The 135,284-nt window shown below is 36.9% G+C and overlaps 4 protein-coding genes, 3 long non-coding RNA genes and 1 pseudogene across 13 annotated transcripts; 4 read left to right on the top strand and 4 right to left on the bottom strand.

The window, feature by feature from the left end:
- Positions 1-16,814: 16,814 nt before the first annotated feature.
- LOC141432647 (cell adhesion molecule Dscam2-like) lies at positions 16,815-83,303 on the top strand. 3 transcript variants are annotated; one of them, XM_074094341.1, is made up of 35 exons: positions 16,815-16,878; positions 31,629-31,684; positions 37,317-37,443; positions 37,784-37,836; positions 43,648-43,720; positions 53,785-53,873; positions 60,042-60,110; positions 60,449-60,593; positions 60,969-61,144; positions 62,659-62,749; positions 62,837-62,987; positions 64,333-64,497; positions 64,824-64,959; positions 65,031-65,150; positions 65,441-65,605; positions 65,734-65,878; positions 65,954-66,102; positions 66,184-66,394; positions 66,478-66,673; positions 67,165-67,331; positions 67,638-67,720; positions 68,791-68,928; positions 69,702-69,905; positions 69,982-70,111; positions 70,312-70,496; positions 71,384-71,563; positions 71,795-71,983; positions 72,561-72,785; positions 73,229-73,440; positions 74,880-74,994; positions 75,460-75,622; positions 78,158-78,309; positions 78,907-79,071; positions 79,806-79,913; positions 80,723-83,303. In XM_074094341.1, exons 2-35 carry the CDS (start codon positions 31,639-31,641, stop codon positions 80,839-80,841), a joined length of 4,842 nt encoding a protein of 1,613 aa, XP_073950442.1. In that variant the 5' UTR covers positions 16,815-16,878; positions 31,629-31,638; the 3' UTR covers positions 80,842-83,303. The 3 variants fall into 3 exon arrangements, with proteins under 3 accessions (XP_073950442.1, XP_073950440.1, XP_073950441.1); XM_074094339.1 differs by having other exon boundaries at positions 37,781-37,836; XM_074094340.1 differs by lacking the exon at positions 16,815-16,878 and adding an exon at positions 25,143-25,661 and having other exon boundaries at positions 37,781-37,836.
- A 7,942-nt stretch (positions 83,304-91,245) lies between these two features.
- Positions 91,246-92,783, bottom strand: LOC141432646 (protein NDRG3 pseudogene; annotated as a pseudogene).
- Positions 92,784-99,467: 6,684 nt separating this feature from the next.
- LOC141432349 (uncharacterized) lies at positions 99,468-100,402 on the top strand. Its single transcript, XR_012451822.1, has 3 exons — positions 99,468-99,564; positions 99,663-99,760; positions 100,387-100,402. It is a non-coding gene; the product is annotated as an uncharacterized lncRNA (long non-coding RNA).
- An 8-nt stretch (positions 100,403-100,410) lies between these two features.
- LOC141432983 (uncharacterized) lies at positions 100,411-113,556 on the top strand. The gene is made up of 10 exons (XM_074094823.1): positions 100,411-100,560; positions 103,814-104,047; positions 104,626-104,784; positions 105,064-105,201; positions 105,478-105,578; positions 105,778-105,871; positions 108,012-108,260; positions 110,152-110,329; positions 111,383-111,579; positions 113,335-113,556. Exons 1-10 carry the CDS (start codon positions 100,411-100,413, stop codon positions 113,518-113,520), a joined length of 1,686 nt encoding a protein of 561 aa, XP_073950924.1. The 3' UTR covers positions 113,521-113,556.
- Positions 113,557-116,852: 3,296 nt separating this feature from the next.
- LOC141432645 (protein max-like) lies at positions 116,853-122,364 on the bottom strand. 5 transcript variants are annotated; one of them, XM_074094336.1, is made up of 5 exons: positions 122,106-122,362; positions 121,964-122,032; positions 120,904-121,014; positions 120,404-120,527; positions 116,853-119,293 (listed from the first exon to the last, which is right to left on the bottom strand). In XM_074094336.1, the coding sequence occupies exons 1-5, from the start codon at positions 122,145-122,147 to the stop codon at positions 119,130-119,132; spliced, it is 510 nt and encodes a 169-aa protein (XP_073950437.1). In that variant the 5' UTR covers positions 122,148-122,362; the 3' UTR covers positions 116,853-119,129. The 5 variants fall into 5 exon arrangements, with proteins under 5 accessions (XP_073950437.1, XP_073950436.1, XP_073950435.1 ...); XM_074094335.1 differs by having other exon boundaries at positions 120,913-121,023; positions 122,106-122,360; XM_074094334.1 differs by having other exon boundaries at positions 120,904-121,023; positions 122,106-122,359.
- A 1,271-nt stretch (positions 122,365-123,635) lies between these two features.
- LOC141432348 (uncharacterized) lies at positions 123,636-127,273 on the top strand. Its single transcript, XM_074093886.1, has 3 exons — positions 123,636-124,083; positions 126,205-126,284; positions 127,021-127,273. Exons 1-3 carry the CDS (start codon positions 123,987-123,989, stop codon positions 127,252-127,254), a joined length of 411 nt encoding a protein of 136 aa, XP_073949987.1. The 5' UTR covers positions 123,636-123,986; the 3' UTR covers positions 127,255-127,273.
- A 740-nt stretch (positions 127,274-128,013) lies between these two features.
- Positions 128,014-131,409, bottom strand: LOC141432347 (uncharacterized). The gene is made up of 3 exons (XR_012451821.1): positions 131,377-131,409; positions 129,339-129,424; positions 128,014-128,711 (listed from the first exon to the last, which is right to left on the bottom strand). It is a non-coding gene; the product is annotated as an uncharacterized lncRNA (long non-coding RNA).
- A 901-nt stretch (positions 131,410-132,310) lies between these two features.
- LOC141432345 (uncharacterized) lies at positions 132,311-134,861 on the bottom strand. The gene is made up of 2 exons (XR_012451820.1): positions 134,804-134,861; positions 132,311-132,640 (listed from the first exon to the last, which is right to left on the bottom strand). It is a non-coding gene; the product is annotated as an uncharacterized lncRNA (long non-coding RNA).
- Between the last annotated feature and the right edge of the window lie 423 nt (positions 134,862-135,284).

Below are 135,284 nucleotides of genomic sequence, written 5' to 3'. Positions count from 1 at the left end.
AGACTGCGTCAATATAACGTATAATGTTTTATCGCAAGTCATAATTATTTATCTATAATTAATGTAATAAAGGTTCAGTTAGATTTGCGTCAAAGATCGAGCGTCATTTTCGTTACGGTTGCGACTTGGTAAGTATGGGTAAATAAATATAATGTTTTACTGGTGCTGGTCATTTGCAGTTAAGTTATGCAATATTGATTCATTTGCTTCAAATCTATAGGATATTTACTACAGAGCCGCGAAAGTAAGAGCTTTTCAATTTCGTCATCATTTCGTGGTCCTATGGCCACGAAACTGATTAAAGACCACGAAAAAGATGATTTTCCCTACAAGTAGAAAAAAATACAGAACACTTTTTATAGATTTTCTGCTTTTTACAGTGTAATCGTTTATGCCGTTATTGATTAATTGATTTAAAACGAAGAATGGTTGACCGTCAACAAATTTGCTCCAGGTGTGGTTATAGGAATTATGACCAGTGCGTCGCCAATTGTTAACTGGCGGAGGTTCAAGAATTATTTGCCCTGAATGTTACGTGTGAAATGTATATATCAATATTAAAAGAAAACTTCGTCATTTAGAGGAGCATTTTGTGTAACATAATTTCGTTCTGGTTTACCGTAGACCTGCACGGGGGGAAGTATTGAAAACTGTTTTGGTTTGTGAGTTGAAGTTATTAATCTTACTTTAATTAAGTAATTTCTAGATAGTATTAAAGGTTACAAAAATGACAATTTGAAGTCGTCATTTCGTGGTCAAGTTTTAATTTTTTTTTATATAGATATCGATGTCTATTTCTGTTGATACCTGATTAATTAAATAATGCTTATTCGTTTTCTCATTATGATTCAGATTTTTCATTCAAATAGTACAATTATAAGATTTTAAATAAACAAAATGTTCTTTTTCGTGGTCTCGATGCTCATTTTCGTTACCGTTAAAATTGGATTTTTGCTTTTTTAACAAAATAAACTTTATCGATCTCTTATAATATAAGCATCTTATCGTACATATCCTTATGTTCAAAATAAAACAGACCACATCAAAATGTGTGTTTTTATTTCTGTAACATTTCTCTACACCTCAATAATTACCATACCCTCTTTATTATAGAGGGCTCCAGTTAGTTTAACGAGATGCCTCCCGTTTGCGCCACGTTGAGGGCACAAGCACGACAAAGCCTACTAGGGATAAAGCAGATGGCAGGAAACTCTAAGTGTGTGAGTGCAAGGTGTGAAGAGTAAAAGTAAAAAATGGGGAAGTGAGTTTTTGTTAGAAATAAACAATGAAACAAGTTGATATAATAAAAGTGGTGGTTAAAGGTTTCATTGCATTTTTTTGCAATGTTGGTATACATTCTCATAATCATGTTGCTGCTAATACTGATATATATCAAATCAGCCCACATCCACCTACTGCTGGGTAAAGGCCTCTTCATTTTCACGCCACTTTTCCCGGTCCTGTGCTAGTCTCATCCACAGTTTAATACTGATAAAGTAAAATAAAATAATAATATCTCTCAACGAGTTTACCAAGACAATTAAAACTTACCTAACATTTCTATTACTTGACTATCAAGCCGTGGTGGCCGAGTGGTTCACCTATCACCTCTCAAGCAGAGGGTCGTGGTTCAAACCCCGGCCCGCACTCTGAGTGTTTCGAAATTCATGTGCGGAATTACATTTGAAATTTACCACGAGATTTGCGGTGAAGGAAAACATCGTGAGGGAGCCTGCACAAACCTGCGAAGCAATTCAATGGTGCGTGTGAAGTTCTCAATCCGCACTGGGCCCGCATGGGAACTATGGTTTAAGCCCTGTTCTGAGAGGAGGCCCTGTGCCCAGCAGTGGGACGTATATAGACTGGGATGGGAAATCCCTACTTTATATATTATTTAATATTATAAATGCGAAAGTAACTCTGTCTGTCTGTTACGCTTTCACGTCGAAACCACTAAACCAATTTTGATGAAATTTGGTATATAGGTATTTTGAGCCCCAAGGATCAACATAGGATACCTTTTATTCAGGTAGAGGGCGCCACCGCGCGATAACCTAGGTCCGCGCAGACGAAGTCGCGGGCATAAGCTTGTATCAAAATAAATTAAACTATTACCTGATTTTTTAAACTTTCAGAATGTGAGATACGTCATATACCTAATACATTATAGTCTTCTTAATCAACAGAGCACTTGTGGATTAATTTTACGAGCTGAAATTCAAGTTTTCAAGCGATTTATTTGAATAACGACACAGTTACGGCCACACCGAGCCTATAGAATGTACGGCACTTCAGCCTTTCTGTTTTATTTGCTCCTAAATTTCATTTGCACATTCGCAAAATTACAAAGCGTATTTTTCGTGAGAATTTTGCTAGTCCTGAAATGAAATTAAGTTTCGCCGGCTCGTGTGTTTTGTACATATTTTCTGGGTTCAAGTGAAATATTTGAATAATGCGCTATTTTTATTCACAGCCATGATCATCGGTCAAGCGTGCCGAGTGTACATAGATACGTCAGTTTCCTATTATTCCCTTCTCCATAAATCGAAAAAATATGATTTATTTGCAACGTAAACAGATGACAAATTGGGTGGGCTCTGGTTCCGTGTCTTTTTCCGCCTAACGCTTCGCCATTATTTGTTCATTTGTTTCGCGCTCCCATCTTCCAGGCAGCTGGTCGGCGGAAGTAGCTAATGAGTTCCAAGCACGTATGTTTGTTCGTTACTACATGCTATCAGAGATAAACTGTTTTTTCGCCCAGTTGTAATTGGTAGCAATTCCGAAAAGATCTTGAGAAGAAATAATTTTTACTCCAGCCGCAGATACTTTTCTGTTGCCCAAAATTAACCAGCCTATTTGAAAATAAGGTATTTGTAAGTTTTTTAGGTTTTATGAACAAATTGTGTTAAGGTATAATGCCGAAAAGATTTTTTAATATTCATCTCGTAACATTATAATTTATATAGTTCTCCGTCCTACAGTTGCTTGCAAAAGTTACGTCTCACTTTGTCTGAATTACGTGCGCGTCAAATACTTGTACGTAGCTCATGCTGTAATAAATGGACGGATTCGGTGCTCGGCCGCCTAATGGAAAGAAATGTTAGTCGCTTAGCGCCGGCACAAGCCGGTTCATTTCATATGCCTATATTAACTCACTTTATAGAGCAAACTAGAGTTCCATTATTTGAACAAACGTTAAAGAAATGGATCCTGAAAATGTTACAAGCAGATAAGTAATTTCAACAAAAACATCTGACTGTATTTAAATTCAATGGAATTGGACAATCTCTAGACACTTAGCCGTCTTGTGAGAAAAAATAACTTAGATTTAGCTGTTCAATCTGGACTCAGTTGCTTAATAAAGTACAGTCACGTCTAAAAGTATGTATACACAAAAAAATTTGAAAAATATGTAGCCACACATTTTCATCATAAATATGTATCTATTACTGACACCAAAAAATTGTATTATTAAACTGTTTCAGTATTATGTAATCACAAAATGCTTCAGAAAGTTGCATACTTAAATAAATTCCATTTAAATGTATCCACTCGTAAGCAAAAATAAAGTATACATGAATGGGTTCCATATCCATAAACCACACCAATTTGGCAAATATTTGTATACGCCGTTTGATTCATAAATATGTATCCAGACTGCAACAACAAACCTTGTCTGACTGGCATAGAATCGTAAGTTGTATATTTAACTGATTGACAATTCACGAAAACAGTGCGACTTGTCACTGCATACGTCTATCTCACGATTATTCTATGACGCACTTGACAGTCCTTAGATTGAATTGACTTGTAAATATTGAGTATTTCAGTTTAGGGTCATTCTCAGAAAGGTGCACTAAGCATTTTTTTGTTTTTATTTTAATTATATTGTTAATTGTTAGTGGTAGAGCCGCACTGTAGCAGTTTCTTGGTTTGCAGTACGAATGGGCGGGCTCGACCGGGGTAGTACCACACTCTCACAGAATATCGACGTGAAGCAGGAGCTGGCTAGTCCTGCTACTGTGTTTCGTACGATGAGTGAGAGATCTATAATTAAAATTACAATGATTAAAGATTGCAAATTATAGATGCTTCAGTGGATCTGTCCTCAGTGGATGACCCGAACAACTTGATCGCTTTGGCTTAGTCGATATTAATGACCACTCTGGACGTTTCCAAGTATTTGGTGATCTTGATGGTGTATAAAAAATTAAATATATCCATACCAAATTTCATCCAGCTCACTCCAGTCAGTTCATCTCCCATTTTCTCCCCTTAAGGGTTGCTTTGGAGATAAAAACTAAGTACCCTATTTTCAGCCCCTTGACAGTTCGAAACCAGTCGGTTTCGACGTGATACCGGAACAGACAGAGTTACTTTCAATTCATCACTCCATAGTATAAAACAAAGTCGCTTTTTTTGTCTGTACGCTTAGATCTTTCAAACTACGCAACGGATTTTGATGCGGTTTTCACAAAAAAAATAGTGTGATTCACGGTGTCTATGTATACCGTAACCGTGTTGTACCGGAAAGGGTCACCAGTATATAATATTATTTTAATGGAGTATGGATTCGTAGTATGTATGTCCCTGCCCGCATGCAGGTTACGAAAGAGACAGACATGTAATCTTAACAAAACAGTAATTCTTCAAAACGAATCAAAATATCAAATCGTGTTTACATATTTATGAATCAAACGGCGTATACAAATATTTGCCAAATTGGTGTGGTTATATGTATATGAACCCATTCATGTATACTTATTTTGCCTACGAGGTGATACATTTAAATGGAATTTATTTAAGTATGCAACTTTCTGAAGCATTTTGTGATTACATAATACTGAAAAAGTTTAATGAATACAATTTTTTGGTGTCAGTAATAGATAAATATTTTTGATACAATGTATGACTACATATTTATGCAACCTTGTTTTTGTATACATATTTTTAGACGTGACTGTACAAGAAAATCGTATTAGCGAAATTTTAAGGTTCTATAGATTGAAATTGAATGTCCCTTAGAAGTCACAAATATTTTAATACTACTAAATTGAGCTTAACACGTAATCAAAATTATTTTTTTCAGTAAGTGGTCATAGACATCGAATTGTCTACCTCTTCGGATGTAAGCTAACTCCTCTTTTTAGACTGCTTCTGCGAGAAAGAAAAGTTTTTTTCTAGTAGTCAAATTATTGTAATGCTGTGTAATATGATTAAAATTTCCTTCAATGTGTAAAAGGGACTAGTTATAAAGAGTGTTGCAAGCGTCTTCACTTTTACGTCGCACTAGTCTTCTTAATTGAAGCTCATGAAGACATTCGACATAGTCGTGCCCGTCGTAAAAACTAATTATCTGAGACGTTTATGACAACTTACACGTGTTTTACTCCCTCTTGTAGTTTACATGATGATAATAAAGCGATCTTTTCGGAAGAAAGAATAGATCACTATGTACATACCTATAGTTAGCTTTTAATACCAGAGAGTTTTTTTTAAGACTAAACGCATTTTGTTTATTTATTTTAGAACGAGCCTTTATTTGCTCCTGATTATTCATATTATTCATATTAGATCTCATTACCGTACCGTTGCACAAAAACACGTTCGCATCAAATATCATGTCTCTAATTATATACGGTTAAACTTTGTTATTTAAGCCTGATCCTGTGAGAGTATCTAGATAAAAGGTATTATATGTTTTATTCCAAATGTTCTAGCTATATACAAAATTTCATTCCTTCAGCGGCTTTAGCAAGAAAGCTAACTTTGGGGGCGGCCTATTCACTGAATAAATGATTTGAATTTGAATTAAAGAGTAAGAAATACACGGACGCTTTTATAATATTACGATACTTAAAAATTGGCACTTGTTGTGACTAATTTGTTTTGTGTCCTTTGAATCGTTTGGTAAAACACTATGTAATGGGGATATATGATTCAGCTACATTGCGGACGTTACGACATCCGCGAGGAGCGAAGATAGATTCAAATAATAAACGGTACTTATTAAATAGGAGGTACTTATTTATTTAAGATAGAAAGAACGTGTACAAAAAGTAGTTTATAATACTACAAAGATGTTGCCGTAATTTAAACATTTTATTTCACAAACCAACACATTAAAAAGACGCAGGTCAAATGAAAAAGTCTCGAAATGAGCAGAGCAAACATTTTGACATTAAATAAATAAAATCAGAGTTTCCTCCAGACACCACATAACATTTTAAAACAAAATCAAAAACATACGCTGAAAAATCCAAGCCTACAAAACCCGTTAGCGTTCAAAGCAAAACGACTAACAGCGTTTCCTACAAAATATCAGAACATGTTGCGTAAATAAATTTCGTTTTGAATGCGTCATAAATAAAACGTCGCGAAGAAATTACTTCGGCAACAACACGTCGCTTAGTCGCGGTATCAGACGGAGTGATTTACATAATGAGGCTTTCGTTTTTACCCCGAGCTCGCGTTTGTCTGCGTTTTGAAAAGTTTGAGATTGTCTATTCGCAGTTCCACATGGTTATGTATGTATGAATTTTGAACTCTTGTTTTTATTGAGGACCAATGGATTTGCTAGAAAGTCTGGTTTTAGCACCAGATAGACGTCGTTGGAGCAATTTCGAATACTTGGGACCCCAGTTCGTGAACTGGATCGAACAACAACAATATGAGCGAATCAAGAGTACGCGAACGATAACAGACCATTTTGGTACAAATGTCAAAATATAGGTACAAACTCAAAAACTCAAAGTCAAACTCATTTATTTGCTTTGAAACAACACAAAATACAGAATCAAACCCTGTAAGGGCACTTAATATTAAATATCCTTAAACTTATGAGCGAATGGTTCGAAATGCCTCATTATCAAAATGTACAACGGTCAAAAAGTATGTAAATGTAAACAATTGGATGCCACAAAAACCTAAGAGCCTAAATACATGATAGAAAAACAAATAGAAGATAAATGGTCAAGATCTCAAAATAATCAATGGTTCCCTTGTCAAATTGTACAAAACTCAAAAAGTATATTAATGTCAACATGTTTGTCGGGCGAACGACAAAACATTTACAGCCTTATTCATAAAAAGTTAGAGCCTTCTTGAAGGCTCCTTGAAGGCCGATGCTAAAAAACATGATTCATAAACGTCTGTTAGCGCTAATCAGTCGATCAAGGCTCTGCTAAAGTTAGAGGACCGTAGACCCTCCTTTATCTCCCTGCTAAGTCACAAAATGGCCGCCACAAGTTTGAACAGCTGACTTTGACAAGAGCAAAAACCTTATCGAATATTTATAGTGAAGGCAGGGCTACGCAAAGATTTAAAAAAAAAACAGGAAAATTCATTTTCAGGAATTGTATTTAAAATCCTCTAAATTAGCAACAATAAATATGAAAAAAAAAACAAGGATGATTAACATAATTATGGCTTTTTGCACAACATAAAACGGCGGCGGGAAAACAAACATCTCGCTTTTTATTTTTTTTTCCTGCTAATTTGCTGTCACTGCTGTCAAATTTTTTTTTTTAATTATCGATTAGGCCATTTTTTGTCTTTGATTTGTCAAGGTGGCCAACATAACGCGTCTAATCCGTCTATCAGCAGCTCAACAACTAGCAGACTGCTAGCAAGCGTTTATGAATCATACTTCTTGACAACCGTCTAACAAGCTTAATCAGTCTGCTAAGTAACAGACCGATCAACCTCAATAAGGATTTTTATGAATAAGGCTGATAGTCAATAGCGTTTTGCACATTTTGGCCCCAGAGTATTCTGTCCTGAAACTTCAGACACAAAGACATCTGGACCATAGTCAAAGCTGCCTTGGAAACATTTTGAGTAAAAGTGCACGTTGGCCATACCATGTTTTGTCCCTAAAATATTCAGACAAATTGACCTGGTGACACACATTTTGTACTTTTTGACAGTGTTACATCTCAACATTCTATGCATTTTGGCATTTGTACCAAAAATTACCTGTTACCACGCGAACTTGTTTGTATCCCTTTCTATATGGCACAATAAAAAACGTGTTATATATTTATCAAATCGCAAATCCAACATTATGTGCCTCCAGAGAGCTCAAAACAATATTCTAAGGGTACTCTCATCGGCGCCCTGGTATGCTCGCAATTCGGAAATCCATGAGTACCTGGAAATTCCAACCATTTCAGATGAAGTGAAACGATATTCAGCCAACTACAGGGACCGACTGATGATTCACCCAAACCCGTTATCCAGTGTACTTTTGCAGCCAAATCCGATTAAAAGACTCAAGAGAGCTGATGTGCTGCCTTACTAAGGGGAGACAGAGCAGTGGCTCTGCCTTGCCAAACCCCAACCTCTAGCAACCCACCTGATTATAGTCTAAAAGACTGATTGCAGGTTTAACAAGAGAAAAAAAAAAAAAAAAAAATTTCTTAATTTACATTGAAGGAGCATTTAACAGATCAAATGAAGGTAGTTAATTTCACTAGTGGCTCAACTCTTAGTGTCTAAAAGACAATAAACTGTTTGCGTTATCTATCGAAGTTGACGGAAATAAAATAAAGGTAGATATTCTTTACTATCATCCGTTATAAAACAATAAAAAAAACAGCTTCAGATTATCTGCGAACATCAGACACTAAACGTTCTGACATCCTTTAAGAGTATTCTAAGGATAACTAATGAAGTTCATCAATGGGGGCCATTCATTAAAAATTATATTTGCTGTCGCGAATAGTTTGGTAGTTGATGACTAGCTTCTAAGAGATAAAAAATATCCGCATAGAATTACATGCAGTCCGGATCCAACAATTGATGACCCTTGCTCTATTCTATCTTGCTCTGTCTGTTATGGCTTCTAATTTGCTGATCACTTATGGGTAGGTAGGTACCAATACATCCAGATTTTTAACTTTTACTTACGTACTTGTAAGTTAAGATTCTGTCAAAATAACCATTGTTTGTTTTTATCTGCCACTTTAACATTTTTCTTAGTCAGAGCCATCTCTGACAATGAAAAATGTTAAAGTGGTAGATAAAGTGGTGGTGGTGGTGGTTTTGTCCATACAAATCATTCCCAATTTTTCTCATGACAGGTTTCTAACTTTTATGAATAAAAAAGTAAATCATGAGTTATGCTAGTAGGGTTCCGGAGCCAAAATGGCAAAAACGGAACCCTTATAGTTTCGCCATGTCTGTCTGTTTGTCTCTGTCTGTCTGTCTGTCTGTCCGTCCGCCGCTTTGCTCAAGGACTAGCAATGCTAGAAAGCTGTAATTTTGCAAGGATATATAAGTAAAGTATGCCGACAAAATGGTACAATTAAAATTCAAAAAAAAATTTTTTTAGGGTACCTATAGATGTAAAGTGGGGTTGATAATGTTTTTCTCATCCAACCTTGTAGTGTGGGGTAACGTTGGATAGATCTTTTAAAACCGTTAGGGGTTTGCTAAGACGATTTTTCGATTCAGTGATGTTTGCGAAATATTCAACTTTAAAGTGCAAATTTTCATTAAAATCGAGCGTCCTCCCCCTCTGAAATCTAAACAGGTGGTTGGAAAAATTTGAAAAAAATCAGGATGGTAGTAAGTATATCAAACTTTCAAGGAAAAGTATAACGGCTAACTTTGCTTGAGAATTATTAGTAGTTTATGAGTAAATAGCAGCCTAAGGTATAAAATATACCTAAACTTGGAAGATTCCGTATAAAATACGAAATCCTTAGAAAAATATTACTTAATTTTTTCATAATGGCTACGGAACCCTATTTTGGGCGTGTCCGACACGCTCTTGGCTGGTTTTTATTTTTCATATACTTCAAACTCATTCAAAAGACAAAGCCTTCTGGTGCAAGACCAACGCCTCCATTATACCAGTCTGGGATCTTTTGAATTTAGAATGACGACAAAGTTGGCGACCCGTTTTTATTTTTCATAAGGTTTCTTATCAACCTGCTTTTTCCATCTGCGGCCCCTAAGGACAAGTTCGTCATGTCTTAGAGTTGCTCATATGACATTCGGTCTAATAATATATAGAGGTTCCTTTTATATAAACAAGGTTTTTCGGACTCTCAAGGGTTTCGGTGTTATTTTTTCATACAGAATTACGAAATGAATTATGACTGTGTCCCAGAGCAAGTTACGGGCACATTAGTAAACCTTATGCTTTTATACAATTGAAATACAACGTAAGGGACATCGTCTATTGCCGGAAACAAATGTGTGAAGGAAAAAAAGCCATTACTTTTAAGTATTGCAAACCCCTGTGCGATATTTATCTATTTTTATTACCGGTCGGTTACAAATCTAAAGCAGTTGAAAATAGTTGAGCGGATTACAAGCTACGAGCACATGCACAAGTTTTTATTTTATTTACAATGCCGATTTTAATTAAACACAATTCGCACTTAATTTTTTCACTTTTTTTTCTTTATACTTTAATGGCCTTATTATAAACTTATAAGTAAGTAGTTGTATATTTTATACAACAATGTACATATATTCGAGTTTTCAAAATGTTGTATCTACTTACTCATACGTGTGCAAATATTAGTGTAGGTACCTATTTACATACTATAACTTTATATTTATGAGCGTTAAACTTGTTCAAATAGGTAAATTTGTTTTTTCTCTTCTGTACCCATTTAGTACTTAATTACAACAACTTGCTAAAGTTTTAATTCTAATACTATTAGTTCATTTGTTAGAAAAGCAAAAGCTCTGAAAGAACCACTATTCAACTAGTCGGCGCTTAAGAGGGTGTGTAAGTTTTTATTAGCGAGGGAGCAAGTTTACGGAGGTTCTTTTATTAACTGAAAGTAATTAAAGGGGCGCGTGCAATGAGGACAGCCTTAAGCCTTTTAAGCCGTGAATAAGGCACTTCAGTAGCTTCCTAATCCACCTGAATTTAGGTGTTTGTGTTTCGTACCAATTTTGTGAATTTAACATGTTTTTTGTGTAGTAAACCTGTAAACGGCACAAAACTAGAACCCAAAATCATTATCATCTTTTGCTCACATTTGTCTCAATAGAGCGAAAGGGAAATATGATTTTGAGTTCTACTTTCGTACTGTCTACAGAACTTAAGTACTTAATATTTCGTTTATTGCATAAGTTATTACTATACATGAGCTCCTATGAGCTACCTACCTATGAGTGACAGAAATATACTTAGGGAATGAATAATATTATGTAGAAGTTTACTTCATAAAAACATCATTATTTCAATAACCGTTGATATATTATTTCATCGTCACTAAATAATAAGCAAAAAGAAAAGCGCAAGGCAAAAAGTCGGCATAATTTTTAGGGTTCCGTAGTTTAAATATTCGATGTAATCAGAGATATAGAGGCGCTTTTTATTTAAGTCGGCATGATGTAAACAGATGACCGCGGTTCAAGCCCCCGTTTCCTGGGTGGCGCGGGGGCAACAAAAGATGCTCGTTTCCTCGTCGGAGCGCCAGGGCGCCGCGGGGGCCGGGGCGCGGGCCGCAGCCCTACAATGGAGGCATTGTTTGTGCCCGGTGACAGGAAAAACTCCGACCTCCGTGTTTCTCTGCATTTTTTATTCCTTTCTTTCACTATACGCTTTTTTTGCCTCTCTAAGCTAGCTCTTTGACTGCGGCTGCAGGAAATCATAGTTGTTGTGATATTTTATAGCTAACGAGTAACTCGCGCGGTGACCACGGCAGAGCTAGAAACAAAGGAGTTTGACTCGCCGTTTTGCTTCATTTGTTCTGCTATTTATTCCTTTGTTACAGCGCATTACTATATGCCGGTAAATTTCAATGTTTCATAAAAGTGCGCCGGGACACGTTGCCCGGAGCGATGAAATACTGGCTTAGCCGGCGGACGGCTGTATATCCGCCGGAAGTGGACCGCCCCCCCCTCCCGTCGCCCCCTTCCGACCTTTCGGGGACTACTCTCGCTATTCCTTATTTACTCGGTTTTAAGGTTCCGCAATAAAATGGGCAAAACTAAGTGGCGGCAAACTTCAACCACGGCCTCTTATCGTTTCAGAGATAATTATAGCTGTCTCTATGTCGACTTTAAATAAATATGGTCTTTCTTTCAAGGAGACCTTTGTTGATGTCGTTGAAATAAAAACACAATATTTTATGTGAGTTAGTCAGACGGGGTTTTTATCTACGGCCACATTCTGCTAGAAGTGTACCTATGTACATATTTATTTTGAAGCGCCTAACATTATTACAGTAATCTTGTCCTTGTTCGCAAAGCTACCCTATATATCTACACGTGACTTTCATGAGTTATGACTTATGTATTATATTACATCTTACTTGCTAAATTTATCACTTAAAATTACTTATTTTCACTTTTCTTAAAACTTTAATCTTAAACATCTGTATACTTTCATTACGTTAAGATTTCTTTAGTTTGTGCTTCTTTGTCATTTTGACAAGATGGTGATGGTAACAAACGGTCTCAACGCATACTTACAGCCAAGTTTGTAATATGAAAAACAAACGGGCGCTTAAATATGACATTAAATCAGATGAAACATTTTCACCATTAGGCCCGGCTCACACTTTCCCGGCAATTTCTTATCAGCCGGCACCATTCGCACATCACACTCGATCTCATCCTCCAAATTGAGGATATTGAATACAGTCCGTACGTGTTTGTGTCCAACGCCGCCGTTGTTTGGCGTCTTGCTTTCCCCTATTTAATTTCACATCGCACCTTTATAAATTTCGGGTTATTACCTGGAAAATATGAAGGGTTGACGGCTTTTATTATGCCGTAGAAAATCTGTGACGCTGATTTTTTGGTAAGCCCGTGTGCAAGTGTGAGTTTTATGAGTTTAGTGGGTCGCCGACGGCTCTTTAGTAAAATTTATAAGTCAAAAATACGTGTACAACACACACATACTATACGTGTACTACATAGAACACTTACCTACGTACGTGTAGCCTATACATACCTATAATATGTGAGTTTATAGCAGCGATGAGGACGACGTTTATAAGTACAAAACAATGAAAATAATTTTTATTTTCGAATTTTGAATGTTTATCCACTTGTAACGAATTAGTAATCGGTAGCCCTAACGTGAGTTCAAGTATAGTACAGGATTTTTTTAACAGCTTGTATCTATTGGGCTTTTACTACTCCTGCCGGCTTGTGCTGAGACACCGACTTCAAACGGGTAGAAAAATATGTTCATGTTTTTCTTTGTTTTGTTTGATTTCTCGCTTTTCTGTGTATTATTTAAGGTATCTAAAAAAGTACTGGTCAGATCTATTATAATTTGACTAGATACTTGAGAAGCACCAGCTTTCAAATAGAAAAAGAATTATCAAAATCAGTCCACTAAGAAAAGGTTCTGAGATAACACATAAAAATATACATTCAAATTGAGAACCTCCTTCTTTTTTTGAAGTCGGTTAAAAATGGGGAATAAATTAACAACCCGCTGTGTTTAAAAAAAAAAGTGAGAAATACATTTAAAAAAAAACAAGTCTAATAGAAAAAATATGTTAAGTAAATGTAAACTCAAAAAGTACTGAACCGATTTTAAAAATGTTTTCACCTTTGACAAGCTCTATTATTATCAGCGAGTATCTAATAAGCTATATTTTATATCGGGATCGTTCAAAAATTGCTTCGTGACGCAGACAAAATTGCGAGCAACATAATTTTTCCATATAAAGTCAGACTTCAACATACAAACCGCAAACAATGGACTCAAAGGGGAATAATACATTATTTAGAACCAATAAAGTTGCAATAAGTGTGTGAGAACCATTTCAATCAGCCCTGCATACAGGAGCGGGTCTGCGACTAGAATAACTTTGGAGGTCATCTCGCGATCTTTAGTACTTTTGCACCGACTGAGGTATGAATATTTTTCTACTTTAGGGGAATTTTTGTAGCATTAGGTACAGTCAAGGGCAAAGATATTGACACGGCCAAAGTTACAAAAATATGTATACCTACACGACTTTATGCACTTAACATTAAGGCCGTGTATACATATTTTTGCAATTTTGGCCGTGTCGATATCTTTGCCCTTGACTGTACCTGGTTGAAACCGCAGGTTCAGGGTGGTGCAGGCCGCTTCCAAACGAAGCAACTGGAGTCTATGTCCAAAGGCTGATACGATGGTAACGATAATGGACTATTACAGTATTGGTTATTAATCGTCCTCTGTTAGCACTTACCAAATTAATTGGCAAGTATCGACGTTTTCAACTACGTCCTCCTTTTGTCTTCTGTTACTCGAATATCGAGGCAAATATGCTTTTTAAGTTATTTTACGGTGACGACTGGCTTTGTTCCCGCTTTCAATTAGCGCTCGGAGTAGCCCAGGTATTGCAAAGGCTTCAAAGCGGCTAACAAACAAAACACTGCAAAATTTATGAACCTTTAAATTACAAAGAACATTTTTCCAGAATTTTGTACGTGTATAAATAAAATTTAGGAATACCTTTTTCCTCGTTTCGTCTGGAATATTAAGAGCACTTGTGCGTGTTTGTGTTTGTTAGGTACTCCCGCTAAAATGACTAGACGGATTTGGATGAAGTTTTTATGCCAGAAAGCTGGATCTCTTGATATTCCAACGGGATCGGAATAAAATCCCTAAAATCTCAAGCGCCAGGTTTAGAGACATGAAGTTAACAAGTAGGTACATTTTTATGCAATGTTAATGATGACCACTGTGTACTTTTTGGCAATTTCTGCGGGTTTGTTGCGAAATCCTGAAATTCTACTTGAAATTCCTGATTTCACAGGGTACAATATAGGGTATAATTATTTCAATACACATTAATAATTTTAATATGACAGTTATCAGCTGAGATAGGGGTTAATCACGGTCAATTTAATGTAATGTATTGTGTTTAATTGTGTTGTATTTTTACCTATGTGATGCTGTATCTGTTTGTTTTGTTCATATAAAAAAAAATCTTACAAATTGTTACCTAGCTTTAAAAACTATAAAACAAACAATAAATTAAAAGTTAAATAAAAGATTGTAAAAATAAATTAAACTAAAAAATATTCTCCTACTAAAAAGTATAATTTTATTGTATAGGAGCTACCTACTCTACTATACTTTACTCAACAACAAAATGATCGCCACACGCGGTGGTGTATCCGGCGGAAGTCCCACCGTCGGGCTCCCCACTACTCTCAGCCCCCCTTTTTCTATAGCGTATCCTTTCTTGAATTGAGCTTGCTTTTATGCTGATACCTACTTTGATCCAATCATATGTATAAATGGGTAAGATATATCAATATATTTAGGTATCAATCTTTAATTATATTGAAAACTTGAAATTAATTTGTTCAGAACACGTTCATAATCTAGATGAGGATCGAATACAGTAAGTATTCTTTTTATAAACCAGGTGACATTTTTTTTTCATTCGATCTTTTAATTTTTATCCATTCGAAAATTTTGCATTTTATAAAGAAAACATCCCCCCCTCTAAAACCAAAACCGGTGGGTGGAAAAATTTCAAAAAATTCAGGATTATAGTAAGTATATCAAACTTGCAAGGAAAACTTTAACAGTTAAGTTTTCTTGAGAATTATTAGTAGTTTAAGAGTAAAGAGCATCGTAAGTTATAGAATATACCTAAACTCGGATTATTCCGTACAAAAAGCGAAATCCATAGAAAAAATATTACTTAATTTTTTCGTAATGGCTACGGAACCCTATTTCGGGCGTGTCAGACATGGTCTTGGCCGGTTTTCAACTTACTACTACATGTAAGAAGGAAATGTCTGTTTTCTATACCTGGTACATAATTATTTATACTATACATAACTCCGCATGTAACGCTATCACTAATTACAAACATTCTGGCTCTATGGAACCGAGTATAATTACCACTTGTATGCGCGGAACTGACACCCATTTAAACCGCACACGAAATGTACCCACAGCCCCTACAGGAAGAATTTTGCTCACACATTCTTACCGTAGCGTTACATCTCGATGTCAAGAGCGTGTTTGTTTAGGTACATACCTTCTTATTTTAAGTTTTTTTTCTTTGTTTACACAATTTAAGAAATGTACAATAGCTATTTGACATCCAATTGACATGCATTTCATGGGCTATCAGATTTGTGACGTCACATGTTAGCCAACTCAATCTTATATCTACCTTTAAACGAGCAATTATTGTATATTTATTTATTTTGGGGATGAACAATCGATCTAGTTCGGTCCAAGTTTTAATACGAGCGAAGCTCGGTCACTCAGGTAAATTATTTAATAGTTACTAAAATGTAATTTAACAGGGAATTGGAAAACTTGTTCTCTATTAGAGCTGCCTATCGTGATGGATTAACATATTTTTCTCTTTTGAGTTTGATGTTTTAAACCACGTTAGGGGGATATGCTGGCTGCGCCACTAGAGATGTGCGAAATAGCTCAACGATGGTAAGGGAAAATCCACCGTCGCGCAATGCAAAGCCTTCTTGAATCTACCTATTTTTTCAGTAGTTCAGTAAAATTATGAATCGTAACTTGCTATTCGCTTCGAATGTCGACTCGCTTTTGTTTATATTGAAACAAAGATTTAGTGAAGATTTCAGATGGTTAATTCATATTTCCTGGACTGAAGTTAAGCTCTTTCAAGTCCTGCAAAGGTTTACAAATGCGACACCATAGGTACGTTCTAGTTCTACCCTAATTCGAAACAACAAGTGCTAACGGCACAGAATGAGTGATATACCAAGAAAAAAGTGGACGAGTGCGTGTGTAAGTACAAAGCTGGACCGTGTACCTCCGAGTCCTCATCTCATGCCCACGTCAATAATTGGAGCCGTTGTTCATGTGTTTTTTTCTTTTGCAGGCGTGCTCTCTGCGGGGCCGCATTGTTCGAGCGCGAGTCGTCCCCCTACGCCACCCCACGTAAAACGGTTCGTATTTTTCATTGTTGCTTTAAAGCCTTATAGGTTTTGCTTTATTTATGCCCTTTATAACTCTCCGTGAAAGATAAATGCCCTGAAGGTGATGTTCTGTTTTTGTCATGGCTGTTTTTTCCGAGTGAAAATTTTAAGTTTACGCTTGAAGTTCTATTAATACCTAAGCATTAATAACGACAAAGAATAGAAATGGAAGATACCTTATATTTTATGCAGTGTCTTTTTAATCCCTGCTTTTGTTGTATTTTTGAAGAATTACTCTTAAGTCCATTTGAGTTTATGTATTGGTTCAAAAATGAAACGATTTCGTGTTTCAAGCTAAACTTTGTTATTGTTGACGAAAGCCAACTGATAACACAACAATTTAATATTACGTCGCAATCCCCCCATAATTTTCAATGAAAACCAAAGTAACATGTCATAAGCTAAAATCATTGCCCAAAATCGCACGATTGCAGCAGTCAAACATACTAACGCAAACTTAACGGGGTTTAGTTTCAGCTCGTTTAATCAAACTATTATCGCGTTGGGTTTCAATCAGCATATAACACAAAGTCAGTAAATAACACGACCGTAAGCTGCGTAACGCATAAATTTAATTTGCGTTTGCTTTGTACTTGATATGGCGAATTGTCCGCGCGTCATTATCATGTGAAGTACTGTTTACTCAAGTGAGAAAATGCGAGTAGAAATACATTGCGTGGTTGCAGGGCTACCGAGTTTCAAGTGATCGATTGAGCGGCGCAATGGTCTGATACTTGTATAATTTTTCTCGTCCAAACAGGGCTTTAGCTAACGTGTGCTCGTGTGCTGATAGAGACAGCGGGGAATGGACGACATGGACGTATGTCCGGTCCACGCCGCTCTGGCTTATCTTTTATTTCCGCTAATACCCGGCTAATACAGATGGTTTCGACTGGCTTACAGGCGATAGGCGTTAGTGGATGCTTTCTGTTCCAGTAATAAAATACTATCGGCATTATATGTATTATATTTCTTTTTATGTTCAGGTGGAAACCTTTTGTTAATAACTGAAAGGAAAATTAAGAGTTTTTATGAAGTAAAAACTTTAACCAGCTTTTTTAAGAAACGGTTTACACATTCTAAACGTTAACTGATTTTAACCAAAGAATTTCTATTAATGTTGTCAGAAAACACAAAAGCTAGGTTTGTATGTTTCGTATAAAAAAGAACTATATGTAAAAACCGGCCAAGAGCATGTTGGACTAGCCCGAAATAGGGTTCCGTAGCAACAACGAAAAAATTAAGTCATATTTTTTTAAAGATTTCGTATTTTGTACGGAATAAGTATTCCAAGTTTAGGTATATTTTATACCTTAGGCTGCTCCTGCGGCTACTCTTAAACTACTAATAATTCTCAAGAAAAGTTAACCGTTGTAGTTTTCCTTGTAAGTTGGATATACTTACTAGCACCCTGAATTTTTCAAATTTTTCCACCCACCGGTTTAGATTTTAGAGGGGGGGGCACTTTTTGCAAACAAAAACACTGAATCGAAAAATCGTTTTAGCACCCCCTAATGGTTTTAAAAATAACTATCCAACGAAGGTTGGATGAGAAAAAAGTCACCCCCACTTTACGTCAATCGGAGGTACTCTAAAAAAATGTTTTTTTGAATTCTTATTGTACTATTTTGTCGGCATAGTTTATATACTCGTATATATTCGTGCAAAATTACAGCTTTCTAGCATTGATAGTCCCTGAGCAAAGCCGCGGACGGACAAACAAACAGACATGGCGAAACTATAAGGGTTCCGTTTTTGCATTTTGACTTGGAACCCTAAAAACCTAGCTGGGGTGTTGATTGATAATATAAATTAAAAAATATTAAGGTGGATTGAAATTTTTACCACCTTTCGTATGAAAATACTAAATATTGTAGTAGACTAAACACTCAATCGTCTTAAATCTAAATGGACGTCTGTACCTAGCAGCCGAATGCAATGACTGGAAATGAGGCATATTAATACTATCAATGAAATACTACACCAACAATGATACATACACCTAAAGAACTTTCTATGTGTATTTAAAGTCCGTACTATACCTATTCACCGTCTGGCGGGACCTCAAACGCGTAGCTAGACCTTCAATGTGCTACGCGAAAATTGAGTTATATAGATAATTATTGTCTTATTACTTTGACGTAACAACATACAGGTAACAAGGTTAAATAAGAAACAATGTTTATTTGCAAAGACCAGACTTTTGTTACAGTTAGTTCCCACGCTGACCCAGTGCGGATTAGGAACTTCACACGCACCGTTGAATTGCTTCGCAGGTTTGTGCAGGTTTCCTCACGATGTTTTCCTTCACCGTAGAGCTCGTGGTAAATACTTAGTAAGTACGTACTTATTGTAGCAAATCAATAGGTGTACTACCATCGAACATCGACAAGGTTTTTTACAAACTTGTATTTAATTTTACTACTTACCTCGTGTATGTTGGATGACAATGTAAGTACAGTGAACAAGAATGCAGTTAGCAAAAAAAAATATTTTTTACCTGTCGAACGCCCTGCGCGCCACAGGCGCATATCTAATTACTCGTGATTAGTCAATTGTTGTAAATTACCCAAAAAAGTCGTTGGTCGCGCGATGGGTTAATAAAACTACGCCTTGCATCGAAATTTAAATTTTCTTTAAAAAAAACCGTGGTAGTCCCTAAAACTACGTCGTGAATTTCATCAACGATGGATAATAAATCTCGTGCCAAATTTTGTCTCTAATCCTAACGGTCGTAATTTAACCCACTAAGTTTACATAAGAAAAAAATTATAATATCGTTAATTTTTCTTAAATTATCTTATTTTTAAGGCAACTTTGCATTCTTTTCTGTCAACATATTCTACAAAGTTACCTACTTATTAGAATAGTATAAAAAAGGTGGATGAAATCAGTACAGTCACTCTCAATCTATGGTGTGACCAAGGGAAATAGGAATCCATTTTTATATACTTAAGTTAATAATGCTGACTGGACCCGAAAGTTACAACTGAAATAATTATAAGGTCAAGTTATATTAAAAGCCACGTTTGTAACAGGTATTTCTAATAAACCAAATCCAATTAGCTTTAGCACAATGCACCAGAGTTAATTCGTCTCTGATTATAAAATCCGTGTAAACATTTTTAATTCCGTAAAACGGGCGTTTACTCACAAACTCGAGTAGTTATATAAACAGCTCGCTTTGAAACTCAAGCACCTTGAAGTTATGATTACGTTCACGGAATCAACATTGTGATATACATATGGCGCTTAAAATATACTCATATATACGAGTAAATATACATTCAGAGGTTCTACTGTCTCTCGCTTTACATATGCAACGTGTCTTTAAATTATTCCGGAATATTTCATTTTGGTTGAGTTACTCGTAGTTCGGCTCACCCCTCTAAATGTTTTCCTGAGTTTTTAATTGTGGTTGATAAATGCTTTCATACATCGACGTTCAAAGTGTACCGCGACTACCGCGTCAAAAGGGTGACTACATTTTGAATCAAAAATTTTGTTAAAAAAAACATGTACTTTCAGGGGGTATTTAGTCAAGCTGACCTTCTTTCTTCTTTCTTTCTTCTCTGAATTATTGTATCATTATCTTGCTAGCGCGTGTTAGCCATATCGCGCAAGCTAAGCAATCCTGTGTCGCTACAAGTGAGATGTTTGTATTTCAGTATACTGAGCGGCAAAAAATCTGGCCCTCAAACTTATGCAGTAATAGGTAATTTTGTATGTAGAGTGGGCCAAATATTATGCCGCTGAGTATAGGTATGTAGTGGCAAATGTCAAACCACGAGTTCGAAGTTAATGTCACACTGAGATGTTATACTCGTAGCCCCCACAATCAAATTATATAGTGAATGCAGTGTAAACAAAAATCAAATAAAAATCTTAATTTAGGTGTTTACCACTCTATATCAATTAAAAATAAATCTCTCAATACTACATTCCCCTATGATGTCTTGATGGTTACTGAGACTGACTGAATACTGACAAATATGAACGTTTATGTTTCGGTACCCATGCCCAGCAATTCTGGTTTTGTTGGAAATCGTAACATTTCAAGTTGAAAAGTTTTTCCCTAATGTGGGAAAAGGTCATCTTGTATTAGTCACCAAAGTTCTTCTGTACTTTTAACGAGGACGTAAGACGGCGAGTTAAAAATCAAAGTCAAAGTCAAAATATCTTTATACAATTTAGGCTTTAACAAGCACCCATAAATGTCAAAAAAAAATCTACCACCGGTTCGGAAAAACCTCTGTTGAGAAGAATCCGGCAAGAAACTCAGCGAGGTATTAAACAGATTTACAATATTATTAAATGATATGTATAAGTACATCACAAGTATTTAACACAACTTTATTTTTAACACAGTAGGTCCGCTATTTGAAGGGATCGCTAATGCGGATCGGAATTATTTCCAAATATCCCTGTCCATGATATAATCATTAACTTTATAATACGCCTTAGATATTAATGTCTTCTTGACAATAGATCTGAATTTTGTATCTGTTTCATTTATAATATTTTTTGGAATTTTATTATAAAAACGTATGCAATTTCCCAGAAAAGACTTTTTGGTTTTAGCCAGTCTGTAAGATGGAACTTTAAGCTTCCCTGTGTTTCTAGTAACCTTTGGCTTATCGACATTAGTGGGAAAATCAAATATGCTCTTCCTTACATACATGATTATTTCAAAAACATAAAGCGACGGCAGGGTTAGGATACCTGTTTCCTTAAAAAAAATCTTAAAGATACGATATCTTATAGACACGCGTCTTCAAATTATAAATTGCTCTAACTGCTCTCTTTTGTAAGTTAAAAATTGACTCAATGTCTGCAGCAGATCCCCATAAAATAAGGCCGAACGAAATAATGCTATTAAAGTAAGCAAAATACACCAACCGTGCCGTCGCCACATCGGTTAGCTGCCGTATTTTCCAAACTGCAAAAGCAGCAGAGCTCAATCTACCCGCGATTGCTGTGACGTGAGGTCCTCACTGTAGTTTAGAATCGAGCGTTATTCCTAAAAATACTGTTGATTTTACAAATTCAATAGTTTGACCATTTAACTTTATATTAGAAACTGAATTCGAGTTAGATGAATTTATCAACGAAAATAGGTCTCATCACAGGAGTGCTAGCTGTTGCCTGCGACTTCGTCTGAGAAAAAAAATATTATTGCGCGTATTGGTTGGGTACCTTACCTAAGCGCAAAAGCGTAACAAACAAACATTTTCGCATAATAGTGTTAGTAAAGATGTAGCTATAGAGATAGAGGTTAATTAGATGACGATCATAATTGTGGGCGAAAGATCAATATATCTCCTTATCTCAAAATGAGGAGAATGGCGTAAGTCGTTATACATAAATGCTTATTAAAAGATTAAGCCTTTGCGTATCGTATACGCCCACGCGTTTATAAATAAGTCCGCACCCGTCGTATAAACGTTCTTAAATTTAACCCTTACGTGCTTATTAAATAATTAAACGTACGACTAAAACAGCAGGATTAACAACAAAAGGAAAATAACGGTCAAATGTAAATGTCATATGGCGGCTCGACCCTCAGAAATCCATATCCGTCTCACCCTTGTCACACCTTTTCATACCGTCGCGCACCTCAAAATCTTGAAATTGAATTTTTATGTAGGTATCGTGTCTATAGTACTCGAGCTTTATTATGACCCGAGCGAAATGGAATCCTACTTTTGGGTGTAAAAGGGATTTCTCTACTGTATACTTAGATTAAAGATGTTTGTACTGCTAAGATTTATGCTGATAGAATTTTGTGAAAGAATGAAGGAAAATGAGCATGTGTGTAGGTACGAGTACGTGAAAACCTTTGTATTATGGCTATAAAATAGAGTGCTAACGTTTGTTCGGTACTCAAACTCAATAAATGGAACCATTACCTAAAAATAACGTAAGTACTATAATGTTCCTGAACGTTATTGGTTACTTTACCGTAGTTATCTTGCTAGTAAAAAAGCTAAATGACATAATACTATCATACATAGTTATTTAAGCTTATCGGGACGATCTTGTAAAAGTTTCAAAGCGTTTATAAATAGTAAATAGACATGTAGTTCTAAACCGCTTACAGAACTATTCCGAAATTCAATTTTTTGTTTTGCTGGGTTGACTAGTTACGGTATTTAATTAATTATTTAACGACTGGCATATTTTTTGGGCAGGTTTTGCTCGGGACCATCAACTGACATGTGTTCGCATACGTGAAGCGTAATTAGTACAAAAAGCGAAATAAAAACTCACCCAATTTTTTAAAAACACTAATTCTGGCGTGCCGAATAGGTATGTAAAGGCAGCAGAGTGAGTCAAAACAAAGAACAGAAAAACCATTACGAATATCCGAGTTTGAAATTCAAAATTCATGCATTTTTTCCGTTTGTTTGTTTTCAACTGAATTCCAATTAATACTTTTATGATTGGGGTAATTTTACACGAAAAGTTCCGGTTTTTATGCGGGGTCATGGTGTGGGCCGGGGTATGCCCGAATGATGTGGAAAAATAATGATCATTTCGGTTACATGTTGTTTCTTCATACTTCGCCATTAAATTGCGAATATAAAAATCTAATGTTCAAAACTTATGAATGTTTGAAGATCAATTATTTTTGTAGGTAGTTTGTGTATTTTGCGTCCTTCGCTTTTACCCCTAAAGTTTAATTAAGGCGCCCACTTCAATGGATTCACACTCGAATGTAACCACTAGTTTTGTTTAGATGGGCAGAATGTAAACATTTGAGAGACCGGTTAACGTTTTAGTGGGTAGTGGACGGACGGTCCACTATCCTAATAATACTCCATTAAATTAAGAAAAACACTTCTTTATGATATTTTCATGTGTATTTCCAAATAACTCGCTACGTTAGCAGCTCAGATATACAAGTCTTCTGTTTAACACCCTTGCGTCCGTTCAATATTATTATTCAAAAATGGAACTATGCTGCCAGAATTAAATGAACGTAAGCAAGAAGTTAGTACAGTACATTCTATAAGCATATTGGTTTTCGGGTGCTCTTTAAGCATTAATGGGACGATTCATGCTGACAGGCAGCGTATCCCAGGGTTTTAGTTTAGATTAAGGACAAGATCAAACATATTCAACTACAAATTCTCTATTTAAACGAAATTGTATAGAGTTGCATAACGTTATTTCCTGTTAAGCATTGCCTTAACCTTTTTAACGCACAAGTGCAAAATATGCTGTGCGATAGGAGAATCGACTACGTATTGATGTTGCGGGTTAGCTATAAATATGGCACTGACACCCAACTCCTGAGTCGGGTATTATGTACGAATCGGCACAGCTGGATGCCGGGGTAAATAAATGCGTGTGCTCATATACATTAATATGTTTGTGTATGCGGCGCGGCGTCGCGGTGTGTGATAAATTGGAATAAGTTTGCCATTACTCGCCGTCCATCTATCATCACTGCCAATAACAGGACTAAACATGGTACATGCTGGCCGTTGGAAATTTAATTGAAAAATGCCCATTATGCTTAGATAGTGGCAATCTATCATATCTGAACATGTTACGAGTACGTAACTCATTCATCAACATGTTCAAAAAAATATTTTTTTTATAAGTTGGATATTTTTCTAATAAGGGATCTTCAAAAATAGAACCTTACCCGTAATTCCACCTTATGATGGATGTTACTATATTTATGTGGATGTAAAGTTAATTTTTTCACGTTTTTATCCAAGAACTACCATTTATTTAGGTTAACATTTGATACTAAAAACTTTGCTTAATCTTAAGCAGACAGATACTTGAATCGAAAATGGTTTTCGAAATCATACAATGTCGTTTTTGAAAAATTCTTCACGAGAGAAAAAACATCGTCACTTTATTTATAGGTAGGTACCCCTTCGTCATCATGATTGTTATGTATATTGTATTCAAATCCAATTTATGACAAGCGTAAACAAAGACGCCAGTAACCCGACCATAGACATTAAATTTAGTGATGTGAAAACCTAGAACCTATTACAAAATAATTAATCTGTTCAGTAAATCGATTATTTATTAATTAAATAGATCAACGTATTTTTGTCTATTTTATTCTTTACAATACTTGATTTAATTCCAAAGACTGTTTATTCAATTATAAATCGCTTTCGTCCGCGCATTATTCTACGCTAGTCTATGGTACTACAGATTAAACACATGTTTCAATCAAAGAGGTTTCAATCAAGAAAAAACGGGGATTCGATTTGTAGCATTCGAACATGGCGGATGTAGACAATATCTAATTTTGCTATTTCTGTTTCTTTGGCTAGTTGAAGTATAATTTTGATAGTGTTTTATGCGGCGATTTACCTTAACAGTGAACAATGATCACAAAATTCTATATTTCTCTCGTGTCTGACATTTTTTTATGCACAAGTTGTGTCCACGTGGTTTCTGGAATTTTACTATCAAGTTGCAAAAACTACAACCACCGTACAACGTCCCTCTCAAAGAGAGTATACTTTGACACTGGCGAAATTGTCCTAGTAATTAGGACAGAAAAGCCATATTTTAAAAGAGAAGAAGAAGAAGAAGAAGAAATAACGTCAGATTTTGACGAAGGTTTTTCAAATAAAAAATAAATATTGAAATCAAGTGAATTTTGGTGAAAAAAGTGATTAGACATTCTAGTTAAAAAACACGAAATATAGATAAGTAAATGCGTTATTGATTCGATCCAGTGGGTGTTTATACTTACAAGAATTCTGATGAAATCGGTTTGTTTACACTTTTAATAAATTGGATAGGCATAATGTATACATACACTAATGACTTTAAAGCTTTTTAATGCTAAGAATAACTGAGCTAAGCTAACTACGGACAGACAAACATGGCGAAACTAAAGTTAGATTTTTGCTACTTTCTGATTTTGATTTAGTGTGAGTATTTTTTTATTAAAAAATAATGTTGTTCCTTGCTCGCTGCCCATTTCATCAAACCTCGGAAATGGATAAAATATGACGAGTCACGGGAGAAATTAAAACGCCATTCGGGCGCCATTTTGGCTTATGAAATTGATTTTTCACGTAATTTATTTTGTAACTAGCGACCGCGGCTTCGCACGGTCAAAGTAAATAAAAAAAAACCGGCCAAGTTCGAGTCGGACTCTCGTACCAAGGGTTCCGTACCTATACAACATTAGACATTAGCATAAAACGGCAAAAAACCACGTTTGCTGTATGGGAGCCCACCTTAAATGTTTTATTTTTATTTTAATTTAATATAAATAAATATTCGGTGAATATTTCAAGAAACTACCAGTTACCGTTATTAATATCGAGCAAAAAAAAATCACGTTTGCTGTATGGAAGCCACCCTTAAACATTTATTTTGTTTTGTTTTTAGTATTTGTTGTTATAGCGGCAATAAAAATACATCATCTGTGAAAGTTTCGACTGTCTAGCTATCACGATTCATGATATACTGCCTAGTGACAGACAGACAGACGGACAGTGGAGTCTTAGTAATAGGGTCCCGTTTTTATTACCCTTTGGGCACAGAACTCTAAAAAGGTCTCTCAAGGGCGTCAAGGGCACTTCACACACATTTTTCAGCTCAATTTCCCAAAAATTACACCTGACATGCACGAAGCTAGGGCGCGTCAACGTAGACAATTCGTTTGGTTAGATTGATATTTTTAATTTCGTAATATCTTTTGAATGGAATGTCTAATTTGAATAATTCAAAAAGTAATCTACAGGTATTGAAACCGTCTTGAATACAAAATTATTTATTTGGATAAGGATTAATACGAAGGTATGGATAACATGGTCTGATTTAAGTCGTCATTTCTGTCAACTTTTAAAATGTAAAAAAGTAGTTATCACGATAATAGTTGGACATATGGTGTCACGAAGTTTTTTGTGGATCTTGATGTATTATTTAATATCGTAAAACATTTTTTTGTTCTATAATCAATAGTTTGTACAGCGCATGCGATGAAAGATGTTTTATGGCAACTTTTTTTTACACTTTGAGTTACATTATTGTAGTTTTAGTACGGAACCCTAATTTTTTCGGTTAATAAATAGCCTATGGCACTTTGGAATAATTTAGAATTTTTAAAATCGGTCCAGTAGTTTTTGAGTTAATTCGTAACAAACATCTCCAAAGCTTTCCTCTCTTTGTAATATTAGTAGGTATAGATTATAGATAAGGGACCATGCAACGCACCGCAACGCCATTCTCGTAGATCAGTAAGTTGTCGAAAAAATATACTTAATCACCTATGGTTAGTAGCATTAATTCTACCTACCTGTCTTGGCTTGACTTAATTTCTTCAATTTTCTTTTTCTTTTCATTCCAAATAACAGAAAGAGGGTTAATGAAAATACAAGTTTTGTTCCATGTCCAACTGTGATTTAAACGTGACAGCTATCATTTATTTATTTTTGGGACCAGAGGTCGTATTGCCTAATTTTTTTGACGCTGACGATTGTAATCAAATGACAGTTTTTGTATGCGAAATCTGTCATTTGATTGCGATCGCGAGTGTCAGAAACGTTAGGCAATACGGCCTCTGATCGCCGATTCAAAATCATCGCGTTTATGTCTCTATAATTATGTTTTGAGTCTAATTTTTATCTTTGATGGTTTTTTTTTTAATTTAAACATTTTATGTTATTACTCGCGTCAAAAGTATACTAACTCAAATTCATATTTATTCATTTAAATTTATGCTCATTATATTACTCTAAAACTCACTAAAGGTTGAATGAAATCTCGTCTCCATACGATCACACAGACCGAAAAATTTTAGTACATTTGGTAATAAATATTTTTAATTTTAGCCTTATTTCAATTAATTAAGATTGCTTTTTTGGAGGTTTTTTGTATTTTTTATTTCAACTCCAATTTTATGTTACTTTTACGGTGGTTTTTTTAAATGTAGCATTTACTCTTACGTACTGCCAGTCCCATCCCTGGCTTCTAAATGCCAAAACGCCAAAATTCAATAACGATATTTGACATAGCATTATCCGGATTCGAAACGCGGAATATTCAGTGCGTGATAAATCTTCGTGTCGGCGCCATTAGATATTCCCATCTGCGTCATCCATCACCGCTGTCGATACATCTGACGTGCGACTTATGAACAATACCGGTGTTGGCCGTATTAATAATTCTGATAAATCCTTAGAGATGTGCGAATAAACTGTAGGTACTTGACTGCAGTTAAGGCCCTTGTGTCGCTTGCTTATGCTTGAAGCGCAGCGCATGTGTACCTATCTTACGATTTATCACCATTATTTGGTTTCTTTAACAAAGTTATATCAAATGTTAAAGCAGGCAATGATGCAATGATGCAACTTTACCTCATGGAGTGGCAAGGTGCGGTCTAACATGTTCCATATTAAAAAGATATTGTTTTTAGGGTTCCGTACCTCAAAAGGATAAAACGGAACCCTTATAGGATCACTTTTTGTCTGTCTGTCTGTCTGTCAAAACCCTTTTTCTCAGGAACCCGTGGAGGTATCAAGCTGAAATTCATATCAAATACTTAGGTCTACTGTCCCTTGGAGCTATAAAAAAATCAAACTTCTAAGCCAACGCAATCAAAAGATACAGCCGTTTATGCTGCAAATTTTCGACACTCGCAAGGGAATCGAAACCTATACAGGGTACTTCCCGTGATGAACTCAAAAGCTTGAAATTTGGTACGAAGCAACGTCTTATAGCACAGATAAAGGAAAAATAGCGAAAAGCGTAAATTTTTAGTTACATCATATAATAAAAATATTTTTAATAATATGTACGGAACCCTCGGTGCGTGGGTCCGACTCGCATTTGGCCGGTGTTTTGTCTTAAAGTACAAGTTTGTCCGGGCATATAGCTGCTATGCTATAGTAGGAACATTTTGTATAGTAGTAGACAAAAAAGAGTGTTCCCGGTCAAGATTTCTCCAAACTATAAATCCGTATTTGTACATCTAGCTAGAATAGGTATTGCTCCACTACATTACATAAAGAAATAAAAAATCCATTTCTTTCTCGCAACGGGAAGCATAAACTTTTATTCTTCTTTTCTATCACACAATAGGAACGTCTCGCGGTAATAATAATATGTCCTAAACTAAAAGGGTAGGGCCCTCAAAGTACCTCAGTGTAACAATGTCTTCTTTATGGTGTGGGTTACTTCCATCGAGGAGTTAGTGGAGTGTGGTAGTGCTTAAAGCGTGTCAAAGTATTGCTCCGGGCTAAGTGCTTGGAGACGAGCGGATGGCGGGTTGAGATTGGGGTGTGATGCTATGCACGCAGAATAGATTGTTATGATTGAGTTTAACGAATTTAGGTCACTTGATGCTAAAATTAGTCTTTCTAATGGGTAGTTTTTTATTATGTAGTTACTTAGGTCAAGAAAACGCCAATTTTAAATGAAAAAAGATTATTATTGCAACAGGGAACTACTAGGCAACCTGGAGGTGCAGTAAAAGTAGGCATCACTAGTGTTGCCTGCCCAGTTGCTGGTGCTGGCGGCTGCGTGCATGCGGGTGCAGCTATTGGTGCTGCCTCCTTGAGCTGCAAGTCACTAACTTTATGCATTATGTAGGTTATGTGCACTCGTTTTTTCTCAAAATTGGACTACCTCGTTGTTGGTGGTCTGCTACTTCTATTCTTCTTGGGCAGTTTAGAAGTTTTCATCACAAAAGTGTATTACTATAATTTATTAAACTTCTGCTTGAAAAATTTGAAACTCGACAGCTGAGATACAAGCGTTATAAAATACAGCCACCCGCTTATCTCTTGTAAACTGCACTCCAGCAATAGTTCATTGTCTGCGAAGCGACAACGCATTGTGTCACGAAAGTGTACTTTGCTCCACATGCTTCCGAAAAATCCGTAAAACTTAGCTATTTCGCTACTTATGTTCGCGTGAAACCATTGTTCACATTCTTCTTAAATAATTATTACTACGAACGGCTAAAAATACTTATTTCCTTTCTTTTTTTTCGACTGGATGGCAAACGAGCAAGTGGGTCTCCTGAGGCCTAAGATGGGATACCTCAAGTGCCAGTAATTTCACCGGCTGTCTTACTCTCCACGCCGAAACACAAAGCTTCACGGCAGGATTAGCGAGCAAGATGGTGGTAGCAATCCGGGCGGACCTTGCACAAGGTCCTACCACCGGCAATACAACAATCCTTTACAATAAATTACCTGCCTGTTCTTGTACGGCAATTTTTTCACTCAGGTGTTTTATATTTTTGGGATAAAATCTTATAATGCTGTGTTTCTGAATGAAGAATAACCAAATTATCTTAAATTACAGAGGTTAAAGCCTTTTAGCAGGTAATTGATGTAATCCATTTATTTTCTCTTTTCATTAAAATACAGCTTATGATAGCAAAACGAACGAAGTTACACCAGCTTTGCCTTGTAGTAAAGTTACTTTCTATGACGTTCATTACCATTTATTATAATCATTAAAGATCTATATCTCTATATAATATTATGATTTTAATTTTTAATTTAATTTAATTTAGTGTAATTTTCTACTAACATTGGTTTAAGATAAATTGTTTAACAAAATCAGTCATGTTACTTTTATTCATATTCATATTCATATTCATTTATTGCATCATGTTCATTAGTACAATTATTGTAGATCTTAAAGTAAACATGCCAGTAGGTACATGATACCCTGTCAGGGCACTGCAATTTTCTTACATTCAAAATTTTAATTCTTCGATACATTATTTGAACTGAGTGAATGAAAATCCATTCTTAACAATAATTAAAAAAATGTACCTACATTAAAGTTTCATTATTATTATTAACAAAATGTCAGCGTTAAAAAAATGTTTAAATTATCTAATCAAAAATCATAAAATAAAATAAAAATAGTTATTATCAATGTCAATATCCAATCAAATCACAATAAAACAATTATAACTAAAAATCATTCATTACACAGTACGCCAATTATGAAACTAGATAAACATAATGAAATCATGTCAATCAATTGTGATCGTAGTATTCCTGTATGCTATAATAACATTTGTTAACCAGCCACTTTCTGGTTAGGTTTCTAAAAATGTTGAAATTGTTATTTTTGAAACTGTCCGGCAGTCGATTAAATATTTCAATGCACATTATATACGCGTTCTTTGACGCCAGCTTCAACCTTGCACGTGGTCTGTATATCTTATGCTTGTATTGTGACCTTACGACACGTGATGACATCTCTTGTGCGAGTCGAAACAGGTGTCCATTTTTAAATACAAACATGCAGACTTCAAATAGGTATATAAAGACACGGAGCAGTCAAAATTTGATGCTTTTTGAAATAGGGGCGACAGGAGTCTCTCCGCTTCAGACCGAAAATGGCTCTAATGCATCGTTTCTGGACTAACAACACTTGCTCCTTGTCTAAGCCATTACCCCACATCACTATCCCATAGCGGATTTGTGAGTCCACATAGCCATGATATGCTGTTATAGCTGCCTGAAGAGAAACAACCTTCGAACAAATCAATTCATTTGTTAAAATATTGAACTAGGTACAGGATTTTCTAAAAATTATTAATATATTATTATTACGTTACGTTATGTACTCGTATTATATTATATCGACTTACACTAGGTTGTAAGACTAATGCTAACAAAGAATATGGATTTTGTGATCTGAATTAAAGTTTTTTTTTGCCTAATTAAATATTATTATGTATTTTATGTTTATTACAGATATCATCACATGGTGCCTGGCAAGCGGATCTACGAGTGTCGACCGAAAGGGATCGGTAAGATAAGAGCAACGATTATTTAAAGATTAAGATTAAAATTAAATTGATCAAGTCAATAATGTATTGACTTGTTAAAATTTTACGCACACAGCTTTTCGCCCTATATAAACTTCCTAAAAGTTGTGACTTGTGTTGTGAAATTTGGGAAAGTCGTTAAATTTACAAATAAAACGAATACAATAAAACAAATTATTTGTTATGCACCTATGTAGAAATTGTAAGCAAACTATTAAATAAATATCTTTTATTATTGTTATTATTTATTATAATTAATTGAAAACTGAGCGAAATAACACGTGGCAAGTACGGCTGGCATGAAAAATAAAACGGAAAAGGTTTTAATCGGGTCGGGTTTAAGGGCAATTCTATAGGTACGTAAAATTTGCAGATGTCATTACTCGGGAAGCGTAATAAAGTGCCCTACACGCTCACTGATTTACGCAACAACATGAAATTTAAAGAGCGTTTTATTTGAACCGTGTTCGTCGGGAAACGTATCTCATTACGCGAGTGAGACGAGAAATAAATTGGAACAGACTATTTGTCGAACACTTGGTTGCGAACGCTCCCGATCCGCTCCGATTCAATTTGCCCCAAATTTAATTGCAATCGAATGGTTGAGTGATATAAAAGCGGCTTGTGGAGATAACCGTTTGTAGCTGTGAAAATATTTATTGTAGGCAACGTGAAAGGTTGTAAATTAATCTTGTTTTTGCATGGACGATGTCGATTTCCGAAATGTTGTTTTACCTACTTTCGAGTTAAATTTCTTGTTTGTAATTATGTTGATTGTGCTATGATCCAATTCATCCAATTATAATCAGAATCTATTACATTACTTTGGTAGGTATTCAAAATATAAATCTTCCATTCTGTTCCGAAATAATACATAATATACATATTCTCTACCTATCTACTTATATGTCTCTTATTTAAGTCAATTTGTAATTTACATTTTATTTTTTTGTATTTATTAGGTACCTTTATGAGTTAAGTGTATTATAGCTTAATACCATTTCTTTCACACCCTTAAGGGCTGTTTAATATCGAAAGCATAGGTAGGTACACCTGCGTAAAGAATTTCATATACTTCGTCAAAGAACTTCGAATCAGCACATATCTATTGTGCTGATTTTCCTGAAAGTTTGAACTGAAGCTGTCTGGAAATTTTAAAATTCAATCGCGCCCAAGAACCTCGAAAAGCACGTCGTATTTATTTGTTTATATTTGAATCTCTGAATAATTTTCGAGTAAATTATTCTGTTACCGAAACATTGTTTTTAAATGTGCGCGTAACATAAAATTTTCAACTATACTCGTATCAGGGATGTTCTTATAAATATTATGATTAAGACATTCACTTCAACAAACTGATCAAAGTTCGATACGCGACAAGAATTTCGAAGCCCTTTTTGCTGCTCGAACGCGCTCATGGGTCTTCGGTAAGTTCCGATATTTATGTGCGACCTCATAATTGGAAAAGTGAACCGTAGCGTAATAGTAGATTGTTGCACCAAGCAGAAAGTTATTTATTATTGCACCGAGTGCCGATTTGGTGCCCGAGCGTCAGCAAGGGCTTTAAAAAGCACGAGGGCAATATAAATTACTTAATGCGAGGTGCATAATCTGCTTTTCGTTCAACTATTACAGGAATAGTAGACGAAAAAAAACTCATGCTAAACTATATAGGTAGATCGAGTCGTTCACGATGACGCGTGCCGTGGTTTTTATTACAATGTCATTAATGGCTAATTTTGACAAAATCACGCGTCTTCGTGGATAGCACAAGGTAGGTATAAATAAATACTAAATAGGAAAGAAATGTCACTAGCATTCGATGATTCCATTTTCGTAAGTTTACATTCGCACTCTCAAAAAATGTCCACGGAAAATTCGCAAGGTTCCCGCCAATTTGTTTTTTTTTTTTAGTTTTTTACTTTTTTAGCATAGTAAGTAGCCAGTAGCAGATATTTGTTGTTGTTGTTGTTGTTGTAACTCTTTATTGTACATAAAACATATGAAAATCACAATTAACAAGAGAAAGAGATGTACAAAGGCGAACTTATCCCTTAAAGGGATCTCTTCCAGTTAACCTTTGAACGCTTGAAACAAGAGTAGACACTACTATGGAAATTACCCATTATTATTATTATATTTTTACCCGCGATCTGTCAAATTTCGGATGGGCGCCAGGTTGGCTAACCAAACACACACAGTTTTCTTTTTTAAATATACGGCTACTTATTGTTTTTGGTAGGATTGGTAGCAACAATTTTTTGTATGCAATCTGACAAATTTCATAAGACCGTCAGGTTGACCAACCTAACACTAGATTACATATACTTAAGATAATATAAGTACACAAGATAATACTTGTGTTACCTCTTTGGTGGTGCAATTAAAAAAAAAAACTAAAACAATGCGATAAAGGATTTTCATACATTTTTTCTGCTCTAGAGCAGAAAAGTCACGCTTTGTGCTGGGTATTTAGTGCGGTTATGATGAAATTAAAGCATAGTTGGAAGAAAATTAACTTTCCTGAAGCAAAGAATCGTTTTTATGATATCTGTTTTACCTACCATTTAAGAGAACCTTACTTGGTAGGTACAAATTTAAAGTTGTTAGTACCTACTTAGTAATGTCTAATAACTAATTATGTAAAATAATAAAAAATCTGTTGTAATCGAGCAAATAATTGATGTACTTAATAATATATAACACAAAGTAAGTATTAGTTGAATATGGATAACAAAGTTAAACTGCACTTAAGCTAAACTTTGATATCGTATAAGATATAATACAAATTGGATGAAGTTGCCGATTTATGATTCGTTCTAGTGATAGAATAGCCCTCGATAAAATTGATGTTAATCTTCTGTACTGTACTACCACCAGTTCAAGCGGCTATTTATGTACGTTTTAATGTTAGAAATTTATTTATTTATTATTCAACCATATAGCGGGTTCGGCATCCATAATAGCAAGGCCTTTTAGAGACCTGATTTAACCTCTTGATCATAACGTTTTTTTGTTCAAAAATCCACAAGCAATGAAAACGAACAAAGTCTCCAAAGGTAAATTTTACACACGGTACAATTATTGTCAGCTTTTAAAAATATCCTACGCAGATTAGACTCAAATGTATCCTCCAATAACAACTTAAATGATAATAAAGCCATGTAATGCGTTGACGAGGGTACATTAGGTACCGTAGCCCGCTTACTGGAAGATGTGTCATTTAGATCGACTGACAGGCAGAAGGGCTGCCTTATAGCCATTGATTGTGATACTTTGAACGCCCTTTTGATTTTTATGTTTTTTTAAGAGTAGTGAGTGTATCAGACTTTGTGCCATATACTTTGATATTTAAATATGATATGATAATATACTCATTTTTAACTTAATCGCAATTGCCCATAGTTCCATTGATTTAAAACTTAAAGATCGTAAAGTACTAGCAAACATAAATTTGGACATCAAAAGAACACTAACTAAATATTGAAATTACTTTAACTTGACAAGCATTAGAACTACAACTTACTTTCGCAAAAGGTTTTACAGTCGATAACGATTCAACTGATTTAATTGTACTTACCTAATTGCATGCCAAAATCTGAATTTCCATTTTATAGTAATCGATTCGCTTCCGATCAATGTGCTACGATTGTAGGTAGGTACTTTTAGTTTAATTCAGAAAGATTGATAGACGTTGGGTTGCATCGTTTAGTGTCGCTCCCATTGTTTGTTTCTAGACAGATAGAACCTGACGTTTTTCAAGGGTTGAAGTAGTAGGTAAATAGGGGTTACTGAACCAGTGGGTCACACCTTTGGTCTCGTTGGTCTGCATTTTTCGTCAGATCTTTGTTATAGAGGTCACTGACACTTCAATGGCTTTATTAGATACATTGTGAATTTTCAAGGTAAGCAAAGCGTAGTTTATCACTACAAATCAATTCCACTACATACATGTAAATTATATATTTCTGTAATCTTTCTGATAACAGCATTTTGTGTGTGGGCATACCTACTCTTGAACAATTAATGTTACTGTTATAATAGTGCTAGCGGTACACCCCGAAATTCAGCAAAAAGTTTTGGTCTGAAACCTATCGTGTGTGGTATCTAATGAAAGGGCTTACTAAGCTGGTTGTAAAAATATATCACATCATTATATTTCAGTCACTCGTTTTAAATTAAAAATAAACATTTTCAAAACATAGCAAGTTTGGGCTCCAGATAGGCGGACAGTTATTTAGTAGTCGTGGTTACGTCCCGAGATATATCAGTTATCAGTGAGAATCGTGAAAGTTTAAAACATTAATATCACAATTATCCACGTTCCTTTATTTAATACGAACTAGGTCATTCGTTTAACCACCATCTCTTCATGTCCAGCTATAACGTAGTTGATTTTCCTTGCAATAAATTTTAAACGACACCGTTAAAAATAAAGAGAACGAGCATATATCGTATATTTAACGGAACCAGGATGGTTACTGATCACAACGTCTCTAATTTTTCTCTTCTTCTATTTATGTTTATACTGTATCTTTGTTGGGATGAAATATGTTTTTTATGTCAATAAATGTTGTTACTTAACTCTTTTTCATCAAGGTTAGTTTTTTAGTTAGTTCAAAGTTAAGTGGTTGAATGACAAGATAGAATAGTAAATCTTTCCGAAGCGTTAACTAATAGGTATATTATGAATAGCATCCGCCATTAAATATTATATATATATACTGGGACACTTGACGCCAATTGACCCAGTCCCAAACTAAGCAAAGCTTGTACTATGGACACTAGGCAACGGATAAACATACTTATATAGATAAATACATACTTAAATGCATATTAAACATCCAAGACGAACGAACATTTGTACTATTCATACAAATATCTGCCCCGGCCGGGATTCGAACCCGGGACCTCAAGCTTCGTAGTCAGGTTCTCTAACCACTTGGCCATCCGGTCGTCCAAATCCAAATCAACGTTTGAATTTACTCAAGCTAACGCTCAGGTACTGTACTTGGTGTCATATAGACAGTAAACAACACAAATTATTGATTATGAATACGAAATAACAGAAAATACAATCGTACATGGCTGATATCACCTTATTTGTATTAATATCATGTTACGAATTCAGCCCGCACTCAACCTATCGCGCCAATCGCCATATACCTACCACATTCGCTATCGCAACCGTTTTCAATAAAGTTCCAAAACTAAATCAGATAAACGAGTAGTCCGTTATATTTGTAGTACTATTATGGTTTACTAAACTACTGCTGATCCATTTACAAACATGTTTGAATAGTACCGATGGCCGATTAAATTCCATACGGTCAAAATGTTCTGAGGAGCGTAACTACCTAGCTTTGGGAACACGTTCTTACCGAATATAATCACCTTTTGATTATACGTTTAACAGCCGGGCTTGTCAATATTTTGATGATGATTGTGACAGTGATGAATGTCCTATAGTAGTGGAGCAAAAAAATATTTGGACTCGCAAGGTAGCACCTACCAAAAACCGATGTCCAAAAAGTGTTTCTAATCGACAAAAGCATAATAAATAAATCACAAAATTAAATTATGGTAAACGTCTAAATTATGTTAATATTTGCAGGTTCCCACAGCAGAGTACTGATTGAAACGTGCAGCACTTTAGGTGGCTCCAGTTCTCAGTCCTGTGTTTATAAGTGCTATGAAGACTCAAAATTGTTTGTTGAAGACAAACTTGGAATCAGTCAAGGGTAAGAATAAAATTGTAACTTTCGTCAGTATTTGTCAAGTATACCTAAATTTAATAACTTATGTGCCTTGTTATTTTTTATACACCATCAAAATATATAAATCTTTGTAACTGTGTAAATGCGTGATTGAAGCAAACCTCAAATCTATGATTTGTTTACTGTTGCTTGAAAAGCTTTAAACTTTTAAGTCTTTCTTTGGTGCGCTTTATCTGGCAATTTTTGGGGTCATACGAGCTTAAAAAGTTTGTTTTCTAAGTCGAGTTATTTCTCTAAATCTCACTAAGTTCACCTGTTTGAAAATTGAAAGTTTTTCTACAAAGTTTTCCGTTATTTACAGCAGAAGCACAGCGTTTAGCGACAGCAAAGATATAATAGAAAAGTCTGGAAACGCAAGTAAGTTATTATTCTTACGTAAACTGTACCGAAATTATCACTATATCATCATTATACGCTGGGAGCTAAGGGCTGGGAAAACCGCGTTTAACTTTCTTATCTACAAAGTTTACGCAAAATGGAAATACTGATTTATTGCTCACCTGATTTGAAGATTTTAACGATCCAATTAGTGGGGCAGTTTGTGGAAGTTTCACGAACGCGATCCGGTTGCGGGACTTGATAAATAAAAAGAAAAGTATCTGTTTTGTTGTTTCTATCCACATTATATTAATTACAAACGATTTGTTATTAAATACTTCCTTTTTTCTAAACGTTTCCTGAAGGACCAAAACACCATTTACATACCTGTACAATCACGCTTCTTTCTCAACGAAGGGGTAGGCAGAGACTATTTTGTTTCTAGCTGCTACGATCCTGACATACATTTTTCGTTTCTTCAACACTCATTAGTTTTCATACATGCTTGCCACAAACATCACTTTATTAATTTCGAGCTAAACAAGCATGATTATTCACGTAAATATAAGCAATGCCATCATAAATTGTATTATCGAAAAGTTTTCAATGGAGCCATAACAATAGGACAAATTACCAGGCAATTTCGATCCATTGGCCTCTAAATGCGGGCACATAAAACATCTTGTTTGCGCGGTATCGCACAATAGCCGACCTCGTACTGTGGTGGCATTCGCAAAATTCCCGCAATTCGTCCCACTTTGTCTCCATTGCTGGATGTCTCCGACGAAACAAATGCGAGAAGGACGCAGGAACGACGACAGTCCGTTTTTCATTGTTTTACGTGTCACAATGTTGCTCCCTCACCATGCCCGGTCATTATTTATTCGTTGCGAACCAAATAATTGAACAACCGAAAAGGTACTCCGATACAAACACTGTTCTTGTCATTAGAACTCGAATTGAATAATACGCACAATTCATGATATCTACCGAGAGTCTAACAAAACGTTGGAAGGGTATTTGTTTCTGAAGCTACGAGTACGATGTCGAAATTTTATCTTCATTTCTCAGTCCCCCTAGCGGTTCTCGTAGCACTTTGTAACTTCTTTAAGAAGTTAATTTAAAAATTGCAAGAGACCCATTAGGTTTATCACTTTCCTCAAAATACGTAAAGAATGTTTTATAAATAATTATAACAAATATAAAATACCAGCTTTTGCCCCTGACTTCGTCTGCCAAGAATTCATTTAACGCTATCTCGCGGGAACAATTATATTATCCGGGGTAACTATACTATGTCTTTCTCAGGTCTCAAATTATCCCCTTGTCAAATTTCATTAAAATCGGTTCTGCTCTTTAAGCGTGGAGAGGTAACAAACAGACAGTTACTTTGACATTTAGACATAGACATAACTTTATTTCGACATCAAACTTAAAATAATACATAATTTACAGAAAAGAAAAACATTTGATGATGTCGAAAAGGAATTGACTCAGCATTATGCTGCAGTAAGTATATGCTGCCTACTACAGCGCTGATTTTCAGCCAACACCTTCATATCTTTGCACCTAATGTGTTGGACCGGAATCAGCACAAATAAGTTTGTGTCGGAAAAGTGTACAATAAATAGGACCCACTTAGGACTACTTATTTATTAAGCACTAGCCGTTACCCGCGACTCCGTCCGCGCAAATTCGTTTATCGCTATCCCGCGGGAACTATGCAATTTTTCGGGATCAAAACTATCCTTTGTCCTTCTCCGGGGTTCAAACTATCTGTATACAGAATTTCATCTAAATTAGTTCAGTGGTTTAGACGTGATGAACTAACAAACAAAGAGACTTACAAATTTTCGCATTTATAATATATTAGTAGGATAGTAGGATATTAGTAGGAAGTAGGATTACTAAGGATTAGGATGCCCAAAGAACTTAAACACATTATTTTATATAGGTAGTCCCTACATACCTACTTATTCAAAAACAACGCACTTAAATAAAACGTAACAATAAGTTTAAAAGAGTCATATAAAACAATCAGCTACATGTTCACCAACATTCCCGTAGAGGTACTAGAGCATGCAGAGCAAAAATATTAGCACGTTTGCATTTTTCTTTTCATTCCAGTTTTGTCTATTTATGAGTTTCCCTAGTTTTCAAAGGGAGAGAGATATTGCGCTCCGTGCTCGTATTTGAGCAACAAGAGTGTAATTTCCGCAGGTTTTGTCTTACGGTAGCACATTCCACAAATGGAAAGACGTCGGCATTCAAAGCGGTCTGTTGAATTTTTAAAACCCGGCCGGTCCGGTCGGGAAAAACTCGTGTGGCCTTATGCTCGTTAATGGACTTTAAAAGCGCTTGGTTTCAATTTGATACCCCAAACTGGATTAAAGTATGCATGATATTATCTCAAGAGAAATTGCGTAGGTATTTCTTCGACCTAAAATTTGCGCCTTTGAATAAATAAAAAGCATAAACGTGTTGCAAGTAAAATGGAAGCGTTTTTGTTTCTAGTTTACAAACGATACATCGCAATGATCAGATATCTAGTATTTTATAATTGCTTTACTTTGTAAGTATAGAATGTTCTAGTATGTAAAACATGCGTGTTCTCGTTCTTCGTTCTCGTTCTTTGGATATCTACTGTCTTCAAATGATACAACTTCCTACGAACAATGTCGTCGTTTGCTCGCGATTAGCCTCAACTTCTCCCAGAGCGAGATGTTGGAGTATTTCGTACAGCGATAGTAGTATTTATGTCGACAACTACATATTGCGAAACTTTAACAGCTCAATATAACACAGTTTAGTTTAAATACAGTGCAAATAATTTATTATTAGTCCATAACTTAGTCCGGTTAAATTCACGTTCTACTATTTACGTAATGTTATAATGTTTTTGACGTAACGTTATTAGCTTCATTTGAGATACCTATATACTTTTATCTCGATATTCCCATGGGATCGGGATAAAATCTCGAAATTTCAACCGCTGGAAATTTGGCACGATTGTTTTTAATGCAACGTTGATGAAAAAAACCACGATGTAATTTCAAGTTCTGAATCTAATGGATTACCTTTGGGTGTGTAATGTTTTTAATAACAACTATTTTGGGATTTTAATTTAGCATACCACGAATTGCATAATTTTGACCTGCAGAAATGATTATCTAGCTTAAAATCAAAATCAACATAAACGAATTGCATAATTTCAAAGTAATAATAAGTAGTTTAGTTGCATAGTAGGTAATGTATAACATAACAGGCAATGAATACGAGTATACTGGTCTCTTTGTTTAGTATTTACTGCTCATAACGTATTTTTTTTATAAAAACCAAGACTATAATTTTCAAAGAATATAATAATAATAATAATAATAAACGTTTATTGCAGACCAGGGTCCAAAGATTGTTAGTAACATTTAATCTCATTTAAAAGGGTTAGTAACACAAAGAAATAAAATTATCATCAAAATTAATAATCAAAATCAAAATAAATGAAAAATGAAAATCTTTCTAAAACCTTTGAGGTTTTTCTTTATTGATTCTTGAAAAGAATAGTATTATAAAATAAACTCGGTTCTGGCGCTTTTCCCGCTGCTGCCGCGGCATGCTCGCTTCGCTCGCTCGGCTCGCACGCTGTAGGGTCGCAGTTCTACCAAACACTCCTCGCTTCGCTCGTCGTCGTACCAAACGGTGGCATGCCTTAAGTTAGAATATGTAGGTTGCTTTATAATTGAATTAAAGTCCAGTATTTACTTAACTTAAACAGACCAAGTCCTTGACGTCCTTACCTTCAAACATCATAAACTATTCGCTCTACAAACGCTCATTTGAATTTATAATCATTTAAACTCGCATATACACTATACTTGTAACAATGCGCTTTAACAGAAACAGTTTTTTTTGCACGTTGTGTGTATTCAAGGCGGGAGGCTCGGCGCTGCATCGCGCAACGGATTCTCAAAGCTTTGAGGGGATGAGACATTGCGATTCATTCTCGCATTTAAGCAAGACTGTAATTTTGCAGGCCTTTGTCTCGGTCCCGCGGAACGCTGACTCGGGAAAATATGCGCATTCAAAAAGGTTTTTTATCGTTTTCCAAGTGGTACGCTTTAGTTGCGGTGCAGGAATGCTAATAATACTTGTATCTGTTTAACGGTCTAAAGGAAATATAAGAATTTAAAGATACTAACATAATATTTTTTATTTTATTTTATTATTTGTTTTTATTCATCTTAGATTAGTTCTTTTTGTTCTTTGTTGTTTATAGTATTATGCGTAAGTAACAGCAAATTGTATTGTTTTAACATTCTAAAATTTATCAACTATCTATTTCTGGCTCAGTATATTTTAAGCCATGTCTTGTCTACTGTTACTGGAATATAAGAGAGCGATCTCTTATATTTGACGCTAATTTAACTCTAAAGTGTTCAATTTTATTAGAAAACGCTTTTTCTCTAACCCTTTTGACGATACAGATATGTTTCGATTTATGATAACTGCACTCTATAATTGATTCGCCCGAAACTATTTACCTAGGTATTTCATTAAGCAAGATCTTCTTCTGATATCTCTAGATGGTCATTTTCATTTTCATAGTGTTTATGTGTCTAACTAGGCTTACATGTCTCAAGAGAATTTAAATAATATTATCTCTTAACCTATGTATGCTACAGCAAGAAGTCAAAAACACCTGAATATTTCTGTAAGATATTCACTTCGTAACACCTCGGTGAATAGTGAGCCTTTTGACACTCATGAATCTTGTGCTGCCACAAAATGAAGTATACGATATGGCGCCTTCTGTATTTTATAGAACTCGTCTGTTTTTATTATTAAATTCACCGCGAGGCTCCCTTAATTGATTGTACATACCTCTAAAGTACCTATGACACAGATGAATAAGAGTGATGCTCGTATTATGATTTACGTCAGACTACTCATGTGGTGTCGGTAGGCCTCCAACAAGATGGAGCGACGACTTGGTTAAGATCGCGGGATCGCGGGATGCGGAAAGCACAAGACCGGTCGAGGTGGAGAGCCTTGGGGGAGGCCTATGCCCAGCAGTGGACGTCTTTCGGCTGACATGATGATGATGATGATGACTCATGTGGTGTACGTATTAAGTTTGTATTGGCACATATAACAGCAGTATTACATACAACGATATGGCTTACATGGCAGTGAATGACATAGGTATAATATTGTGTAGCTAATGATCCATAGCGCGCGTTATGGGAAGCCATTTCAGACTCGGCTTAACCAAATTACAACCGCGGAACCATTTTTTGTGACGTAAATTTCAAAATATACGCGTAACGTAATTTTTATGTCCTCCGTTACGTTTTACTTAACATTTTAAACTACAAACGTTTAATCAGCAATGCTGAACCAACCACTATTTGCTTAAATATTTACAGTTAGTTATATATTGGCCCCGCTTTAGTTCTCGATAATTGCCTCGTTAATGATCGCTGTTTTAATTGGCAATGGAAATCGACGTTTCTGTTTTATTGCACGCTACGTGAAGTTTATGCAATGCAACGTGTGCCACGGTTGTACTGGCGCAGGACTGGGTCACTGCACTCTTGGAAAGTTCACAGTATTGATTTTATTGGGCATGCCCGAAAATATAAATGGAATGTGCCTTCGCAACGGGGCAACCGTCGACGCGTGTGTGAAAATTGCGCTGTAACTGCCCTACTATTTGTATCTCTAGCTACCAGCGTCTAGTTTATATGCAAGATAGACAAGTTTCAAAATAGCCTTAGGCTGCCTTTTCACAACTTGAAATTTCGTGTAAAAACTAAGGCTGTGTAGCTGACTAATTTAATAATTGTTTCACAGGTCGCATCTATGTTACAAAGAAAGGCACTAAGCAGACAACGCTACATAAATGCACCATTATCCAGCTAAAGAAGTAAGTACGCTTTAAAGAAATCTAAGTTACTTATAACAAAGCATTTAAAACAGGAACTATTATTCATTCCAGCCAACAATGTAAGATCTACCTTTCTGCATAAAAGTATGGTAGTCACTCTCTGTCGCCTCAAGTTGTTGGAATTTGTGCCTAATCGTGTTTGTAATAGACTAGGAGGTTGTGCAGAGGGTCGTCGTGACATCGTTACGTAATTAGACGCCGCCGCGGCCGACGACCCCGCTCGACTTTGACCCACTTCTTAGACTAATTTTCGCGTCTCACCCTGTAGACAACTTTATCTGCTCCGCGCCGTTGCTTCATCTGCCTTGTTAGACAGTTTGTTTCTTTTATGATTATTGAAAGTAGTATATTGACGGGTTTCTGACTCAAACTCGTATACAAAATTTTATGAAATCGGTATACTTATTTACTTTAGGATAAGTATCTAAAATGGTTATTCGGATTTCGTAAAATTTCCCAAATGAGATTGAGTCAGACCCGCCGATATATTGTCGCGTTTTGATTTTTTGTAAATTATTACTTACGTTATTTAAAAAAATATTACTTATGCTACTTAAAACAGCTTCACTTCAACAGAGTATAAAATCATTTTGAAGCCGTATTTTTGTCTTTTTAATTTAAACACTTAAGACTTGACAACAGATATAAAAGGTCGAAAAAGAAACATTCGGAAAGCAGAAAGGTTTTCACTTTAATCATAACGAAAGTGTTTCAAGGCACGAATACTTTAGTATTCTAGTTTCGTTAACATAATGTTTTATTCGCTTTGTGTTTCAAAAGAATTTCGGAAATTGTTGGGTGTTCTCACCGTTAATATAAGGGTAAGCTCAAAGTATGAATTTAGACTTAACTAAGTCCAATTTCATACAAACATATACCTATTATAACAACTGTTACAACAACTGTTATACCTAGTATGAGCCTAGGTTTTTAACCAATCAGGTTATTACTAGGTCCCAGTTCACTGTGGGATCAGTCAATTCTATAGGTAAATATTTTATTACCTACAAGAAAAATAAAACAAAAAGAAACACATTACATAAATACTCGTATAGATCTCACCCCTTGGGATTCGAGTGACTAATTCAATAAAATAAGTAAATTTACCTGGAAACTACTTACTCGTACAAGTATTAGGTACCTACAGCATTTTCATCAACATCCATACTATCCATACTAATATTATAAATGCGAAAGTAACTCTGTCTGTCTGTCTGTCTGTCTGTCTGTTACGCTTTCACGCAAAAACCGCTGAACCGATTTGAATGAAATTTGGCACAGAGATAGAATAGACCATGGGAAAGAACATAAGCTATATTTTATCGCGAAAAAAAGGCTTTAAGGGGTTGAAATAGGGGGTGAAAGTTTATATGGTGAAAGTTCGTCGCGGTCGGAAATAAAACCATGAAACTTGGCATTTAGGCACTCAAAAAGAAATAAGTCGGTATGTGTTTTAGCTTTTTTGAAAATTCGACCTGTGAGGGGATGAAATAGGGGATGAAAGCTCATATGGAAGGTCGTCATTATCGAAGATAAATCGATGTTTCTTTATGAAACTTGGTATTTGGGCACGTGATAAGAGATAAATAATTTCGTTCGAGCGTTTTTAAAAATTCTTCCTGTGTTGGGGTGAAATAGGGGATGACAGTTTATATATGTAAGATCGTCATTTTCGAAGATAAATCGATGGTTCTTTATGAAACTTGGCATTTGGGCACGTGATAAGAGATAAATAGATATATTTTCGGGCATTTTTTTAAATTCTTCCTGTGTGGGGGTGAAATAGGGGTGAAAGTTTATATGAAGGTCGACATTGTAGAAGATAAATCGATGGTTCTTTATGAAACTTGGCATTTGGGCACTTTGAAAAATAAATAGATATTTGTTCAAGGGTTTTTGAAAATTTTACCTGCGAGGGGATGAAATAGGATGAAAAATTATATGGAACGTCGTCATTATCACAGATAAATCGATGAATCTTTGTGTTTTGGTATTCGATAAAAACAAATAAAAACCGGTTAAAATCGACTCGAACTCGCGCATCAAGGATTCCGTGCATAGGTATTTATGAATATCAAGTGTTAGCAGAGCCAAGCTCATAAGCAAAATGTACGCAATGTGGGGTAATTTTACATGGCTTATTAAAGACAGTCAGACATGAAAAATTATGATTTTCAGATTTTTCTTACTTATTTTGCTATAAAGGGAATAAAATTTGCTATAAGAGCTTCCTTTATACAAAATTTCAAGTTGTAGGACAGCCGGAAGTACCCTATAACTTTTTTTGAGTGTAGGGTTTTAATTTCAACTCGATAAATACTCCGCACGTTTACGGGATAAAGGGTCTTAACAGACAGACGGACGGACGGACAGCAAAGTCATCTTATAAGAGTTCAATTTTTTTCCTTTTGAGGTACGGAACCCTAAAAAACATTTGTTCCGGCTCTTTTCAAATTTTGACATTTTTCATACCTACTTGAAAATATGGGGATGAAAGTTCGTAAGGAATTCCAAACAAATTTACTATAAGTATATTTATCGGAAATATGTGTAGCAATGCTTAGTCAGAATGCCGTCTTAATTATAATCCTACCCTCCTAACTTACAATAAAGGACGTAAGATGTCAAGAGCTCACTATGCAGAATTAGTTCTTTTGTATTGGCAGGGTAGAATACTTATGTTTTACCAAAAAATGGAAGAACAAAAAAAAAGTTTAGATATAAAGCAATGTATTAAAATAGGTTATTTTCAGTAAACCGTAGAAGTTTCTATGTGCTATTATTGGCAGAATAGGTACCCTAAATAAATTAAATACTTTCCAAAGTTAGGTACTATTCCACGCGGACAAAGTCGCGGGCAAAAGCTAGTTATATTATAAATGCGAAAGTAACTCTGTCTGTCTGTCTGTTACGCTTTCACGTCGAAACCGCTGAACTAATTTGATTTAATTTGGTATAGAGATAGTTTGAGCCCCAATGATCAACATAGGATACTTTTTATTCCGGTAGAGGGCGCCACCACGCGATAACCTAGGTCCGCGCAGACGAAGTCGTGGGCATAAGCTAGTACAACAACTGTTATACCTAGTATGAGCCTAGGTTTTTAACCAATCAGGTTATTACTAGGTCCCAGTTCACTGTGGGATCAGTCAATTCTATAGGTAAATATTTTATTACCTACAAGAAAAATAAAACAAAAAGAAACACATTACATAAATACTCGTATAGATCTCACCCCTTGGGATTCGAGTGACTAATTCAATAAAATAAGTAAATTTACCTGGAAACTACTTACTCGTACAAGTATTAGGTACCTACAGCATTTTCATCAACATTATGAATATATGAACTATCACAATATGTATAGGAGTACCGGTACCTCTATACCTTTAGGACGACTGTGTTGTGTTACTGTTTATAAACTTTATGAAAATGATGAACATGGTTTCAATATACTGCCCTCATAAGGCAAAAGGCGATGAGTATTTCAAAAAACCACTTGATTTATTTATACCATCTGAATAATAATAATAATTAACGTTTAAATATTGCCGACCAGGGTTCATAGATTGTTAGTAATACGTAATCTTATTTAAAAGGAGTTAGTAACACAAAAAACTAATATTATCATCAAAAGTACTAATTAAAATCAAAATCAAAATAAATTACAGTCAAACTTACAATCAAAATTCAAGTGTTTTTTCGCTGCGATACCGCCTTTTGCCTTAAGAGGGCGGTATAATGTTTTTATGCTTATAGAAAAGTTAGTTTTACTCTTATTTTGCTTCTCCTTTGCAATAACCTATTTATTAATTACTAGCTTATGCCCACGACTTCGTCTGCGCGGACCTAGGTTATCGCGTGGTGGCGCCCTCTACCGGAATAAAAAGTATCCTATGTTGATCATTGGGGCTCAAACTATCTCTATACCAAATTAAATCAAATTAGTTCAGCGGTTTCGACGTGAAAGCGTAACAGACAGACAGACAGAGTTACTTTCGCATTTATAATATAACTAGCTTTTGCCCGCGACTTCGTCCGCGTGGAATAGTACCTAACTTTGGAAAGTATTTAATTTATTTAGGGTACCTATTCTGCCAATAATAGCACATAGAAACTTCTACGGTTTACTGAAAATAACCTATTTTAATACATTGCTTTATATCTAAACTTTTTTTTTGTTCTTCCATTTTTTGGTAAAACATAAGTATTCTACCCTGCCAATACAAAAGAACTAATTCTGCATAGTGAGCTCTTGACATCTTACGTCCTTTATTGTAAGTTAGGAGGGTAGGATTATAATTAAGACGGCATTCTGACTAAGCATTACTACACATATTTCCGATAAATATACTTATAGTAAATTTGTTTGGAATTCCTTACGAACTTTCATCCCCATATTTTCAAGTAGGTATGAAAAATGTCGAAATTTGAAAAGAGCCGGAACAAATGTTTTTTAGGGTTCCGTACCTCAAAAGGAAAAAAATTGAACTCTTATAAGATGACTTTGCTGTCCGTCCGTCCGTCTGTCTGTTAAGACCCTTTATCCCGTAAACGTGCGGAGTATTTATCGAGTTGAAATTAAAACCCTACACTCAAAAAAAGTTATAGGGTACTTCCGGCTGTCCTACAACTTGAAATTTTGTATAAAGGAAGCTCTTATAGCAAATTTTATTCCCTTTATAGCAAAATAAGTAAGAAAAATCTGAAAATCATAATTTTTCATGTCTGACTGTCTTTAATAAGCCATGTAAAATTACCCCACATTGCGTACATTTTGCTTATGAGCTTGGCTCTGCTAACACTTGATATTCATAAATACCTATGCACGGAATCCTTGATGCGCGAGTTCGAGTCGATTTTAACCGGTTTTTATTTGTTTTTATCGAATACCAAAACACAAAGATTCATCGATTTATCTGTGATAATGACGACGTTCCATATAATTTTTCATCCTATTTCATCCCCTCGCAGGTAAAATTTTCAAAAACCCTTGAACAAATATCTATTTATTTTTCAAAGTGCCCAAATGCCATGTTTCATAAAGAACCATCGATTTATCTTCTACAATGTCGACCTTCATATAAACTTTCACCCCCTATTTCACCCCCACACAGGAAGAATTTAAAAAAATGCCCGAAAATATATCTATTTATCTCTTATCACGTGCCCAAATGCCAAGTTTCATAAAGAACCATCGATTTATCTTCGAAAATGACGATCTTACATATATAAACTGTCATCCCCTATTTCACCCCAACACAGGAAGAATTTTTAAAAACGCTCGAACGAAATTATTTATCTCTTATCACGTGCCCAAATACCAAGTTTCATAAAGAAACATCGATTTATCTTCGATAATGACGACCTTCCATATGAGCTTTCATCCCCTATTTCATCCCCTCACAGGTCGAATTTTCAAAAAAGCTAAAACACATACCGACTTATTTCTTTTTGAGTGCCTAAATGCCAAGTTTCATGGTTTTATTTCCGACCGCGACGAACTTTCACCATATAAACTTTCACCCCCTATTTCAACCCCTTAAAGCCTTTTTTTCGCGATAAAATATAGCTTATGTTCTTTCCCATGGTCTATTCTATCTCTGTGCCAAATTTCATTCAAATCGGTTCAGCGGTTTTTGCGTGAAAGCGTAACAGACAGACAGACAGACAGACAGACAGAGTTACTTTCGCATTTATAATATTAGTATGGATAGTATGGATAGTATGGATGGTAGGGATTGTATATTTTGTGTGTAAACAATTTGATGATTTTCGTTCAAAATTTGTGCCAAATACTTAACGGTCAATACAAATTAATAATGTAGGTACACATGCTTCGGTCGCGCAAGCGGGCACACGATGACGACGGGCAAAAAGCTGGTAAAATGTTACATCAGTTGTTGGTGTTTATTTATTTTACCTATATGTAAAACTACTTTTGAACCCAATAGAGAGATAGATCCAATCCAATTTGAGTGGTGAAAAATATTGTTTCGTTTGTATTTAGGAATTGACTATACGTATCATTCGATAAGAAATGCTGTTACCTGGTAGAAAACTTTAGGGATTTATGAGCAACGGATATTTTATCTAGATAAGGACTATCATGAATAAGACTAGTGACACCATAATAACACGTTGCTGATCAAAATAAATCTTGTTATAACATTAACAATCGTAACTGAATTCACCGCATAGGTATGCTTTGTAAACACCATCAGTACCGTAGAACGTGAATATTTGGGGCACAATAGTTGTTTTTGTGTATTTTATTTATTTAAACAATGAATTTTTACATATAAATAAAAATAAAAAAACATATAAAATTAACTAAAACGGGCTTCCTCATCCAAAGGCAGCGCAGCGCGGGGCATTGTGCCTAAGACGCTAGCGGCGTTGCCTCGTTGCACTGCAAGGCTCAGTCTTTGGGCGAAGAAAAAGCCTGCTCTTTGGTCGCCAGATATGCCGATTAGTTTGTCCGACACTTCTTTCATAAATTTTTTTGTGTCGGACGACCAAGGCCCAAAGGTTTCGACCGCAAGTGCCGCAAAAAAGTAGTTGTCCTTAAGAAAGGCATATTTGCGGCACTTGATGGTTTGGGCATCGTCTGCAGCTGTTCCTGGTTTCCGCGCAGACCGTTGGACGTGGGACGGGGCTAACGTATCCACGCATGTAACATCCCACGCCAACGGAAGCCCCAGACGCCACGGCACCAACGTACAACCGTCGGGCCTCTTCCCGTCCGCAGCAGAAAGACCTGTAGGCTCTAGGGTCGCGGGGATGGACGCGGAGCCGAGAGCTCGACGGACGAGATCGTTGAGTGTCGCGTGTCTGTAGGAACGGCCGGCACTAAGTTGGCAATGTAGGCCGTGGCGGCCGAGAGCGTCAGCCGAGCCACCGCAGCGACAGCAAAGATGAGGTTCGCAGGTCCTGAGGCCCAGGCGAAGGCACACCGCGACTCGCAACGATCCCGGGTCTAGCAGTGATCTTATGTTCCGTGAAGGGAGAGCGTGAAGCCAGTGTCCCGACTCAGCTTCCGAAACTGCCAATAATCGGGCCCGCTCGAAGTGGTTACTGCAATTCTCGATTAAATTTTTGTGGATAGCTTTTACTTTCAAGAGGTCCCAGGCGGCTTGACTATTTTTTTCGGTGGGCAAACTTTCCCCAAGGTTGCTGGCTATCCATGCCAACTCTGCGTCCGCCAAGCCTGACACCACAACATCAGCGGGATTGGTAATGTTAAGGATACCACTGATGAGGGAGACAGAGCTGTGAACGGATGAAAGGAAGGCAGGGAGAGCCAGGTCGCTTGTCGTACGAATCCCTAGACCACCATATTTGATCGGTAAAGTCGCCTGGGTCCAACTTGTTGGAGTATGTGAAATATTAAGGATTTTGCAGGTAGTTTCTTTTAAAACAATATCAATAGATGAGGTCAAGTTGGGAAATTTCCAAACAGAGCAGCAACGTAAGATGTATAAAAATTTTGGTGAAAACAGGCACAACCGCAGAATGTAAATAGCTACATGAGGGCTAATTTTGAAAAGTAGGTCAGAAGAGTTATGGAAATTGATTAATTTCGAATTTATAATTGAGGGAATAGCGTCCTCGAAAATTGGTGCGCCAAGTAAAGTAAGAGAGTCGCGAGTGAGTATAGAGATATTAGGCGTGACATTGTTAAGGCTATTAACTATGCCGGCCCGAGTGTCGGCAGAAAGTTTCTCTGAGATAAAAGCTTCACACTTGTCGTAATTTAACGAGAGGCCTATCTCAGAGAAACGACTGATGATGAGGTTTAGATCGTTTTTGTGTTGCCGAAATCAGATTCCAAACAACAACCACTTAAGTCGAGTTCTAACGTTTAACAATACCTAAATATGCAGTTTTACGTAAAACAAGTTTTTGATTATAACCAAACAAGTTCGAAATTGCAAATAGCCGTTTGAGTGAAGTAAAATCGCAATAAAAGTTGTTCCATTGGCGTCGGGTGCCGGTGCTGCCGGCTTTCAAAACTTTGTCATATTCAAGTGTTCGACAGGAGTAAGTTCATACTTGCTTGGTACATACACTTTGACGTTTCACCATCTCAACCCATGAATTGCGATTGAATACCGTGTATACTATGTATATGTTTCTTTAGACTACGTGGCATTAAGTTTAATGCAACAGCTGAATGTAAGTAAGTCCAAAAATATGATACAAATATGAACAGGCCATTATTTATTCCCTTTTATAACGTTGAAAACAGTTACTATAAATTTCAACGAATACTGACAGAGATTGACTTCAAAGTTGAACAAAAATAGCGAATTAAGGAAAGCAACGAATGCTATGATCACATGGAAGGGATTGCCGTCACGTCCTCTCCGGCTACTATTTTGTGGGGTCTCTGACTCGAGCTCGTAATGAGAAATTGTACAAAATTGGAATTTTAGGCCGTCGATCTAAAGTAGGTAAATTTTAATTTCGGAAAATTTAATTTACAATGTGGATGATTTGTTCTTAGGCCTGGCAACGATAAAGTATATAGTATAAAAGTACATTATGGCTACGAATAAAAAATAGTAAGTCAGGAAGCGTAACTCAGAACTAATTCCACACAAAAAGTGGCCACACCGACTTTAAACCAAAACGACTTATGATTCAAATACAAATCATTTTCGAGGTTGCAAATAAACGTGCTTGTTGATTGGTTAAAATTCAGAAACAAAGCAAGGATTGGTTTGCGCGCGTGATGCAAAGTCAGATGACGCGCAGAATGCGGTTTATAAGCCCCGCCTGCTAAGAACACGTAAGGCTATTTTTCTAACACAGTTACAATTATTGACTTTTATCTATTCGTAGCTTACTGGATGTTTAGCTTTACATTTGAATAGCAGTATCACACGACGCACGTCACCCGATATCATATAGGTCATATAGCTTAAGTAACACTTATTCTTCGAAATAAAAATGACTAGGCTATTTTTATCGCATCAATCTCACTGAAGTTTGCTTTTCTCGCAATGTTTTTGCGCTGAGATAGTAAAAAAAAATTAATTTCGCTGTGGCAGCGGAACGGATAGTAGGTCAGCTACCTATATAAATTGTCTCTCAATTCATTTTCGCTCCGTAAAATATTTCCTCAGCGCCCCATTTTTGCGCGTCAGCTACTCAATTTTAAATATCAAGCTATCGATGGTGAAATAATAACTCGCCTTTGCTTCATAAACGAGGCTTGATTAAACTTAATATCCTATAGCTTAAGATTTTTTTTTATTCTACTAATAAACTGCAAAGCCTGGGAAGTACTTGTGAATTTAAAAAAATGTGAAGGATACAGTTTCTTGCCTTGACATTTGCCTTTAAATTTTAAATCCAATTTCAAGACTAGATTACGTGGCTTAAGGTCTAATAACGATTAATTTGCAGCACATGTAAAAGGACTCATTTGCATATAAGTACTTGTACAAAAGTAGTTAATAAATATCTTCGGGTCTTATTTGATTTTGCTCATTCAAATATGAAAAGGTACGTTGATTACCCATTCAGAGGACCCCTCGACGATTACCGTCGACAAAAAATATGCATATTAAATACATATTCTTTAAGTAGGCATATTAAACACAGGCACGTAGGGATCCTTATTTGATATAAGTAGTACAGTAAAGCTCTACCGGTGTGTACAACTCGCTCTTTGTTAATCTGTCGCTTGTATTATTTTCGCAATTAATGATGGTTTCGGCTTTGACTAAAATGGATCGAGGAAAATAATTCAAGTTCGTTACTGTGGCGCCGAGTAATTGGCAGTTTCTTGTGTCCCCTGGCACATCAAACAAACGGCCTCAATTACATACGTTTACTTTTAATCAATTGATAATAAATGAACATACGAAGTTCCCCTGTTATTACGTTATGGGATTTAATTTAAATAATTGTGTTAACGACGCATTGCGTGTTTGTGTATGTCGATTTTCGATACGATCTCGCCGCCAATCGGAGTCGTGTAAAATTTTATTTTAAGTTCATTTTAAATGTGGTTATAACATGTTATTTTTCAGATATCGACAACTATTTCGAAACAAAACGCCAAAAGCTTACAAGTTCAATTCTTCGAGGAAATTCTATTTTGAGGGACGCGAGAAAAACGGTAAGCATTTTGAGATAATTATTAATTAATATAATAAGGCCAAGATTCACTTGATTGGCTTGAGATTTTTTTTAGAAAAAATGGATAATAATACAGGTACGTCAAAACCGCTATCACAAAAACAGCCTTATTTTACATATTTAGTTTACTGAAGTTGCTGGGCTTGGAGGGTGCTTTAATTCGCTTTATATTGTCAGCCGTTATATGACGCATATTAAAAATAAGGTATAAATATACTTAATAATATGGAATAGGTTCTATCATCAGATTAACTTACGCACGCGTTACTCACTCAAACGAAACTACTTCCAGCGAACAAAGGGATAAAATGAGAAAGGCTTCCAGCTACTAACGCCCAAAAATATTATATTTTATGCCAGGCGTGAGGTAACGTGGAGCTTATTTAGTCCCACTAATACACACAAATATTTACTTTTCGATATTGGGCACAACGATGTTTAGCTCCGCCGACCCTTTACTAAGAACATTCATTTATTCATCATTCGTGGAAAACGTCTTCTGAGAAGGTTCTAAGGATAAGCGAATAGTTATTTCAAGTTTAAATAGAATGTTAGAAACCTTTTGACCGTCGTTATTCAGAAAGTAAATGCTCGAACGCGATGTATTTTATTCTAGAAGCTCTAGTATCATTTATTCTGATATTCGTAGCGGTCTACGAGCAGCTACGGTTTGCTACGCCAGCGCCGTAGCACACTGAACTCAAACTTTTATCTAGTAAATAAAATGATTTTATGACCTTCATATTTCCGTTACTTCGATACATCAAATAAAGGTATTGATAAAAAGTTATTACCAATCAGAAAAGAAGAGAAAAATATCGTAATTCGTAGAACCAATCACAGTACTTAGGAGTTTTTTTCGATGTGAAACAATAACTCTCTACGAGTAAAAAACACGTTTGAGTGCTTTTTACACTATCTGAACAAATTTCAGTTTAACACGGTCTGCTGGTCCCGGATGTAATCACAAGAAAACGGAGTGAAACCTTGTATTTTATTCAATAAATAAGATTGTTTCTTGCTAGTAGTAAAAGAACTTGAATTTTTTCATTTTATTGATGGTCATTTTAGTCTATACTTAGTGATATCAATAAAAATATATTACTTACCTGTAATAGCAACAATTAATTTACAGATTTCTGAAACTACATGCCGTCACTCAAAATATCTAAATGCTCAAAAATCCAAAAATTTTGATGAAAACTGAAAGCCATGGTATCCTGGTGGTTTGCCTTATGGCCTCTGACCAGCACAGATCCTTGGCTAAAGCAAGGCTTGTGTTAAAATACGAATGTGATTTCGCACATAAATTTGGAAAAACTCAGAGATGGGAGCTCGTGTTTGAACCCACGATCCTCTGCTTGAGATGCCATAGACCAAACCCCTAAGCCACCATGGCAGGGCTTGACTAGTTAACACCACAAAATTAAAAATTTGATCCGTAGCAGCCATAAAAGTATTTTAGGAAATAAGCCTTGAAGCAACTTTTATCTGCTCGAGATGGGAAAAACGTGTCAATGCAAAGTGCGAGTCGGACCCATACACCGAGGGATACAATGATAGAAAAGTAAAATGTTAAAAATCCTTCAATGTGCCAAATGTAGCAGCTGAAGTTTGATTAAATTTAGTTAATTACCTAAACCTTTCAAATATAGGCACCTATTTAAGTTTATAAGTTTCAAGTATAGGCACCTATTTAGTACAGGCGTAAACAATACGGTTCTTGTATTGGGCTAACTTTTTTTGTTTTCTTTCTATTTCTGCAAGTGTTAAACATACAAAACAAAACCCAAAACTTATATTAACAAACAATAAAACCCGGTCACGCACTCGCATGAGTCGGTCTATAAAGAAAACATTTGAACTTGGTAAATAAAATTAAAAATAATACAATTCTTATATGGATCCCCTAAATCTTTAATTTAATCTAATTTTTGCGCGCGCGATATCGCCAACGGGTGACCAGCGGGCTGGCAGCTATTTTGGGCAAAGGATCAGCCTCGCGATCCAACGTGGCAATGCTGCCAGCCTTCTGGGCACAATGAGCAGCGACGGTGATCTAGGGGGGGTTTTTTATTTGTAGGTAGGTTAGTTTTAGTTTAATTTAAATTTTTGTATATAGGTAGTTCTTTTTTTTTAATTTAAATATATTTAAGTTATTGTCAGAAAGTTATGTCTAATTTTTATTATTTGTTGTTGTAGTATTAGTGTAAATATATATCAAAGTTTCATATGTCTATCTTTACGGTTCTCCAGACAGCCCTGTGGCAGACAGACGGAAAGCCGAATGGACAGTAAAAGGAGACCGTCTGTAAAGTGTACAAGTTAACCACCAAGTAATTTAATAACACAAACTGATTTTTTTGTTTCCCGCATATTAGGACGAAACCTTGGACTCGACACACGCACTTGATTTAAAAGACAATAGTTATTTGTGCAACAAGAGAGCAAAGTTGTTTTTTGTTGCGAGTGTTGATTTTGAATCCCGAGTAAGCGAAGGATTCTATAATTGAATCACGAGCGTTAGCGAGTGATTCTAGGTTAGAATCCTGAGATTAGCAAGGGATTGAAATACACGAGATGCAAAAAAACTTTGGTCTCGTGTGACACATACAATTTTTCACCTCAGCAGCGAGAACATAATATAAATGTAACATAAGAATAAAACCACATATACCTACCTGTTTACAAAACAAACACATTTTTTTAAAATAGAATCCGATTATTATCAAATATAATAATTACATTTAAAACCATAAAAAGAGTCCAGTAGCTACAATACAAATCGCATACTCATAACATGCAATCTTAACTTCTTGTACTAATGTCACACTTATTTTTTAATACTGCAAAAAGCCTCATCTCGGGGTAATTGAAAAGGTTGAACAATTAAACCTTTAAATATGATTTTTATTAAGATTTCTATTACATAAACATAAATAGATTTGTTAAAAAATCATTCAATTTAACAAATAATAATTATACTGTAGAGGCAGTATACGGAATTCTTTTTATAAAAAAAAACAAGAGAAGCGGCTTTCGTGCAACGAGGTTGCATACTTTATTAAAAGATCGGGAAAATTTACATTTTGGAAATATTTCGATATATTTTTAATACCAAACATTTAATTTTATTTTGTAATCGACAAATTTGATCCTATCTCTTGCTTTTTCGAGTTGAAGTGAAATGACAGATCAAAGTAAATATGTGAATATTTGGAATTCAGTGAGTAGACCCAACACTGTACTCAGCATTAAAAAAAAATAATTAAAAAGTTACTTTGTCTCACGGAGTGAGCAAAATGCGATTTTGCTCACTGATTTCTCATATCAAAACCTGCCTGTTTGAGGTGCTGAGGTGAAAAAGTGTTTTTCGACCTGAAGGCACTCATTAGAGTTTTTTTTTTGCTTGCATATCTTGCAATATTGTTTAGCAGACACATCAACTCGCTTTTGTTTTAACATTAAACTTACCTTTTTACCTGTGTGGTGGCTACATTGTGTTTGTGTAGGAGTTAAGTTGGATTTATGTAGTGTGTCTGCCGACAGCAGACAAGGAATAGCGGTCAAGGCACGTAATGAATTGCATAAAACACAATATATTCCCTGTAGGTGCGATCCTAACAGTTTTCCTCTAAGCCACCAAGAAACAAATATATTGCGATTTGCTCCTTCATTTTCTCCCAAGGTATTTTATTGCTTTGGGGTCTCTCATAAATTCCGTACTCACTCAGAAAGAAAAATAAGGACTAAGGATAGTAGGCTCAGAGAAAGTTGGTGCGTGGAAAATGCTTATTGCAACTATGCTAATAAATTAGCATAGTTGCAAAAGTCTCCTCTCCAGTTATCGTTACCTATTAATACCATTAAACGAGCAATTATTGTTTCGAGGAACTTAAAAAACTGGTCTAACGATTTCGATGAAATTTGCTATGTGGGGGTTTTGGGGGAGAACAATCGATCTAGCTTGGTCTTATCTCTAGAAAAAAGTGTATTTTCGAGTTTTATCCCGCGCGAAACTCGGTTGCACAGACAATTTATTAGCAGGTATACATAGTAACACAAGTCACTAAAAAAAAAGATTTAACAGTTGTCTACGCCATTACTTACCTATATTTTTATATTATTTTACCTATATTATTCCTGGAAGCTTTGCTTTTTACATATTAGTTACTTAACTTATTTTATATACATTTATAAATTTTTGACGTGGCCTTATAATTAAATAAAAACATATTTATTTCATGAAAAAACTCTTCAGCAATAACTGCGTTCTTTAAATAAAATACAATTTTTGATTTTGATAGAATTTTCGCTAGCATCAATTCAAATCACGCAATTCAATTACTGAGATTGAAACGACCTCAATTTAATTGGACTACGTAAATCAATGAGTTTTACCTATGATACGGGCTGGAGCATCGTCTGACTGACATGGAATCAACGCCAATTTTATATTTTTCACTAAAAAGAAAATGAAAGTTAACTATTATAGAACCACTTGTTTATACATCTGCCATTGTTATTTTGCTTTATAGGTATATAAAAACCATGGTATCGATTTGAAATTGAAAATAAACGATGCCTGCAGCTTTATAAACTGCAAATCAATACTCACAAAAGTTTTTCTTTCCAAGATTGCGTTTTCGTAAGACACTCAAATTTTATAATAATTCGACGTTGGCTTATTTTTAACTGGTTGACAACAAAAACGGCTAAAAATCCCTAGTTGACTGGAAACTAGTATCATATCCCGAAAATACGTTTAATAAATCTTCCCCTGAATGAAATTGTGTGCAATAGCAATATATCACCTTCATAATATGTCAACTCTTCCACGCGACAGTTTTGAACATAGAGTCTAGAGTTATCGTTAAATGTTTTGTGAGCTTGCAAAAATTCTTCTGTAAAAGTTTTGTTTGAATAATACTTGTTTGTCGTAAGATAATGAAAACAGTAAATTTAGCCAAGTATGAAATGCTTTTGAACAGTTGTGTAGCAAACTCCTTGGAGTTTTATACTTTTTCATCATATTAAAAAAAAAAGAACTTTACAAAAAAAATTATTACAGTCCACTCATACGTTTCAAGTTGGTTAATCGACGAAAAACTATTTAATCTTTACTTGATTGAAAACTTCAATTATAATCTTTAATATTTCAATATAGACTGAAACAGGTAGTAATCCATCAAAGCAACCTAAGCAATATGCGCCATGTGGCAGATACAGAACAAACACGAATAGTCAGGCTTGATTTGCCCCAAATGTGTGATTTGTGTGCCGTCGGTATACTACTCATGTGAAACGACACCGCTTTGTGTGTGACCTACTCATTCTGCCAACCCGCCGCAGCCTACCAAGATTTTTAGGCTACCAACTGTTTGTCGCTGATGTGTTCACAGACAGGCGTATTCCAATTTGAATTCTAAACAAACATGATTACCACGGCGGCCACCGGGGACGTTTTAGATTCAATTTTTCGAGTATATTCGGAGGCAACCAAGTGCGGTTGCTACACCAAAAGGAAACTTTCCAAATTGGAATAGTTCCCTGGATATTTCTCGCGCTGGCATCCATCTTTGTGGGGGCGGGAGCGACGGGAACAGGGGGGTTGATTTTTTCGCTCGTCACAATGTTCGTTTTGTGTACAAGCTATTTTATCATTGCCTTGAAGGATAGAGGCAGCCCGCTGTTCTGACTCTTGAAATGTATCCTGCAACTGGCATAACATTGCAATCTTTTGATAAACTAATAACGTTCGTATGACAAATAACTATTTTACTGTGTACACGCACCGCCGCTGCAATAAAGTCGTTAAAACCTAACGATTTAAATACATGCCATAGGCACCCGTTGTTTATGGCAAAGATAAGCCAAAGCTATCGAAGCTTCGGTTTATCTCGGCAATTCAGGATTCTACATAGCTGTAAATTTTTTGCCAGTTTCACGATTTACGAGGTTATAAATTCTGAACGAATGCGGATAGTAAAACGGCAAGCTGAGTGAATTTTTCAACAGGGCCCTTATTACATTTATGCTACATACGTTATCGGTTGCAAGGTAATTTTATTGCCAATGTGCTGAACATAAAAGGCTAATGTGTGTTAATAATCTTGTTTACATACTTACAGAGCGTTCATATTTTCAGAAACATGGTGCTCATTAACGAAACAAGTTGTGTATACAACGAAAAGGACGCGTGCGAAACGTTCGTTGGGTGAGCAATGCTATACTGTCAATGGTTTTACTTTTATTTAACTTAATATTTCACACATATTTTATTTATAAGTTATATTTTGAACATGAAACTACCGTGAGACTCACTCATATTAAATATATTGACCTGGATAACTCACGTCTTAAAACGAGTTTAGTGCGAGATGTTTCGGGCTAATCCGTAGCCCTTCCTCTTCGCGCGTGTTGCAGCAGCCGCTGAGTCGCGTTTCTCTGAAGAGGAAGGGCTACGGATTTTTCCGAAACATGTCGGGCTAAACTCATTTTAAGACGTGAGTTGTCCGGGCCAATATATTTAATATTAGTTATACTTTTCTGCAGATTCTCGACCGGAGTTAGTATACACATTTATAGAGCAAGCAGTGCAGCCCGGAGCACAGGTAGCTTTAAAGTGTTCAGCGGTTGGCGAACCACCGCCTCGTTTCAAATGGACTCTGGACTCCCAACCGATACCTCTTCATCTCGGGTAAGCGTACATTTAAAAAAATCATGAAACTATATGACGTAAATTTCCAATGCAATCTATCGCAATTACGTTTTACGTTAAATACATGATTAAATATAAATGGGAACGGATTCCGTTGGTCATAATATATATTTTTTTTTATATTTATGAATATGACCAAGACACTACAATAGAACCATGTAAAAGCCTTGCGACGACATTTATTACATCGTAGAGGGCGTATAACCTCGAGCTATCGGCACTTACGCGGATCGTTTGATATTGATGTACAAAACAACGCAAGCACTACGCGTTATGTCCAATAAATAAGATTACAGCGTGCTCAGACGTTAGTGGAGTGGTCGAAGTAAATTCACGTTTATTTTTATGTCCTAGGGCCGTAATAACCGAAGGCCGTGAGAATGGGCCGGCGGGGATGGGCCCTAGCGGGAACTATGTGCTGTCTACACTGTCGCTGAGCAGTGCTCAAGTGGAGCATGGTGGTCGGTACGAGTGCCGCGCGAGCAATGCTCACGGTTCCATTGCTCATGCTGCGAGGCTCAACGTCTACGGTGAGTTTCAAACCGGTTTAGAAACCTTCATATCGAGGTACTAGGAATAAAATTGTTGTGTTATGTGTACATGTATTTACTTATGTACGACCACGACTATCTAATTGTGGAATCTTAATTCATCTCAACTACCTATTTGACATTTTAAATGAAACCTACTGCCCAAGAACATTTTCCCAGTATTTTTTTTACATGAAATGATTTTGTTTTCCTATTTCCTAATATCATTTCATTCCCGTTATACTTCGATACCAATTTCCGATGTCACAAAATGGCGTTCAGTATCTATTTAAATACCCACAAGATACCCACGATTTTCACAACACCTCACCCCTGAAATGTCACACGTTTAGCAACATTAGCCGAAACCAGCTTAACATAAATTAGCCTAATGTACAGATAAGCTAATTGCAACGATGTCTTTGTGGAATACATCCATTCATCCATTGTTTGCGGTTATATTTTTATTTAAAAGATACAAGGAACCTCTTTAATATATATAGTCTCACTATATTATATGTAAATGCAAAGTTTGTAAGTTTTTTTGTTACCTCATCACGTGTACACCGTTGAACCAATATAGATGAAATTCAGTAATACAGATAGTTTGAGTACCAAGGAAGGACATAGAGTAGTTTTTATCCCGGAAAATTGCATAGTCCTCGCGGGATAGCGATAATCGAATTCTAAGCGGACGGAAAAGTCTTGACTGATTGCGTGACTCACCTCACTCTCTCACTGACAGACTGATTCATCAATGTCTATTCCAAAGATGAAATCTGAATAATTTTTGAAAGAAAGCTGAAATCAAAAATGAGAGTGTGTGCTGAAATTTTGCATAGATGTTGCCTTTGTGACCAAAACGAGAATTTAAAGACGAATTTATCGGAATTTCCCATGGGAGAAGGAAAAATGGGATTTGTATTTTTCATTCCGAGTGACCCCATCAGGATATTAGAACCTTCGAATTTTGCATACAAGTGACTAATTAATAAGTTTATTATATTTTAGAATATTTGGAATATCTCGCGGGATAAAAACGGGTGTCGATCATAAATGTTCTCTGATCTCTGCGCGGACGAAGTCACCGTCAAAAGCTACAATCATACTGTTGTCTTACAATTGTGTCAATAGTTGTGAAAACAATAGTATTTTACAACTATTTAAATATATTTAATAAAACGCTTCAGTGCTGAATGTGATTCAACGTTAATGTAGTGTAAAAAATATAGGTAGTTATTTGAATCAGACTACAACAACAATCTTAGTACGCAAGAAACAATAAACAGGCTAAGGCAGAGTCAGACTCGTTCATGTAGGATTCCGTACTGTGACAGAAAGGAACACAAAAGAAGGCACAAAAATACTTGCTTTAATTTCATTATTTCTTGTTACGGCGGCTATTGTGTATTAAAAGATACGGACATACAGACAGCGGAGTCTTAGATACCTATTTATTGACCCCCGACGCAAAAAAAGGAGTAAGAGCGATAAATTTCAATTGCCTGTTTTAGGTCCGCCCTATATTCGAGCTATGAGCCCCGTAAAAGCCGTCGCCGGCTCCGATACCACGGTATGGTGTCCTTACTACGGATTTCCTATCGAGTAAGACTGATAATGGACCACTGGATGTAGTTTATTTTAATTATTAATTGAATAAGGATTATTTTGATTTTATTTGTTACTTTTCAGCTCCGTGACTTGGGAAGGAGGTGCCGGTACAGACGCTAGGTATCAACAGATCGATGGCCAGTTAACTATAAGCAATGTTGACCGAAATCGCGACCAAGGCTCTTGGATTTGCTCGGTTCTGACCCCTGGAGGTGAACTGGCCAGGCGTGACGTACGTCTTATTTGACTTTCATAATCTGACGTGTTTCTTTTTAGACTTTATGGCTTTTATATATATATTTAAAAGGATATCTCATCATACCAGACAGTAATTGTTTCTCCGTAGTTTTGCTTACGAATAACATTTTATCTTAAAGCCTTTTATCTTGAGAATATAGGTACCTATGGGAATACAAAGGCATGCTCCGTTAACAGCAAGAACAAAAGATATACTCGTAATATTTAGACGGTAATACTTTTTCTACAAAATGGATCTTATACCGAGATATTCTGCTCATACAATGGGATGTAGTGTATATAGGACCTACAGAATATGCCTGAAAATACTTCTTCGATACACATACGTATATGTACCTACCTATAGAAAGAAACGAATATTGATTTATCTAAAACTAGGTACATAATTTTGTCTTGTTTTCATAAAAGCCAGAGTTGTCGGTTTAATAGTACGAGTAGCAACGAAGTCGAAAATCGGAATAGTTCACCAATGAACTGGAACAATTGGATGCTAGGTTTTGGTATATTCAATACCGGTTACAGCGAGATACATTATAGGTGTTTATGTATTTGCAGCATTAAATAATTTATCCGGTTCAGTCTTTCTTCTTAATTATCAACAGCTCAAAACTGGCTCATAATGAACAGATTAATATTACCAGTAGTTATACCGACTACTTCATTGTCTTAGCTGCTTTACCTAAAACGAGGCGCCTTACCATGACCTATAAGGGTGGTGTCATATTAGTGTTTTATTTGGGCGATTATTTAACCGTTTCACCCGTCTCATTTTTCTTGACGCTATTCAGTAAAAATGGCCGCATATTCTAAAGAAAAGAAAGAAGAAAGAAAGAAACATCTACAGTCTATTTGTAGAAAAAATGTGTCCAGAAAAATGAGGCGGTGGAAACGCTCAAATAATCGCCCTTTTGCGCATATAAGCTCATTTTTGGAAGCGTGTGTATCGCGATCAGGTGCGGTTTTGTGTTCTTTGAGGATGCGCATGTAAGCTCGCATAAACACGAGCAAGAACATAGCCTTTCAGACTAAATATTTCATACGCATGTATAATCTCTTTTTGGAAGCGCTTGTAGGCTCTTTTAGGTACGCCTTTTGCCATACGGTTTAATGTAACGTGCCTGTAAGTGCGTATGCCAAAGCGATAGTACACACGCAGAAAAAAACCCTTATCTGGGGTGCTAGTCCTAACGCCAGCATTTATTAGTTTGAAATAGAGTGTTAGTATGAAAAGAAACACTCTTCTCGCTATACTCGTCGGCGGCTACCTAGTGCCTGAAACAGCCCTAAATGCCAGTATGGTACTAAACATTTATTTGCAGGTACAAATAACGGTTGTCTCCCCGCCCGTGCTCTCCCCCATCGTGTTTCCACCCGGCTTGAGATCCGGGGACCGCTCACAGCTGACTTGCACTGTGACCTCTGGCGACATGCCCGTGTATTTCTCTTGGCTCAAAGATCAAATGAATATACCTAGCGCACTTCAGGTAAGTTGTAATTGAACTTCGGTTGAACTTTTACCTAGAATCTTTACTCTTACATTAGTAACTTCTTCTTCTAATATTATAGTATACCTACAATTTTAGGAATATCGGTAGGAATCGATTTATTACGGCGCCATGTCACTAGCTGATATCTAATTTCGCAAATTTCTTAATTATATTTTGTGTAGGAATCTTACAGACCGTTAAATTGCAGAATGCTTTATTTATTACAAATAAAATTTCTAGCGTTCCTATTTCGAATATTTAATAATTAGGAAATCTGTTCGAATCAAATTGCCTTTACGTTGCAAAATTCATCAAATTTGTAGGTCGATGAACGAGGAGCCGAATTTTATAGCATGCTGCTATTCAAAAGTCTGACTGCCGCTCACAGCGGATTATACACGTGTGTTGTCACCAATACCGCCGGGAAAGCTAACGCGTCTGCTGAATTAGCTATCAAAGGTAAAATTCGCTCTCAAACGAAGTTAACTTCTTTTTTTATTTGGTTATATAACGAGTTAGTTCCGTTTCAGTGCCTCCGTACTGGCATATTGAGCCTTCGGACTCGGCTGTATTGCTCAACGGATCGCTGACTGTAAGCTGCGAGGCTCGCGGCCATCCTCCCCCCGCTGTTTATTGGACCAAATTCTCTGGTAAGTTCTATTGTTTACTAAGTTCTAATGCAGCACGAAATCAATAAAGTACCTATCTAATCTACTTACTAATCTACCTATGTAATACTTAAACATCAATAATCAGCTCTCAAAACTAAATTAATTATATTGAAACTCTGGTAGAGATGCTAATGGAAGCAAGATTATCCGAGACTTAATCACAATTTCCAGTGAAAGTCGGCTTTTCGCACTTTGTTATTAGCTTTCAAAGAAATATTACGGATTATCTTGTTTTATAATACATAATTTCAATCTTTGCTCTTTCTAAGGTGGCACTGAGACGACTCTTGGAGCCGTGTCTGAGCCAGCAGTGCTGAGCAATGGATCTCTAAGACTAGAATCTGCAAGAGCGGAACATTCAGGAAAATATCGCTGCAGAGCCGACAATGGGGTTGCGCCTGCGTTGTCTAAATCACTCACAATACATATTAACGGTAAGTAACTTTTAATAATAGAACTGAAGACTAGTTTTACATACCAATTGTCAACTTAAAATGAGTGCTAGAAGTGACGTCCAAAAAAAAGAAAAGTTACTTAAATACTTTTACTTTTGTGTTTTTAGAACCGGCGAGATTTGAAACACCATCTGTAAATGTAACAGCGAAACTAGGAGAAACAGTGAGGTTAGCATGTCTTGCTCGAGGGGATAGTCCACTTTCGACATCCTGGAGCCACTCAGGACGGGCTTTGCCCAATTCGGACTACAGGTATAATTAAATCAAGACACAGTATATATGATTAGACGATACAAAATTAAATAAATCAAATGTTTCTTGTTGCAGAATGAGTATTTCGGAAACGCGAAGCGCAGAAGGGTTAAGAAGTGAATTAGTTGTAGAACGTGCAGATAGAAGAGACTCTGGTGTCTATCGATGCCAAGCGTCCAACCCTTACGGAAGATCTGATCATTTCGTACACCTTGCTGTACAAGGTAACGATCTACAACTGCAACAGCAGAATAGTTTTTTCATCTGATTCCATGGATAATTTATAATTATTTACTTTGTAATAGAGCCTCCTGAGCCACCTTCAAACTTCAGAGTCCTCGAAACAACGTCCCGATCCGTTCGTCTGCAATGGCGACGCCCATACGATGGCAATTCGCCGGTCTTGGGCTATGTGGTGCAGTATCGTAAACATGACTCGACCAATTCTGACTCCTGGAGGGATGCTGACACACACAACGTATCCGTGTCTGCGCACAATGCGGACACTTATTCAGAGTATGTTCCCAATAAAGTAACAAAGCAAGTTTAAGTTCATCATCAACGCAGTTTCGTTTCAACCCTTAACTTCTTTCAAATAGGACAGAGGGAGCCACAATAAGTGGCCTGGAGCCAGCCACAGCTTACCTAGTGCGAGCTCGAACAGTCACTGCTCAGTTTGCATCAGCTCATACCCGTGCGTTGCTCGCGTTGACGTCACACGAGCCACCAGCGAGGGCACCGTTGAGTCTTCGTGCTTCCGCACCTCGAACTTCTACGATTGAGTTAACTTGGCAGGTATAGTATGTTATGCTACTCATAAATTATATTTTTATAAATTGAAATGTGAGTAGGTATGTTTGTTTGTTAAGCTTTCACGCTTAGAGTACACAACCGATCGTGATGAAATTTGATAGGGCTATTGTATAAGACCGTGGGAAAGGCATATACTTAATAGTGCTGGGAAATTGCATAGTTCCCGCGGCATAGCAGTAAATGAATTATTCATAGAAAAGGTCGCAAGCGACAACTATTTTTAGATAAAGTAGGTAGGTAAAGTACTACTTACTCGTTACAATTTTAAGAAAAGTCCAGAACTTTTAAGTTATTTATCACTAAGTATTAGTAATCAAAGAAACAAAGAGATAGTTTTGATAATTTTCCAACAACAAAAACAACAATATTAAAATTAAGTGATTGCCACTAATAGATTTAAGGAAATGGAATTATTAAATTATTTTCCGATCAGAAATGTAAAAAAATGATGTTTAAGCAGAACAATTTTACAGCCTCCTCCGTCTTCCACCTGGAACGGGGAACTCCTGGGATATTCAGTTTGGTGGTGGGCATCAGCTGACGGTACTCTCTCGGGAGGTGCCAATGTTGGTATGGAATTTGCCACGGTACGAGGACTGATCACCAAATATACTATCGAGAGTTTGGAACATTACACCAGGTTAGTATAAATCTTCTATGTACTACTCAGTGGTACAAAATTTGGCCCACTCTACATACAAAATTACCTATAACTGCATACATTTTAGGGCCAGATTTTTTGCCGCTCGGTATATTTACCTACTGGGTTGACTGTTGCATGTTTACACTTGCACTATTCACTTCCAGATACTCTTAAGCTTCTTAACCTTGTTATTTCTACGGTGTACCTACTTTAAAGTATTTATGTGCAGACTACACTACTATCTTTTTGTTGCCACATATATAATTGAGGACAACAAGACTAATATTGTGTAACCATTTTCAGATATTCTGTAAGCGTCAGAGCCTTTAACAGTGCAGGGGCAGGTCCAGCCACTGCGCCTGTTAATACCGTGACACAAGAAAGTGGTAAGCTACATACAATACAATAGTAATACAATGTTATTCGTCTAAACCAAGTATTTTACAATAAAGTGCGTAATTTACACTTATGCAATTTACACTTATGCAATAACACAACCCTGATTTTTTTACCCTGAAAATGGGAAATTGGGTATTGGCTTCACTAGACGTAACACTTAAGACGTAACATATAATAACATTAACACAAAACAACAACAACATCAGCGGCACAAAATTTGGCCCACTCTACTTACAAAATTACCTATTACTGCATACATTTCGAGGGATAGATTTTTTTCATCACACTTGCTCGTAAACAGTGTCGAAACATGCAGGCTACCTTAACCAAATAAAACCCTCGACCTTAATGTGCTTGTCATGAAACCCGTGGTCGGTAAATGAGTCATTGCGCGTACTAATTTTCTTGTCATGAAGCCCAAGGTCGGTAAATGGGTCAATGCGCGTAGTGATGGTGCTGCATGCACGCGCTGCTGCAGGACCAATGCACACACACGCTGCGGCGCATGTTGCGAGAGGGGGAGGGGGAGGGTGGCGCTGCCAAGAGCGCAGCCTAAGGTATCGCCAATATTTGGAATAATTATATTTTTTATTTTAGAAACATAAAATTTTACTCTCAAATGTGATGAAAAACATTGTATGTCGCACGGGCGGTACTAGAATTACGAACATCGACTCATTAAAGCCCTCAGTCTTCGACTTCGGTCTTCTAATAGTACATTGTGTCTTAAGGGCGGTAAATAAGGAATTACGAACGAGAGTCTATTAGAAGCCCGTAGTCGAACACAGGCGAGGGAGGGGGGGGGGTTCGAGGGTTTTATTTGGGGGATTGCAACCAAGGTAGCCTGCATGTTACGACACTGTTTACGAGCAAGTGTGATGAAAAAAGAGTAAAAATCGTGTTTACCTACTTTCTTATAACACGAAACTATTTTATTCATAAAAATAATATTAGACGTCTCGACGGCCAGTATAATGTTATTGGAAGCCTACATGGAAGCTTCCAAGACTAAAAAGTTTTTATGTCACAAACATATTTAAACTTCCATGTTCTCCAGTGCCTTCAGAAGGTCCCCGCGGAGTGAGGTGCCGCGCCGTGTCCCCCCAGAGCTTGAAGGTGGAGTGGTCCCCGCCGCCGGCGCACGCGCACCACGGCTCCTTGCTCGGGTACAAGCTGCTTTACCGCCCGGAGCATAGTGAGTATGGGGATGGGGATATGCACCCTCTTCTTTTTTGTTTCCACAGACCGTATAAAAAAAAATATTTTTGAGTTTTCATACCATTGTGTAACCGGTTGTAAAAGTTTTTTTTTTTGAGAGATCTATGCTTTTTAACAGCGACAAAACCTAGCGTTACGAACGAACGAGTTTTGTTAATTCCTTCATTTCTAACTCAAATTCTTTGCAGATGTTACCTACTTTTTATGGACTTGTGATCGGTCATTTACTCAAATCTAAGTCAGAGATGTTATAATATAACATTTCTGACTTAAATTTGAGTGATAATTTAATTAAATTTAACACTACTTACCTACTACCTATAATTAATCGCCTGATAAACACCATCCCTGTGTAAAAAATAACATTTCACAATTCCTCACATTTTTGTAAAATTATAATGAGTAATTAACTTTCATAAATCATTAAACGTAACCGTTTGCTTGGTAATTAACCAAACCCACATACCTACCTACATATCGCAATAGTTTGTGTGCTAACTAATAACAATAACGTATAAAACTCACATCCCAGATGAAACATTAAAAGTCAAACTGAGTGTAATAATTTCTGTGAACTAAGCAGCTTAAATACTTTTCCCAGTTCCCCCATCTGAATTTAAACTTCGACGAACGTTTAGGCGATCATGAGAGAACATTTCTCATTGCAAATTAAGCGTTACATTTGCAAACAAATAAACTTGAAACAATCTCAATATTCCAAGCTGAATGATGGCAGTTGTTTGTCGGCAGCGGCAGAGTGGCTGGAGTGGGAGGTGCGCGGCAGCGGCGGCCTCAACTCAGGAGCGGGGGCGGAAGTCAAGCGGGTAGCGGGAGTCGAAACGCTACTTCTCGCACTGAAACCGTACACTAACTACACGGTACAAGCTTTGGCGTATACGGCGGCGGGAGATGGAGTGCCCGCTCACCCTGTGCATTGTACTACACAACAAGATGGTATAAACTGTTCTTATAATATCTACATAAATAAACGGCTGGTTTAATTTATTACAGATAAATCGCTTGTTTACAGCCCCAGGGCCTCCAGCTGCAGTGAAGGTCGTAGCAACATCAGTGACTTCCTTGGCTATAAGCTGGTTGCCACCAAGTCGGCCTAATGGACCTGTGCTTTATTATACAGTATTTTATCGAGAACTAGGCAGGTAAATATTCCTTTTCATTATACATCAAACATCCAAACGTCCAGGGAAAAAATCTTTAAACCCAGACAGACAGTTTCATACACTACTTAACCATGGATTACCAGATAACTCGGGATCAAACAAACAACCCTCTGGTCTGCGCAAGACCGAATTTGGAAGATAAATGATGACTATATGATGAACATTTCGTTATTATCTAGGGACCGTCCTCCTCAAACGACAACAGTACAAGCAGAAGACAGTGATCCATCGGTGGGTTTGGGCGGTTCTACCGAACTGCGATCCTTATCCGAAGACGCTACGTACGAAGCGTGGGTGGCAGCTCACTCTGCAGCCGGGGAGGGAGAGCCCTCTGCTCCACAACCAGCTACAACTAGCTCTAGAGGTAAGTTCCTAGAGATTTCGTGATTAACTCGGTAAATTTACTGATTCCAAACATGTATATAACTCACTATGTCAAGCAAACTTAGCCGTTATAGTTTTCCTTGAAAGTTTGATATATTTACTACCATTATGATTTTTTTCAAAATTTTCCACCCACCGGTTTAGATTTTAGGGGGGGGACGCTCGATTTTAATGAAAATTTGCACTTGAAAGTTGAATATTTCGCAAATAAATCACTGAATCGTCTTTGCAAACCCCTAATGATTTTAAAAAACCTATCCAACGATATCCCACACTATAGGGTTGGATGAGAAAAAAAAACACCTCCACTTTACCCCCATTTTTGTTTTTAACTGTACCATTTTGTCGGCATAGTTTACTTATATATCCGTGCAAAAATTACAGCTTTCTAGCATTGATAGTCTCTGAGCAAAGCCGCGGACGGACAGCCAGACAGACAGACAGACATGGCGAAACCATAAGGGTTCCGTTTCTGCCATTTTGGCTCCGGAACACTAAAAAGGTCGCTTAGTCAATTTCTCCTTTCGAGCGTCGATTTATTTTTTTAGTCATAGAATACATTGTCCTAAAAATTGCATTAACTTAAACAATTTAATAATCGATAGTACAATTATATAGCTGATACAAATTTATATCTGCCATATCACACTCCTAAATCAAGAGTTTAGAACCCAGGCTTCTGTATCCTAATATTTCCACGGGGTCCGGATAAAATTCTAAAATCTCCACCAGTTTAAGATTTTCATAGAATTCATATGATTTGACACGTAATGAAATCCCGGCATTTTAATTCAAATCCCAAACAACGGATTTCCACGAGCAAAACCGCTGGTAAAGGCTACTGCATTAATAAAATATAATATTCAGCGGGAGTACGTTTGCTCTCATTCGGCGTGTGGGCGCGCGTGCAGTGCGGGCACGCGTTGCGCCTCGCATGCGTGTGGCGTGGCGAGCCGACGCCGCGCGCGCGCTGGCTGCGAGGCGACAGACCCGTCACGCACGACCCCCGGACGCATCTCACGTTACACGGACACCTAGCTATACATGGTAAGCAGTCGTGAAGTGAGGGTAGTGCCAGTAGCAACAGCAGTAGCAGCAAGCAGTGCTAGTGTTGTCTACCCTATTGCTGATACTAGGTGGGTGCATGAGGGTGCGTGCGGGTGCATGCTGGTGCAGCTACTGGCACTGCCTACCCTTAACGCACCCCACTTATGGTAAGTTAGGTATGGTGCCTGCATTAAATATCTGTATCGTGAGTCCATGACCCATTTCGGACAGAAGTGGACGCTTCTACGAGCGGCAACTACACGTGTTCGGCGCGCAACGCTTATGGCTCAGAGGAGACGACGTACCGCGTGGAGTGCGCCGCGCCGCCCGCTGCGCCCGCGCTGCTGCTCGAGCACGCGGCGCACCGCGAGGCGAGGCTCGCTTGGCGGACTGCGCACCACTCTGCGGCACCACCACACGGTAACCCTACTGGCTGACTAATTCAGTCGTAACTTTGCATACGTACCTCCATATCAATGAACTAAATATTTTTATATATTTGCTTCACCACTATCAAACTTGTCCCACAGCTACGTCTGTGCGACTCATACGTGTACACATATTTAAACATGTATATACGTGCACATTTTGATAGCAGAGAAGAAAGGTAAAAATAGTTAGTTAATTATACTAATTCTATCAATATCAGTGCTTCGTCACGTTAAACAATAGAGTGCATTCCGGTCGCTATTATTTTAAAACTTAACTTCATTTGACCTGTTTGTTGAGCCTAGAGTTAATGGAAATCAAAAATAACACGCTTTATAGAGACTTTCTTATTACTAAAACTTAAAATGTTTCTAAATAATAAAAACTTATAGTTATGAAAAACGCTTAGAACTTGTCAGTAAGACCACACATAATTTAAGCACGACGACTCACTTGGCGGATTATGCCATCCGTCTGCGACTACCTATACGCGCCTAATTGTATTACTACGAGTACGAGCAAACGGAAATTATCTAGACGTCCGCTTTGACGTGCAAGTCTTGTTTAGGTTTCACGATATGGTGGATACGGGTCCGCGACGACAGTGGCGACGGCTTGGACACGGGGACCAGGGGTGAGGAGGAAAGGAAGCTGGAAACAGGGGGGGAAGCGACTGGAGTGACCCTGAGGGGGTTGTCTTGTGGAGCTTCGTACTCTGTGAGGGTCGTGGCTCATTCTCGGGCAGGGCCGTCGCCGCCGTCGGCACCGTTGTTGGTGAAGACGAAACCTCCAGGTTAGTAGGTAGTACTGAAATACATACACATTTTTTGTGTATCAGCTTAGGTAACCAATGTACTCGTGGCTTAGCGTGGCTTAGTGTGAAAAGATCTAAATCCAGCTTCACCTGGCCTTTAACCTCCTAATGGTCGGCGAAACGTGCCTGCAATTCTTCGAATTTAAAATTTCATCAACTAGCGCCCTCATCATCATGACAAGAGTAATTTTTTGTACTTACAACAAAAGAGATACTTTTGATATAACCACCTCTACCTTTGCAGACTCTTGGTCGTAATCTTCATCATCATCATATCAGCTGTAGGACGTCCACTGTTAGACCTCCAGTTGCTTCGGTCGGAGCGACCTGCATTAACCAGGTCATCCGTCCATCTCGTTGGTGGACGTCCTACGCTGCGCTTGCCGATTCGCGGTCGTAATCCTAAGTTGATCTGTCGATAGTGTTAGTATGGGAAGGAGGGGGAGACCATCGCGAGAGGCAAGAAGAGGGCGCCGAAGCGGCCGTCTGGAGCAACAGCTCCGCCCTAGCGCTGGACGCGCGGCGAGCCGTGCGTTGCGGCGCGCGCCTCGTGCGCCTGCAGTGGCGGCGCGCCGACGCCGGCGCAGCGCTGTGGACTGACGCGGACCTTACCTCACTGCACCACCACAGGGAGGTACGAGTACTCATAATTTACTCAGCGGCACAAAATTTGGCCCACTGCATACAAAATTACCTATTACTGCATAAAGAGAGCCAGATTTTTTTGCCGCTCTTCTATTATCTTCTGCTCGCGACTCCGTTTACGATAACTTCATTTATCGTTATCCCGCGAGAACGGTGCAATTTTCTGGGATAAGACTGTCCTCTGCCCTTCCCAAGGTCTTAATTTAACTATCTATATACCAAACTTCATTTATATAGGTTCAGCGGTTTAAGCGTAAAGAAGTTACTTACATAAAGTAAACTTTACATCAATATTTTAGTAAGTCTTTGACTGAAAGTTTATAAACTCGTCAAAAAAGTGTGAGCGAGAAGATCATTTTTGAGTTGTCTCTTAATAAAGTCTATCGAAGCCGAATGTTTCGGTTAACTTGTTATGTTTACACCATCGAGCCTTCAATATGAGTCACTTTGCCAGACTTTGCAAGCCATCGCCTCAAGCTTTTGAGGGAGGGCATCAAGTGGGTTGCCATATCAGCACGTTGTCTATACTTGCACAAATTACTGTGCACATATACTTACAGCTATTTAAAATAGTTTATTAAAAGCGACACGCAACACAAGTACAGTCAAATGCAAAAATATGTATCTATACGAACTACTCAAAACTTGTACGGTAAGTACCGGCCGGCGCCTTATTATGTCGGAATGCGATCATGTGGTAGGTACATAATTTTGGAGGGCTATCCCATAAGTAAAGTCCATATTTTAGCACTTGACTGTACCTAAACAATTACGTACAATTTCCCTCTAACGGTGAGATTAAAAAGCACAACATGACGAATCCATTGCCAAGAGCGCGGTATGTTTTGAACGTGTTATTAATTATGTAGTAATAACTAGCTGTTGCCCGCGACTCCGTCCGCGTAGATTTCATTTATCGCTATGCCGCGTGAACTATGCTGTTTTCCGGGATAAAAACTATCTTATGTCCTTCCCCGGGAATCAAACTATGTGTATGCCCAATTTCATCTTAATCGTTTCAGCGGTTTAGACGTGACGAGGTAACAAACACTAACAGGCTAGAAACTTTCGCATTTATAATATTAGTGGGAAAATTACTTTGGGTGGCTAATTTAAAATAACAAGTTGCACATAAAACTTGCAGCGTCTTGCCTTCTAGTGCGGACAAAAGACCAACGTAAATCCAAGCTTTCATATAAGTATAACTTCTTACACATGTTCTACTAAATATTACTGACATTTTGGGCTAGTCTTGCCACTATCATAATACTCTTTTAAGTTTCTTTCCTGATACTCGTTCTTTATGTGGCAGATATATCTGTAATGTTTCTGTTTAATCGAACCACGTAAAATACCAGGAACTTAAGTTCCTGTGTATGTTAAGAGTGTAGTGAAACAGGTCCTTATTATATTATTTTTTAATGGCAGATTGTTATTGGAGGCCTGACAGCGGGCGCGTGGTATGGTTTGCGGTTGTGGACGGCCACAGACTCGGCCCGACATCAAGCTATTATTTATGCTGCCACCACTACCCATGCTGGGGGTAAGTAAAAACAAAAATGTATGAGTAATAATCGGAACATCCTTCTAATTTTGAAAAAATCTCTAAGACCAGCAGTAATGCGACTTTTAAAGACCAATATTGTTATCTCCTGACATTGCTGATTAATCACCTCAACGCCTGTTGAGAGGTACTTCAAACATTCTTGATTGGGATCTTCATAGACACCATTCAGCAAATTTACAAATTAAATTTGGCACAAATTCCAAAAAAACTAAGAGGAGCCATAGGTCCACTAGTTACTAAGCTACCATCGGCTTTCGTTCCATGGAATTAGTATCTTATCATATTCGCGACCACATATTGCTACACTCGTAACCAGTAGCAGCGTTCTTCCGCTTCGTAGCGAAAACTGCCTACAAATAGGGAACCTGACTGTCGGGTTCTTGACATTGAATGTGTAGGTATAAGCTTTCCACCCGTCTAAAATTTCATTTCTTACCTCAGAACGCCTTCGTCGGCCAGTGGCTTTCCAGTCCGAAGGCAGTTCTGTGAGTACTGTGAGCAACGCAGAAGCAGAGCGAGTGCTCGGAGCGGTCTCGCTCGCTTTCGCCGCTCTCGCTGCAGTCGCTGTGACTGCCTTACTGCTTGTGCTATTGGCCAAAAGAAGGTAAGTTATAAGAACTGTAGGTATCGATTCTACTAACTATAGTGATGTCCTGAACTATCTCGTGATTTTGATGATCTCCTGGCGATGCCCTTTACTCAAAATTCAAATTCAAAATTCAAATGATTTATTCAGTAAATAGGCCGCAATAGGCACTTTTACACGTCATTTTTTAAACTACCAGCGCTTTCGGAAAGACCATCATTGCCAAGAAGAATGCGCCGCAAGAAACTTGGCAGAAAGTCATTTTTTCATAATAATATAATTACAAATAAAATACTTAAAAACTATATTATACAATTAAAGAAAAAAAGAATACAAAAAAAATACCTACCTATTATTAATATAATTTTTTACAATCATCTCATTATTATATGTATAATAAACAATGTAGTTAAACCAGCAACTAAGCAAGGTAGCTAGTTTTAATTAGGCTCGGTTTTAATTATCAAAGGTCAGGTTGCTGCGAATGGCGAGCAGCTAGATGGGTCGTCGATTCACTGGCACTAGGTAATTGTTACTGTATTAGTATCTTAATAAAAAGGAAAGGAACTGGCTGCCATATAGCGCCTTGAATTCGACAATACTGGACTACTACATAAACTGGATCTGAATGATTTTCGTACGATATATAATGTAATGGTTTAAAGTAGTAGGTACGGTCGAGTTCATAAACTTGTGAGCAAAAATTTGATCAAAAATATCTGAACAGGACTCTACTGTTAACGGCGTAGAAGCGTGTTCAGATAAAAAGTTACTTTAAAAAAATCAATACCAGCCATAAATTAAGCTCTAGTAAAATTAATCGTAAATGAAACGGCCTTAAACATTTAATTATTCCCGTATTAATCGGAGCAGTTGCAGGCACAATTTATGTTTCCCATTTCTTACTGAAATCCTACCAATTTCGCGATTATGCCAGTTGGCATGACTCTGAAAGCGGCCCGTTATAATAAACAACAAAATAATTCAGCCGAGGTCAGTTTACTTTATTAGCGCATTTTAATTACATCGGGGAAAGAAACCCAAGCCAATTCAGACTTAAGGGGATACTTAATAAGCTTTTGGGAAACCACTGATATTTTATTAAATTAATTAAACAAAACAGGTACTTAGGTAGAACGGTATACCTATTAGAAAATGAGAAAGCTGTTTTAGCCGCCTCTAACCGACACTTAGTCTTGAGTTTTTGAGGAATGTTATCATGGAAAAGCCACTCAGAGCCAGCCATTAGGGACGCTTACTTAACTTTAACATTAACTTAACATTAAGCGTAACTCTATCCCATTCCTTATGCATGCGCGCTCGGTGTCGCAGCAACCAATTTCTCTGTTCATCATACACTTGAGTGAGCCGACATGGCACGCGATTAGTTGGCAATATAATTATATTTGCAATATAATATAACTATTCTTTATAATCCTTGCGTTACGATAGGCCTTGGATACCCATAACCGCAATAAAGACATTTTGATTTTGATTTTTGATTTTGATACAGCAGCGCCAATACTGGCAAGCGCTTTGTTTTTGCACACAGAGCTACTTTATACCTTTTTAGAGCTACGTTATACCTTTATTTCAAGTAGCAATTGCGGTTGTACACATGTTAAATTCACTGACCACATGCCGATTCCCGTGGCAAACTAAATGCGAAATGGTTTACCTCACAGTGCATCATCAAATTTCAATGTAGAAAGCATTAGGTAATGCATCCATCACGATAGTATTTGATTAAATACTTACACATTTGGCCTCATCTGCACTTTCTTCAGGTGAGGTTTTAGACATGTTTCATCAAAATCGATTGAGCCGTTTTTGAGATATTGAACTTAGAAGTGACAAAGTCGGGGATTTTCCAACTTTTTGTTGGTTAAGTTATTCTACAATAGACTGTTTTGCAGCGTCTTAAAATTGAGTAGTATTTTCAAAACGTTCCCAGATATCCAATTGGACGTGCAAGGAGAACCGAACGAAATCATTTTTTTGACAAACAACTATACGTACCTACCTAACACTTACCTTACTTGAATATTAGCATCTATTTTATAAATAACTAGCCGTTACCCGCGATTTCGTCCGTGTAGAATTCAGTTATCGCTATCCCGCGGGAACTGTGCAATTTTCAGGAATAAAAACTGTTCTATGTCCTTCCCTGGGACTTAAACTATCTATATACCGAATTTCATCTAAATCGGTTAAGCGGCTTAGACGTAATGAAGTAACAAACAAACAAACAGACTTACAAACTTTCGCATTTATAATATTAGTGGGAAGTGGGATGAGGGTAAAGTAAGACTACGAGTATGAGCCATGTCAATTTCGAACTTTATTATCTTGCTTCCTGTGATTCCTGTGATTTATGTCTCACACTGAGCAAAGACATCACCATCAAATTTCCACAATTCCTAATTCGGCCCGCCGAATGACAGACTATATTATCTGCTACATTAAAGTTGAATTAGGCGTCACCTCACTTCCACTACATTTTTCTGTTACCCATAGGTATCACATTTGACCATACTTTTATTACGTATCCAGCACACTGTGGCCATGCGTGGTCCCGGTGGATGAGGAGACCCGTCGCTGCAGCCACTCAGTTGCCAGCACCGACAAGTCCGTTTGCCCCGAGCAACAGAACATTCGGAACTGCCAGCATGATTATAAGCATGACAAGCTGTCACCAGCCTCAGGTGAGCCTACTAATGCCATAGAAAGCAAGCCGCTTTATCGCTCAGAGCGCTTTTCTTTTGCTGTCTTAAGTCCAGCTTAGACTTGCAAGAAAAATGGTGCAAGCTGTAAGTTACATCTCGAGGTCGTAAAAGAAATGAGTTTGAAGTGGTTAATGAAACGCAGCAATGTAATGCTACTTGGACGATTTTTTTGCAAGTCTAACCTGGGCTTTACTTATAAAGGGCTGTGGTGTAAACATTTTCGAAAGGGAACCCGGATAGTGAGAGGCGTGAATTAGAGAAAGAAAGAAATCTAGAATGACATCACGTTTAAAATTTGGCAACCTGATGAGTTTTTACAGTGTCCAAAGGCTTCAAAAGAATGCGTTTTAATATTTTTGATTAATTTAAAATCTGGAGAATTTGCTAAGAGATGTTCCGTAAACTTTTTACTTTCATCTGATAATAGATATTGAACTTAGCTTGACACGCTGCCGCGTGTCTAGATACAAAACTTTTTACTTTTATCTGATAATAGATATCTATATTGAGTCTTCGCTAGAAAAATCAGATGCCTGATGAATTTCTACAGAAAATTATAGACCTATCATTGCGCAGATGTGTACGAGATAAGTCCGTACGCGACATTTGCGGTGGGAGGCGAGACGGCTGCCACGCTGGACCACACGCTGCAGTTCCGTACCTTCGGGCATCGCGACAACGACGCACCGCCGCACCGACCCTGCAGGAAACACCCGCAGAGGCATAGGGATCGAGGCGATGGTACAGTACCCGGCCATAAAGAATGCACATCGGTCTTTGGAAAGAGACTCAGCTAATTTCGGCTTCGAAGAGCGTTGTCATACACTACTTACGTGACGTTTGTCAGTCGTTGTACAGGTGCAATAGAGTACGGACGCATTTAGATGAAAATATATAATAAAGAGTTGTTGAAACCCCCCAAAACTTTAAATTGTACGGCATGGCATCAAAACGAGGGCGGCAAAACGCGACCGCGACCATCGCTCACATGGCGCAGCAGCTGTCCAAGACAAGTTGATGGTATAAACTCACATAGATAACGATGTCGCCTATCAATATGTCAACTTTATCCGATACGTTAGCAGTTACGTAAAATATTCACAAAAAAAAGCTAAAGTTCCTGATGTCATCGAAATAAAAGCTACAAATGGATTTATGACTTAACTTGTCATTTGGTCTAGTCGAGATGCTTACCGGTATTGTTAAGCTGTAGTACACTTCAAACGATTGCGTTTATGTTATTACTAGGAGCCTAAGGGCCCACGCTAACTGACATGGTTTGCACAGAGCGAGTGGACGCTTATTGATGAATAGTTTGAGCAGCACGCGTTGTGTGCGACGGACTTTTCCCGTACGCGCACCCCCAGGCTTGCGCCCGCTCGTGCACCCGCACCAGCTAGCGTAGACTCTAATAGCTAAAACTGTTCTTAACCTATTTATATTTGAGCCTTAACGCTTCAATTTTCACCCGACAGTAGAGAAGCATCACTCAGACTGCGAGTTGCAGCAACTTAGTCGCTACGAGAAGGTGCGGCCGCGACACTGCGCCGGCACCTCTTACTGCGTACCACTCGCCCATCACGGTAACAGTACCTACCTAGTTAATTCATGTATTCAATAGTACATTACTGCAGAGACCGCGAAATAGGGGATTGCTGGCCGAGTAGTTATTGATTGTACTTGTATTATAGTAGTTATAGTAGTACTTGATTGTCGCGGGTGAGCAAGGTGTTTTAATTTATTCATGTGGATATGGACCTCCGTAAAGTAACGCCTGATTTAATTAATTATCTAATTTTTTTTTAATGTGCGTCCATATTTTTAATCATTCATGTAAAAGCTTTTATGATTTTGTTATGGGCTTTTATGGGCTGCTCCTTTCGAGAGTTGGCAACAAAAATGCATAGCAGTATTCTACGTAATCGATACTCAGCTTATATGTTACCCATCACTAAATTTCACTCGTGACTTCAAAGTATCTAATCTACGCAAAAAATTACACGCTCAGTCTCCATACAAAGTGCTGAACTCACTCCTCATTTCTTGTGTTTATAATGAAATGAGCCAATTACAATCAAGACTGTAACGACAATAAATGGAACCCATGATACTGGCGGTTAGGTATATTTCCCCTGTCAAAAAACTGCTACCATCATCTTGCTCGCTAATCCTGCCGTGAAGCAGCAGTGCTTGCACTGTTGTGTTTCGGCGTGGAGAGTAAGACAGCCGGTGAAATTACTGTCACTTGAGGTATCCCATCTTAGGACTCTTGGTTGGTTGCAGATGTTTATGGGCGGTGGTGATCTCTTACCCTCTTACCATCAGGAGACCCACTTGCTCGTTTGCCATCCAGTCGAATAAAAAAAAAACATTGACTTGGGTAATTTATCAGGTGGTGGTGGCAGCGGCGTTGGCGGTGGCAGTGGCTTTTCAGAGGTATACGCCGGCGACTCCAGTGCTGAGTCAGGGCCGGGATCGCTTTCGCCGCGGACTCACCATGAGCACAGCTAGCGCGAAGGCAAGCGCCTACCATGCATATCGAACAAGAAATAAACGCACACTATGGAAGGAAATATCACGAAACGTGTACCCGTTATTTTCGCTCCTCATTATAGAAATAACTTACTCTCCGTTACTGACAAATAATTACATTTTGGACGAAGCTCTTTCGCTAGGTAATAATTGGAGACTGTGGGCTAGGAATATTACGAGAAATATAAATGTTATATTTCGATAAGATTTGCTTCAGAAACTTTCTATTCGCCTGATCCAAAGTATTTGTAGAATCTAAATTTGTCAAGCAACTTTGTATGATGGCTTTTGTTTGTTTAGGCACAGAATAACTAATAGGTTTAGGTCTACATTATCCATATTATAATGTCTAACTAGACTTTATAGTTTGTTTCTTAGATTCAGGCGTACCTAACAAATCGATTTATAGTACATTGTACATTAAGGGGCGTAAGAGGGGGATTACTAACGAGAATCTATTAGAAGCCCGACGCCGAGGCGGAGGGCTTTTAATGACTCGAGTTTGTAATCCCCTTACGGCTCGTGATACACACAATGATTTTCATCACATTGCGAGGGGAAAAAAGGCATACTGAACAACTGAATAAAATAATGGCTACCCGCCAATATACAGGGGGCTACTACACTACAAAATTCGAAAATTGAAGTTCGTATCGTTACCGTCCCTCTCACTCTCGTATTAAATAATATTAGCGTCAGGAAGACGATATGAAGTTCGATTTTCGAATATCGTCCCCCTGATTGTCACTTTTTTCGAGTCGTCTACCAATTCTACCATAGATGCTAAAAACTGTGTTTAGTTTAGAATTCAAATGATTTTACGGCCAGATTGTTCCAAAATGCAAAAAAAATATTTACTAAAATTATTGCAAAACAAATTGTTATAAATTTAAAATATAAAAATAACGAAGTTCCATGAGGCGTGGCAAATTTTTATGGGGTAAAATTGGGTTATAGCTAAGTTTTAAAGATGTAAGTAAATAAAACGTTGGTTGACTAGAAACCTCTTTAGTCTGAAATGAAGTACCTACTAACTATTAAAAACTAAAGTCATAACTCCCTTGGGGAGAAAAACTATACGTAAATTCATAGTTCCCGCGGGAGCAATTGAGGCCATTGTCCTTTAGTATAAAGGCGTGGAATAACATCATTGACGAGCAAGTGCACGATGAAAAAATTATTATCATCCAATTAGTAGAATCCATCCACTTGTCTGCGCGGCTTCGTTGGCTCGGCCACGTGGAGAGAATGGGAGAGGATCGTGCGGCCAAGAGAGCATACCTAGGACAACCGACTGGAAGACGGCCAATCGGAAGGCCTAGGTATCGCTGGTTGGATGAAGTCCGAAAAGACCTGTGCGACATGCAGGTGGCAGACTGGCGCCTTGTTGTACAGGATAGGAACAATTGGCGGAGTCTTGTGTCGGAGGCCAAGATCCACTTTGGGTCGCTGAGCCGGCGAAGTAAGTAAGTAAGTAATTAGTAGAATCGCGTTCCATTTCCGAAGATTTGACTCAATGTATCTTGATATATCAAAACCACTCTCAAATTTCGTCATCCACAACAGTAGTCGGTTGTCTAAGCAACTAAATAATGATGGGTATGGCTGTAGCAGCCTCTCATTTACAATTTCGATATTGACGAAACGATTAAATACAAGTAAATGCCCCAGTCGAAGGCCGGGAACTAACAACTTGATAAACAACTTTGTCTATTTAAAACTGAATCAATTTACTCAACAATCAGTTACTTGTACTGAAATGAGTAAAATTACTATTTCCATTACTGTGGAAGCGCCATAAAATGTGCCAAAACAATTTTAATTGAAATGCTAACTGGCTTCCAACAACACTACCCGTTTTTGTTTCTTTTAGAAATAATTGAATCTAATTCAAAAATTGTAAAATAGTTTAGGTAAAGTAGGTAAAATAATTTTATATTTTATCTCTGCTGAAAATTCAGTTCACTGCCATATTACACGACAGCATTTAAGAAGAAGTCTGTACCTATTTAATGTTTTATTGTATCACTTAAGCACCTTATTAGGTACTTATTTATTCAATAGCCAATTCGCAAATAAGCTCTCTTTTGATATGTCTTGGATTGGATTTCACCAAACTGGTTTAAGTGAAATAACTTAAATAAATTTGGAGAAATCTGCACCTTAGGCAAATTATTGTCAATACTTAATGATTGTTACGACATATTATTATTAGCTAGTTAATTCTGTGTTAACATTAAAATTGAAATAAGAATGTAAATAAATTAGTCTGACTGATGTAATAAATATTATTAATTTTAACCGGAGCTTAAATTTGTACATACAATTTGTAGATATGGTGAAAAACCTAGTCAATTTTATTAAATGTTTTTATGACAATATTATTGTACTTTGTACATAACGAAGAATAAGTATGTATGTGAGAAAATAATTAAAATGAAATAAAATATTTATCGCAAAAAAGTTGTTTGCTTTGCCTAAAAATCTGTTAAGAATAAACATGGCATATCTACCCTCTTGTAAGTATATACCTATTAGGTATTGCTTTACAAATAAAGGATGAACCAGAAAAGACGAATATAAGTAAACAGTCCTTTGTTTACCTACTTATTAAGCCTTATATAAGCAATTATAAAAAAAATACGCTAATTTACAATCAGGAAAGCTGCGTTGCGTTGAAATTGAGACACCGTTTATGTTTATCTACGAGTATACATAAATACTAGCAGAAATTTCTGACTTCCATTAAATAACCAACTACCTATTCCAGATTACCCACTCCTCGAACTCATGATAGGGCGTTCCTAATTCACGCTTCGGAGAAATTTAATCAAATAGGGATTTTGTGAAATAAATCCAGTTGGAAGATCCTACGAAAAATAACAACGTAACAGAAATACGCGGCGGATTCCAATATAAGACATTCCGGGAATGCTGTCCGGACGGAATAATGCTACTGTTGCCGATATTACCCGCCACCTCCCGATCATAGCGAAACCTGCTATTGAATACTTTGGTAGATATTGCAGTGAGGCTAAAATACAAATATTTTCCCTTATATTGCTAACATCAGGGCAGTATTCAACAGAAAAAGTAAAAAAATGCTTTAACAAATTTGTACGTAAGTAGGTCCTGAGTAGCTTCAACTACGCGATTAATTAATAAATGTAAGTACATGCCATTGGTTTCCCGTAATTGGAACACTTGACAGTCAGCGCACTACCATCACAAGCCAAAATTGTTAGAACCTCAAAGGCCGTAATGAATTCTCCACTCATTTTTATAGCTTGTTCACGTCAACAAAATTAAATGCCTGAGGGTTGCCTGAAGTGATCTAAAAATTAATATTTTTTGCAGGGTTTTTTTTCCGATGAAGTATTTCATAATCCGTTCGTCCAGTGGTCAGTAGCAGGCGGGAGGGGGTGGGTGGACACCCTCACTCTTTCGTTTGCGAGTCCATTTAGTGCTGTATCCCCTTCCCCTTCACTCGAGTGGCACCCGCCATGCACGTTTGTTCAGGAAAAACGCGCTCCAATAAAAACACGATTCGAGCGAACAGCGTGAATCGAAAATTAATTATAGCTTTGAATTAAAACCTTAATAGTATTTTCCAGTCTTTGTTCTCCGCTCTGGCAGAAAAAAGGATTTAAATAAATCGAGTTTTATGTACTCTGCTGTTAAATTCAACGAATTGACTTGGCATTTGTTCAAGTTTTGTTTTATTTTAGGGTGTATCTGTGGCAGGGCTGATGTCGATCATGTTAATATCCACATAAACTATCACTGTAAACAGAAAAAGTATATTGGATTAAACCTCAATGTAAAAACAATGTCAGCATATTTGTTCACATTTTTTTTCATTTCGCTTTTCGATTAATTTTTGTTCTCAAACAAAACAGTGTCATGTTCATTTTGTAGCTAAACTAGAAAATTGCGTAACGTGAATCACGACAGTTACGGCCGTTAGGGCGACTAACCGACCGGTCGCGTGGGTTAGTTAAAAGGCTACGCAACTACTGGACGGTTGTTCTTATATACTCGTAGAGGTAGATACTACGTAACGTAGCGTAGCCAGGACCGACACGCAAATAATATATTTAGGGCGGAATAAGAAGTTACGACGAAATCTGAACTATTCCTTGCACCCGCATTACACATCAACATGATAAGAGAGAATAGTTTTAAGCTAAAAATTTGTTTGCAGTGTAACCTACCGTCATTTTCTTTATTTCCATGCGTCGACCTTTAACGGGCATTTGTAACAAATCATTTTCGAAAACTGGCCAAGTGCGTGTCGGGCCACACGTAATGCAGAGTTCCGTACTAACATGCGGCACATCCCGCTAAGAACGAACAGGGTACTTGAATGACCGAACAGTGTTTTATTGAGAGGAATATTATGATGGTTACAAGGCAAACCTTTAACGAGTCCCAAAGAATTCAAGCAGTAGTCGTATTTTAATCAAATAACCAGTTGGTACTGTACTAACTCCTTGTTTTCGTTCATTTACCTAGGTATCATCGCGTCATCCAATTATAAGACTATATTACCTAATTGATGACTGATCATATTTTTTGCTTGATAATTGTTTCGTTTGAATATAAAAAACCGGCCAAGAGCGTGTCGGACACGCCCAAAATAGGGTTCCGTAGCCATTACGAAAAAATTAAGTAATATTTTTCTAAGAATTTCGTATTTATTACGGAATCTTCCATAGTTTAGGTATATTTTATACTTTAGGCTGCTATTTACTCTTAAACTACTAATAATTCTCAAGCAAATTTAACCGTTATAGTTTTCCTTGAAAGTTTTGATATACTTACTACCATCCTGATTTTTTTTTAATTTTTCCACCCACCGGTTTAGATTTTAGAGGAGGGGGGGCGCTCGATTTTGATGAAAATTTGCACTCTAAAGTTGAATACTTCGCAAACAAATCACTGAATCGAAAAATCTTCTTAGTAACCCCCTAATGGTTTTAATTTAAAAGACCCCACACTATAGGGTTGGATGAGAAAATAAAACCTTACTTTATGTGTATGTATGGGAGGTACCCAAAAATTTAATTTTAATTTTAATTTGTCATGGTGCTATTTTGTCGGGATAATTTTCATATATATTCGTGCAAAATTACAGCTTTCTAGCATTGATAGTCCCTGAGCAAAGCCGCGGACGGACAGACAGACAGACATGGCGAAACTATAAGGGTTCCATTTTTGCCATTTTGGCTACGGAAGCCTAAAAACCGTATTCATGCGCAGTAGCTAGTTAATTTTGGCGAGAATAAAATCTAAGTATTTTTTTTTTTAATTAATTGGTACCTACTACAGAAAAATCTGGTATTTTTTCCATTGACTAGTGTAAGCTTATTCCTGTCGATAAAAAAAAATCAGCCACTTTCAAAAATTTCCTCCATCGCATCGCCCATCATTACATAAATTGGATTTAATTAAGTAAGTAAATAAAGTTTGACCTTGGTGCGCAAGCGCGTTTGTCGTTTTCCACGTATATCTTGCGGCACTGTATAATTCTGTGTCGAGTTGACAAAAATGTCGTATCCATTATTAGTTCTAGAACTGTTTTAATTTGTACTCCAAAAGTCGCCAGATAAACCATTTTTGTCGTCAAAAATTTTGCAAAAACTTCAAAGGAGTCGTCACTTCCTAAGGTAAGTAATAAGATAGCCGCCGCGGGCCCGTCGCGGGTCCGACCCGCTCTCTGTGTGAATACAACGAACCGCGCGGCTCACGCAGCGGACACGACACGACCCGACCCGCGCACGCTTTCTGTGTGTGTTGCCCTTAAAGGTTCCGTTTTTGCCATTTTGGCTCCGGAACCCTAAAAATAGCGGGACAACCAAAGTTTGCTCAGCCTAAATCAAGTATTTTCACAGAAATTAGACCAAGCTAAATCGATTGTCAGCCCCTGGAAAACTCTACGTAGCAAATTGGTAGAAATAAATAAATAATAATAAGAATTCCTAGTTTAACCCTAAAGTTGGCAGCGTATCTAATAAGATAGGTACATAATTTAAGATCATCTTTTTGTTGTATTTTTTTAAGTTATTTTTGTTAGTTCTAGAAGAATCCAACGAGGCTTGAATTCAGTATCTAAACTTGTCTCACCTTGCCAAGTTTAGGGTTAAAGGTGCTAGATAGATTATCAAACAAATATGTAAATTGCGGCAATTTGTTTCCTTTATTTGTGCAATTAACTAAACATTAGGGTTCATAACTTTAGGTCTATTAATCCTTAGGAATAATCATGATTAGTTTTAGTAATATTAGAGCATTTAATGTTCAGTACAAGTAACCATTAGGATGTAAAACTTTAGGTCTAGTAATCAATTCGGACATGCAAGTTTAGCTGTCATGATATTAGGGCTAATGAAAATTATTATCTAACGTTGGTATGCCTAGTGAAATTAGCTTTTATGATATTCGGTCTAGTGAGGGTGAACCTAAGTGTACCTATTACTAATGTCTCCTGAGTTACGGACAGAATAACGACACAGTTGTTTGACCCATCTATACAGATACTTAGATAAGCATGCCGTGGCCTGAGCGCACCGTCCCACAACGCCTTTGGGAGACTGCCACAAAGCCCCGGGGAGTCACGACGCGCAATTGGAAATCTCTGGGATAGATCAAAGGACCAAGAAGTAAGATGATGATGTTTTTATATGACAGGGGAAACGAGTAGGCGGGTCGCCTCATGGAAAGCAATCACCACCCGTGGACATCCATTACATAAGTTGAGTTACCGATGCGTTTCCGGCCCTGTGAGAAAGGAGTAGGCTCGATTATTGAAGATCTCTAAATTGTATTTAATGATGATGATGTTGAAGTGAATTTCATGTTTCTATTGAGAGTGTAGATGCATCTAAATATAGAAAATTAATATATCTAAAGTTATAAAGTCGACGGTCAAAATATCGAAAGTAGGATATTTCAATTTTCGATATAAAGATTACGTGCCCATTGAGAGAGGTGCCAGTGTTCTGCAGTGGGGCGTGTAAACCTAGGTCGGATATTAGGTATTTGAATTTTATATAACCCCTTTTGACCCTCTCTCTCTCTCAATGTTGCAGTATTGAAATTTATTTTATACAACGACAAAGTAACGATACCAAAAGTACCACCAGTAAAAAAAATTTAGGTGAAGAAAATGACTCGTGATTAGTCAATTTTTATTACTAGTTTCGATCACCCTTTAACATAGGGTAGGTACTAGTCCAAAATTACCCAAAAAAGTCGTTGGTCGCGCGACGGGTTAAAGCGGGAATATCGGGATAAAAAGTCTGTGTGTTATTACAAATATTAAGTTAGGTACCTAATAATAAGTATACCAATTTTCATTCAAAACCGTCCATCTGTTTAGGCGTATAGCAGCGTAAAGGAGAATAACAAACAAACACACACACACGTAAATAATAGGTTATCAAATAGAGTTTTATAACATTTCTATAACACAGTAAGTTACGACGCTTAATATTGCACCAAATATCACATCAAAGCGTAGTAGTACAGGCAAAAATGTTTCATCAAAGGCTTTACAGACATTCCATCATTTTACATTCCAGGAAAATATAAAAATCACTAACATTTTCGATAAGGCTCAATATGTCCGTCAACATTATAATAGCTATTTATATGAATAAATACTGCCTACTAAATAAAGAAATTGTATCAGAAACTGGATCAAAGTACCTACCTACTGGATCAGCCTAACCTTTGAATCATGATCCTTCATAAAATTTCTCGTGGTAGGTAGATGTTGTACCTATTACCTTGTCTTTCATGACAGATATTATTAATCGGTCCTTTTCTGAAAAAATCGAAACAATTGCAAATCAATACACATTTATATAGAACATATTAATTATGAATTCACACTGTAGTTTTTTGAATGGGCTTTAGTTATACTTACAATGTTGTTAGAGTTCTGTATTACCTACTACAAGGAACCCTTATAGGTTTGTCATGTCCGTCCGACCCTGGCTTAGTTTACATAATATAAGTGCTAGAAAGCTATAACTTTGCATGATTTTAAGTTAGTACACCGACAAATGGGTAAAGTATGGTAAGTATGGCATAACTATAGGGATGATTGTTGTCGAGGAAGAGTTGTGGTTTAGTTTCGTTGTATAGGTCTTTGTAATTTTGTTAGGACTATATTAGGTACCTATTCGATTTAGAGATCGGTTTACAAAATAAAATATTAAGATTTTTGTTAAAAGCGTTTAAAAAATCCCAATCAGTATAATTAAGTGATTATGCCAAATATTCAATATTATAGGTACAAACCCGCAGCGGTCAGCTAATTCACTTTAATTTCTCGGCATCACATTGGCAGAGAACCGCTCAGTCGGCAGATTGAATAATATTAGAGCGTCGGCGTTATTACGCAATATACCTAGCACAGAGAGGGTTCAATTCAACAGCGGCCAATATATCGCTACTTATACCATATAAGATATATAAGACACAATATTTTTTTTAAAATGTTATTTTAAGTTGCATGTACCTAGACATAGACATGGACATAATTTCTTATGTATAATATAAATAAAACGAAATTCGCTACAATATGTTACTTTTGGAATAGATAGCAGTAAGCGTGCAGCTTTTTCAAAGCTTTTGTGGCGCTATTTTTATAGGTTGCATTTTACAATAATAATAACCTAACCAACTTAGAAAAATCCAAGAATCATGAACAAACAATTAACTACTATCCTACAAATATCTAGCCCCGTTCGGGCCTCGAACCTGGGACTTCAAGCTTTGTACTTAGGATCTGTAATCACTAGGCTATATTTAGGTCATCTAAATAAAATCTAAGTGCGGATCTCATTATTTTGCATATTTAAAGCAACGGCAAGACTAAGACACTATACATACCTACATACCTAAACTCCAAGGATTCTGAAACTAGTTTTGGCATATCTGGAATAAGAATCCTCATTGTTTGAATATGGTTTAAACCACTCCAAAGTCTGTCATTGACAGTCTTTGACAGTTTGAAGTTATTTGTTAAAGTATGACTCACTCTACAGAGGCGGGTAGGCATAATATTGGGACCCTAGTGAAAAAGGGGTTAAGTCTGCAGAAATTACAAAGCTATTTTCTACTTTATGTGTAAAGGGGTCTAAGTCGAAATCAGCTGTTGAACTTCTGCGGAATTAACCCCTTTTTCACTAGGGCCCCAGCAGGAAAGTTAGAAATGGCGGTTTCTTTTAGCACTTTTCCAATAATTCTGTAAGTTAGGTATCTTATTTGTTTATTTAATTTTCACTGCGTAAATAGAAGAAAATCAAGAAAAGTGTCCTTGAATAAAACATTTTTATTGCAAAATTAAACAACTAAGTACGTACTTACAGATCTATTTCATAGTAAGTATATAACGTTTTTCAATTGTTTTTTTTTGTCGGATGATTTCGTTTTTATCTTGCTTTCTCAATAACCTTTATTAAACTTCAGAAAGCTAGTAGACAAAACAAGACATAAATACAAACTTTCCGAAAAAAATAGGTCCACAATCGGCGGAACGATCGCTTATCAAACATACAAAAAAAACATAGGTACCTACGGTTGAATTGGGAACATCCTCTTTTGAAGTCGGTTAAAATACGACGGCAAATCATGCACTACACCATTTTAAATGCGAGTGAAATACATTATTTTCATCTTTTTTGTTGAGTCTTTTCTCATAAATAGTGTCGTTGATCGTTGATCGGTAGTGGTACAGAAGCATTTTACATCGATCTTACTTTCAAGCAATTTATGTATCGGTGAACTGATTTTCCAAAACAAAACTCTCCTTTGGGCAGTCGGGTAATAAAAGCATGTTTATCAGGGACAAAATGGTACTGGGTTTATAATATTGGAAATTGTCGCTAATTGAAAATTGCCTCTCTGTCGAATTTCAATTTGGATTAAATGGCCTAATTTGAATAATGTTACGTATTATAATATTAATACGATAAATATTTTGATTACGTCTACTCTACGAGTACATGTCTTTCATTATTTTATATTTTTAACTAATCAATCATACTCAAAATGTGTCTAAAGTTTAAATTAGATCAATATTTCTCTTATATAAATAATCCAGATCAAGTAAGAGTCCGATTCGCACTAAAAGGGATACATTTTTCTGAGAATAGATTTCTTGCATGAAAATCAACTTTTAGTGTTATTATTTGACGTTATGGTGGCCATATAAAGTGTCCACCTGATATGGTTCAAAAGATACAGCTATTGACAGATGGACAGACAGACATCGTAGCTTTAGTAATGGGTCCTGTTGCCACCGCTTGGATACAGAATCCTATAATGCGACACACCATCTATTTTTCTGTAAAGGACCGAATGAGTGACACATAAGCTGTAAACATATTTATTTCGATAAACATCTAAAATAAGGAACAACAATTTTCATCTCTACATTTGCAATGTGTCTACATCAAATGTATCGTAAAGCTCGCGTGTAAGCATCATGTGCGTTCTATTGAATAGCAGCCGCGCTCGCGTCGTTGTCCCTGACAACGTGACTACCTGCACAACCCCTCGCCTTGCAGGAACAGCCTAAAAGCCTCCGCTATCTTATTCGGCTGTTCTTCCAGCACCATCCCGCAGTCGGAAATGTTCAGCCAGGACGTCTTGGACGGCTCTAAACGGCCGTTGAACGTCACCGTATCGTCCACATGCGGCGACAACGAACCAGTCATGTTCAGGACTGGAACCTTGATCGTGTTTGTATCTCGCCCGATCCCCAAATCAGTGCGACGTAAATACGCGTCAATAAACATCGACAGGTTTATCGGATTGACGTGTGAGAAGCACTCTTTGTACACGTGCGATAAGTCGTGGTTGCGGTCTTCGGTGCTGCGCCCGAAATGATGCCACATCAGGTAATCCAGGGCACCCTGCGTCATGCCACTGGATCGTAGCTGTCTGGTATTTATTTTCTGGTAGAGCCACTCGGTCCACCCAGCCTGAGTGGAAGTGCAGTTGATCAGAGCGAGCGCGTCCACCTTATTAGGGCTCACAAGTGCATAACGAGCCAAAACATTTGCACCCGCACCTACTCCAAAGCCAATGAAAGATCTTATGCCGAAGTGACCGAGAACAAAATCAATCTGTGAGGCAAGTTCGTCGATGGTAGGGTAGATGTAATCTTCGGGCAGTGGGGCAGAACCTTCCTCTTGGCCGGGAGCGTTTACGTGGTAGATACAGAACTGGTCTAGAATGGCTCTAATGTCAACGAAGTTGAAGAACGCTTGGAAGTTAGCCGCGTAGTTGAGGCCAAGGTCATGGTAGGTGATTATGGCGCGCTTGGAGCGGTTACCCCTCACTGCCACCAGCAGGTCCCCACGGGAAGTCCTCACCCGCTCCTCCACGCATGCGCCGTCGCTCTGCAATCGCCGATCAGAGGGAAAATGAAGCTGCACACTCTTCAGATCATCATCCAAGTTGTCGGAGGACATCATATTGAGCAGAGCGATGTTTTCGTGCTTCGTTGTAGTCGGCATTTTACTATTTCGGTTTTTCCCACCGATTTTAGGTTACTTCTGGTTCGTTGCGTGTCAACCTCTCCCTTTTTTAACACGCACAGCAGTGATAGGTTTCTGTCAGTTAATTAGTGATCATTAGTGCAATCCCATTAACTGCTGATCCTCGTAAATATGCAGTAACTATGAACATGTCTACAATACAGGTCACAAAATAATCCGTTGAAACGGTATCTGCGCTATTTGTCACTAAGTCACTGTATTATCACTTGTTTATTCAAATTATTTGTATTTTAACCACGGAATGAGGTATTTTGTTGAGACAACCGAAGGAAATGGTCAATAATGTGTCGGCCGGACAAACGTGAATCCCAGTTAGCGGTCGCTTCGGCACTGCTCGGTCATTTCCGCCCGGGTTCGGGTAACAAACAATCTCGATTGGTTCATAAGCACACCGCGCATGTGCGAGACCGCGCGTCAATGTTTTTTTGTACGTATCACCATTTTAAACTTCCATTTCAATCTAAGTATTTCGATAGATTACTATCCATTATTTGTAAAACCACCTTTATTTTGTATCCGAGATAAGTAGTTGATGCAAATTATACGCACACCTATATTTTCGTCGTCTCTACCATGTTACAAATAAGTAGGTACAATTCATTCATGTCAAAGCGCCATCTACTGTAGGCCCAAAGAACTTCATTGGATAACTCTCTAAACTCGGGTTTAAATAGATGGTGTTAGCATCTCTGTTATTAAAAGGCAGTTTTTATATAAACAACTACTTACTTCTGCAGTGGCAGATTTTATAATTGCATCTTTTAAGATTTTGAAAGGCGTAATGTCGAGAAATTTAAATTTTAGTGAAACTGAAATAATGTATAGTAATTGTTAATGTTAATGAAGAAAAACTTAAATAACTCAAACCTCACAGGCATATTGCGTGACTTTTGCCTACAAAGCGACGCCCTTATTTATTAATTCAACGTAAATTGCTGGTAGTTATAAACCTTGAAAGCCAGCTAAAGATCGGACGATAACGTCCAACATATTGGGCCTCTAGCATAGAAAATACAGGTACTTACAAAATCCCTGTAGAATGGACCAATGAAATTAATGGAATGGACAAGGACAGCGATAGCTTATTTTTTACAATGTGACAAAGACCTAAATTCTAAATGAACGAGGCTAAAAATAGAACTATCGCGGCTATCTTGCTAAACTTCACTTTTTACAGGTTTTCTGCGAACTTCGCTGTTTGTATTTTGTTCGAGGTTTTTAGTTTATATTTTGTGATTAGCACCAATAATTAAAAGCACATAATAATACTTCAGTTATATAAATAAAATAAGGCGTCCCTCGTATCGTCGGGTGAGAATACGTTTGTGCCATACGCCTCATACCTTGGTTTACAGGAGAGCAAAATAAAGCAACATATTTAATTTTACTTTAAGCTAAATTTTAGTGTAAATTTAAAGTAAATGGTCAAAAAGGTACACATATATACTATTCTTAGTACAATAAACATACACTCAGCAGTATTTTTTGCAGATTTGCGATTGCTTAATCCATTTTTAATGAACAGTTGTTTATCGTTTAATGTATGATATACTTTGCACAAATACTTGGATAATAATGGCACCGGACGGTTCACTACTTTTAATTAGATTTGTACCACATCCATTATAAATGTAATAATTTTAGAGCTTTTTTTATATCGTAGATATACCAGCAGTGGTGTAGCGGTATAGCACGCGGTACGGAATACCGAGGACCTGGGTTCGATTCCCAGTGCTGGTCTTATTTTTCTGGTTTTTCTGTGCATCCATATTTCAGTTTGTATTTTCAACGTAGATATAATGTCAAATTTTCTATTATAATAAGACCATAATAAGTTTTTGGTAAAAATTGCATTTTTCATATGACTGACTGTACTTTTTGACAACTTAACTTGCATTGTCACTCAAACTACATTCGCATACCAAATTTCAAGTCAATGCCATTAACCGTTGAAGAGTTCCGTCCTGTGGAGACGATCCTGGCCGGACTACCAGGATGTCACTAGCAGATTATTGTATTGTCACGCAATTATAGTAAAGTAAGTAAGTATTCCAAATTCTAAGTCAATCTGACTAATGGAAGTCGGTCAAATTTAACTTGCAAAATTTGATTAGGTACAGACAGACAGACAACGGGACAGGTGAAACTAAATAAAAGCTTGTAAAAAGATGTATCGTCTTTGGGCATAAATGTCAACATAAGTAGTTAGAATGTGCGATAAGTATTTTTTTACTTGTTATTTTATAATGTTTTTCTCATTCGGAATTGGTGGTAACCTTCATCCATCATTTAAAAATGTTTATTTTTGATTTCTTATTCCTTTTCGGTCTCGATGTTAGAAGGTGATTTGGAATAATCGTAACCATGTCTTCATCAAATTCGTATCTGCATTAAAAATGAAAAAGATTGTCCGAACTGAAAATCATAATGTTTTATTTTCAAATAGTGAACATTTGTAAAATTAAAAGTTTTGGCACTGATTTTGTAATCAAATAAGTCATCTTTATGTATTTGCATAATCTGAAGTTCGCTCGCTCATCCACAACATCACAAATTAATTGCACAGTTTATCTCGAAATGCAGTTGTAACTGATTGATATATAAGTAATCAATATAAATATACCACGCGTCATATAAATCTGCCTAAAAAGTACTCAGTTTTGACGCATTTTCGAGATAGGTAATTGTCGAACCAGCCCACAAATTTTCATGTAAATCGGTTGAGAGCTGACCTGTAGAAGAGAACAGAGAGAGAGAGAGAGAGAAAAAGAGAGAGAGAGAGAGTCGGACACATCGACAGGCATATTGAAAGCATTTTGCGCAAGCTGAAATGGAGACACTTCGCTCGCGATTCGTGCTCGCTCGGCCAATAAATATCTTAGGGACAACAACTAATTATTTTGGGGACAGCACAAATTAGATTTTTGCCAAATATATCAAAGACCGCAGTTCCATCTGCGTTTACACATAATGCGAGAGTGTAAATCCTATTAAACGTAAATCGGACCGGAGGCAGCCATTAATTAGGCTCTCGGCGATTTACGACCATTATTTGCTGCAAATGTGCGATTACGTCACGTATTATCTTTAGGTATTAGTTACAAATTGTAATAATAAAAAACGTCGCTTTTACAAAATACCGCGGAAGTTAAAAATATGTCATAGTCTAAAATCAACCGAGTCCCACTAATTTTAAAAATTGAGGGTATTCTGGCAAAACAGAATAAGTGCAAAAATCAAAAAAGTGGTTACATACATAGGCATACTCAATTTTTTCTGCTTTATTTATGTAGCAAAACCGTATAAGTAAATAAATATAGTGCACTTATCCGGTTCCGCCAGAATACCCTCGAAATGCGAAAGTTGGCAAGTAGGTTTGCTACCTCATCACATCAACTGCTGAACCGATTTAGATGAAATTCGGTATACAGATAGTTTGAGCTTCGGGAAACGACATAGGATAGGTATTTTATCCCAGAAAATTGCATAGTTCCCGCGGGCTAGTGATAAATGAATTCTACGCGGACGGAGTCGCGGCCAACAGGCTAGTGGTTATAAAACGTCATATGACCAATTTTTGACTTACGCGGCAGTTGTATAATCAACAAGAATCTGTGTCCTGTATCCTGTGTATTCGCCTCCAAAATCAATGTACCTACCTAGCTATTTTGTACATTAAAAAAATGTTTTAATTACGTTTTAAATTGTCGATCAGTCCTTTCTAAAGTACAATATCCACAAAAGACAATTATTTATGAGCAACTAGCCTTTGCCCGCCATTACGTCTGCGAAGATGCGACTATTCCTAGGTCCTCTCGTAACTACTCAACGGCTTAACCGATTTTGATAAATGATACGTCATTGGATTCGTCTTAATGACGCGAGTGACACTGGGTACACTAAATTCTTAAAAAATCAAAATGGCGGATATTTGGCGGCTAATTGTAAGTTTTCAAAAATGTTTTTTATTCAAACCTATCAAGTGGGGTATCAAATGGACGCTAATAATTAGCCCATTCTAAAAATATATGGGTTATAACCGTTTTAATATACCATTTTCACAGAAAAGTGTGAAGTAAAACAATAAATTAAAAAATCAAGAAACACGACTGGTTAAAAAATACTAAAAAGAAGAAAACAAGCTAACTTAAAGTTCAACAGTCGGGACCCATTTAAATCGTGACGCTCAAAAATTCCTACCTAATGGGTCCCGACTGTTGAACTTTAAGTTAGCTACTTAACAAAGTTCTAGCCTACTAGGCTTGTTTTCTTCTTTTTGTGGAAAATTTATTTAAGAATATAAACTTATAGAAAATACAATCATATACCTAAGAGCTAAATACTACTAAATAATAAATCTACTAGCTAACTTAAATAATATTTTTATATTATAAAAAAAGACCGCCTCGAATCGTTCCTGGCGCAAAGGTGCCCAACACGCTTGCCGCGTTCTTCTTTTTAGTATTTTTTAAGGCAGTCGGGTTTTTGATTTTTTTAATTTATTGTTTTATTAACCATATAGAGCTACCTCTTTGAGTTCGCGTGACATTTTTATTCCTCAAAGCGAAATTATAGGACTATGACTTAACATGCAACTATTTAACACGCGATTTAAAAACCGGTCAAGTGCTAGCCTTATCACATACGTAGGGTTCCATTCCATACTATAGTAAGTGGACCTTTTCATAATCATCTCTCTTGATTTCTTAGGCAGATGTATGGAACCAATGAGATCAGTTAGGTAGGAGAAAGGTTTCATCCTGATAAGCGATTCAATTTCTTTGACTCTACAAGTTCCACGTTTGAAAAAGAACAACGTTTATATATAACAAAAAATTAAACCGACTACAAAAAACCATGAAAATAATTTTCTACCAGTCTGAAGTCGGTGCCTCAGCACGAGCCAGCAGGAGTGGACCTAGAGTCGCCTACTTCACCTACGCACTATATATTGGTCTTCATTCACTCCTGCTGGCTCGTGCTGAGGCACCGACTTCAGACTGGTAGAAAATTATTTTCATGGTTTTTTGTAGTCGATTAAAATATTTGTTACTTATAAAATTTATTCACGATTTTTAGTGTAAATAATCTAAGATAAAATAGTTTAATGATTAGATTAGATTATACACATGTCAGTTAATTACAAGAAATTCACAAAAGGATCGTCAAATGTATATGTCGGCGCCGATCGTAAAATCCGCCAGATCACGAAATTCCTAGGCATATCGTGAAACGCCGCCATTTCATGATATGCCTAAACGTTGGCCAGGCATATCACGATGTGCCTGAGAAATAATACGGCAGATCGATTAGAGCAACGCATTCGTCGATATTCCTAGCTCTATACGGGCACACGTAAAATAGTTTTTTTATGGCCACTGGTGGCGCTGCGTATGCAATGGCGGCCGCGACCAGCTGACCGGTCGTGTTTGTTTAGCGGTGAAAAATGTCGGCGTCGCAACAAAATGATCTTTAAACCGAAACTAGTGATTGAATTCAAAATAGAAGTGCAAAAGAAGCTTTTGAACATCAGCTCCGTTCTTTTTATGTGAATCAAACGTATTCTGTGCACAATGTGAAAAAACCATGGACGTCTGCCCGTATTTAGAGGTTAGTATTTTGTTGATAAATAAAGTATTCACTAGTTGTTACTTATTTATATAGAAAAATTTAGGTACGACGAAGCGAAGCGAGGAGTGGTTAGTTTTAATTGTGATCACGACGCACGAGCCGAGCGAGCGAAGCGAGCGTGCCGCGGCAGCGGCCGGCGAAGTGCCAGAACCGATTTGGCGGCGTTTCATGATATGCCTAGGAATTTTCATGATCTGCCTAAACTGGCAAATCATGAAATGGCGGCGCTTCATGATATGCCTAGGAATTTCATGATCTGCCTAAACGTCACTAGGCAAATCGTTAAACGGTGAGATTTGAACGATTATGCGGATGTCCCTTAGCCAATTCATGAAATGGCGCATTTCACGATATGCCTAGGAATTTCGTGATCTGGCGGATTTTACGATCGGCCGCCGACATATACAAAAATAAATTTATTACAATAAATTGTCAGCCAGAAATAAAAATAAAAATAAATTTAGAAGTAAATTATAAATTCAATTCAATAAATATAATGTCTTAATCTTTTCTGATTTTCACTCATAGTCAAAATACCACGCACAGAGTCTGCTCGTCACCACGGCCACTGTATAATGTTGCTGAAACGTCGAGGTAAATATTACTCGTGTTTGTGTGTTAGCGTGATAAGTCCTGTGCGTGGTATTTTGACTATAAGTCATTGAAATTCAACCCGTGATATACTTGTTATTGAGTAAAAACTCCGATGGTCTACTGTGGTCTTCAACATCAGTTCACCAAATGATGATTTTCAAGAGCAAATGCTAGCTAGAGTCTTTTAGGTTTTGCTCAGACGATTTTTAGATTCAGTGATTTGGTTGCGAAATATTCAACTTTAAAATGCAATTTTTTATTAAAATCGAGCGTCCCCCCCTCTAAAGTCTAAACCAGTGGATGAAAAAAATTTAAAAAATTCAGGATGGTGGTAAGTATATCAAACTTACAAGGAAAACAATAACGGCTAAGTTTGCTTGAGAATTATAGAAGGTTTAAGAGTAAATAGCAGCCTAAGGTATAAAATATACCCAAACTTGGAAGATTCTGTATAAAATACGAAATCCTTAGAAAAATAGTACTTAATTTTTTCGTACTTACTTAATAGCTACGGAACCCTATTTCAAAGTTTTAGTTAAACTAACCTAACCTAACCGCTTAACTTAATTTACAGCATTATAAAGCCTGTAAACACGTTGTCTGTCATATACTTAATTGCTGTCATATACTTAAGCATGAGAAATTAAATTATATGAAACGACGGGATATGAAAAAAAAAACTCCCTTTGGCACCTATTGGGTGCTGAACCCTAAAAAGCTCATGCATGTTTTCAAGTATTCAGAATATAAGATAGAACGAGAAAGCACTAAAGTACGGTACGGTATTGTAAACAGTGTCCTGTTTCTGTTTAGTCAACTTTATTGTTGTTAATAGTTCAAAGCTATGTTTCATACATTACAAATATTATCTCTAACTATAATCATAACAGTTGTTCGCCTTGTAAGTACCAAAGACTAACTACTAAAGTCGAAGGCAGAGCAATAACATTAAGTTGTGAAGTAACTTACATCGTTCGCTTAGCAATTTTGCTTTTGCAGAAAGCAGAACCGCCAGAATTTCGTATACTTGCGCCGGAGTTTGTTTGTCCTAAAGACGCGGAAGCAACTCTAGTCAAACCCGACAGCATTATCATCACGTGAGTATGAAATAATATCCTCCTAGTAGGTACCTACTTACGTAATATTATATACCAAGACTGGCCAATGGATTTCCTAGGTGGGCAAAGTTTTTTAAGTCCGAAGCGGGCGCCAAGCCTTCAAATATTAAGTTACAATTTCTTTCGTCTGTTTTGAATTATACTTGGATCACCTTTAAATTGGAAATCAATAATAATAAAAATACTAAATAATCAGATAATTGTATCCATAGATTTATTGTATTTAATATGTTTATAAAATAAAATACTTAATTGGCCATTATATCGCGCTGTGGGATTCGCCATTGCTCCAGCGGTGGTTAAAGCACATGCTCCCGGTTAGTTTTTTTTCGAATGGATGGCAAACGAGCAAGTGGGTCTCCTGATGGTAAGAGATTACGCGCCGCCCATAGACACCTGCAAATCACCGGGGGATTGCAGATGCGTTCCCGGGTTGAAGGAACAACTAATTGTTACCTACTTGTTTTTATTATTTAATATTGCTGTTTCATAACAGGGCATCCCATATACATAAACATACCAGCCTATCTAAAAATTCCATTAATGTTGGTAATGTGATATGGAATAAATAAAATGAAATAGGGTACCGTATTTGTTTGTGCCAGTGTCAGAACAAAAGCTGGTGCCAAATGCGCAATGACCTGGACAGTGCGGTGGTCGCCTTTGCCGGCGCCGGCGCAGCGATCCACGCTGCTGCTGTGGCGGGCCACGCGAGCGCTCGAAAAGAAGCTGAACGGACCCCAGCCAGAGCTTTTGTGTATGCTATTAAGAATGACGAGGTACGGGCTGTATTTTTATTGAAATGTATTATACAATTATGATTGCTTTTTTGGAGTATTTTTGTATGTTTTTATTTCAACTCCAAATTTGTTACTTTTACGGGTATCCCGTGAAACCATATCGAAAATACAAACTGAGACATGGATGCACAGAAAAACCAGTAAAAGAGACCAGCGCTGGGAATCGAACCCAGGTCCGCAGCAATCCGTACAAATTTTATGATTTAAATTCGGGTTTTTTTCCACATACCTTGATTTTAGAGAAGCTCGATTTTCGGCACAGTTGCATGCGCCATGATCACGAGATTCACGAGGCGACGCACAACGAACCCGAATTTAAATCGTTAAAACTAGTAATGACCGCGTTAGTCTAAATATTGTATTGAGAAAGAAATAATCTCTAAAGGTACTAATACTCTTTGGAAACAGTCAACAGATATTTTCTTTCTAATTCCGAACGACACATTAGCATAACGTATTATAAAGTACCCAGTGACAATGTAATTTTATGTAATAATGTAAAAAAAACGACAATAATATGTGCTCAATAGTATTGCTAATCTCGATTTGATAATACTAGTTTAGGGTAGACCGGGGACAACTGAAACGATTTGGCTTTAATCGCCTGTAACTTTTTTATTTTTATGGTTAGAAAGATGTAGACCTAAATTATTTTAAGCTTAGTTATCTGGTTCCTAAATAAGATGAACTTGAAAGGTCTATCACCCATAGTTATTTGACCATAACGTAATAAAGATATTGGGGCAGAGTGGTTCAATTGACCACACATGACTGACAATTGAAACACTATGTGGGGTCAATTGAAACACCCTAATATCTTCGGCACAATTAAAGTAATTTTATCTGTTACAATCTTTTTCATCGCTACCATAGTATACAATGAGCTCATCAAAATTCCACATGCGTAAAATAAATATTTTACAATTTATGACCTTCTGAACATCTCGATTAAAAAAACGCGCATAAAAAAAAAGTATAGGACTTTTAGCTGTCTTTGTTGCTGCTACCTTATACATTTAACTTAATCGAAGTAGTTATGATTCAATAGTAAACAAAACAATACAGAATTAAAGTGGAAAAAGCATGTTCATTTTTCATACAAAAGTGCTTGTTTCAATTATAACAATGTTTCAATCATAACCACTCCGTATACTTAGTATAGATAGGTACGTCCGTACCCTGTGACAACGAGTGCTGTAAAGAACTCGTAACGTCGGGATGCAAAATTAAATAATAGACTCAAGATATTCAGTTTAAATTGTTTCATTTATAAAAATATTTAAGAGGTCATATGCCAAGATGAAATAAAAATGTTCTTTAACTTTTTCTGATATATTTTAAAAGCGTTTATACCTGCTGAGCTGGCAACGTAGCATTTTTGTTAGTTTTTCTCGATTATTCCATAAAAAATTAATGAAAATTAGAAATGTGGTCTGTTAGAACTGTTCTTAATATATAAGTTAATGTGTCTACTCCAATAATTATTCGTGATAGACTTTTATATTCTTAATAAACGAAAAAATGTTTATTAACGGTTCCTAAAGAAAATAAAAGCCTATCACGAATCATTATTGCAGCAGACACATTATATATTAACAACAGTTTTATCAGAATACATTTTTAATTTTAATTAAATTTTTACAGAATAATCGAAAAAAACTAACAAAAATGCAACGTTGCCAGCTCAGCAGGTATAAACGCTCTTAACAATAACCAACCATCTCTATTAACAATTGTAGGTACTTACCTACTAATAGTCAGTCTCGTGAAAATACTGAAGTATGTGTAGTTTATACCTAACGCCTTTAGGCGAATTTGAAAAAGGAATATTATTAATTGCACATCAAATAAATAATTGCCTATCAATTTATTCTCATCATTTATATACCTTTGTATGTACATCAATTAAATTATTTCAATACAAATAAACTAAATGTTTATCAAAACTAGTAGGTACTGCAGATAATTCGAAAATGTATCAACACAAACTATACAAAAAAAAAATACAGTCACATCAAAAATACTGACTGCATAGCAAAAATACTGACTCCACAGTCCACCCGTCCCCCCCTCTATATACGCCTATAAGGAGCGTTAGGTACAATTGCGACCACAACGCGACGCGCAAGCCGAGCGAGCAAAGCGAGCGCGCCGCGGCAGCGGCCGGCGAAGCGCCAGAAACTTATTTATTTGGCCCTACTAGTGCTGGTTATGTAAAAAGTATATACATGCTGAAAATAAATTGATAGGTAATTATATTTGATGTGCAAAAATATAGCTATATTTAAAAAAAAAGAGTTACAAGGTTTTGTATTTTTTTTTGTATTAAGTACGTAATATTTTGGGTGGATTATTTTGCTGTGCAATCCGTAATTTTGATTCAGATTTTTTTTTTGGATAAAAAAAGTTTTTTTTGATGTGCGTTTTAATACTATCCTTTGAAAAATATATTAAAAAGTATTATTATTTAGCGGTTTTAATTTGACACTACTAAATAAAATATTTTTAACTGGGTCAAAAATAGCAGAAATGTTAGAAATGTTTGTGAACAGCATGTGCATCAAACACAGAACCTCCTTATATTTGAAATGGGTTACTTTTGGGGACGATTAAAACGCGTGGACGATAGAAACGTTTCAATCGTCCACAAGCAAGTTGTTTCTACCGTCCCCACATCACATTTTTTAATTCAAGGTCAAATATTACTCATAAAGACACTCTAAAGCTGATCCATAACAATCAAAACACGCGTTTATTCCTTACTATAACCCTCCAATAATTTAATCAGTCAAAATACAAGAGTAAACAAAGTTATAAGAAAAAAAAGTAGATCACAATTAGTTACTTTTGACTGCGAAAAATTTCGATAGCTCCTCGACAAGTCCACGCCGCTCGGTCGCTCGAGCGCTATTGGTCGGGGATTCAGCCGTGGCCGACCGCGTGTTCTGAGTGTTGCGTCATACCCGTAGGTATTATAGTTTTCGAGAAATTTGACTTGTTTCAGTCATGACGTGTTTCTATTGTCCCCGGTCTACCCTAAACTGCTGATAAAATCTGATGCGTCGAGCCGAGGACAGGATATATACCACTCATTGAGGGAGGCCTACGACCAGCAGTGGACTATCATATCATCATTATTGATGATGATGATAATAACGAAAATTAATCCTATTTCCAGGTCTCTAGGTCAAATGAATAAGAATTTTAGTAAAGTGACTTACTTGTTATACAGCTGCTTCCTGGCGTGAACTACATATTCAACGTAACCGCGTCTACAGCAGAGGGCGAGCATACCCTTAAATCCTTCCACATCAACAACGTGCAAGGTGACCACAACCTGGAACGCATCGAGGGTCATGCCGACTTGCTGTCTGTGGTGCTAGTGGGCGGGCAAGAGACGTACGCTGACGTCGAGTTTGCGATGGAAGCGCTTGTCACCACTTGCTACCCAACGCAAGATTATTATGTAAAGCCTGCAAGTTGCATTAAATAATCGTACTATTTAAAAAATCTTTTGTTTCAAAATGTATTTAATTTTTTCATAGATATAAAGTACTTAAATTTTACGAGTCACTTTTGTGAACCCCAAACCGAGTGTTATAAAAAATGTCACTTACAAAACAATGTTTTTGGTTTTGGATATTTTTATAAAGTATCGGAATCGACTGTGCTCTTGATTCTGAGTAGGACCATATTTTTTCTAAAATAGAAAAAACAAAAAAGGTACACTCATTTGTGAAAATGCCCGTTAACATGAATTTTATTACTAACGGTACTTATTGACTATGGCACTGTAGTTGGAGCTCTATTATACCTTACCAAATTCCAAGACGATACGATCATTGACATTGGGTCAAAATTCGCTTGAATGATTTTTAAGATATTACTTATCGTAATTATGTATGTACCTACATGAAATGAAGCTAATAATCATAACAAATGAAATAAATAAAGTTTGTAAGGACAAGCACTACGGTTCTATAGGATTTTTTTATCTTTCGTGACTAAAGAACGTAAATAAAGAACAAAAATTATTCTTGCCAGTTCGATTGGACGATTCAAAGTACGGAGACGGATGATAAAGTGGACACGGCGCTGACGAGTTCCCGATTGGAAATACCCGCAAACTCGCTGCGGGCTGGCTTGACCTACCTCGTTACTTGTCAGGTCATAAGGGAGTCCAATGGAGATTACATTACTCAGGTTAAGACGAATTTTAGGTCACCAAAATAACTCGAATGCATAGGAATAGTAGCTATCGTACTTGGATGCATACGTGTTTAATTCTAAATTTTTCTTCGAAAAATCATGGCTTAACAGAAACACAAATGTAATTCATCACATCCTGATAAGTATTCTTTGCTCTGCCTGTATCCGATTTTTCTAGTGTGATCTCTCGTAACACATAGCTAGGTATAGAAAATGTTTTTAAGAAATCAGTTCAACAGTAGGTACTATTATATTTCCGTTTTTTTTTTTCAGACTGATTTAGCAGTCAGAGTTTTGCGACGGAGGTTTGAAGTTTACTTAAATGTGGAACACTTAACGGTGCCTATTAACGCTGCGTTCACTTTAGAATGTCTTGTAGTAAACCACGATTACTTTGGAGATCATTTAACTGTACGTAAAGAACATCTTCAGTTAATACTAGATGCCGTAGTATATAATAAACACATTGCACAAGTTTAAAGATAGTTTTATGAAACTGTCTAAACAAACAAATACTTAGGTAAATCCTGGGACGATTGACATCAACTTACTTAGTATTTTTAAAATTTATAACTCGAGCAAAAACAGTCACTCAGGTTCTATAATCACTAGGTTATCTGGTAGGTAGTTTGATTTGAACCTATGCTTATATTTAAAGATGTATTTTTAACTAGTTTTATTTTTTAGTATGAATGGCAGTGCACTAGCGATAACAAATCCTGTGATTTATTTCAAAATGCAACCACAAACACGCTAGTTTTCGAAAACGGATTGCCAGAAGAAGGGAAGTAAGTCATTTATTTCTTTTACTTTAGAAATAAGAAGAACCAAGCCTAGGCTTTTTCTTAATATTTTTATTTAAACTCTTTACAAGCATTTTCAAGATATTTACCCTTACGTTAGTAATGATAATCTATACTATCGACAGGACTCGTATAACTAGCGGCTTTCACGAGAGAAATGCGATATTTTTTCTCACACTTACAGGTACGAAGTGGCTCTTACCGTGAGTGTTCAGGAGCACTCCGCCGCGGCGAGCGCTGTTATTATAACCGTCCAACATACGCTACCAGTAATACAGGTATATTAATAAGTATCATATACTTAGTTATCACTAGTACGATATTTACAACTCACATTACGACCAGGTGAAATACACTATGCACTTTATTTTTGTTGTGTCCCAAAATTTTGTACTTACCTATTTTAATCATCGTATTTGTAAAATTTTGTTCTTAAGTACTAATAATATCCTATAAAATCTTCTCAATAAAGTGAACGTACAAAGAATGGAGCCCATGACATTACTTATGTAAGACCAATGAGGGCTATCGTTTTTTGTCTCACTAGATGGCGCACTGTTGCGTGAGGTTTTAAGTATGGCTTTCAAAGTCTGTTATTACGGGCGTGAAAACAAAGTTTAGATTAAAATCATTTAAATTTAAATTTAATTTTTTAATTTTTTTCCACCCAACAGTTTAGATTTTAGAGGGGGGGGGGAAGGGGGAACCTCCGTTTTCAATGAAAATTTGCACTAAAGTTGAATATTTCGCAAACAGATCACTGAATAGAAAAATTGTCTTAGCAATTAACCCCCCAATGGTTTTAAAAGACATATCCAACGATACCCCACAATATAGGGTTAGTCGAGAAAAACAAATCCCCCCGTGACTTTACGTCTATGGGAGGTACCCTAAAAAACTTTTTTTTATTTTTAAATTGTACCACTTTTTTGGCGTGACTGAATGTATATTCATGTCAAATTATAGCTTTCTGGTACTAACGGTCTGTGAGCTTACCCGCGGACAGACAGACGGACAGACATGGCGAAACTATAAGGGTTCCTAGTTGACTACGAAACGCTAAAAGCGTATACCGTCCGGACTTCACATATCGTTGAAGTGACATAACAATAAAAACGCAAAATACCTACTTATTAAGCATACTTAATAAACACGCTTTTTCACATAGACATAGACCCACGGTTTTGATTCCAAATTTTGTTCCTTTTCCTGACCCCTTGCCTTCCAGATTTCCCCTTTGCCCAGGGTTCTCAACGAGGGAACTAAAACAGTTGTCGTGGCGAATGTGAGCAACGTGACGCCTCTATGTTCTTTAACTTGGTACTTCGCTGGGGAAGAATTTCTTCAGTCGCAGAACCAAGTCGTGAATGACTCTTGTGATGATTGTCAGGTAACATTTAAGTATTTAGTAGGTAGGTAAATGATGTACTTATAGGTACACAAAAATAAAAATTATATAGGTGGGTTGACAATTAGTTATGGTAGTTATTGGGTCGGAAAAAGGGCTAAACTTTTTCGCGGTCTTTTTATAATTTCAGAACCATAATCAAAATTGAATATTTCTGTTTCATTATTATGTTTCGTTTTGAGCTTGACCCGTTTAAGTAATTAAAAATATTCTTAGATATTGAGGCTTATTCTTTTCCACTAAATTTTCATTTGCTTCCGAATTCTAATATATATTTATAAACATAAATACCTACTCTATTTTGCAAACTTAGTGTTAACTGACGGTTAAATGTGATGCCGTCTCCATCTATTCAAAACAAAACAAATAGAGACGGCATCACATTTAACCGTCAGTTAACACTAATCAATGGATGGTGAAAAAGCCAGTATCGGTCAGTATCGGTTACGATCGAGTACGAATCTCCTTTTAGCTTGTCCTTCTACCTCTTCCAAAACATACTCTAAATCTTTTACAGTGCAAGCTGCTCGGCTGTGGAATCGCTTACCTACCGACCTCCATCAGGCAATCTCCCACTGTAGGATCTTTCAGGAGGGCTTGAGAAGGATGTGGCTTACACCTTCTCCTTAAACATTTGAGGACATTTCCTTTGTTTTATATTCGCATGTATAATATGGGTTATGGTTATATATACACGTATATATGTATATAGTGGTTTATTGATTTATTTATATTGTAATTTATGTATTATATTGTTTAAAAGACTGTATAGTAGCTTCCACAATTTTATATTTTTCTCTTAAACACTCTTTGTTGGACCCTAACTGATTGCTCCTCTCATCTACTCAAAGGTTGACTGGTAGAGATCCCATAAAGGGATAAGTCCGCCTTGTACAAGTATCTCAAAGTTTGTCAATTGTGTTTTGTTTAATTTCTTTTGTACAATAAAGAGTTCACATACATACATACATACATACAGCCCCTAAGACTTCGCAATTTCGTATTTTCAGCACGGAGAGCCACTTACCGAAACTCTAACCATCTACTCTCTCGAAGAAAACTTTCTGGACGAGTTAACCGACTTTTCAAACGAGACAGAATGGCGGCAAGTGACTGCTGAGATGCCGGCGGCGCAGGGCCGCGCGCGTTTTGTCGCGGAGTGTGCATGCCGCTTTATGTTCGCGTGTGATAGTCAGGGAACTGTGTATGCTGAGATGTTATTCGAACTGAACAGGATTCCGAAGGCTAATGACGTGATGGTAGGAGTTTTTGCAATGTGCTTACAAAACTAAACAAAAAAGTATATTTTTACTTCTTATGCTCGTAAAGTTGGTAATTATGCTGTGCTCTAGTGCATAAAGTAAAATCTTCGTCTAAGACCAAGGCAATCAGGTGTACACAGCCACAAACAAAGAAGTTTCTTTATATTTTTTAAATAATTTTTAAGTTATATAAAACTAAAAATCAATCAAATTAATCACTTTAGATCAAAAAAACTAAAAATGTATAATTTTAAAGGAATGCATGAAAAATAAAAGGTATACCTACTTAGTAAGTGAACAATGAGGGCTATCGCGAATGAATTCGCCGCTAGAGGCGCTAGTGTAGCGTGAGGTCACCGAAATGTCAAATCTCATAGTTTTTGGGTGAGCTACGCGGGTTTATTTATAATTAGAATAATTTTGTGAATATTTTGCATTACCTGAAATTAATGATGGCAATTATGCGTTACGGGGCAATGAATCTGTGTTTTGAGACAATTTTGTCTTTCGGAAACTTTTTTCCTCCCTTTTTTTCCGAATAAAACGGGACTGAGCAACACTGTGGTTGCTGGATATTTTTATGGTAAGGTTTTAAAGTGTATTAAATATGATTTTAATCTAAACTTTGTTTTCACGCCCGTAATAACAGACTTTGAAAGCCACACTTAAAAACCTCACGCAACAGTGCGCCATCTAGTGAGACAAAAAACGATAGCCCTCATTGATTCAACTGTTGCTATTTAATTTCCTCTCAATCGAAGTTAAAATCAGACTGTAAAACTCGAGCATTAAACCCATTTTCCTCTCGACGTGTTTATCCACCTTCGCCGTACCGGCTCGGGTGGCTATATTATGAACGCCTCGGTTAAAATGACTCGTTTTATGCTCTTGAACTATTTTTTTAGGTTTTTAAAAGTCACTGAACTAATATCGTTCAGTTTGAGGAGCATTAGAATGTAACTCGGTCGATCAACTTTTTCTTGTACCTCGTTGCCATGGTTACGTCGTCCCCTGGACAACTCCTTAAAACCATGAATTTCTATATGTGTTCTGTGGTTAAAATTCATTACATTAGTAGCATACTCGTAGTGCCACCTGTGTTGAGGTCATGCACACGAGAACACGTCAAGAACATTTAGGAGTAACTCGCGCATTTGCTCTTGAAAGTCATCATTTGGTGAAGTGGAACTGATGATGCAGACCAAATTTGACCAATTACCTACTTTAACGCAGTTGCTAAGCAATTTAAGCTCATCGTAATTCATATTGTGAAATGGAACGGGTGATGAAGCACCAGGACTCCTCAATAATGAACGTCTCTGCATCGGAAAAAGCAATTTTTTGTAAAAGGTGACGAGCAGTCGACATTAAACTATTGTTTCTTAAATCTTTTACACTAAAAAGCGTAAAAAAAAAATTATAACAAAAAATAGAACCGACTACAAAAATCCATGAAAATAATTTTCTACGAGTGAAGTCGGTGCCTCAGCACGAGCCAGCAGGAGAGATTGAAGCCCAACATAGCTCCACCATAGGTGAGGTATACAATTATAGGTCCACTCCACCGACTTCAGATCAGACTCGTAGAAAAATATTTTCATGGTTTTTTGTAGTCGGTTCTATTTTTTGTTATAATTTTTTTATGCAATCAGTTCTTCGTGTAGCTGTGTGTGAGTAATCATTATCTTCAACTCTGTATGGCACTACCTATGACCTATACTTATCCTACGATCTGTTTTTATCATTTGCATCTGTTAAAGGCCCCATCCGTTATATTATTTCACTATTGGCTCAAAAATATACTAGGTGTTAGCTCGTGAAACATTTCTATTCCTCTCAATATCAGTTCTGAAGCTTTGAGGGATTAACAACGAATCATCATTTTTAGGTCACCCCAGAGTCAGGGTCAGCTTTGGAAACAATCTTCCGCGTGAGTACCTTGGCGGCCTTAGACCCCAACAGTCCCTTGTACTACACATTTTACTGTCAAGTGGGCGTCAATTATACGCTGGCTCTCGGGTCCTACACCGAACATATGGCTGTGGAAACCATCTTGCCTTACGTTGGTATGAGATTTATCGTTTTAATAAGTTTTTGTTAGAAATATAAGAAATACAATTGCAGCTAGCTGCTATACATAGCTACGCATTTAGTGTGTAAAATATTGTTATCCTAGACAGTTTTGTTACGGGATGTAGGCTGTCATTTGATTACCATTAATGAGCTGAGCCCTCGATATTATATTATTATGTTGTAAAGGGTCTCAATATTAAGTTATTGTTCGTAATCACCAGAGCTCGGAAAGGGTGAGCTGTTTTGAGTCTGTATAGCATGGATATAACTGGGGGAAGACCAAAAAGTTAGACACCTCAACGCAGGTAGTATTAACTATTATTTTTTTCTATTTTAACACGAAAATTATCCATACAAAGGTATGAGTATGATTAATTTTTGTGTCACAATGGAAAAAAATAATAGTGATTCTGATTCTTACTGCCTGCGTTAAGATGTGCGATTTTTAAGTCTTCACCCACCTGTCATTTAAATGGTAGTTGTCTCAAGTTTTCAGACGTTTTAATTACTCAGTACATAATCCTTTTACAATGTATTGTTATTTTAATTTAATCACACATACCTAATGATAATGATGAGTATGAGTGATCATCATCATCATCATCATGTCAGCCGAAAGACGTCCACTGCTGGACATAGGCCTCCCCCAAGGCTCTCCACTCAGACCGGACTCAGTATGAGAGATGTGATGATGTAATTAGTTTGTGTCGTTTTAATAATATTTATTTTCAGGGAGTGTCCAATATCTATTTAGGTATGAGAGTAACGACATAATCGAGAATAGCTCACCATTTCCGAGGTCTGGTGATCACGAAGTGTATGTTCATCATAATCATCATAAGCCGGAAGACGTCCTCTGCTGAACAAAGGCCCCCCTTAGATGCCACAATAAACGTTAACTCGCCACTTGAATCCACCGCCCGCCGTTTCCCGAAACTCTGAGGAGGCCTGCCAACGCTTCGACTTCCGGTTCATGGTTGCCAGGAGGACTTTTCTCCCCCAACGGTTATCTGGTACGAAGTATGTTATGTATTTGCGATTTCCAGTTGACGGCACAGAGGTATGGGTAGAAGTATGCGACGTACTTGGGGCTTGTGCACGTAGTGCTTCTAAAGTTGTGCCCTTGTCCCCGGGAGATGGCGCCACTATCGCAGTGCTGCTGGAAGATACTCATGCGCACATTAGGCGATGTGAACTAGAACAGCTTCAAAGGATCGCTGTCGCAGCGGTAACCACTTACAAGGTAAGTATGATTTTTATTTTTAACCCCCTCCCCGACCCAAAAAGATGGTGTTATACTTATAAGCTTGACGCCAATGTCAGTATGTGGCATTGTAGCTCTCAAAACCGCAATGCGCCTTTTTAAAGTGAAAGCTAATTCTTGCGGATGGTTGTTAGTCATAAAACTGATTCCCTATTTCCCTTGGTCACGGCATCACGCGTGAACGGCTGGACCGATTTCGCTAATTATTTTTTTGTTATGTTTGCTATTGTCAGGAGAAGGTTCTTATAAAAGAAGATTTAGGGGCTGTTTCACCATCCATTGATTAGCGTTAACCGACGGTTACATGTGATGCCGTCTCCGTCTATTCGAACAAAACAAATAGAGACGGCATCACACCTAACCGCCAGTTAACACTAATCAATGGATAGTGAAACAGCCTCTTAGAAAAATAAAAAAATAAACTACAGCCGGTACGAAGCCGCGTGCACCAGCTAGTGTTTCATAAATATCGGTTTGGCTGTTTTTGAGATATTGAACATTGAAATGATATATCGGGGTAGGTAATTCAATTTTTCTAAGTTGCTTAGACTAAGCTAAGGTTATTATCATGATCACTGTACAAGTGTACAATATTTCGAACTAGGTACCTACTGAAATTAAAGCTACATCATACCAGATAACAGAGGCTAATTTTTATCTCGGGAAAATGCAACGTTAGCGCGAGGCAGACGAAGTTACTGATGTAGCTTTAAATTCAGTAGATACCTAGTTCGAAATATTATCATATATTACGTACCCAGCAAATACAAACAAGCATAGTGTTTGAAACCTCCTCATTAGGTTGTAGGTTGTAGATATTAGGTTGTTAGTTCAGTTTGACTGAATAACCCCGTAAATGTTTATCGTATGAATTTTTAATTCAAAGTGACCTTTGTCACCTTTTTCATGGTAGAGTCATGTGGAGGAAACGTACCTACGCAGTGCGTACGTTTACCACATATAACTCTACATTTTGGCAATCGGTCAAGTGTTGTAAGGAACGTTTATTTGTCAATCACAAACACTGTGAATAAACATTTACAGGGGATTGAGTCAAGCTGACCTAACCCTCCGTATAATATCCCGGGATTACTTGAAGAGTTAAGAGTTTAGGTGAAACTAAGTTTAAGCATATGTAACTGCAATCTAAAACCGTAATTCATACGCAATAAATTTTCATTTCATTTCAAGATAGCTACCTTATTTTATACAGAGAAAACGAAACGAAACCCGTATAGTTTTGAGCAATTTTGTATTAATTACCAAACTATAACTTATAGTTATCGACACTAATTTATCTAATACCTTTAAAGGAGCAATTTTAATTTTATATTTAAATATATTTCGGGGATCTCGAAAGGGGCTGGGCTGGGTTTTCGGGGATGAAAAATCGATCTAACTTGGTCTTACTCTGGGAAAACGCTTATTAACGAGTTTTAGCCCGAGCAAAGCTCGATCGCCCAGGTACTATCTCGTTTATGTGTATATGATAAACTGTCTTAAATGCTTTGTTAAGTTTAGTGGAAGTTGAATAGTGGAGTCAATGCACGTTTTTCGGGTTACCTTGAACTGACTCGAACTGTGCTAGCTTATATACAAGGAAGGAACATAATTAGGTATCAAGGATGTGATTTATCTGAATCGATCGTGTGTGAGGTCGATACTGCTACATTTTAAATCAATCGCCAGATAAAACCATGTGCTACTAGGTTTATTTTAAGGTTTATTTTTCAGAACGCCGGTCAACCAGAGGTATTTGAACAATTCTGTACAAATCTGTTGACCGCTCTACCAATGGCGCCGGACTGCTTGAGGAGAAAATCAGAAAAATATTTGGCTTTCCTGATTCAACTTGTGGAAATAGGATGCGATGCTACAGCCATAGTAAACGGTTTCGAACTGGAATTAACTGAAATTTAAACTTATTTGTACATAGAAACGACAATATAAAGTAGAATCTGGAATCAATTTTGTATAAACTTGTTTAATTCCTCTTTCCTCCGTTTTTTACTAGGTAGGCTACTTACTTGCATGTTGTCGCACTCTACCACGGCTTAAGTCAAATCTACAAAAAAAACGGCCAAGAGCGTGTCAGATACGCCCGAAATAGGGTTCCGTAGCCATTACGAAAAAAATTAAGTAATATTTTTCTAAGCATTTCGTATTCCCAAGTTTAGGTATATTTTATACCTTAGGCTGCTATTTACTCTTAAACTGCTAATAATTCTCAAGAAAACTTAACCGTTATAGTTTTCCTTGTAAGTTTGATATACGTACCTACTACCATCCTGAATTTTTCCTGTTAAATTTTAGAGGGGGGGGGGGCGCTCTATTTTAATGAAAATTTGCACTTTAAAGTTGAATATTTTGCAAACAAATCACTGAATTGAAAAATCATTTTAAAAGACCTATCCAACGATACCTACCCCACACTACAGGTTGGATGAGAAAAAAAATCACACCATTTTTTTATTATACCATTTTGTCGACATAGTTTACATATATATTCGTGGAAAATTACAGCTTTCCAGCATTGATAGTCCCTGAGCATAGCCGCGGAAGGACAGACATGGCGAAACTATAAGGGTTCCGTTTTTGCCATTTTGGCTCCGGAACCCTAAAAATGGTTCTGATGAAGACGAACTATAAGTGAAAAACAGTTTAATTTGTTATTTTGTACATACACCTGTTTTTCTTAAGTCTCTACGTCTCTAGTGTGCCAATAGGTTAGCTTTTAGGAGTTAATTATCATATCAAGTTCCTAAAATGACAATATCGCTTTGGGAAGTTAAATATAAATATGGGTTAAATTGACTCACATTTAAAAAAAAAGAACCACAGTTCATAAAAAGTTTGTAAGTAATATATAAAACTTACTTAAGTACTGAGCCATTTCAGATTCCCCGAACTACCTTTAACGAATTCAGTTTGTAAAGCACGTACTAACATTGTCTTTGTACCGAAGATACACTGGCTTGTTATCGCTGCCACCTGCAACAGGGCTGTCCAAAGCAGCATTTAGACTTACCTAAACAACGCACCATTTCTTCGTAAATGCCAGATTTTAAAATTAATTTATTCTTCTCTTCTTCTTCTTCTGCAGCCACCCAATGCTGACGAGTGTAGGCATCCTGCATTGCTCGCTACTCATCTCGGTCCAGTGCTCTCCTCATCCAGCACCTTCCTGCCACTTTGACCAGGTCGCCGGTCCACTTCATCTCCTGTCTACCAACGTTTCTCCGCCCGGTTCTGGGTCTCCACTCCATCACCGCCTTCCCCCATCTTCCATCACTCCTGCGGCATATGTGTCCAATCCACTTCCAATTCCTTTGGGTGATTACCTTGGCTTTATCGGTGAGCCGTGTTCGTCTCCGGATCCCTGTATTTCGGAATCTGTCTCGGAGAATTATGCCCAACATCGCCCGCTCCATCGCCCTTTACGTGACATGCAGCTTGTGTATGACCTTCTATCTACGTGAGCGTCCAAATTTTGGCTCCATTTACCAGCAACGGGATATTCATTTATTAATAAATTGCTACTAAGCAAACTACTGCCAGAACTAAGGCTACAACGGCGTTGCATTATGTTATTTATGAGTGTTGGGCATCGAAAGAGAAATCGTCCCGTATTGGTTCCTAGAATTTATGGCAACCCTACCTATACAAATAGTAAATCTTCCTATTGATGTCGCGCGCACAGCGTTTAACGAACCGAATCCAGGAAGCCCACTTGTTTTCTTTTACACGATAGGTAATTGTATGTATCACGCGTTTCTATCCTCGTCTATAGCAATAGGCTAAAACAAACTTCGCACAAGTAGTAACTATTATCTATTCTGTGGTAGTATTTAGGTACATAGTATCTCTAACATTGTAGTTGATGAAGTGTATATACATAGTTTTATCTGCACTGTGTGGGGGTTATTTCTACTTATCTGTCTGATTTGTAACCTGACTCAGTGAGTGCCAAGATACAGGCTCAGCCTAGTTTGGTACTCACGGGATAATGATGATTATTTTGTAACCTTGTAATTTGTATTTTAATGAACTATTCTATTCTATTCTATTCTACATTTGCACTACGGGTTAGTTCCACTAAACGTCCGCAACGACCGTGACGCCCTCAATATCGTTCCACCTAAAGCCCGTGGTCGTCGCGAGCGATCGTTCGACGTCATAGATGACGTCACTGTTGGCGACCGCGTCGCGCCCACAACGTCCACAGAATATAGGTGGGTCAGAGTGGGCTTTCACCATAACAGATGACAGTAACGGTTAGACGGTTATAACGGTTTAGATTTTAGAGGGGGGGGGAGATTTTAATGAAAATTTGCACTTGAAAGTGGAATATTATGCAAACATATTGTTTTAGCAACCCCCTAATGACTTTAAAAGACCTATCCAACGATACCCCACACTTCAAGGTTGGATGAGAAAAAAAAACACCCCCACTTTACGTCTATGGGAGGTAAATTGTTTTTGAACTTTTTATTGTACCATTTTGTCGGCATAGTTTACATATATATTCATGCAAAATTACAACTTTCTAGCATTGATAGTCCCTGAGAAAAGCCGCGGACGGACAGACAGACAGACAGACATGGCGAAACTATAAGGGTTCCGTTTTTGCCATTTTGGCTACGGAACCCTAAAAACAACCCCAAGGTCACTGTTTCCTAGTGAGCGGTCATCAGTTGCGGCGCAGGACCTAAATTTGGCTTGGACAAGATAGATACATTGTGCGAGGCATTACGGTGGATGATACACACACACCACACTTAGAATAGCCGATGGAATTTTTCAATTAACAAAAAAAACGAGAACCATTCGAGAGGCGAGGCCCCTTCGACGGCGAGGCCGTGGGTGGTAGCCGTTGCCTATCCGACGGGCCGCCTCTGATGGTCATCCATATCTTATACAATGAATACATACTAGGTAGGTACTAGGTCCTGCCGCGAAGCAGCAGTGCTTGCACTGTTGTGTTTCGGCGTGGAGAGTAAGACAGCCGGTGAAATTACTGGCACGTGAGGTATCCTATCTTAGGCCTCCAGGTTGGCAACGCGTCTGCAATACCCCTGGTATTGCAGATGGTTATGGGCGGTGGTGATCTCTCACCATCAGGAGACCCACTTGCTCGTTTGCCATCCAATCGAATAAAAAAAATATATATTTTTGCATTCGACTGTACTCTGCTCCAGTTGAGCAGTGTCTCTCATTTCGCAATAATTTGGTAGGTTTATAAAATAAACAAGTTTTAACAGAGTATTCTCTATATTATTACTTAGTCTTCCAGAACAAAAACAATAGCTTTGTTACTGTTTGCGTGATTTTTGTTTACTTAGTGTAGAGTAGACAACTGTTCATGGTTACAGAAGCAGTAGGTATGCAAAATAATATATACAAATAACTGTACAGATATTTTAGAAGATAATTTTGCTTATATTTTAGTGTTTGTGTACGCACACGAACTAGCACACGTTCGTAACAAGCGTAATATTTCACCTCCATAGCAAAAAAAGGGGCTATTTTAATACAATATGACGTGTGTATAAATAACATCCTAGAAAGAAAAGTAGAAGCGAGTAAGATAGACTTTCCTTCTATATTTGCTTAGGTTATATATATGCAATGCTAAACGGGAAAAAATAAGATAACTTTAAACATCAGCGACCTGCGCTTGCACAAAGACTTAAATTGCGTTGTTAAGGTTAACATGAAATGTAAGACGTCGGTTGCAAACAGCTTTATGCACAAGTACCTAGCTATGAAGTATACTTCTTCTGTACCTAGCTGTGAAGCAAAATTTGCTTTTACCTTTATAAACTGACCATATACTACGAAGTGCAAAGTTAGAATTTGGTATCTTCCGCTCCCGCGTCCCGCTGATGCTAATATTATTAACCCTTAATAAGGTAGAGGCGATTTAGCGACCACTTGCATTGAATTGGAAACTGAACCTTATGAATTTCATAACACATCACCATTTCCATTGTAATTATTGAAAATAAGACTAGCTTTAAAAATATTCTTTGTTCAGGTATGTATTCGATATCTGCTTTTGATTCTCTGGTAGTATGCTCCAATAAATGAGACCATATTAAGGGTTATTACGAGAGAGCGAGGGAAGGTACTCCGATACGAACTTTGATTTTAGAATTTCGTAGTAGCCCCCCTGAATGCTACCTCGAACTAGTGTGAAATCTCCTTTAATAAAATGTCCTGCATTTTGTTGTTATCTTCTGCATAATCAATTCTATCTCGAACATTTCAAATGAATTAACAGAAAGACAAATATAACAATAATTAAAATTAAGTCAATTTGTCAATTTCATAACTTTAGATCAAGATTAGTGTAGTTTTCATTATTATTAGAAATAGTGAAAAGACATAGACAATCTAAAACATATCCCATAACGCAATTCAACAAGATCTAGACATGGTTAATCTCAACTCCGCGAAGTGATCTGACTCACTAGATCCAGCTCCGGTGTCAGTACCGAAAGATCCAATTATTTTGCATCTCATAGTTAGTTATATTCCAATTAACGTAATATTCAATAAAATAAAACATTTAAACGTATTTTCATACACAAAAAACAGTTAAAGCTGTAATTAAATAAAATAATCGAAACAAATAACTCAGTGTTATTTTTATATTAAGGCAGTAAGTTTTTGACTTGAAACTTTGAAATTTTAAATTGCTGTCGATAGAAACTGCATGGACTGTGCATATAAAAATAAAAAGATTCTTCGTAAATCAGTTCAAGAAGACTTTAACTCACAATAGCAGTATAATCACGGTGAATATTCTTAAAATCCTTCCAACTAATCTGGTATCTAACTACCGGTACCCCAGTAGCAGTATTGTTAACTCTAAGTGACTGACTACTTAACTTACTAATTACGAAACTGTTCACACAAACTAAAGTTACAGTGTGTTCAAAATGTACAAAAATATAACACTTTATTGACGATTAGTTGCAAACAGGTTCATAAGAAAATTCTAATTAAAACAGTATAGTTATTCTTAACACGTTAGTTTTTAACTCTAACTTACGCACTAGAGAGAACAATTTTATTGGGATAGTTGAAAGCTTTGAAACAGTTTTGCTGCCACTCTCTTTGCTTTTGACTCTGAAACCTATCAATTCAACAGCATAACACAATCAGTACCTATGCTAACAAAAATGTTGGTAAGGTTTCAACCATCAATTACACAGACCAACATGAGGTCGTGATCAGTCATAGCTACAAGTTTCAAAAATATCTTTGCAGGTATTTATGAAGTCAGGTACCTATAACATGTGCCAATAAAGAAAGAATTTAATGAAGATTTCTGCTTTGTGTGATGGAACACTAATTAGTACTGTAAATTCGTTCACACTGCTGTCTAATCCTTTCTATATTGGCACAGAAATTATTAGTTCAGTAGATTCCTTGCATCATTCAATGTCTCTGAAACATAAAGCGTCATCAGCATCATTAAACCACAATGTCACTGTTCATTAAGACGGAATTTGTCAACTTTATTAAACATTAACACCATTGATCTTTAGTTTTTTCACACGACGAGTTGTGCCTTCCCCGTCGGAACTATCTGTGTCATGAGAACTGCCTTCAGACTTGATCCCAAGGCCAAGCTCGTGTGCATCCATGTAGTTGCCAGTTGCTTTGGCTTTCTCCAGAGCTCGTACTGCAATTTAAAACAAAAAAATTAAAGGTTAAGGCACCCTCAGAACTTGTCACACTGAATGTGTTTCTGTGTATCATTACAATCCAGTCTGCTCACATTCACACTAGACACACCTTATGTCAGAATCTGTTATAGTTCAATATGGGTTTGATTTACCTATTGCCTCCACAGCTTTTTAGAAAATATATAATCATTCTGCTGGGATCAGATTGATTTTGTCACCATAATACCTAAAAACTCAGAAGTGCGAGCCAAGGCGAGAAACACTAGGCTACTATGTCTTTTTTACCTATAAACATCCAGGTATTTAGCCCTGTGTGAATCATCATAATATATTGTAATTTTGCTATGTATCTTGACGTCGTGAACTTTCTATGTAGTACTACCTATTTTTAGTATACTGTACATTGCTTATTTTCCTAGGTGATCATTTTAATTTGTAAACATTAGCTTGTTTAGCCTGAGACACAGGAATTATCCAAGTTCAGGCACACATGTTACATAGACTTTAAGTGAAATATTGTTTTTTTCTGTTATGTTGTACCACCAATTATTTGAATAATTTTTATATCTTATCTTTATATTATCTTTATCATCTCAGACCTATACAAACACCACAGATATAGATTACACTAAACACCTCAATCTGTATGAAAACCAACCGTGTCACTTTTTTTTATATCTACTGTGACATCTCAAGAGCAAATTAACAATGTGAATTCCCTGATGTCCGCGCAAAATCGGTTCAAATGCGTCGCCCGCCCGCGCCGTGGGGCTCGAGTCAGTCACTAGCGGTGCTAGCTCAGACTCAAACCCACAAAGGCCAAGGGTTATTGGCAAGGAGCGAAATTTCTCATAGCAAAAATCAAACATTAAAGGGATTGAACATAAGTTTTATCAACTATCAATAAATATTTCAGCAATTAATGAAACAGCAAAATAGTAGCTTAGTACTTTTAAAATAGCACTTTTTAAGAGATGTTATTACAATTAAAATATAAAACCACTGCCATAGTTTTTAAATACTTATTCCTTGTAATAAATATGTACTTAAAAAGCAATAGAGTATGCTAGATGTATAATAAATAACTTCTTAAGTTAAATTCTTACTTTGGGATTCCAGTAAATTGTTTTGTCTCTTCAAATCATCAATATCTTGCTGATGGGAGTTATTTTTCCGTCTCATGAACTGGATATATTCTGCGGCTTTTTTCAAGATCTGTGCTCTGCTTGCCTGAAAAAAAAAGAAAGAAAACATTAGTCAGTTGTACAAATTTGGATCATGTAGGACATATTCTTAACAAACTTGTGTGGAAAAGCATGTAACATAACTCAGTAGACATAGGGGATACACTTGCTTAGAAAAATGTTTGCAATATTTACTATTATAGCATGCTTACATGAGTCATGAAAGAATTGCCTCAAAACTATCACAACTCCTAACTTTTAGTGGATTTGTACAAAATCATACTTTTAATAAGTAACTCGGGAGACATTACAAATTAATATTGTTTCATTGTGCAACAACTGTGTCAGTTTAGTCCTGACCTATGAAAATAACAGTGAATGTAAGCAATATTGAGATGAAATGAAAGTTCAAAATAGGTTACCTTACATACCACTTTCTCACCCTGCAATGCAGGTACAGAATCTCTTAATGATGTAAAACTATCCTTTATGTGATCTCTTCTTTTTCTCTCCAATGCATTATGGTGTGCTCTCTTCTCCGCCTGAAACATTGTAGACTTATTTCTTGGTATTTCAACATTGCATTTCAATTATGGATCAAAACAGAGCTGATATCATGTGGACAATAATGTTGCTATTTTGATTGTGCATTATAACCCCATATAAAATATAACACAAAGGACAACCTAGAACATTGGTTTTAAATATGAGAGTTATTAATTTTCCATAAAGTAATAAAAACAGCAGGAAATGACTGGACTGGAATTATGGTACAGGCAAAGAAACATGGCTCCAAGGGTGAATGTCTCCTCTTTCACCCCTAGAGTTACTAATGTGAATAAAAAAAAGCTACATGTTTAAAAAAGGAATAAAACTATATTTCTTGAGCAACCATGATTATGATGCTACCGGACATAATAGCAAAAGAAAAGGTAAATTTAAAAGATTAAGGGGCTGTTTCACCATCCATTGATTAGTGGTAACTGGCAGTTAGATGTGATGCCGTCTCTATTCATTTTGTTTGAATAGACGGAGACCGCATCACATTTAACCGTCGGTTAACGCTAATCAATGGATGGTGAAACAGCCCCTAAATCAATCAAAATCACTAATTGGTAAGTAGATCAAAATTTATTGTGTTAGGGAATTAAAACAAAACTATTTTCTTTATTTTATCTAGTAAAAATAGTAAAGTTTGGTATCAAAATAACAACACTATTCATTACATTCAATCACAGTGTTTGTGGCTTCCTGCTTCACGATGAGATGTATCTCCATTCTTAATTACTGTTATTTAGACGAGTAACAAGAAAATATTCGACAATTTGAACATTGCAACTACAAATAAAATTGTTGGTAAACACTCATCAAGAAACAACCACTTCAAAGCAATCTCGACTAGTCACATGGTATTTTTAAGTAGATAAGCGGAAAATGAACCCGCCAAAAGTATCGCAGCAGAAAAGCACTGTCAATTTATACCTGGGAATAGTATCCACTTGCACCACTGCTATTCCTACCGTGAGTACGAGAATCGGAGTCATTTTCAGCCTGAAAGCAAGGAAAACCTAATGTAACAACAAACGGGACTAGAAACAATATGCCACACGGGAACAACACCTACATCACTTTCGATATCAATGTCACGATCGTCGTCACTCATCATTATGTAGCGTTACTTAAAACTAATAATTATATGTAATCCACCACTACTACCAATCGCAAATCATACGTGAACTATAAAGAAAGCAGCTACATAAAAATAACACGGTACAAATAACAGGGATGTCACTTGGAATTTGCACAAAAGAATGAATAGAATAGAACGCGTAAGCGTGACATAACGTCACAAGTTTGCGAAGTGTAACCTTCCAAGTTTTAAGCGAAAAGGAATACAACTAGCCCCGTAAGTGAAACGGAGATAGCGTAAAAATGCCACTCGACTTCTTTTTTTTGCCGTGTTCATGGAATGTTTGAGGTATTGTTTTTACAATTATGTTGTACGCAAACTCGTATTTTCCTTTTATTTTTCCATATTTAAAATGTATAAATAATAAATAAATAAATATCATGGGACACTTGACACCAATTGACCTTGTCCCAAAGTAAGCAAAGCTGGTACCTACTATGGATACTAGGCAACGGATAAACATACTTATATAGATAAATACATACCTACTTAAATACATATTAAACATCCAAGACCCGAGAACAAGAATTCGTTATATTCATACAAATATCTGCCCCGGCCGGGAACCTCATGCTTCGTAGTCAGGTTCTCAAACCACTTAGCCGTCGTCGGCTTAGGTCGTCATATGTTATCGTATGCTATCTACATATATATATTCTATTTAAAACGGGATGTGCGATATATTTAATTACTTTTCTATGTACATTTAGTAACTTAATTCTTGATTTCTTATTTAAGCACTTTAAATAGGAGCTTGAACAGTATCGAATGTTTTTTATAGATGGCAACTTAAAAATGCGCGCGGCAAAGTTGATTGATTTTTCGTTTCGTCAATTTACGAGTGTTCACAGTAGACTCGATATAAAACTTGAAAACGATGTCATCGTCTAGTAATACTTTTGCAAATATTGATGTGAATAATCCAGACTTTTACCACAACCTACAAGATGAAATTGATTCTGATTTAGCTCGCTTAAAAAAAAGCGTCGTGATTGTGAAAAATCTCAGAAGTAAGATTTTATTTTTCACTTCTGTGACACTTACAGAAAGATAACTTGAGAAATTACTAATTACATTTTATTACTTTTATTAGTTGCCGCAGCGGAAATGGAGGTAGAAACGGCAGCTCTATACCACGCTAAACTGTGGCACGATATTGAAGAACTAAAAAGTGGTGCTAATTCGAAGCAAAACCACAACTTAGATCAATAAATGACGTTATATGTGCTAGTTTTTTTTATTCGATAATGCTTTTCAAGAGTGGAAATTCAATTACTTCGAAATGTGAAGTTCATAATCTTACCGTCCCACTCACTATTAGTTAGGTACACTATGCTATTAGCGTAAGTAGGACGACATATAAAAACAATTGTTTTTTTGGGTGACGGTGACACTCTTCCCCGGCCTGGATAATACCGACATGGAAATACTGGCCCTGTTTTTTGTATACACTGACAGGAGCTTCTATGGGCGTGTACACGAAAAACAGGGTCGGTAATGTCGGTATGTCAGTGTTATCGTGTTATCCGGGCCGCGAAAGAGTGTCACCCGATTTTTTAACACATGCATTTTAGCCTTCAATGGAAGCCGGTAGCTTGCCACCCGAAGGGAATATTATTGGGTAGCTAAGCTAATTACCTAACCCTAACTACCTAAAACACATTTTTCCTCATACAGGCTCATTGAATTTTATTGGTCCCTATTATCGCTTCGATAACCTTTGCCACTAACTTCGTGGAATAGTTGAGTGAGTGAGTGTGCTAAACAATTATGTAGACTGTTTATTACTTTGTGGTAGCACAAGCTGTTTACAGGATGTTTTTTGGTACGATCACTGGGCTACTATTAGCAGCGGCAACATACGGCAAAGCGGAAAATGCCAATCCTCCTCATTGTACGAATCTGACTAAAGGTAAGTCAAATTATTACATTTTATGTCCCCGTTTATTTATTATATTAATTATCTACTTACCTATTTAAACTTCCCTAACACTGTTTTATCTAAGTGGGCAAAAATATTTAGAAACAATAAGTACTTAATTATGACCTACTTAATTTTGAGTAAAAAAAACGACCAAGAAAGAGAGTGTCGGACATACCCAGGATAGCGTTCCGTAACTGCAGGGCTACTACGAAACTCGAAGTTCGTGTCGTGCGGTCCCTCTAACACACATACTGTTTAATACGAGAGCGAGAGGGACCGCACGATCCGAATTTCGAGTTTCGAGTTTCGTAGTAGCCTTGCTAATACGAAAAAATCATACTATCCGTATCCGTATTAAACAAGTAGGTAACATTTTCTAAGGATTTTGTATTTTGTTCGGAATTTTCCAAGTTTAGGTAGGTACTTTATAAATTTTATTACTGAATAATAATAATAGGGATGTTGACACCACCAATCAATTGACGTACTTTTTATGAGCTGTCAAAACACAATTCTCCCATTTTTTAATGGAAATAGCAACTTATGACGTCACTTGTTCGCACACTCAATCAACTAACTATTTATTTGTTTTAAAGTTAATCTGGTTTTCAGGGCTGAAATAAAGTGTTTTTTTTACTGGAGTCAGTGTCTTCGAATTATTTTTAATGGTGTCAACATCCATATTATTATTGATTTATTGAATGAAAACAGATACGTAGGTAGGACAGAGAAAAGATGGGGAAATATCAATTAGTAGGTATGTACCTACCTACATGATCGTAATCTACCATAATAAAAAGCGGCCAAGTGTCGGACACGCCCGAAATAGGGTTCCGCAGCCATTACGAAAAAATTAAGTAATATTTTTTCTAAGGATTTCATATTTTGTACGGAACATTCCAAGTTTAGGTATATTTTACACCTTAGGCTGCTTTACTCTTAAACTACTATAATTCTCAAGAAAACTTAACCGTTATAGTTTTCCTTGTAAGTTTGATATCACTATACTACATACTGATTTTTTTCAAATTTTTCCACCTATCGGTTTAGATTTTAGTTTTCGCTCGATTTTAATGAAAATTTGCAATTTATAGTTCAATATTTTGCAAACAAAACACTGAATCGAAAAATCGTTTTAACAACCCTCTAATGATTTTGAAAGACCTATCCAATGACACCTCACACTATAAGGTTGGATGAGAAAAAAAAACACCCCTCTTTACGTCTAAAAAAAAGAGGAGAGAAGGGAGGAGAGGAGGAGGGAGATACTCTAAAAAAATTTTTTTTTTTCGTTTTTATTGTACCATTTTGTCGGCATAGTTTACATATATATTCGTGTAAAATTACAGCTTTCTAGCATTGATCAATCATTGTATCCCATCTTAGGTCTGGCATCATCGTAGGTTGACAACGCATCTGCAATACCCCTGGTGTTGCAGATGTTTATGGGCGGTGGTGATCTCTTACCATCAGGAGAAGTGGGTCTCGCTCGTTTGCCATCCAGTCGAATAAAAAAGCATTATTAAACTATTTATTTTACAAATATCGTCAAAAGTTCATAAATTCATACCTTTACCTACAATACAACCTAAACTAAATTAGCAATAAATTTATTTAATCCTAATACAAGACTTGTTCTGAGAGGAGGCCTGTGCCCAGCAGTGGGACGTATATATAGGCTGGGATGATGATGAATACAAGACTAAGGGGCTTTAAGCTTAATGTCTAAGGGTAGGTAGGTATACTCGCAAACTGTGTAAAACATGAACAGTTATGAGCACCGAGGGTTCAGAACTTTGCAGGTATCTAGGAATATCTAGTACCTATTTATAGAGCCCTTAAAAGCGAAATGCAGTCTGGTCTCATTTTAGATGGTTACGTACAATAGAAAAAAATAATTATTTTTTCAAAATTTTCTTATTGGTTGTCCTATAGGGGCTAACTTCATAACAAATTTCTACTGTCTTTTGATTGCGTTGATTTGATTTTTTTTATCACTGCTCCTAGGTGCAAGCAGACTTGAGTATTTGACGCTAATTTCAGTTCAATACCTCCACGATGCCGCCTAGTTCTATGGTCTCTTTCTGATCACTTGCACATCATTGACAGGTACAGACTACGTGTACCACTATCGTTTCGACTATCCCGTGGCGTACATTCATCCCGGTCAGAAAGAAGTGTACCAGCAAGTAAGATGTCATTTTTTTTACTATTTAGTAAAATGTAAGGAACGAATGTGCATCACTTGTCAAGTTCTTAAACTTCTGAGCAAATATTCAATCAGAATTATGTTTTACACCGTTAGAGTCATGTTTACATATTTTTGATCAAATTTTGCTTAAAAGTATACGAATTCGACAGTAGCTGTGGCATTTTAATAAGGAAGAGACAATATTTTGTACAATGTGCATCACTGTTAGGCATTATAATATCCGCATATGGATTCATATGTTTACCCTTTAATAACCAACCAACGTTTATAATTGAATATCTAGGTACTTCAAAGACAACATTTCACATAACTTCATTTCATCGACGATGTTTATATAGTAGTTCTATCACTTGAATACTCATCAAAAGGATCATCGATCAAGTAGGTTATTTTCGTTAAGTGTCGTTGTGTTTGTTTTTCCAATAAAGTAAAACCACTTTTTTATGAAAACTTAATACAATGTAATGGTATTGATGAATACTGCTGTCAATGAAACAATTTTACGCTAAATCAAAATATGAAACAGAATATTCGATCTGCTGATCTACTACCTATCTCATTATTAAGGCCGGCCATAGATCTCCCGTCCCGACTCCGTTCCGTAAGATCTAAAAATGTGAGAAACATATTTTTCACGTACCTAGTTTCTAGTTTTAACAAAATAGTTTAGACCATCTTGATTAGTTCTTACCTAACATGAACCATATTTCCAGCTGTACTGCACCAACCCTCCGGCCGTGAGTGTGGGCTCTACAGTGGTCTGCGACTGGGCGGCGCCTCCTCAAGTCCAGTTTACCCTAGGTGACGATTACATGCACGTCGTGCGTCAAGACCCCACCGGCAAGTTCGCTGGCAACGCGGTCATTTGGACATATCAGCTCTGCAGCCATAACCATCTGCTGCCCGACGTATACGTCAGTAACAAAGTTAATGTCACCAGAGTTTAATAAAATGATTTGATATTTACAGTACGATATTTTATTCAGACGAGGTACCTGAATATATTCCAACGCTCTCCGTTCATAGAATGCGGTCATCAAAATCATTTGCGGCACAAGGTTCAAAAGTTTATAGCGAGTCACAAGAAGTAAAAAGGTACTGAATAAAATTATTCTAATCATTCCAGATAAATACCAACATTGCTCAAAGTCAAAGTCAAAATATCTTTATTCAATTTAGGCTATAACAAGCACTTATGAATGTCAAAAAAAAACTACCACCGGTTCGGAAAAACCTCTGTTGAGAATAATCCGGCAAGACACTCAACGAGGTATATTTTTTTTAAACAGATTTACAATATTATTAAATGATATCTATACATCACAAGTATTTAACACAACTTTATTTTTAACACAGTAGGTTTGCTATTTGAAGTGATCGCTAATGCGGATCGGAATTATTTCCAAATATCCCTGTCCACGATAAATAATCATTAACTTTGTAATACGCCTTAGATATTAATGTCTCTTGACAATAGATCTGAATTTTGTATCCGTTTCGTTTGTAATATTTTTTGGAATTTTATTATAAAAACGTATGAAATTTTCCAGAAACGACTTTTTGGTTGTAGCCAGTCTGTAAGATGGAACTTTAAAGCTTCCCTGTGTTTCTAGTAGCCTTTGGCTTATCGACGTTAGTGGGAAAATCACATATGTTCTTCCTTATATACATACATGATTATTTCAAAAATAAAGCGACGGCAGGGTGAGTCCGGCACTGTCAGGGCTATCCCTTCCCAGTCATCTATAATGGATTTTTCCCGACTGCACGCCACCATAAAGTACCTTATAGGTATGAAATTAAAAACAAGCAAACAAAAGCAAGGACTTAGGGGCTGTTTCACCATCCATTGATTAGCGCTAACCGACGGTTAAATGTAATGCCGTCTCCGTCTATTCGAACAAAACAAATAGAGACGGCATCACACCTAACCGCCAGTTAACACTAATCAATGAATGGTGAAACAGCCCCTTAGTGTATTTGGTCCTTATGGCGACTCAGTCCCAAAAAAAACTATAACTTGGCACAGGCCCTATACCTACTAAAAAAATTTGAACTTCGTATCTTGCCGTCCCTCTGACGCTTATATTATTAATACAAGAGTGAGAGGGACAGTAGGACACGAACTTCGATTTTCGAATTACGTAGTTGCCCCTTTGCTCCCCAGGCTCGAATCGTGCCTATATAGAGCGCCAGAGAGTCCCAACTGCCTCATACACTTTGCCATTTATTACTTCAATGGCATCGAATAGCCAATGATTTTAAATGGTATCTCTTTCACTGGGATTCGGACGTAAAATGACAATGACAATTTCTTTGGGTCATATACTATGTGCAGCGGTGACTCGTGCTCATACTCCACACTAATATATGTATAATCGTTTTTCACGCCCTCTTTGCCATGCTGAAATTGGAATTCATACTCTAAATTCATATTCATTTTAATAATGGATAAGGTAACAAAGGGTCTAGTGGAGCTATAATCAACCACGACCCGCTCCGCTTCTGTTAAAATTGAGAAATAAATACCTAAATAAAATATATTTTTTAAGAAACATGTGTGTCCTATAAAAAATACAGGTTGAGTATAGGCACGGAAGAAGTAATAGTACAAGTGTGGTACAAGTAGTAGGTATAGGTGTTTGTTATGCTAATGTCCAATTCATGACACCCTGCTGTTACCCCTATAGGGTGATTAGATTAATCCAAATGGGTCAGTATGGAGAAGTCAGAAACTAAGAGATATAAAGAATGCCATTTTTTTAATCTAAAATCGACGCCACGTTTCCTAAGAACAGAATTCGCTATCTTATAGTTTCTGACTTCTCCATACTGACCCATTTGGGTCAATCGCCTTGTATTTATATTGTTTGCTAACGTCATAAAGTTAAAGATGGTAATTATTGGGGCAGCGCCTCCACATGCTCTGCCTCGGTCAGGTCCAAGCAGCCGCTCGACCCGATTCTGCCTCTAGTGAATCCACGCCTTTAAAATATAATGTTCACAACAATGATCATACTTATTAACTTACTGTTAAATTCAAATGGTAGGTTGGTTGGTATAACGGTATTCTCCCTGTCAAATTGTAAGATTCGATTTCTCCATTGACATGAAACCCTAGAAGAAAATCAAAACGGCTAAATGAATACTTAACGCTGAACCTTTAAGATCTGCTAAACAAATGCTCAAAGTTTATACTCGTAGAGATACCTACCCAGCGCCGGCCTCGGGGTAGAATAAGAAAAGAGGTCGCTCTAAGTGCCAGAGGGCCTACTCCGAAATTCGTATCCTGCTGTCCCTCTCACTCTCGTATTAAATAGTATAAGTGTCAGAGAGACGGAACGACACGAACTTCGAATTTCGTAGCAGCCCTGCTGATGCCAAGGGGTGCCATCTAATTAATAAGTTTGACGCCGAAACTGTCTGTCAGTGGCATCGTAGTCTCAAAGTTTCCTTGCGGTGATTCTTAGCTATCTTTCATAAAAATTGATTCAGCCATTTTTTAAATATTTAACTTTTATAATTTAGTAAGGTCATCCAGTTTCCAGTGCAAAGTAAAAAATTATGGCTCCTTTTGAGAGATGCAGAAGCGGTGTAGACCATCTCACTCTACCTTACTTACCTTAATCAAGAGTTATAGCAAGCGCTGCAGATATCATTGGGGCATATTGTAACATGGTACAGTCACCAGCATTAATATCTACGACAGCGGAGAGTGCAAAAATATCTGACACGTCATTCGGGCCCTAGAAATAGAGTTGTATCAGTTATTTATGCACGCTTGTTGTGTCAGATATTGGTGCTGGTGACTGTACAGAAGTCTCTAGGTAGAGACTATACGAAACTGCCTAAGATGAATGATGTGGCGTTGTAATCGTAACAACTCTATTCTCACCGGATTGCCAAATATTTGAGGTCAGTATTACAAGTAAGAAATAGTTATTTCTGCAACTGTGTCATAATAAGGGCCATTAAGACACGAGTGCGACTTTACGCATGAGTGTCTCAATGGCTGATTATGAATAGTTGCATACATTGCTTTTTCTACGAGCTCAAACATAAACAATTAATAAATAATGAATACTTACATAACGGACAATATATATTTTTTACAGTTATTAATAAATTTAAATATTTCAACATTATTTAATATGACTGTATTCGAAAGTTCCCGTTTCCATTCTAAGGTTATGATTAGTGAAAAAAAAACGTTTCAAAATAGCGGGATTTGTTTTCCTTTTGCACGGAGTTCTTGAAAATTAAAAGAAATAAAAGAGTTAATCACTATTTAACCGACTTTTTATCTGTGAGAATGTGTGACTTTGGTGAATTAAGTGATGCCAGAAATAAAACAGCCGGCAATGGAAGTGAGTAGTAATTTGCTACCTCTAAAATCGAAAAATTAATTTATTGTCCGTTATGTAAGTATTCATTATTTATTAATTGTTCATGTTTGAGCTCGTAGAAAAAGTAATGTATGCAAGTATTCATACAGCTATTGAGACACTCATGCGTACGAGTAGGTAGCTAATGGCCCTTCATCATTCCAGCCTATATACGTCCCACTGCTGGGTACAGGCCTCCTCTCAGAACAAGAGGGCTTGGGCCATAGTTCCCATGCGGGCCCAGTGCGGATTGGGAACTTCGCATGCACCATTGAATCGCTTCGCAGGTTCGTGCAGGTTTCCTCACGATGTTTTCCTTCACCGCAAAGCTCGTGGTAAATTTCAAATGTAATTCCGTACATGAATTTCGAAAAACTCAGAGGTGCGAGCTGTGGTTTGAACCCACGACCCTCTGATTGAGAGTCGATAGGTCAAACCACTAGGCCACCACGGCTTCCTAGGCTACCACGGCTGCCTTTGGCCCTTATTATGATGCAGTTGCATAAATAACTATTGTGTATAAGTACTACCTGCGAGATGTCGCAATCGAAAGCATACTTAACTAACACTTAGGTATCTCACCCTTCGGGTGGCCTAACGAAATTGTTCACTCCACACTTCTGCCCAAGATTATGACAAGATTCAAATACATAATAAAGTACTTAAATGTTTATAATTTCATACCGTACTCATATAACGCTGATGCACATTTAAAAATCATTCAGCACCATATATACCAGAACACATAGACGCAAAGTTGATGTCATAGTGAAACTAGTCAATTGTTACGGTACGAACATTATTTTGTGCATTAGCTCTTTCTTTATCGTCTGTTAATCGATTTGATGTGGAATCAAACATTAATAGGAAATGATAAGAGTACCTACATACAAAAAGACATCGGTCACAAGTGCATTCTGGTAGGTGTATTACCTATATCAGTTCAGTTCAGCAGGGCTACTACGTAACTCGAAACCGAAGTTCGTGTCGTGCGGTCCCTCTGATGGTGATTTTCCACCGGTGAGGTTTACTGTATAATAGGTACGAGAGCGAGAGGGACGGTACGAAACGAACTTCAAGTTTCGAATTTCGTAGTAGCCCTGCAGTTCATCATTCTGTGCCCTTAGTGTAAGTTTTCGGTTACAAAATACGTCTCGATCGCGTTCGCGTTAAAATCTCAATCTGTATGCAAACACGAACAGCACCTCTAGCGGAACGTTTGCGATGTTCGTGTTTCCATACAAATTGATATTTTAACGCGAACGCGATTGAGACGTATTTTGTAACCGAAAACTTACACTAAGGGCACTAGGCCGAACGACGACAGAATTAACATAATGTATACCTATAGCAGGTATTTTGGTATTTCGTCAGTGGCGCTTCAATCAAACTGACAAAACCGCCAGTATTAAATAGTATGCAACCCCGTTAAAAGATTTAAAAAATTGGCTCATGTTGGATTCGTAACTTTTAAACTGGGTACAATAAAAAAGGGATTTAAAAACAGAAACACAGCCTGCATTTAAAACATAGTGTACCTGATCGATTCTCCTCTCCATTCTGAGAAAATTACTTCTATTCGTGGTTTTCAGTTAACCTCGTAAGTTAGAAACTAAAATAAACTGAACACTATATATTTATTTTCCTGGTATTAACAATATTGCAGACATAAAAATAATAGATTAGCGGCTTAGCCCCATCTCCTCGTTGTTGTTTTTGTCGTCGTCGTTGTTGTTAGTTCAGTTGTGGTAGTTGGTTCCTCTGTTGTTGTCGTAGGCAGCGGCTTGTATTGCCCGAGGGCTCTTATGTGGTATATGATCACTTCGGAGAGTTGCCACCAATTGTATTGTATCTCTACTGTGGTCCGCTTCCAGCTGAAAATTACCGTGGGACGTATCGAGCCAGTCACCACGACTTCCACATAAGTCAAACGTCTTTCTATGGGCACCTTTGTAAATAATGGCTATATTATATAATTATGCTGACGTTGGAAAGCAAACACGTAGTAACCCGCAAAAGTGAAATTGTTCACCATAGCAGAAAAACATTTTGGAATTTTGAAAAAAAAATCATAACTTTCGTAGTTATGGACAGAGCTGCTATTTTTGGACACTATGTTTCTGATTTTATGCTGAATAAGTTTTTGTAAACAGCATTAATGTAAAGTTTATTTAAAAGGATATTTTGTGGGTTACTACATTTGACAATCCATTAATCGTAGTAGGTAAATAACGCAAGTAAATGTATGGAAATGGAACGATGAAAACAACACTTTTCTTTGGGAAAGCAAAAATGTGGTAACCGTCGTTACTTTAACTAACATCATCCATAAAAACGTCGTAATAAGTAATAAACAATGCGTTAATATTTTGTCATCGGAATGTAGTAACTAGCATTATTTTGCATAATCTGACAGTGTATTGTTGTAAGTGTAAATCAATTAAATTAGGGTTGCAAAATAAAATGCCGTAAAAGACAAAGTAAAAAAGATTAATCTACTTTTCAAATGTTAATGCAGTATAACCAAAATTATTTTATAGCAAAATTTTTCGTTTCAGAACACAAATTGATGAATCAAAATCAATAAATACTACTCAGTTTGCTTTAATTCTTGAAAAAAAGTCACTTTTACAAGTAGAGATTTATTTCTTATATATTTAGAATTAGAATTATTATACCTATTTAAGATTATAATGATGATACGATTAGATGAAGCGATAAGTATAGATTTTTTTTGCTGAATCAATGACATACAATCAAAAAGCTGTTTCTTATACGTACCATCCTCATTTTCATTTAAATAAAACTTTATTTAACTAGTTTTCCATTTTGCTTTTTTTCTTGATTTTTTATTCGTGAACTGAAACAATTACTTTGCACACCCGCGACCTTATTGTTATATTACAATGTCATTAATTCTATGCCTATTGTATTACTGACTTTGGATACCTATACTATCCGAATAATGAACAAAACTATCCAATGATATCATGTACCTTTATAAAGAACTAGTACATATGTAAAAAAAAATTGATCCAGTATCAGTTTTCATTAGAGGTACTCAAAACCAGGGGTGCCCAACTTGATTAGACCCAAGATCTACTGCTTACTGACGAAACCCTGTGCAATCTACCAATTACATACTTCTTGAAGCCTTAAATGAAACAGTGTAGTTCAGTATTTATATTTTTTGTGCGTTGCCCCGATTGACTGGACTAATAGTCGCGATCCACCGGTTGATCGCAATAGACCGGTTCGCTACCCCTGCTCTAAACACATTTAAATCCTGAATATAGCAATCACATTTATTTACAAACCGTATATTCTATAAAAAAAATCTAGGATTTAATGAATGACTGAATGTACGAACGATTGAATGCTCGAAATCTTATCGATATGGCCCAAGCCCTAACTGATTTTACGTTATTGTCTATGTGTGACGTACAAATGTCATGTCCGAAGTTTTTTACTGTGTGAATGAAAATTACTGTTGAAAGTTCGGTTTGTATGCGTTCGTAAACATTGTGCTTTTTCATTATTTTGTAAAATTGCATAATGTGGTGTGCATCGCCCCCCCCCGCGAGTTAAGAAAGAAAAAATGGTTAGCAACCCATGAGTGATAACATCTCCTTTTAGTAGTAGTGCGTGCGGTATCTTTGGTTAATTGTAGGCGCCAAATTAACGATTAACGGACTTAGGGACATTTAACGGAAGTTAACGAGTCCGTTAACATTTTTTAGTTAACTTAAAATTTAATCCGTTAGTCGAAATGTTAACTTCGTTAATTAACGATTAACGGATTAACGAGTTAATGCCCAGCTATGGTAGTAGCCCTGTTGAATTAAATAATCAAGTGGTAATTATTGACAAAATCCAAAGAATTTAGCGGCGGTTTTTTGGAGCGGTGGAGGTGAAGTGTACTATAATACTATAATGATATTTTCGGGGAGCTACATTTTGTGCCTTACAGTATTGTTGGTATATGTACCCACCTATAATTAACAACGATTTATTTGGCTGACTGTATAAAACTTAACTTATAAGTTTTTATATGGTTATTTTTTCTTAAATTCTTGTATTTATGTGAATAAAATTTGTTACTTATACTTACTTCAAACTGAACTTGAAAATTTTCAGATGGTACCATAGTTTGATCGTGAACCTCGAAAAATAAGGAATGGTCGTGGTAAATGCGCATGACCTAAAAAGAATACATATTAAAAACATAATTTTGTTTCAGAATTTGAATCTCAACTACAATGGCGCGCGGATAGACCCACCGATTCTGTTCGTTCTCTAAGAATGAAATGAATGTTTCTGTTGATGAACAGAAAATAAACTGGGTTCTTCTTGACGCACACGCTGGCCGGTCAGACCCTATATTAGAAATGCAAAATTGGAACTCGTAACGCTAAATAATTTAATACGAGCGAGAGGATGGTACGATACGAACTTCGATTTTCGAACTTCGTAGCTCCCCAGAATTGTTTCTAATCGGTGATTCTATAAGGTTCTTGCCGACGAGGGTCGGTAGGCTTATGACGAGGTGGTAGGCAGGTATTACATTCAGCGCCGGCCCTAGTAGAGCGGTA

The sequence above is a fragment of the Choristoneura fumiferana genome, chromosome 11 (genome assembly GCF_025370935.1).
Source record: "Choristoneura fumiferana chromosome 11, NRCan_CFum_1, whole genome shotgun sequence".
Classification (NCBI taxonomy): domain Eukaryota; kingdom Metazoa; phylum Arthropoda; class Insecta; order Lepidoptera; family Tortricidae; genus Choristoneura; species Choristoneura fumiferana.
The sequence above is the reverse complement of the archived record's forward strand: the minus strand, read 5'-3'. Positions and strand labels throughout refer to the sequence as shown.

Bases quoted from the DNA above. Each gene is read 5' to 3' on its own strand.
- LOC141432647 (XM_074094339.1), top strand. From the start codon at position 31,639: ATGGTGCCTGGCAAGCGGATCTACGAGTGTCGACCGAAAGGGATCG. The intron at 65,151-65,440 runs GTAAGTTCTATT...GCTCTTTCTAAG, and splicing joins TTATTGGACCAAATTCTCTG to GTGGCACTGAGACGACTCTT. The intron at 65,606-65,733 runs GTAAGTAACTTT...TTGTGTTTTTAG, and splicing joins ACTCACAATACATATTAACG to AACCGGCGAGATTTGAAACA.
- LOC141432983 (XM_074094823.1), top strand. From the start codon at position 100,411: ATGCGCAATGACCTGGACAGTGCGGTGGTCGCCTTTGCCGGCGCCGGC. The intron at 104,048-104,625 runs GTAAAGCCTGCA...TATTCTTGCCAG, and splicing joins ACCCAACGCAAGATTATTAT to TTCGATTGGACGATTCAAAG. The intron at 105,872-108,011 runs GTATATTAATAA...TCGTATTTTCAG, and splicing joins ATACGCTACCAGTAATACAG to CACGGAGAGCCACTTACCGA.
- LOC141432645 (XM_074094334.1), bottom strand. From the start codon at position 122,147: ATGATGAGTGACGACGATCGTGACATTGATATCGAAAGTGAT. The intron at 122,033-122,105 runs GTAGGTGTTGTT...CCTTGCTTTCAG, and splicing joins ACATTGATATCGAAAGTGAT to GCTGAAAATGACTCCGATTC. The intron at 121,024-121,963 runs GTATAAATTGAC...ACAATGTTTCAG, and splicing joins CAAGTGGATACTATTCCCAG to GCGGAGAAGAGAGCACACCA.
- LOC141432348 (XM_074093886.1), top strand. From the start codon at position 123,987: ATGTTTTTTGGTACGATCACTGGGCTACTATTAGCAGCGGCAACATAC. The intron at 124,084-126,204 runs GTAAGTCAAATT...CATCATTGACAG, and splicing joins TTGTACGAATCTGACTAAAG to GTACAGACTACGTGTACCAC. The intron at 126,285-127,020 runs GTAAGATGTCAT...CCATATTTCCAG, and splicing joins AGAAAGAAGTGTACCAGCAA to CTGTACTGCACCAACCCTCC.